Below are 144179 nucleotides of genomic sequence, written 5' to 3'. Positions count from 1 at the left end.
CATCAACTTCACACAATCTCAATACCTCAATAATACCTCTTCAATACGTCGATACATATAAACCTTATCGCCAATATCATTTCACTTCCATAACAACTCTTTCCTCTAGCCAGTCTCCTCGAACAAGTACAGATAAAATCCTAGTGCAAACTTCATCATGCCATACAATCCGAAGACACAATGTCCACACACAACCTCTGTGTAATCCATCTGGCCCAAATCTTCTACTCATTATGAATTATAAAATACATTTTGGTTACCTTGTCTATCATTAAATAAAAGAAATGCATACATGACCTCTAACAGCCTTTAGTTCGAATAACTCTCAGTAAGTAAGTACGAGTACGGAGTGTGAATGATCGTAATATTTCAGTGTGTACACCACTTCAAGAATCATGGCAAAACAGAAGCAAACATGTGGAGTATTTCTTGTGTAAAGGGTCACTTGCTATTTCAATTGCTCACGAAGAATGCAGTGTAATAACTGTCAATGGTCTAAACCTAGTGTTGGTATGTCATGTCGTAAGCTTCCTTCCTATTAGCATAAATTTGTACAGCTTCCATAAAGCCGCCAGCTCATGTGACGTCAATGAAGTTTCTTGTACCAATGTCGTTCGTAGAATTATAGCAGTTCATTTTCTTATCTTAAAATATAAGGCACTGAGCGTAAGCAAAACATGCAATAGAGAGTAAATATAGGAGTAGAGAACAGTATGTTAACAAGTGAATGTAGCACAATCCCTATAACGAGGCTCTGGCAAGCGAACAATCTATAATTAATACCATAGTGTGACCTAAACTCCATGTTCGTACACCGTATATCAGCATTTCTGGATACTAAAGAGTAGTTATGACAACAAAACAGAAATGTGTAAATATGTAATCCATACGCAAAGCAGCAAATATATATCTTACATAATAAACAGGTCATTAGCATCATATCAGCATAAGCAAATAAATGTTCATATGTAATCTTAATAAGTAAACATGAAGGCGCAAGCAGATAAATCACAAAGTATAACTTACATACATAACCATATCAGCACAACTAATCAGGTGACAATTATAATTTAAATAAATAAGCACAGCAGGCACATAATAAAAACAAAAAATGTGACGTCAGTGAAAAAGCAGAGCAGCCAAGCGATGCATAATATACATAAGTAATAACCCTGTTCATTAATCAATCATTGTCAAAATCAGTTAACACAAAGTATAAATCACGTAATCGCGAGCAGCAAATTACGTCTTAAGTACGTACCTAAGTGGAAATATGTTACCTGAAAAATAAAATCAATTAATAGTTACCTTTTTCGTTTATTACTTTCATCTTCGAAATTACATTCTTCCTTAAATTTTCTCGATAGCAAGTCCTCTTAACGTCGGACACACACAGAATTTACCTGAGGTTCTTAAATATTTTATACAACTGTATCCTGAAAAAAACTGAACGCTAATAACATAATTTATCAAGTCACTGAATTTAATCGGAGAAATTAGACTGTGAATTTGTTTACGGCTGTCAGTGCATTCGCACTGAGCGCTCGATCAGCTGTAGGTACGCGTGACGTAGGAAGTAATTGTTTGTGGTCAACGACTGCCTTGTGCGGCGCACAGACTTGACTGTTGCTTTGAGTATGTGCCGCCAGAACACGGCGCGGTATCCTTGTATTCTCTGCGTGTTTACGTATAACTGTTAGTTTCTCAAAAGTATGTCATTCCACAAAAATTTTAACGTTCGATATATGATGTATTCCCTTAGAGCGCCGAGATTTAAGAGTTTCTACTTCGACAGTGTTATCATGAATAATTTTGCGAACTCTATAGGGACCGTTATAAAGCAGAAAAAATTTGCGACACAAGCCTTTTCCTTTGTGAGACAAACGGTGAGACTTAATTAACACCTTTTGACCAACTGACAAGGTTTTTAAACGACCAGGACGTTTAGCTGATTTCTCTCTTTTAGCAGCCGCAGATGCAATATTTTGTAGAGCCAGGTTGAAAACTTCAGAATGCAGCAGTTTCCGTGTAGGCGGAAAAGGAACGATTGCAGAAATGCGATTTGTCGGTGTTTTATTTTTTAATATCAATATAGGCAGTAAAGAAGTTGAATCATTAGGGAGTTCATTCAGAATATTTTGAAAAATATGAAGATTCTGATCCCACGTTCTGTGATTCTGATGACAATAAAGTCGACACAATTTATTGATTTCCTTCATCCATCTCTCTGAAGCGTTAGATTGAGGGTGAAAAAGTGAAATGAAAATTGGTTTAATCTTACGACGCCGTAGAGTATGAAGCCAAATTTTAGAACGAAACTGTGATCCATTGTCTGATATAACCTTATCAACATGACCCACTTCTTTAAGAAAATGTTTGATGAAAGCATTAGATACTGAACGAGCTGTTGCTTTGCGTAAAGGTGTAAAACACACATATTTTGATGTCAATTCCACTGCTACCAAAATGTACGCAAAACCATTAGTAGAACGAACCACTGGACCGAACAAATCGACTGCAGCCATCTCCTTTAATTTCGCTGGAATGATAGGAAACAACGGTTCTCTGTGAGAAATAGTTGGCGGCTTAGCCTTTTGACATAATTTGCATTTGGCAAGAACAGATCGAATACGTTTTTCCATATTACTGAAGTAGCAATTTTCTCGTAATTTATGAAAGCATTTTCTGGGACCAAAGTGTGCATAACTGAAATGTGTATACCAAATCAATTTATTAACCCACTCATCAGGAATGCAAACTAACCAAACAGAGTTGTCGACCGATTTTCGTTTAAAAAGAATATCATTGCGAACTAAATAATACTGTCTAATCTCTACGCTTTCCTTTCTCCTCCACTTATCCTTAATGTTCTTCCAGATTGGATCCTTATTTTGCTCCTTAGCGATGTCCTGGAGCGAAGACGAAATAAAATTATCAAACGCAACACCTTGAATATACATCAAACAATAACTGTTTTCTTTGCAGCCCTCCTCAGCACTTTGTTTCAAACCCATAGGTGCACGTGATAAAGCATCAGCAATAATATTTGAAGAACCCTGTATGTAAACAATACTAAAATCAAATGCCTGTAGATAGAGCGCCCATCGTGACAATTTTCCATGTGTTAATTTTGTTGACGTGAGAAATTCCAGAGCTCGATGATCGGTGTAAACCTTAGTATGTCTGCCATACAAAAATGTGCGAAATTTTGTGAAAGCCCAAACAACAGCCAAGGCTTCAAGTTCCGTAATCGAATAATTCTTTTCTGATTTAGAGAGAACACTACTTCCAAATGCAATAGTTTTCTGTACTACAACGCCGTTTTCTTCTATCTCTTGAAATAAGTGTGCACCTAGGCCTTTGTATGATGAGTCCGTCGCCAAACAAAAATCTTTAGATAAATCCGGATGTGAAAGAAGTGGAGCAGCAACTAAAGCATCACGAAGTTGTTCAAATTCTGATTGAGCTTCCTCATCCCAACACCAATTAGAATTCTTTCCAGATAGTTCACATAAACGAGGTGTGGCCAAATTGTCCAATCTAACAAAGCGTCCAAGAAAATTACAGACACCAAGGAAACTACGAACATCACGTTTTGTAGTAGGAACAGCATAATTACGAATAGCGTCTAGTTTCTCTGGATCAGGAAGAATACCTTCTGTAGAAATAATATGACCAAGAAATTTCACCTGAGAACGACCAAATTCAGATTTTTCCATGTTCACTGTAATGCCAACTCTTGCAAAAATACGTAATAATGAATCCAAAATTTTGTTATGCTCACTCCAAGAACGTTTAGCAATAAGATTATCGTCGACATATGAAGTAATATTGTCACGAAGATAAACAAGTAAAATTTCGTTTAAACCACGAATGAATGCTGCTGAAGATACAGTAAGTCCAAACAGTGATTTCCGAAATCACTTTTGGGTAAAATAGTCATATCCGGTTATTCTTTACCGACTCTCTAGATAGATTGATAGTTGAAGAGTTGTTTTGATAGATACAAAGAATAGTAAAAGAGTAGGCAGCGGTGCAGAAAACTAAAAGGGAAATAGCACCACTACAGCTCGGGGCCCTGTGCACGCTACGGCACATATTCAATTAGTGTGGCGAATCCCCTGAGGACTTACATAGCCGCACATAAATTCCAGTTTCTGACTTAGTGGCCAATTTGGTGGAAGTGCGTACATAAATTGATCTGACCATGAACATGGATGTACGTCATTCTTAGAATTGCGAAAGATCTTAAATTTCCGAACAGTTAAAAAGTGTTTATAGTCAAAGAACTACCACGTCTGTCCCAGTCCGAATGTCGATTATTGTCAAGTTCGCGCGCCTGGCGCTCTCTTGTTGCATCTCGTAAATGAAATAAATTATTTTCTTCAAAACCCGCTGCTATTTGTGATTCTAAATTTCTACTGTCTTTTCCTACGATTTCGCTTTCAATTTGTTTGACTTGCTTTCGTAACGCCTCAAATTCCCTTTTAACGCGTTCATTAAATTTTCCCTGATTTTCTACATGTTTATTTATGTTCTGGTACTCTTCGGTTTCTGCAAATGGCAATGGAGTTGTATCATCTGAATCTCTGTCCCCATTTAAACTAAGATTTGTCAATTTATCTGAAATCTCAACTCTTTCCGATAAGTTACCTATTTGTTCTTTCTGTTTATTTACGTCTTCCGTAAGTGTCGCGACTCGGGTTTCAGTATTGTCACATTTAGTAGTTAACTGTTCACATTGTTGTGTTAGGTTATTTATTCTGCCATTTGGTACGGATTCCTCGATTCTTTCAAATATTTCTTCTATGTTGTGTGCAAGTTGTAAATTTAACTCTGAAAATTTTTGTACTATCACGCGATCTCTTTCTTCGTGTACTCTATCCTGTTCCTCGTGTCTGATTTCTATTGAAATTAATCTATTACTGTGAGCGTTCAAAATCGGTTGTACTTCTTCTCTAATTTCTTTCTTTAATTAATCTTTCATGTTTTTGAAACATGTCCCTATTCGTGAGTCTAACCGTGTTGCCAATGTTCCCATCTCTGTTTTTAACCGTGTTGCCAATGTTCCCATCTCTATTTTTAATTCAGATCTTAACTGTGTTTCCATTGTTCCCATACCAGTTTTAATTGTTCCTATTAGTGATCCCAAATTTAATATTGCACTCATTAACTGCTCCATATTAACTCGTTCGAAATTCTTTTCGCCCCTAACATTTCCCGTGTCCAAGGAATAGAAAAGCAACTGGAATCACTCAACAGAGGAAAGTCCACTGGACCTGACGGGATACCAATTCGATTCCACACAGAGTACGCGAAAGAACTTGCCCCCCTTCTAACTGCCGTGTACCGTAAGTCTCTAGAGGAACGGAAGGTTCCAAATGATTGGAAAAGAGCACAGGTAGTTCCAGTCTTCAAGAAGGGTCGTCGAGCAGATGCGCAAAACTATAGACCTATATCTCTGACGTCGATCTGTTGTAGAATTTTAGAACATGTTTTTTGCTCGAGTATCATGTCGTTTTTGGAAACCCAGAATCTACTATGTAGGAATCAACATGGATTCCGGAAACAGCGATCGTGTGAGTCCCAACTCGCTTTATTTGTTCATGAGACCCAGAAAATATTAGATACAGGCTCCCAGGTAGATGCTATTTTTCTTGACTTCCGGAAGGCGTTCGATACAGTTCCCCACTGTCGCCTGATAAACAAAGTAAGAGCCTACGGAATATCAGACCAGCTGTGTGGCTGGATTGAAGAGTTTTTAGCAAACAGAACACAGCATGTTGTTATCAATGGAGAGACGTCTACAGACGTTAAAGTAACCTCTGGCGTGCCACAGGGGAGTGTTATGGGACCATTGCTTTTCACAATATATATAAATGACCTAGTAGATAGTGTCGGAAGTACCATGCAGCTTTTCGCGGATGATGCTGTAGTATACAGAGAAGTTGCAGCATTAGAAAATTGTAGCGAAATGCAGGAAGATCTGCAGCGGATAGGCACTTGGTGCAGGGAGTGGCAACTGAACCTTAACATAGACAAATGTAATGTATTGCGAATACATAGAAAGAAGGATCCTTTATTGTATGATTATATGATAGCGGAACAAACACTGGTAGCACTTACTTCTGTAAAATACACTCCTGGAAATGGAAAAAAGAACACATTGACACCGGTGTGTCAGACCCACCATACTTGCTCCGGACACTGCGAGAGGGCTGTACAAGCAATGATCACACGCACGGCACAGCGGACACACCAGGACCCGCGGTGTTGGCCGTCGAATGGCGCTAGCTGCGCAGCATTTGTGCACCGCCGCCGTCAGTGCCAGCCAGTTTGCCGTGGCATACGGAGCACCACGCAGTCTTTAACACTGGTAGCATGCCGCGACAGCGTGGACGCGAACCGTATGTGCAGTTGACGGACTTTGAGCGAGGGCGTATAGTGGGCATGCGGGAGGCCGGGTGGACGTACCGCCGAATTGCTCAACACGTGGGGCGTGAGGTCTCCACAGTACATCGATGTTGTCACCAGTGGTCGGCGGAAGGTGCACGTGCCCGTCGACCTGGGACCGGACCGCAGCGACGCACGGATGCACGCCAAGACCGTAGGATCCTACGCAGTGCCGTAGGGGACCGCACCGCCACTTCCCAGCAAATTAGGGACACTGTTGTTCCTGGGGTATCGGCGAGGACCATTCGCAACCGTCTCCATGAAGCTGGGCTACGGTCCCGCACACCGTTAGGCCGTCTTCCGCTCACGCCCCAACATCGTGCAGCCCGCCTCCAGTGGTGTCGCGACAGGCGTGAATGGAGGGACGAATGGAGACGTGTCGTCTTCAGCGATGAGAGTCGCTTCTGCCTTGGTGCCAATGATGGTCGTATGCGTGTTTGGCGCCGTGCAGGTGAGCGCCACAATCAGGACTGCATACGACCGAGGCACACAGGGCCAACACCCGGCATCATGGTGTGGGGAGCGATCTCCTACACTGGCCGTACACCACTGGTGATCGTCGAGGGGACACTGAATAGTGCACGGTACATCCAAACCGTCATCGAACCCATCGTTCTACCATTCCTAGACCGGCAAGGGAACTTGCTGTTCCAACAGGACAATGCACGTCCGCATGTATCCCGTGCCACCCAACGTGCTCTAGAAGGTGTAAGTCAACTACCCTGGCCAGCAAGATCTCCGGATCTGTCCCCCATTGAGCATGTTTGGGACTGGATGAAGCGTCGTCTCACGCGGTCTGTACGTCCAGCACGAACGCTGGTCCTACTGAGGCGCCAGGTGGAAATGACATGGCAAGCCGTTCCACAGGACTACATCCAGCATCTCTACGATCGTCTCCATGGGAGAATAGCAGCCTGCATTGCTGCGAAAGGTGGATATACACTGTACTAGTGCCGACATTGTGCATGCTCTGTTGCCTGTGTCTATGTGCCTGTGGTTCTGTCAGTGTGATCATGTGATGTATCTGACCCCAAGAATGTGTCAATAAAGTTTCCCCTTCCTGGGACAATGAATTCACGGTGTTCTTATTTCAATTTCCAGGAGTGTATCTGGGAGTATGTGTGCGGAACGATTTGAAGTGGAATGATCATATAAAATTAATTGTTGGTAAGGCGGGTACCAGGTTGAGATTCATTGGTAGAGTCCTTAGAAAATGTAGTCCATCAACAAAGGAGGTGGCTTACAAAACACTCGTTCGACCTATATTTGAGTATTGCTCATCAGTGTGGGATCCGTACCAGATCGGGTTGACGGAGGAGATAGAGAAGATCCAAAGAAGAGCGGCGCGTTTCGTCACAGGGTTATTTGGTAACCGTGATAGCGTTACGGAGACGTTTAACAAACTCAAGTAGCAGACTCTGCAAGAGAGGCGCTCTGCATCGCGGTGTAGCTTGCTCGCCAGGTTTCGAGAGGGTGCGTTTCTGGATGAGTTATCGAATATATTGCTTTTCCCTACTTATACCTCCCGAGGAGATCACGAATGTAAAATTAGAGAGATTAGAGCGCGCACGGAGGCTTTCAGACAGTCGTTCTTCCCGCGAACCATACGCGACTGGAACAGGAAAGGGAGGTAATGACAGTGGCACGTAAAGTGCCCTCCGCCACACACCGTTGGGTGGCTTGCGGAGTATAAATGTAGATGTAAATGTAGATGTAGATGAACTAACTTCCTTCGGCACAGCCGTAAAGCTATCTGTATTCGATACTATTTCAGAATCTTCTATCGTTAATCTCGTATTCTGTGAATTTTTTGATTGTGAAAAATTTTGAACTGGTTCCGGACTATTTTCCCGGCTTATTAAATTGTTTTCTACTTCATTATACATCATACTGTTCTCCTGTGTTGGCGAGTTCGCCATGTTAACAATTCCGTCATTCTGACTATACATCATTTTTGCCTTTTTCATCGATCGCGTGATCATTTATAAAACATACAAAACTCGTCACTATACGAAAATTACACACAATATAACACTTTATCACCAACAATCCATTCACACGAAACGCTTCCCACAAACACGCCTAACGAACAATTAAAACCTTCATAATTGCACAAAATTGTCAACCTGTATACGACTCATCAAAATTTAAATTCAACAAAAATACCATCAGAAGAATGACAAGACAACTACAAATGTTCAATTACAAAATCTATACGTGCAATATAGACTACAATTACTAAACTACAAATCACTACAACAATTCTACTGTCTGCTATTTTTACTATCAAAAGAATTCCAAGGGATGATCCGAAGCAGTTGTCGCCACGTGCATGGGGGCTTAATTATAATACAAAAAAAATAATTTTAGTAGCTGTGTGTCCGGTTATGAAGTCTCGTAACCGGTTGGCCCTGAGTAGTGTTAGTACGCAATCTGACTGCTTAGAATAACAATAAAGAATGAAAGGAAATTTCCGTTAGCACAATTGATTAATTAAGTCCCCAGCAACTATAAAAGCTACGAAACAACAAAGCGCAAGTGTAACTGTTCTGTGTGTGGAAGTGTGATTCAACGTACTCGTATCTGGCACGGTTCTTCCTCAATAAGACAAGATATTTTAAACACCATTTTCAATGAAGTAATTAAAAAAAACAGGAATACCATAACTGCACATAGAAACCAGAATTACAGTCTAATACATGAACACAAGCCAGATACTTTGTTGACGGAACCTGTGACCAAGAGGTATTGTTATTTAGGAAATTGGAAATAAAAAAAATTTTGTTACCTTCATATATATTGACGAAAAATACACTGTGATCATTGCAACATCCACAATCGAACAGCATCTGATGCTCGCCCAACATAACAACTGCACACGACTTACCCTCAACTAGTACTGCTATCGACATCCTCTCAACAAGCACTGCCCACGGCAACTTCTGAACTACTACAGCCCCAGTGGAGGCGGCGCAATAATACTCTTTGGCGCAATCTCTGGCGCTGTGACTCAGTGTAGCCACCTTTCAACGCTCCACACCATTACAGAGCCTCCACTAACTTGAACAGTCCCCTGCTGACATGCAGGGTTCATGGATTCATGAAATTCTCTCCATACCCGTACACGTCTATCTGCTCAATACACTTTGAAACGAGACTCGTCCGACCAGGCAGCATGTTTCCAGTCATCAACAGTCCAATGTCGATGTTGACGGGCCCAGGTGAGGCGTAAACCTTTGTGTCGTGCAGTGCACAAGAGTGTGCCTTCGGCTCCAAATTAACAATGTTAAATGGTCTCTAGTTTTTGAAATTAATGAGATAGCGGAGATAAAATAAAGAGTATGAAAGGTTATCTACGACTTTTACAGAAACCACATTCCAGTTATAAGAGTTGAAGAGCATGAAAAGGCATCAGTAGTTGTGGTGGAAATGTGACATGGCTATAGCCTCTTCCCAATGTTATCCGATCTCGACAGTGAGCAAGCATTAAAGGAAAGTAAGAAAAAAACTGGAAAAGGAATTAAAGGTCAGGGAGAAGAAATAAAAATTTTGGGGTTTGCCTGTCACATTGTGCGAGTGTCGTTTAATAAGTAAGGCAACAATTTTTTTTCTCGGTAAAATTCGGTTGAAAAAATGCGGAATTTGTTGTGAGACATCGTGGAACATTCCCGCTTCGACCCCTGTAGTTTCATGAAGTTCCGACTGGTGGTGGCGCTATACGTAACCTTCAAACTGGAGTCTGTACGGAGGTGCGTTCCAAGCAGAGAGCTGTCATTGGGTTTCCTTTGGTGGAGAACCAGAGCATCGCAGATATCCAGAATGTCTGCAGAGACCTGGCAGTGAACAAAATCACGGTGAGTCGTTGGGCGAGGCGTCTGTCATCATCACAACAACATCATCGCGTCTGTCATCGCATCGCAACACAAACTTGTCCGGTCTTGGGCGGCCGCACATAGCTGACTCCTGCAATGTTCGAACGCCATCACAAGAATGAAAACGAACTTCTCCTTCTCCACGACAACGCAAGGCTGTTCACCTGAGAGTCACAAAGCTTCATGGGATTGTTCTTCTTCATCCACCTTACAGCCCGGGTATCGCACCTTCCGACTTCTGTTTGGCCCAATGAAGAATACACTCCGCAGGAAGCAGTACGTGGATGAAGGAGTGGTTATTGATGAAGCAAGACATTGGCTCCGACATTGACGAGTAGAGTGGTACCATGCGACCATACGAGCCCTCCCAGTAAGGTGGCGTAAGGCCGTCGCATTGAGCGGAGAATAATATTGAAAATAGGGCTTTGTAGCCAAAAGAGTGGGGGAATAATGTCGTTTATTGGAATCCTGAATAAAACCAACGCACTTTCAGAAAAAAAATGTGCTGCATTACTTGTACGTATTTTATGTTAACCGGAGACCCAGAAACGACGGAGAGGCTCCACCCCGCCACAGCCGCAGTGGTCCACAACCCCACGACGACTACCGCAGTCCACTTAGCCCCTCCTCCGCCCCACACCGAACCCAGGATTATTGTGCGGTTCGGCCCCCGGCGGACCCCCTAGGGAACGTCTCACTCCAGACGAGTGTAACCCCTATGTTTGCGTGGTAGAGTAGTGGTGGTGTACGCGTACGTGGAGAACTTGTTTGCGCAGCAATCGCCGACATGCTGTAACTGAGGCGGAATAAGGGGAACCAGCCCGCATTCGCCGAGGCAGATGGAAAACCGCCTAAAAACCATCCACAGACTGCCCGGTTCACCGGACCTCGACACAAATCCGCCGGGCGGATTCGTGCCGGGCACCAGGCGCTCCTTCCCTCCTGGGAAGTCGTGCGTTAGACCACACGGCCAACCGATTGGGCGCTGCATTACTTACTGAAACCCCTCGTAGGCCTAAACCTGTCAGAGATGGCAAAGGACTTGGAAGATCAGTTCAACAGAACGGATAATGTCTTGAAAAGAAACTATACACTGAACACCAATAAAAGTAACTCAAGGTTAATGCAATGCAGTCGAATTAAATAAGGCAGTCTTGAAGGAATTGGATTAAGATATGAGACACTAATAGTGTAGTGGGTGAGATTTGTTCTTCGGGCAAGAAAATAGAGAGAATATAAAATGCAGAATGCCAACACCAAGAAAAGAATTTCTGTAAGAGATAGACTTGTTCACATCGAATGTAAATTTAAATGTGATGAAGTTGTAAGTGGGCCTCTTCTGTGTTGGCAGCTCTGTGTAGCGCTTTGCATTGGATCTCTGACTATGCTTTCTTTGTAAGAGACTCTGTGGCTGGTTGGACTCGTTGTCGGAAGTTAATCGCTAGTAGTGTTGGGCAGTTGGAAGTTAGTCGCCAGCAGTGATGGAGGTACTGTTGGGCAGTTGGAGGTGAACAGCCAGCAGTGATAGATGATAAATGTGAGAAGTTAACATTGATGGAGGGTAGAGGTCTGAAGTGTTAGCGTAGGCTAACGATCTGGAAGTATCCGACTTTTGATGGAGGGTAGAGGTCTGAAGTGTTAGCGTAGGCTAACGATCTGGAAGTATCCGACTTGGAGATTGAAAATTATTCATGATTATATATCTTTGTACTGGATGTCAATGGCGATTTATATTCTAGTTTGAACTGTATGTCACATAATGAAGGTAAAAAATAGATTATTTGGTTTGCAACAAAATCTTTCCTTTGCTAACCACATGCCTATTACTAGTTAGTGGATTTAGTAGTTAGACTCTTTTATTTAGCTGGCAATATTGACGCTCGCTCCATTGCAGTAGTTCGCGTAATGAAGATTTTTGTGAGGTAACTGCTTTTTATTCAGGACCATTCTTTTGTATTAATTATTTGATGTTAGGTTGTAATTTTTTTTGAGCAGTCAGACTGCGTTGCGCTAGAATATTGTGAGTCAGTGTTGACGTGATAAGAAAAATTAAAAAGAAAGTAGGCTCAATATGTTCAGTTTTACTCAGCTGTTTCAGAATAAAATAACGTAGAAGTTTCATCTTCTCAGTCACTCAGCAATTTAAGTACAAATTCATGCATTTAAATAAAGAAGTTTCAAAGTCTTTCTAAAAGGTATTTGCCTAAGTTGCACCTTCTACATATGTGAAATATGGACGATGAACAGTTGAGACTGGAAGAGAACAGAAGATTTTGGAATGCACTGTTGCTGAAGAATGTTGAAGATTATATTGGTAGCTCGGGTAACTAATGACGAGGTATTGATTCCAAATGGGGAGAAAAGTAATTTATGCCACAACTTGACTAATAGAACGGTTTCGTTCGTAGGACACATCCTGAAGTAACAAAGAATCATCGGTTTGCTGGTAATAGAAGGAACAAGTGCGGGGGATAAAAACTGAAAAGACAGAGCAGGGCCTGCAGGTGGATGTAGGGTGCAACTGGCAATTTGTCAGCAGAAGCGCACAAAGCGACACAAAGGGGTGTGGACGCAGCAGCTGGTTCCATTTGGCTCACGAGCAGGTTCGAAAATGGAGCGGCACAAACCGGCACGTAGCATCATTTACTGTGATGTGGCATCATTTAAAAAAGATAAGGGAAAACCGTTGACAATGCCAGCGTTAAAAAGTGGGGAAACGAATGATTGAGATAAATTTTTCAGTGAACCGCTTGCAGGCAATGACAAGCAGTTCGAAATTTGTTACTGAATGTCATTCGAGGTTTTTCAAAGAGAGGTAAGCAATATCTCTGCAGTTTTTGGCAACTCTTGCTTTCTTAATGACTAACTGTTTTAAATAACCTAGCAAAGCAAACGGATGATAACGTCAGAAAAATCATGAAACAAACGTCGGCCGAAGAACACGAGACAGAAGTCGACAGGCAAAGTTTGCCAGCAAGTGGCCATGAACACCTTAACAATTGTTTATAAGAGAAAGTGTTGCACCATGAGACACCCGTCCTATATTTATCACATTTTATAGAGATACTAATTACGGAACGGATATTAAATGAATAGATATTCGTTCCATTAGAAACTAATATTGTTCATCGACACCAGTATGTAGTGTGGCCCCCACAGACACGAATGCACTCTTTTATTCGTTGTGACACGGAATCAAACTGTTTCATTCAGTTTCGTAAACAACGGTAAGGAGAGGTAGGCTACAGAGTGGAGAGGCAGCTGTCGTTGTAGGAAAGCTGGGCAGGAGCATATGTGATTAGCGAACAAGTTAAGCTCTCAGTGTCAACAAGAAAGAGACTCTCTGAACAAAAGCACGACCTATGGTGTTGAAGCTACGACTAGGCGGCGTCTGCGTAGCTTCACGTAGTGGCTCCGAGTGCAAGTGGGCGAGTAGCTACTGCCGTTCATTCTATATTGCCGAAGCAAAGGCTGGTCATAGTCCATATCCGCTGCAGGCGTAGCTCAGCAAGAGTGCACCATTGGGTCCGCCAGATCCCGCACAACCAATGTTGGTGTCAGATGGAAACTTACATTTCCATTGCCAACTGTGACACCCGTGGGGTGGTACTGATATGTGATACCTCACAACCGACCTCCCACTCTCTTCTTGCCACACTCGAAACACATGCTGCATGACGTCATGAAGACTGCTAACTGGAGGTTGGTATGACATTCTGTCTTCCCACCGCATCCCAGACATGGTGACAAATTAGATTTGGCAGTTCAGTCAAATATATGTGCCTTCCTCAAAGCGTTTGTGGTGTGAACTTGTAATGGTACTTGAATTACGTAACCATTATGGTACCTCACCTGAACATATCGATACCAGTAATACTCTACTGTGTTTCTGTTAACTACCTAACATATTTCTGAGACAACATTCAGATTTGATTTCATTTTTGATAAATCGATATGTTTATTGCAATGATATTATTCTTATGTGTATTATTTCTTTTGTCACTATGATATTTGACGTACTTGTAACTCTGATTTTTGGGCGTGTAAGCGATAGTTAGTTAGTTGTTAAGTTGTTAGAGAGTCGGACCTTGAGAAAGTCAAGTCTTGGACGTCATGTTGGAAAGACGCGTATTGTAGTCCGCTTATAAAATGTGAACTTTAACAGTGACTGTGAGGAAGATGTTTTCAAGTATGTTTTGTATTGTGAAGTGATGTTTTGTGTTTACGTGATATTGCAATAAAAGCAATTAAAAGGAAGTGTAACTTAAATTCGGAGTGCTGATTATTTTTTTACATCACCATTGTCCACCAAAAGTGTAATCTTCAAGGATGGTTTGTGAAGCGCATCTACAAAACTTTTGAATATAGCAGAATAAAACCTAGGTCTCTTTGCATCCGAGCTTGGAATCATAAGCACCTAGATTTTCAACGATTGAGCCATGATTTTACGACGAGACCAGTGTGGGAAACACAAAAAGATGAGAGCCTAGTTTTTTGATTATTACATCAAATTACTTTATTAATTGTGCTCTAATGACACCTGCCACATAATATGACTGTTGTTGCCCGAAAATGCAGTATTTAGCAGCGTGAGCAACACCACAATCGTTATTAAAATGCTGACCTTTGTTGTGGTAGGGTTGTTAGAAACTGCAGTCTGGGGTATTGCATTATCCTGCTGAAATTTGCCATGTACTACCCTGGTCATGAAGGTATGACAATAGGGTTTGGAATTCCTGCCACAGTATTGTGAGCACTCAGCCTTCCTTCAAAAATTACCAAAACAGTCCTGTTATTACATCCATTAGCTCCATAATCAATTATTTGAAGCATCTTGAGTAATAACCGCCTGGGTGCTCTTGTAAATAATTTATTTAATGAGAGAGTTCGAAACCTAGGACCCACATCATCAGGTTGAATTGCTAAATTAGTAAAAAGGTTTCCTACAATTGTGGGCCAGTTATAGTTTCAATCAATAGTGGTAAATAGAACAAATTATTTATGTGGTGAATCACAACATTAAAGTTGCAACATGGACGGGATTTAACATTCCTTGACTATGAATAAATGACGCAGTTAGCGGATCGCAAGTTCGCGGAAAATATGACTCTACAGTTCCTCAATCCTCCCAACGTAAAGCGATAAAAGACCAATAATGAACATCCAGCCAAAAGTTAAAAATACCTACCATGAACGAATCCAGAATGGGCGACAGTACGCCAAACATAACCGGTTAACCATTACACACATAGGGACACAATCCATCCAGAGTTCCTAAAAATTAATGAAAATGTGGGAAGTATCAACAAGAACCGACTTGTAATGAAAAATGTATAAAGACGATAACTGAGCAGAAATTTTGTGTGAAAATGACATATCATAAAAACAGCACACCGTAATGCATGGAGATGCAGACAGGAAAGTGCCCACCTATGGACTGAGCGACAAACATTGTAGATGGCAAAAATGGGGTCAACGTAGGCGCTGTGGGGCAATATGGCGTATAGAAATTCGTATGGCGTGGTCACATTCGTAGGCAAAAAAAGTTAGGTTCCTTTCTGTCTACGAATGTGCACGGCAGGCAAATTTCTGTAGGTCATACTGCCCCACCGCGCATGTGTAGACCCAATTTCCGCCACCTACACGGTTTATCGCTCAGTGCCTCTGCTGTATTTATGGCATGTCATTTTCACACAGATTTCTCCATCAGTTACCGTCTCTGTGGTGTCACCGCTAGACACCACACTTGCTAGGTGGTAGCTTAAATCGGCCGCGGTCCATTAGTACATGTTGGACCCGCGTGTCGCCACTGTGTGATCGTAGACCGAGCGCCACCACACGGCAGGTCTCGAGAGACGTACGAGAACTCGCCCCAGTTGTACGGCGACGTTGCTAGCGACTATACGGACGAAGCCATTTCTCTCATTTGCCGAGAGACAGAATAGCCTTCAGCTAAGTTAATGGCTACGACTTAGCAAGACGCCATTAGCCTTAAATAGCTTGTATATAAAGAGTCACTTGTATCGCCACAATCCCCAGATGTCTCATCAAGAACGATGTATACAAGGATGTATTAAAAGTTAAGTATATTCCAAAGATACGTATTTTCTTTATCACATTCATTAAGTCTCCTGTTTCAGACCTCACTCCATCCTTCGTGAGTTAGCGCGTGCATCTTGGCCGCCTCTTTCAATTAGTGTGCGTAGTGTTGGCAAGTCTGCCGACACTACAATTTTGGCGACGAGCGTAAAAACGGTCTTCGTTCTTCTTGCTTTGCTTACATTACTTGTGTCATGGCTTCGCCAGATGTACTGTCCGAATTTTATCGCATGCAGAATCAGCAGACGCAGGCGTTATTGGATGCCCTTGGACAGCTCGTCCAGGGTCAACGTGCGCTGCAAAACGATGCGAGCGCCGCCGCTTCATCGCTACCGCAGCCACAACACGCCGTTGCACCATCCTTCCATAATTTTGACTCAACGCAAGAAACGTGGCCAGAATGGTCACGCCAGTTTGGATTCCATCTAGCCGCCTACAGAATTCAAGGTAATGAGCGGCAGCCGTTTTTGCTTTCTTGTGTCGGTGTGTCCACCTACCGTGTGATAGTGAAATTGTTTCCCCGACGCGACATAGCAACTCTGTCTTACGACGAAATTTTGTCTGCTTTAGATGCCTATTTCAAGGAAACAGTTAATGTCGTTGCAAAAAGGTATACGTTCTTTCGTACCAAACGTACGGCTGGTCAGACTAATAGGGAGTGGGTTGCAACATTGCAAGGACTTACTAGGGATTGTGATTTTGCATGTGAATGTGGACTTCCGTATTCAGATACTATGGTGCGTGATGCAATAGCACAGTACGTTTCTGATGTTCGCATAAGGGAACAGATTTTGAAACTAGTTAATCCCTCCCTTCAACAAGTGATAGACATATTGGATAGGCAAGACACTCTTGACTTTGCTCAGGAATCATTTGAAACTTCGCCGGCAGTGTGTCACATTAACCGGCCCGCCGGGCGCGCAGCACGGGACGTTAAATGGCCCTCGCGCACGTCCGAGCAGCTGCAGCCTAGCTCGCAAACACGTGTGCCGCGTAAGCAGGCCAATGCCGTGCTAAAATCATGCCCGCGGTGTGCAACTGGACATTCGCGTGACAATTGCCCGTCACGCCAAGCTATTTGCTTTTACTGTCATAAGAAAGGACATGTTCAAAGTGTTTGCCAGAAAAAGCTAAGATCAGACAATCAAAACCATTCCAGGCCCTTTGCTTCGCGCCGGAATCGAACCAGGGACAATCAGGCTCGTGGACCTTCGCCCATGGACATTCATGTCGTTAATTCCACCCCGTCCAGTGCCACTTTATCTCACAGTGACTGTGTTCGTCCCGCACAAAGTGTGCGTCGACGTCGCCGGAACTCCCGTAAAGTCGCAAGTGCTACTGCACCTGTATCAGTTCAAATTGCACGTGAAAGTCGCTCTTGTCGTCAGCAGGACAATAAACTTTTTGTAGACTTAGACTTTGGAGGCAAAGTGATACCATTCCAGCTCGATACCGGAGCTGCAGTTTCATTGCTCAATCAAGACACGTACAAACAACTGGGCAAACCTCCGTTGCGTGCCGCAAATGTTCAGCTCAATAGTTATTTAGGACAGCAGATACCTGTGTTAGGACAGTGCAGCCTTCTTGCCACATACAAGGGATAAACAAAACTTGTGTCATTTTACGTTCTTCGTTCTTCTACTGCAGTGAACTTGTTTGGTTTGGTTTTATTTCAGTTGTTTAACATGTCTATAGTAAATCAGGTCCTATCAGTGAATCAGACTGTGCCTTCCGCCAGTGTTTCTAATCTTTGTGAAGAATTTGCAGACATTTTTGCACCGGGCCTTGGTTGCGCTAAGAACTATGAAGCACATTTGGAACTCAAAGTGGACGCGCAACCGAAATTTTTCAGAGTGCGCAATGTTCCACACGCATTGCGTGATGAGGTCCCAAGAACATTAAACGATTTAGAATCTCAGGGTGTAATTGAACGTGTGCAGGCTTCTCTCTGGGCCTCACCCTTAGTAATTTGGCCAAAACCTTCCGGAAAATTGAGACTTTGCGTGGACTTCAAGGCAACTGTGAATCCACAACTTGTGATTGCAACTTTTCCTTTGCCCCGCCCAGAAGATCTTTTTGATAAACTGTGCCCGGGTAAATACTTTTCGAAATTGGACCTAGCAGATGCGTACTTGCAACTCCCAGTGGACGAAGAATCCCAGCGCGTCTTGGTGGTTAACACGCATCTTGGATTGTACCGATTCAAAAGACTGCCATTCGGGTGTGCATCCGCCCCTGCATTGTTTCAGCAATATTTACAAACTGTTTGTGCGTCGGTCCCTACTGCTGCGAACTATCTGGACGATATTGTTATCTCCGGAAAGACAGAAGCCGAACATTTAGCCAACCTACGAACGTTATTTCAGGTCTTGCGACAAAATGGTCTTCGCTTGAGGAAGGACAAATGTGTGTTTTTTGCTCGTGACTTACCATATCTGGGCCATGTCATAAATGCACAAGGCATACATCCGAGTCCAGAGCACCTCCCTGCCATACAGGAGTTGCCTTCGTCACAGAACATGAAACAGCTCCAGAGTGTGTTGGGAAAAATTAACTACTATGCCAGGTTTGTGCCGCGCGCTTCTTCCATTTCAGCAACGCTTCATTGCTTACGCCGTAAAGGTGTTCCGTTCGTCTGGACGACGGAATGCGAACGCGCCTTTCGCCGGTTGAAATCGGCGTTGCTTTCAAATACTTGCCTTACGCCATTCGATCCCCGGAAACCCCTTTTGTTGATGGTAGATGCATCGGATTTCGGGATCGGTGCTGTGCTTGCGCACAAAGATGGATCGCATGATCGTCCTATTGCCTTTGCTTCAAAATTGCTCTCGTCTGCGCAACGCAATTATTCCCAGATAGAGAAAGAAGCTTTAGCTCTCGTGTTTGGTGTTACTAAGTTCCATGATTTCTTGTATGGTCGTCACTTTACCATCATCACAGACCACAAACCTTTGACATCGCTTTTTCATCCGAACAAGCCTGTACCTCCACGTACGGCGCAGAAATTCATTCGCTGGTCGATTTTCCTCTCGCAGTACCGCTACGATATCTTGTATCGGTCCACTGCTACGCACGGCAACGCTGATGCGTTGTCCCATTTGCCTGTTGCTGAGGATAAAGCATTCGATTCTTCCGAACTTGCTTGCATGTTCATTGATGCGGAAACCGATGACGTGGTCGACTCGTTTCCGATTGATTTTCGTCGTGTCGCTACGGCCACAGCTTCTGACCCTGTCCTTGCTACTGTTTTGCGTTTTGTTGCTACACAATGGCCCTTGTCAAAGTCACGGATCGAGGATCCGTTGGTTCGCCGATTTTTTGCTCACAAGGCGAGACTTTTTTTACGACGTGGTGTTTTGTTGTTGCGTTCGGATAATGATCAATCCAGAGTCGTGGTCCCACGTTCGTTACAGTCCTCTGTCTTACGGCTTCTTCACCAAGGACATTGGGGTATGGTGCGTACGAAACAACTTGCTCGTCAGCACTGTACTTGGTTCGGAATCGATGCTGCGATTACGACTATGTGCTCTTCTTGCGTGGCGTGTGCCGAACAATAATCCGCCCCGCCGCGGAAATTCTTTGCATGGCCGACAGCCACTTCCCCTTGGCAACACTTGCACATCGATTTTGCTGGTCCATTCTGGAATGCTCGATGGTTGGTTGTGGTGGATTCCTTCAGTAATTTTCCTTTTGTTGTCCGGATGTCTTCCACGACGTCATCTGCCACCATCCAAGCGTTGTCCGCTATTTTTTGCATTGAAGGTCTTCCCCAGACTATTGATTCCGACAATGGCCCACAATTCATGTCCGCAGAATTTCAGTCATTCTGCAAGGTCAATGGTATTCAACATCTGACATCCGCGCCGTTTTCTCCTCAGTCAAACGGTGCCGCTGAACGGTTGGTCCGGACTTTCAAGTCACAGATGTTGAAATTGAAAGAGTCGCATTCTAGGGAGGACGCATTGTTGCTCTTTTTGTCTTCGTATCGCTCTCAGCCCCGCGATGGTCGCTCGCCGGCTGAGTTGCACCATGGTCGTCCTCATCGAACCTTGATGTCTTTGCTGCATCCACCGCATCAGGTTCCAGTGCAGCGGCAGACTACTGCTTTTGCTCTTGGAGACGTTGTTTTCTTTCGCAACTATCGCGGTTCACGGCGTTGGCTCGAAGGGCGCATTCTTCGCTGCCTCGGCCGCGCGATGTATTTGGTTTTGGGGGCCTCTGGTGAGGTGCGTCGGCATTTCAATCAGCTGCGCCTCTGTCGTCGCCTGGGTTCTGCCGCTCCCCGTCTGCTTTCAGCGACGGTGCCGTCCGGTCAGCGCCCTGGGGACCCATCTACTGGCTCGCCTCATCCCCAGGTGTTACCGACGCTGCCTTCCATTTTGCCTCATGGCGACGTGCCGCCGCCGGCGCCTGTTCTCCTGCCGGCGCCGCCCGCAGTGGACGCGTCGCTGCAACCGCCTGGCGCCTCCCGGGGTCACGCACCGCCGATCGCTTCCCGTGACCAGATGTCCTCCGCCATGGAACTCTTGCCCACTCCGGACCAGATGGCGTCTTCGCCCGTCGGGTGCTCCGACCATATGGAGGTCGACCCTTCGGCCCCTCCTGTCTCATTACGGGCGCATACACCGCATGTTGACGTGCACCCTGGACTAGGTTTCCAGGCGTTTCCTAGCTCCCCTCGGACCGAATGGCCGGGTGCGGGTGGCACAGCCTCGCCTGTTGTTAGGCTCCCCACCTCATCGCATACGTCAACATGGGGTCCTCCCCACGGCGGGCGGAAGCCTTATCACACGTCCGTTCGCCGATTTGCGGGGGAGGAATGTGGTGTCACCGCTAGACACCACACTTGCTAGGTGGTAGCTTAAATCGGCCGCGGTCCATTAGTACATGTTGGACCCGCGTGTCGCCACTGTGTGATCGTAGACCGAGCGCCACCACACGGCAGGTCTCGAGAGACGTACGAGAACTCGCCCCAGTTGTACGGCTACGTTGCTAGCGACTATACGGACGAAGCCATTTCTCTCATTTGCCGATAGACAGAATAGCCTTCAGCTAAGTTAATGGCTACGACTTAGCAAGGCGCCATTAGCCTTAAATAGCTTGTATATAAAGAGTCACTTGTATCGCCACAATCTCCAGATGTCTCATCAAGAACGATGTATACAAGGATGTATTAAAAGTTAAGTATATTCCAAAGATACGTATTTCCTTTATCACATTCATTAAGTCTCCTGTTTCAGACCTCACTCCATCCTTCGTGAGTTAGCGCGTGCATCTTGGCCGCCTCTTTCAATTAGTGTGCGTAGTGTTGGCAAGTCTGCCGACACTACAGTCTCCATACGGTTTTTATTACTATTCATTAATTTATAGGTACTCTGGATGGATTGTGCCCCTATATCCAAAGGTTAAACAGTTTTGATTATGTGGAGGTGATACTTGATTTCATGGAGTTTGCAGATTACGCCGTCGTGTCATACTCGCTCGAAGGCCTTCTCTATATCTTAGAAGACCGCTCCTGTGCTGTGTCCTTCTACCTTGGCCTTACAGATTTGCTCAACGACTTGATTGGCCTGTTATGCCACGTCCAGAACGAAAGCCAAACTGTTTGGGGATGGTGCGAGGATTAAGCGTTCCAGGATTTTACTCAGGAAGCTTAGGAGGGATAGTGGTCAATAATTTTTTGGGAAGGGAGGATTTTTTCTCAGTTTTGGAATGGTGATGACTTTGGTTGTCTTCCAGGGTGTAAGTAATGTAAATTGAGACAGGAATTGTAGATGAAGTAAAGGATGGCTGAGGGTGGAAGGTTTTTGAGTCGAAGTGGCTTAACGCCATCGGAACCGAGTGAATTGGAGTTGCCGAACCCATTGATGGCTGAGCTGACCATTTTGGAAGAGAACTGGCGTTCGAGAAATTTGCTATTGCTTCGGCTTTGTCAGGGGTCGCATAGACTATGCCGTTTTCGCCATGAAGTGCTTGAATGGTTTTTGGTAGTTCTGGCCGCGATTTTACAATCCGCCAGAACTTTTGCGGATTGTGCTGCGTTTCGTGAAGCGTTTGCACCCAACACGCGCTTCTGTATTCAGTCAGGTGGTTCCTGACTTCTTGGGCAAGACTGTTGAGGATCGCCCTGTCTACTGGATCCCTGTAAGTCTGCCAGCGTGTCCTGAAATGTCGCTCGGATCTCAGTAGTTGCTGTATTTCGTCGGGAAGGTTGTCGTCTGTTGTGGTGCGTCGGCCTCGTCGTTGACCTCTTATAACATTCATTTAGTGCACTAGTGAAGTGCCGCACTTTTTCATCGTTTTGCCTTCTGTTGTTCATGCTTGGAAGATGGTCGATGTGGAGACCTACTAGGTGTGCATAACTCTCCCAGTCGGTCGAGAAGGTTGCGCTTTTCCCGATGTGGTTGGCACCAGCTATTTCCAGGCAGACTGTAATACGATTAGCCGAGTTCGTTTATTGTCCTTGGGTCATACGCCCACGGGAAGTTGTTTACTGGAAATATGTCTAGTATATCAGAGCGATAGTGTTGGGCCGGCCGCTGTGGCCGAGCGGTTCTAGACGCTTCCGTCCGGAACCGCGCTGCTGCTACGGTCGCCGGTTCGAGTCCTGCCTCGAGCATGAATGTGTGTGATGTCCTTGGGTTAGTTAGGTTTAAGTAGTTCTAAGTCTAGGGGACTGACGACCTCAGATGTTACGTCCCATAGTGCTTAGAGCCATTTCAACCATTTTTGGATAGTGTTGGTTGTGGTGGTAGTATGTTGGCTCTTCTGTTGCTAAGGTGGTGACATCGTTCCTTGCCTCTGTCAGGATATGCAAGATTCTGCCACTCGCGTTTCCCGTTCGACAACCCCATGCCATGTGTTTCGAGTTTAGGTCCCCTCCAATGATCACTCTCTGACCTAAACCTAATAGTGCTTCTACTGAGGAAATAGTCCCACAGGGAGGGTGATAGGCTGCCACTAGTATGACAGTCGTGCTGTTTACTTCTACTTCCATCTCAGTGGACTCGATTCTCCCTAGTGGGGGAATGTCTATGAGCTTATGTGGTAACCTATTTTTGACTAGCACTAGCGTCCCTCCTTCGGGACGGTTTATCCTATCGTTTCTATACATAATGTAGTTTCTAATTCTAAGGCTGTCGCAGGGCTTAAGGTGAGTCTCGCCAAGTAATTCGATGTCAACCTCATGGTCATCTAAGAAAGTTCAAGGGAGTATTTCTGGTGTTAGATGCCATCGGCATTCCAGTTTATTATGGTAAGGGAGTGCTTAAGATTCGGGTCCATTAAAGAATGACATCACCGGTGAGGCAATAATCAAGAATTTCGACAGGTTGTCTGGGGAAGTCAGTAGTTGCTCCACCGTAGTTTTCAGCGTGGTGATTATTATGCTGATGTTGCCTAGCAGACGGGCAATGTCGTAAAAGTGGTTGAGCGTGGCCGCTCCGTCTGGTTGCGTGATTATGCGTTCTGTCTGCTGGCTGCCGGCTGATCTGAGGTGGCGCAGTGGCGTCCTGCGTGGCGTTCGCGGTGCGGGAGGGAGGGGGGAGCAGTGGTGGGGATGGCAGCGGCGGGTTCGGCAGCAGACTGCCCTGCAGATGCAGCTTGTTGTGCTGATATCTGTTTCTCAGCTGCGTATAGTTACGCGCAACGCAGCCACAAAGCGCCGAGTAAACCGACTGCAACGAGAAATAAGGGTAGCAGTAGAAAAACACAAGAACCAAGTTTGGGCAGATAAGATCGCGCTGCTACAGATGCAAGACCAATCAGCCTGGAAGATGACGAAGTCTCTATTAAGGCCGGTATTACACTATCAAATTTCTTTGTCAAAGATTTGATCAAAGATGTGATCAAATATTCCGTCAAATATATTTGACAAAGATCTTTGACGTAGCGCTAGAAGGGGTTACACTGTCATCATATTTTTCGTCAAAGTTCAAGATGGCTGACAACAACTACTCGTTATTAACCGCAGCAGTTGCATGTACCACAATTGCACTGTGTGCACATACGGAAGAGAAGCGGGGGGAAAAAAGGAAACATACCTGGGTGAAGCCGTCGGTTTTACCACGACACGATAATAGCATTCAACAAAACTTGTTACGTGAGCTTATAGTGGAGGACGTCAAGTCGTACATCAATTACTTAAGAATGGATGAGCATACATTTCTGTATGTGCTCAGTGAAGTGTATCCTCATATCACAAAGCACAATATTCACTTAAGAACTGCTACATCTGCAGAAGACAGGCTCACTGTAACAATCCGATTCCTTGCTACAGGAGAGCGTAAGGTTAGGTTAGGTTAGGTCAGGTCAGGTCTCCAATCTTCTTAATCTTTTTTTGTATTCAGGGTGCCTCGCGTTATAAAGCACCTCATCAGCTTCATACATCTCTATTAATTTTGTAGTTGTTGGCATACACCAATTGTATTTACTGGCAATGTTTATAAAAACACTACAGGTGACATAACGCTGCAGCGATGCTAGCGCTCCATGTGGTAACATGTCACATTGCAGTGAACAGAAGACAAGCGACTTCTTTGATCAAATCTACAGTGAGGCCCTAGATTTGATCAAATATTGGACGACATTTGACAAAGTTCCCTATTACACCATCAAATATCTTTGGCAAAGTTTTTTGACAAAGATATTTGACAAAGAAATTTGACAGTGTAATACCAGCCTAAGGAAGGGACAGAAGTTACCCCTACTATACGTGGGCAACAATATTGTCTGCAAACCAGACACTAAAGGTAATGCCCTGGCAGATGCATTCGCAAAAAATTTCGCGCCGATGAACGACCCTTCCGACGCAGCCCACATTGGCCTAGTTAACGAGCGCCTTTCAAGATTCCTCGCCGGCCGAGCTGAAGACGACCACATCTAGCCGATTTCCACAGCAGAAGTAACAAAACTGCTCGAAGAACTAAATGGAAAAAAAGCAAGAGGGCCAGACCTCCTAACAAATGAGCTGCTGAAGCAACAACCACCCACCGCAGCAACACTAATAGCGGCGGCTTTCAATGGGATCTTGGCAACAGGCGACTTCCCCCTCACATGGAAACATGCTGAAGTCGTCGCCATACCGAAGGCAGGAAAGGACCCTCGATCGCCAGCAAGCTACAGACCAATCAGTCTCTTACCTGCTATATCGAATCTCTTTGAACGTCTGTACATAAAGAGACTTCAGCAGCACGTGGAAGCAGAACACCTGATACCAGACGTCCAGTTCGGCTTTCGCCGAGGCCACTCCACCACCCAGCAGCTATTACGCCTAGTTGAGGAAGCATTCGGCGCCATGGAAAGGAAGGAATTCTTCGGGGCTGTATTTCTGGATGTCTCACGCGCCTTTGATTGCGTGTGGCACGAGGTCCTACTGTATAAACTTCTAGATAGAGGGTCCCCGTGTCATATGCGACACTCCTGAAAAGCTACCTCGAAAACAGGACATTTCATGTCAGCGCTCAAGATGGTACATCGTCCACCAGACTCATGATACCGGGAGGACCTCAGGGCAGTGTATTGGGACCACTGTTATACACATTGTACACATCTGACCCGCCAGAACACACCTGTCTCTACATGCCGCTGACACGGCCATCTACTCCCGACGTATGAATGTTGCACACCTCCAGGCAGGACTGCAACAAGCGTGTAATACGCTGAGCGAATCGGCGACGAATTGGCCACGAAGACGCAGGCAATAGCTATTTGCAGAAGACCTTTTCCACCTAACATCCAGCCCATCGAGATAAGGGGCACTCCGGTCCCAAACAGCGAAATACCTGGGATTGACGCTCGACAAGCGTCTGACATGGCGTCCCCATACAGAGAACATCCGAGAGAAAGCCAGGAGAAGATTGGTAGTGCTTTACCCACTACTAAATCCATCATCGATACTACCATCAAGACTGGGGGTGATATTGTACCTTACATTGGTGCGGCCAATCCTAGACTATGCTGCTGTTGTGTGGCTCAATGCTGCTCCAACCCACATACAATGACTACAAAAGATTTCAAAACCGTGCTCTGAAAAGGGCACTCCCCCTGCCAGATCGGTTCCCAACGAACGAGCTTCACCAGCTCGCAGGGGTTCCCTACCTGAGGGACCGATTCAGAACCACTGCCGAAGCCTTCTACAAAAGAGCACAAAACTCAGAAAACAACCTTGTACGAGAACTTGGACACAGGGTCCACTACCAGGTCTCCACCAGATGGCCAGACGACCTACGAGAATAACAAGACCATACACCTCGTGTACATATATTTTAAAAATAAATAAATAAATAAAATATAAAATTTATGAATGTGTGTGAATGTGTTTACCATAAGATGTATAAATGTGTGCAATGTATATATCGTGTGAATGTGTGAGCGAATGGAAAAAAAAAATCCAGCCAGTGTCTTGAAATCATTTTAATGTAGGAAAAAAATAAGCCCACCAAAAAGCCAATGTTTTATTTCCAATATATGTTCTTATTGAAGGCGTAGCCACAAGGCTTGTACGAGGGCAGTTCAATAAGTAATGCAACACATTTTTTTTCTGAAACAGGGGTTGTTTTATTCAGCATTGAAATACACCAGGTTATTCCCCAATCTTTTAGCTACACAACACTATTTTTCAACGTAATCTCCATTCAATGCTACGGCCTTACGCCACCTTGAAATGAGGGCCTGTATGCCTGCACGGTACCATTCCACTGGTCGATGTCGGAGTCAATGTCGTACTGCATCAATAACTTCTTCATCGTCCGCGTAGTGCCTCCCACGGATTGCGTCCTTCATTGGGCCAAACATTTGGAAATCCGACGGTGCGAGATCGGGGCTGAAGGGTGCATGAGGAAGAACAGTCCACTGAAGTTTTGTGAGCTCCTCTCGGGTGCGAAAACTTGTGTGAGGTCTTGCGTTGTCATGAAGAAGGAGAAGTTCGTTCAGATTTTTGTGCCTACGAACACGCTGAAGTCGTTTCTTCAATTTCTGAAGAGTAGCACAATACACTTCAGAGTTGATCGTTTGACCATGGGGAAGGACATCGAACAGAATAACCCCTTCAGCGTCCCAGAAGACTGTAACCATGACTTTACCGGCTGAGGGTATGGCTTTAAACTTTTTCTTGGTAGGGGAGTGGGTGTGGCGCCACTCCATTGATTGCCGTTTTGTTTCAGGTTCGAAGTGATGAGCCCATGTTTCATCGCCTGTAACAATCTTTGACAAGAAATTGTCACCCTCAGCCACATGACGAGCAAGCAATTCCGCACAGATGATTCTCCTTTGCTCTTTATGGTGTTCGGTTAGGCAACGAGGGACCCAGCGGGAACAAACCTTTGAATATCCCAACTGGTGAACAATTGTGACAGCACTACCAACAGAGATGTCAAGTTGAGCACTGAGTTGTTTGATGGTGATCCGTCGATCATCTCGAACAAGTGTGTTCGCACGCTCCGCCATTGCAGGAGTCACAGCTGTGCACGGCCGGCCCGCACGCGGGAGATCAGACAGTCTTGCTTGACCTTGCGGCGATGATGACACACGCTTTGCCCAACGACTCACCGTGCTTTTGTCCACTGCCAGATCACCGTAGACATTCTGCAAGCGCCTATGAATATCTGAGATGCCCTGGTTTTCCGCCAAAAGAAACTCGATCACTGCCCGTTGTTTGCAACGCACATCCGTTACAGACGCCATTTTAACAGCTCCGTACAGCGCTGCCACCTGTCGGAAGTCAATGAAACTATACGAGACGAAGCGGGAATGTTTGAAAATATTCCACGAAAAATTTCCGGTTTTTTCAACCAAAATTGGCCGAGAAAAAAAAATGTGTTGCATTACTTATTGAAATGTCCTCGTACTTCTATCTTTCAGACTGGGCAAACCAACAACTCCTGCAGCGTGGATAGTTTTGCGCATTACTAGCAGGGGCTGGTTTGGGTGCAGCTTCCGCTTTCGATCTCTGTTTGGCTGCATGGACTTTGCCATTTCGATCAAGGATGGACATTGTAACTGGCTGTGTGCGTTCCTTTGCAGTTCACGCACGTAGGAGGGTTTGCTGTTGCTTTCAGGCAAAGGCTGTTGAGATGGTTGCCGCCGCGTTTTACACAGCGGGGGTCTGAGTGGCAGTTTCGTGAACTGTGGTTGAACCTTTGGCACCAGAAGCACTGGGTCGGGCCGTTTCTTTTTCTGTATGATTCCACGGTTACCTTATGGTACAGGAGGTGTGTGACTTTGTAGACATCTGCAAAATTGTCGTCCTTGACGATGTTTGCGATCAATACAGGTGTTCTAAATTTGTTCTCTGATTTGACTTTTTCCGCTGCCTCGGCTTCGTGCATCTTGACGACAACCTGGACGTTGAATCCCAATTCTTTTAGTTCTTGCTGGATGTCTGCCTCTTTGCCACGGAAGGAAGCTATTTGATCTCTACCTTGAGGATTTTGTTGGCCTCGAGACCATAGGTGTGATGTTGCATGCCTCTGTTTTCCATGCTTTTCACTACAAATCTAAAGTCCTCTGTGTTGTATAGCTGGTATTTCACTGTGTCACCTCTGTAAATGCACACTACTTTGCCCTTTAGGGACGGCTTGATGTCTTTAAGGAACTTTAGATATCCCTCAGTTTGGTAGCTTTTAATTGGGGGAATGCGCGTGATCTGCTTTTTGCTTTCTGCTGCCCCTTAAGGGCGTCTAGTGTGAGACCTGCGAATTTGTTGGATGTAGTCGCAGAATAATCCATGTTGATATCCTCCGTGTCGGAAAGAGGCAGGAGCAAGGCTGCTTTTTCTCCGGTATTGACCTGGCAGACGATTCCTGTGATCATTATGGTAGCCCAGAGGCTGCCACAGCTGGGTAGAGTGGGAAACTGCTGAGGAGCAGTTTGGTTAGACGTCAGGCGACAGGCAAGTCCGCCAGACACCACGTCGGCGACGTCATATGCACCTTGGTTAACACCGCAGCAGCAACACTGACATGTGTGAAGCGGCATTTATATGCTCCGTTACCTGCACTGCCGAACTAGGGACCGACCACAGACAAACATTACGTGTGTCTGTGGAACCGATGACATGGTGTATTATCTGTGGCACACGACACCACATAATTATTAGGGCTCGACGAGTTGCTTGCAAAATACAACCAGAAATTATTCAGCGAAGGACAATAAAGTTCGAGAAGTTATCTGTGAACATTTCTATGGACCGTGGGCTTTTCAAACAATGACAGCCTACATCTGTGAATCACAACAAGAATTAATCATAAATTAAACAAGTGAACAGTACAATTTATCCTGTATAAATGCTAGTTTCTATATATTCATCTGCTGTAACTACAGTTGCAAATGAAATAAAACAATTATGCCAATTGAAAGCTTTCATGATCTCGTGTTTGTACTGTGACAACTGTTGCAAGAAAAATAAATACTGGACAGCTGACCTGATCTTATTTGTCACTACTGAGAATTGCTACAACTGGAGTACACATTTCTGTTTGCCGTCCCTCTCTATTTGTGGACAACGGGTACCAAAAGTTACCTGATCAATCCGAAACTTCATTTGTTCAAAGTGCGAGATGGTACTTTCATACACATCCTCCAGCTCACTTCTGCATGTTTTGTCATTTGCTTTTGTTCAGCTCTTTGCTGAAATTCGTTCGGAGAGAACTGCACTACGTCGGTGTCGGTAAGAACTGACGTGTTTTGCGCAATACCGTCCTTAAGCGGCTATCATCCATCCAATATTTGTTGCGCAATACTGCGTACTGCGCAATAAAATCGACTGTCTGAGATCGTTATTGGCAGTTTGCACAGCACATGCCCCTTCAGTATACTGTATAATATATTGCAAAGTGTAACGTTGATATTGCGCAAGACACGGCAGTTCCTGACGACGCCGAGAGAAATTCAATTCGCTCCGAACGAAATTTCGCGAAGACGTGAAAAAAGTAAAGCCTAGTTTACACGACGACATTGGGTTGCGCCACTCGTTATGTGGAATGAGTTGCGCAATTGGTTTCATATTTGACTATAGACACGGCGAAACCAGTATACACTTCAGTTTCGTCGTTTTTTGGGTTCCTGAGTCGTGTCAGAAATGAAAGTTTTGGCAGCTGCACGTCACATGAGTTGTGCTGGAGATAAAGCTTGTTGCGTGGAATCGCTGCATAAGAAAAAAATAAGAAACGTGTATCGATTAGTGACTGGATGAAGAAAAGACATCAGCTTGGTTGCTCAGCATCCTTGCTGAAATAATTTATAATGGAAGACCTAAGAAGTTCTTTTAATTATAATGTCACCAGAACTGTTCACGTTTCTGCTAAATAGAGTTAATTATGCGATAAGGCATAAAGATACTGTAACGCATGAACCACTGCCGCCAGAACTGAAATTACATATCACATTGCGTGCATTACAATCGAGAACACTCAGCATGCTATAAGAAGCGGTTTTAGCTGCTGATGGCACTTTTTCAAAAATGGCTCTGAGCACTATGGGACTCAACTGCTGAGGTCATTAGTCCCCTAGAACTTAGAACTAGTTAAACCTAACTAACCTAAGGACATCACAAACATCCATGCCCGAGGCAGGATTCGAACCTGCGACCGTAGCGGCACTTTTTCATTTACATCAATAATTATTAACATTAACAGTAACAGTAACATTGACAGCAGTAACTATTCGAAGCAGGCCGCATTAGAAGAGAATGGTTTGCAAACTACTCTCTTGAAGATAGATCTGTTCAGTGGCAATATTTCAAAATTCAAATATACGTCAATGGGGAGCACTGTTGCGACGTTTTAAATAGATAAATATTGAATAAAGAATGCAGCTTCTTAATTTCTGTAGCCTTCCCTCCTGTCAACATTACCGCTTTTCAACAAGAACAAAAAAAAAAAGAGTCGACCATCTCGAACGAACGTCTTGTAGACGAGAGCATTTCCACAGCTAGAATTAAATTTGCTTGTATTTTTCTTAATTCAGTTGTATATGTGTTCCTACTTCAATAAATTTTGCCCTGCAGCTCAGATATTGTCAAAACCATCTGTGTTCTGATCACACATGAGGGTCTCAGGAGCAGCAATATGTTGCTTTTTTTTTTTTTTTTTTTTTTTTGTGTAAATCAGCATCACTGAAATCCCACAAACACCTATGCAAAGCATAGATATCCAAAAAGCGAACATTATTCTCCATTCCCCACTTCATATTTCAGTTTGTCTATACTCTGCGAACACACATAACCTCAAAACCCATGCAACTAGTGTCGCCAAAGTTAGAACACGCCGAAAGTGTTTAGTTATACCTATGAGTTGCACAGCCGCGCAGCGCGCATGCGCAGTGCTAGGTAGCGCAGTTGCCTGCAACCTAGTGTCGTCATATAAACTAGGCTTAAGTGACACAAGTTCGGGATGTGAGCTGGAAGCTGTATACACTGAGAGAAAAAAAAATCCCAACACCAAGAAGGTATTGTGCGAGTTAAATGTAAGATGTTAGGCGTGTTTCTGCATCTGAATGATGATGTCTATTCAGATTTCGCGTTAGTCGCATTAGAGTGGCGTTAGTAGCGCCACTATGAGGATCCAAATCACGTTTGACTTAAATGCATGCCTTAACGGTCGTGAGCGTTAGTTATCTTTGAGATTGGACGTGCTGAGGTAATGTTAGTCAAGAATGCCTCTCAGGCGACATAGATGCAATTATCAACAAGTCACTTAGTTTGAACGAGGTCGTTTAATGGGGTACGAGAAGCTGGATGTTCCTTCTGCGATACTGCAAAAAGATGTGGCAGGAACGTAGCCACTGTGTATGACTGTTGGCAGTGGTGCTCACGAGAATGTACGGTAGCAAGAAGAATGTGCTCAGGTGAGGGAATACCATGGTGGTCGGCATATGACTCTGGCTCTTCGACTGAGCAGCAGTTCGCACCTCAGTGACACAACGAACTATTACAAAGCAGTTACTTCGAGGACAGTTCCGAGCCAGATGCCCCGTAGCGTGCATTCCACTGACCCTAAACCACCGTCAATATATTGCGACTTCAGTGGTGCCAAGCTCATTGGAGGGCAGGGTGGAGGTCTGTTGTGTTTTTTGAAGAAAGCCGTTCCTGCCTCGGGGCCAGTGAGGGCCGTGTGTTGGTTAAGAGGAGGCCAGGTGAGCGACTGCAACCAACCCATCAGCAGCCTAGGCACATTGGACCTACACCTGGAGTCTGGGATGCGATTTTGTATCACGACAGGAGCACTCTGACTGCAAATCTGCGCGTCAGCCTGTTGATTCGAGCTGTTGTGCTGCCGTTCATGAACAGCATTTGAGGTGGAGTTTTCCAACAGGATAACGCTCGCCCACATGCCGCTGTTGTAACCCAACATGCTCTACATAGTGTAGACATGTTACCTTGGCCTGCTCGATCATCAGAATTGTCCCCAATCGAGCATATATGGAGCAACAGGCATGGAACTAGATCCAGCAAACTGACATCGTGCACCTGCACAATGTATGCACTTTTGCATGCTTGCAGTCAGCATTGTGGTTGTATCGCCGGTTATTAATGTACCATAATTTCACATTTTCAATGGCTTTTCTTGCGCTTACATTAACCAGTGATATCGCAACGTTACCTACACAACTGTTTTCTCGAAATTTCATTACTTTATATTAACTAATTATTGGTGTTTGTAATGTCCCCCTCCTTCAATCTTCCATCCATTGTCCACATTGAACAATGCCCAGTCCAAGTAATTAATAAGCAAAGCCTTCTATGAAGATTTGAGAGGAGCGAAGGTTACAATAAACTTTCAGGCTTACTTAGCTTGTCATGTTGAGATGGCTCCAGTTCTTCTTGTCTAGGGGTCTGATTGTTGAAGCTGAAAATCTCAGGTACTCACGGTTGGTTTGAACTAAATAAATTGGAAGATTGTTATTGTAGAATTTTTTTACGTAAATATATTTTCCACTGATTTTCTCACATTTTAGTATGTCATGCAGTATTTTGATTTCTCATTAACAAAGCCGAAATTACAGAGTTCGCACCTATTATACAAAAATACGCCAGATCACGTCAGAGGCAAGCTTACGACTCCCACACTCTGCGAAAATAACAATATTCAAAAGGGTTTACAATTTTTCTTAACAAATGAATTTCGTTACACTATTAATTTCGATTATTATTTCATAAATGAACCCAGAAATAAACTTAATAAACAGTACAGGATTGCGCAATTAATAATAGAAATTTTAGGTGTACAACTAAATCGTAATTTCAAATGTTTCTAAAAAATAATAATTTTAACTGTACATTCAGAACTTGTACTTATCGATTATAACATCGAAATTAAAATATTTGTTTATTTACTAAGATGGTATCTGTGACCAAGCAGCTCGTTACAATGAAATGAACACCCTTAGCTGCTTACAGGCGTTGACATACGTCAACGGGGACAGATGAAAATAAAATAAAGTAATTGCTTTTCAGGAATTTTAGCTTAAAATATAACATACTGTGTATAATATTATATAACAGTTTTCAGAAAAGCAACTGAGATTATATTGACTTGTCCAAAATTCGAAAAATAATACTGGTATTGACAACTACTGTCGAGGAAAAGTAATGATAGAGGAGGATGTCCCGTTACGTGTCGGAATTTTTTCAACCAGTGTATGAAAGCACCGTGTTATACAAATGAGGTTCCTGATTCATCAGTTAACTCTAGATGCCTCGCTATCCTCAGCAGCAGAAGAAACTGAAGTTCATGGCGTGAGGACGGCGAGCAGAAACGTGTATTCTACTTAGAGCAGGTCGCATAATTGAGAAATTACATCAGATCAGCTTTAGACTCAGCATACATATTCATTTTTCTTGCAATAGTTGTCACGGCACAAACACGAAATCATGTAAGCTTTCAATTGGCACAATTGTTTTATTTCATTTGCAAGTGTGATTACAGTAGTGAAATAATTAGAAATTAGCGTCTGTACATGATAAATTGTTCTGTTCACTTATTTAATTTTTAATTAGTTATTGCCGTGATTTACGAATTTATGCTGCCATGAAGGGGCCCATGTTGCATCAAATATTAACAGAAAACTACTGTGAGTTTCTTTACCCGTTCAGCAAATTTCTGCTTGTGTATCGCACGTCAAGCAACTTAATCGCAATGCACATCCACATTGCCGAGAGCCGACATGTTCACTAAGAACGCAAGAGCTCTTTACTGACGCGTTTCGGACATAAATATTGCGCAATAATATTGCGATTTTCATAGCCTCGCACATTCAAGCAATATACTGACGCATTCTTATTTTCTGGGATGTTCTGGGACTTCCTTATTCAGCGAATATTATAATTTAGGTCGAAAATTCTATGTCTGTAAAAATTGGAGCACTTTCTATTGAGGCAAACATTCAGCTCCACCTATACTTTAGCTTCTGTCGAATAAACATGCTTCTTGTGGTAAGTGTTGACGATTCCGCTCTCACAACTGCCACCTGATCGACATCCAATTAAACCACACTATGCAGTTCATAACTGGGACAATCCGACCAACGCCCATTTGATGGCTTCCTCTGTTGAGCAACAACCATCGACCCGTAATCATAGAAGCGAGGCCTTGCTTAGGGAATACCACAAGCTACAGGCGAACCTGGAGTTACCCATACAAGAAGACATACACTATATGATCAAAAGTACTCGGACACCAGGCTGAAAAGGACTTACAAGTTCGTGGCGCCCTCCATCGGTAATGCTGGAATTCAGTATGGTGTTGGCCCACCCTTAGCCTTGATGACAGCTTCCACTCTCGCAGGCATACGTTCAATCAGGTGCTGGAAGGTTTCTTGGGGAATTGCAGCCCATTCTTCACGGAGTGCTGCACTGAGGAGAGGTATCGATGTCGGTCGGTGCGGCCTGGCACGAAATTGGCGTTCCAAAACATTCCAAAGGTGTTCTATAGGATTCAAGTCAGGACTCTGTGCAGGCCAGACCATTACAGGGATGTTATTGTCGTGTAACCACTCCGCCACAGGCCGTACATTATGAACAGGTGATCGATCGTCTTGAAAGATGCAGTCGCCATCCCCGAATTGCTCTTCAACAGTGGGAAGCAAGAAGGTGCTTAAAACATCAATGTAGGCCTGTGCTCTGATAGTGCCACACAAAACAAAAAGGGGTGCAAGCACCCTCCATGAAAAAAACGACCACATCATAACACCACCGTCTCCGAATTTTACTGTTGGCACTTAACACGCTGGCAGATGACGTTCACTGGACATTCGCCATACCCACATCCTGCCATCGGATCGCCACATTGTGTACCGTGATTCGTCACTCCACACAACGTTTTTCCACTGGTCATTGGTCCAATGTTAACGCTCCGTACACCAAGTGAGGCGTCGTTTGGCATTTACCGGCGTGATGTGTGGCTTATGAGCAGCCGCTCGACCATGAAATCCAAGTTTTCTCACCTCCCGTCTGACTGTCGTAGTACTTACCGTGGATCCTGATGCAGTTTGGAATTCCTGTGTGATGGTCTGGACAGATGTCTGCCTATTACACATTACGACCCTCTTCAGCTGTCGGCGGCCACTGTCAGTCAAGAGACGATGTCGGCCCGTACGCTTTTGTGCTGTACATGTCTCTTCAGGTTTCCACTTCATTATCACATCAGAAATAGTGGATCTAGGAATGTTTAGGAGTGTGGAAATCTCGCATACAGTCGTATGACACAAGTGACACCCAATCTCCTGACGAAGTTCGAAGTCCAAGAGTTCCGCGGAGCGCCCCACTCTGCTCTCACGATTTCTAATGACTGCTGAAGTCGCTGATGTGAAGTACCTTGCAGTAGGTGGCAGCACAATGCACCTAATATGGAAAATTAGGTTTTTGGGGGTGTCCGGATACTTTTGATCACATAGTGTACGTAGCGGTCTACGACGAAATACAAACCCACCGTTATGGCAAACAGAACAGCTAGATGCCAGTAATATCGAGGCGAGAGACCTGTGGGATCAGAATTGTCACCCTGCTGAGAAGGAGCGTAAGTGGTTCCGAGAGCATAACTGTGTTACTGCTCGCACAGAACTCGAAGGGAAACTATGGGTCAAACCGAACAGAGCTCGCAATGGCCATGGTCGACGCGCAGACGCACTTTGCAAATCAAGCATATTAGTGATGTATGCCCCTTGCGCTCCAATCAGCGTAGTTGGAGCGACCTGATGAAAGCTGACAATACAGCTCTTATATGGATTAGGATCTTAGACATTGACATGTAGTTATTTTTATATGTGGTTCCGTCTTTCTGTATTCTTGTTATATTCATATAGTAATGTTAATCCCGTATTTCTACACTGCATGTGAGCCTTATGAATAAATATGGGGCGTAGTTCACACTGGACAAGAACAGAAAAGAAAATGTCAGCTGTCTCGTTGAAGTTAGCATCCCATTAATTCAGAAGTGACAACTGCTTTGGGAGTTGTCTTACTTCTCAATAATACAATGGGGAGAGACAGACGCTAGGAAAAACAGAGTCTCGACGCGCTCCCTCTAACGCTTAGTGTGCTCTCCAGATGTGGAGTGTTAATCAAACTTGCGGTCACAGGCTGTTCGGAATAAGTGTGTTTTGCAAACCTTAAATTTCTTTTAAAATATTGTCGGGTTTCCAGCCTCGTCAAGTGTTTTACTGTCCATGAGCTTTCGGCAGAGATCTCAGCCATTGTCAAGTGGTTAGAAAATGGTTTAAAAATCGGTATTACGCAGGTTGTTAACAGGGTCGGAACTGGAACTTTTTATTGGCTACTTAAAAGTCATCTTACGCTTCCAAAATATTAAAAATACTCCGAACCCCCCATGTCTAGTCCCCGCCCCGGTACAAACTATCATACGGGCGCCCTTGAACTACGATGCATCACAAAAATGCATTAAAATAACAGTGACCATTTTAGACTACCATGAGTATCGTTCATTATACAGACGACAAGAAAGTAGGTCCTATTCCTGTAGAGGGTAGTCACAATATCCCTTACATGGGAATCTTGCCAAGAAATTTTCACAAGGTCATTTACTGTACATGTTAATAGATGGCAAGCGGATATTGTGGATACTTATTTGTTGCCTAAGCTCCTGCCCTTAATTCTTCAAAATTGCGTAGGCCTTTCTTATGACATAAAACGTGAATATCTAAAAATGGTTGTAGTCTCTCGCTCCTCTCCGCCTGTCAACGAACAGAGATGTTGATATAGGGCAGTAATGATAACTATGAACACAGCCACGAATGAAGCTATGAAAATGGACTGTCGTGTCTCTTTGTCATGTGTGCTTTGGTCGATAACCTTCAAGTGCTGATGAATATTAGACGTAAATACTGCGTTGCTAGGTAACAGGACAGCAAAACAACGACCACTATGTACACGTGTGTGAATTCGTCGCGACACAGTCACAGTTAATTCATACGACAAGAAGACGATCAAAATTACAGTACCATGAGTTTTTATACGGTTTTCTGATCTCAGATACAGCTAGTCTAAGCTTTCTCCTTCCGACGGTAAAAAGCAATAACACCGTTACTTAGCAACTGTAAGCGTAAACAATGGCAATGACGCATCGCAACGTCAATGATACCACATTAGCAGCTGTTGAGAGCTACAAGTCGGAATACGACGTTTCTGTGACGAAAAGAAACTGTGTCGCTGATATGATGAAGCGACATCGGCTACCTCATACACTCAATCAAGCAGAATGTTTACGAGAGCGCAAGTCAAAGCTGGAGAGCATAGGTTGTCACCTGTTACTTGTCGAATCTTGCGTCTGCGCAGTCGTTCCGTAGGGCAAGTCGCGTCGCCGCCCCACATTCCAATTGACGGCGCGGAACAGAAAGTACGTTGACGCGAAAAGTGTGCGCATAAGCCCCTTCGCGACATGAGTGACGCGGAAATTCTGGCTCTGACGGCCAACCTAGGGGAGTCGCGTTACGGAAGCTTAAATCAGTTTAACGTTGAGCGACAGATCGGCAAAGGACAATTTAGCGTCGTTTATAGAGCACGTAGCAAAGTGGACGGATCAGTCGTTGCCTTGAAAAAAGTGCAAATCTTCGAGATGATGGACGCAAAGGCTCGCCTTGATTGTATGAAAGAAATCAAACTGTTGCAGGTAAAGGATTTATATATTTTAACGAAACATGAATGCAACTATTTGAAAACACTGATTCTGTCACGGGTAGCAGCAGCACCAGCAGCTTGACCCAACAACATCGTAGCAGTAACCCTAGCACGTATGGACGTATCAAACGATGAAAACTTACACATTCACTGTTTGATTAGTGAGAGTTTCATTCCCCACAGGTTTGTTGTAGCGTTTTGTAGTAAATTATTCACAGTAATAGTGCAATCAGTATGTTAGAAGAGTTATTTACCGCAGCTGTGAGATAGTTCTGGCAGTTACAGTTGGTGGGATTCGTATTGGCTAATTTTGTACAACAATAGCTTCCTCACCATTGACGGCAGCGACACGCCGATGTATCTTGTTGAACATATGGTGTTCAGAAAGATATCGGTGAAACATTATAAAAATCGACTTGTGCATGTTACGTAAATACGAATCGATGATAGTGGTAAATATTTTCATCGCATTTGCTATTTATTTATTTATCGGGTCGCATGATCCGGGAGAATGGTAGCGTCAGTTGAACACACGGAAGCCCTACGTTTGCATTATCAGCACACGTCTCGTAAGTTCTAAAATACCTCCTGGCGTGAAACAAGGGTTTCTTACTCTGGATTATTACTATCGGTTAGCTACTTTCATAGCTCATTCGTTTTACGAGCAGTTAATTTGCCCGAAACAAAAATTTCCGAAAACTTGAAAAGATAGTTCCACTTTCAGTCCGTGTTTTTAATGAGAGGCAAATAAACAAGAAACGTCACGTGCAGCAGCATCCAGAATAATGTAACCAATACTTCATTGAATTACCAGTATATTTTCGCCTCACACTCGTTGAACTTTGGTTGGGTCAATCGAAAGTTTTGGTTCCACCCCCTCACCCTAGATAGTGACATAAACTGTGTTGCGTTGTGAGACTTCATGTTTACTACACTGGCATTTATATATTTACGTGTTCCGTCATTCATTCGTAGACAAACTTACACAATTTCCATTGTATTTGTACATCCCAGTACAAAATTACACAAATTTATCACAATACAGTTAAAACTTAATTAAATCACTCTAAAACATGTAACATACCTTCTACTCTCCCCTTAATCTTACATAAAGTTTCTGGTTTCTTGGACTTGTGTTGGTGGGTGCCACACTGTAGTTGTAACAAAGTCGACACAACAAAAATAGCAGTGTACAGTTTTCCTTTCTACACAATGTTATAAAATCAAATGGGGATGTACATTTGAACTGCTGGGTGTGGGTCTGGAGTTTGGTCCTGGTGATGGAGGGGAGGTGCTAAATCGATGGTTCCTTCATGTCTCAGGAAGTGTCCTAGTGACTGACCCCTTCTTTTATTCAAGTTAAGCTACACATTTCTTTTCCTCCCAGTTCTGTTCAGCACTGCACTGGTTACGCTGCTCACCCATCTAGTTCTTAACTTCAATATGTTTATGGTATCCGTATTAGTAGAATAGCTTAAACAGCAGTATTCCGTTCATTTGATTGTAGTAATATTATTGTATCTTGATGCTGTCTGCTTAGGTATAGCTGGTGAATGCCATAGAACTGGTAATAAATTAGTAATAAGTAAAAAACTGGCAACCAATCTTCAGCATTTTCTGTACTATCACATTTCAGACGCTTCTATATTCTTGTCTGAACTGCTTGTTGTCCACAATTCTCTTCCCTATAAGGCTATAATGAACACAAATATCTTCAGAAAAGAGTTCATAACACTTAAATTTATATTTTATGTTAACAAATTTCTCTTCTTCAGAAATTCTTTCCTTCCTAGTCTGCATATTAGCCTATACCTTCTCTACTTCAACCACCACCAGTTATATTACTACAAAAATAGCAAAACTCATCTACTACTTTTACTGTCTCATTTCCTAATATGATTACCTAAGAATTACCTGATTTAATTCTCTACATCCCATCACCTTTGTTTCGCTTTTGTTGGTGTTAATCATATATCCTCCTTTCAACACATTGACCATTAGGCCTACATTCAGCTACTCTTCTAAGTGACTTGCAAATTACAATGTCGTGGGCAAACATCAAATTTTTATTCCTTCTCCCTGAACTTTACCCCTTTCTACTTATTTTTAGGCACCATGTCACGAATCGGGCGGCCACTCCCGCCGGAGGTTCGAGTCCTCCCTCGGGTTTGGGTGTGTGTGTGTTGTCTTTAGCGTAGGCCCTAAGTAGGTTTAAGTAGTGTGTAAGTCTAGGGACTGATGACCTCAGCAGTTTGGTCCCATAGGAATTCACACACATTTGAACATCTACTTTTTTCCATTTCCTGTACTGCCTGTTCAGCTTAAAAAACAAATAACATCAGGGATAGGTAGCAACCCTGTCTCACTCTCTTCTCAACTACTGCTTTCCTTTCATGCCCTTCAATTGTTATAACTGCCGTCTGGTTTCTGTACATGTTTATATAACCTTTCTCTCCCTGTATTGTATCCCTGCTGCCTTCGACGCTCAAAATGTTTATTCCAGTCAACATAGTCAAAACTTTTCTCTACATCTGTTGTTGTGGTCTTCAGTTCAGAGATTAGTTTGATGCAGATATCCATGCTACTCTATCCTTGCAAGCTTCTTCATCTCTGAGTAACTGCTGCAACCTACATTCTTCTGAATCTGCTTAGTGTACTCGTCTCTTGGTCTCCCTCTACAAGTTTCACCTTCCACACTTCCCTCCAGTACTAAATTGGTGATTCCTTGATGCCTCAGAACGTGTCCTACCAACTGATCCCTTAAAGTCAAGTTGTGCCACAAATTCCTCTTCCCCCCACTTCTATTCAGTACCTCATCATTAGTTAAGTGATCTACCCATCTAATCTTCAACATTCTTCCTTAGTACCACATATTGAAAGTGTCTATTCTTGTCTTGTCTAAACTGTTTATTGTCCATTTTTAACTTCCATACAGGGCTACACTCCATACAAATATTTTCAGGAAAGACTTCCTGGCACTTACATCTGTACTTGACTTTAACAAATTTCTCTTCTTCAGAAATGCTTTCTTTGCCATTGCCAGTCTACATTTTATATCCTCTCTACTTCGACCATCATCAGTTATTTTGCTCCCCAAATAGCAGAACTCATCCACTACGGTTCTTTAAGTGTCTCATTTCCTAATCTGATTCCCTCAGCATCACCTGGTTTAATTCGACTACATTCCATTAGCCTCGTTTTGCTTTTGTTTATGTTCATCTTATATCCTCCTTCCAAGACACTGTCCATTCCATTCAACAGCTCTTACAATGTCGTCGGCAAACCTCAAAGTTTTTATTTGTTCTCCATTGATTTTAATTCCTACTCCAAATTTTTCTTTTGTTTACTTTACTGCTTGCTCAGTATACAGATGGAATAACATTGGAGACAGACTACAACCCTGTCTCACTCCATTCTCAACTACTGCTTCCCTTTCGTGCCCCTCGACTCTTATAACTGCCATCTGGTTTCTGTACAAATTGTAAATAGCCTTTCATTCCCTATATTTGACCCCTGCCACCTTCAGAATTTGAAAGAGGGTATTCCAGTCAACACTGTCAAAAGCTTTCTGTAAGTCTACAAATGTTAGAAACATAGGTTTGCCTTTCCTTAATCTATCTTCTAAGGCAAGTCATAGGGTCAGTATTACCTCACGTGCTTCTGCATTTCTACGGAATCCAAATTGATCTTCCCCAAGGTCAGCTTCTACCAGTTTTTCAGTTCGTCTGTAAAGAATTTGTGTTAGTATTTTGCAGCTGTGATTTATTAAACTGATAGTTCGATAATTTTCCCACCTGTCAACACTTGCTTTCTTTGGGATTGGAATTATTATAATCTTCTTGAAATCTGAGGGTATTTCACCTGTCTCGTACATCTTGCTCACCAGATGGTAGAGTTTTGTCAGGGCTGGCTCTCCCAAGGCTATCAGTAGTTCCAATTGAATGTTGTCTACACCCGGGGCCTTGTTACGATTTAGGTGTTTCAGCGCTATGTCAAATTCTTCAAACAGTATCATATCTCCTATTTCATCTTTGTCTACATCCTCTTCCATTTCCATAATATTGCCCTCTAGTACACTGCCCTTGTATAGACCCTCTATACGCTCCTTCCACCTTTGTTTTCCCCTCTTTGCTTAGGATTGGTTTTCCATCTGAGCTCTTGATATTCGTGCAGGTGGTTCTCTTTCCTCTAAAGGTCTCTTTAATTTTCCTGTAGGCAGTATCTATCTTACCTCTAGTCATATATGCCTCTACATCCTTGCATTTGTCCTCTGGCCTCCCCTGCATCGCCATTTTGCGCTTCCTGTCAATCTGATTTTTGAGATGTTTGTATTCCTTTTCACCTACTTCATTTACTGCATTTTTATGTTTCCTCCATTCATCAGTTAAATTCAATATCTCTTCTGTTATCCAAGGATTTCTACTAGCCCTTGTCTTTTTACCTACTTGTTTCTCTGCTGCCTTCACTATTTCATCTCTCAAAGCTACTCATTCTCCTTCTATATTCCGTTTCCCTGTTCTTGTCAATTGTTCCCTAATGCTCCCTCTGAAACCCTCTAAAACCTCTGGTTCTTTCAGTTTACCTGGGTCCCATCTGCTTAAGTTCCCACCTTTTTGCAATTTCTTCAGTTTTAATCTACTGTTCATAATAAATAAATTGTGGCCTGAGTCCACATCTGCCCCTGGAAATGTCTTACAATTTAAAACCTGGTTCCTAAAACTCTGTGTTACCATTATATATTCTATGTGAAACCTTCCAGTGTCTCCAGGCCTCTTCCACATATACAACCTTCTTTCATGATTCGTAAACCAAGTGTTAGCTATGATTAGGTTATGCTCTGTGCAAAGTTCTAACAGGCAGCTTCCTCTTTCATTCCTTATCCCCAGTCCATATTCACCTACTACTATTCCTTCTCTTCCTTTTCCTGCTATCGAATTCCAGTCCCACATGACTATTAAATTTTCCTCTCCCTGAACTATGTGAATAATTTCTTTTATCACAACATAAATTTATTCAATCTCTTCATCATCTGCAGAGCTAGTTGGCATGTAAACTTGTACTACTGTGGTAGGCAAGGGCTTCATGTCTGTCTTGGCTACACTAATGCATTCACTGTGCTGTTCGTAGTAGCTTATCCACACTTTTTTTCAAATTCATTATTAAACCAACGGCTGCATTGCCCCTATTTGATTTTGTATTTATAACCCTGAATTTACCTGACCAGAAGTCTTATTCCTCCTGCCATCGAACTGCACTAACTTCAACTTTAACCTATCCATTTCCCTTTTTAAATTTTCTAACCTACCTGCCTGATTCAGAGATCTCACATTCCACGATCCGATCCATAGAATGCCTGTTTTGTTTCTCCTGATAACAACATCCTCCCGAGTAGTTCCCACCCAGAGATCCGAATGGGGAACTATTTTACTTCTGAAATACAACCCAAGAGGGCACCATCATTATTTAACCATACAGTAAAGCTGCATGCCGTTGGGAAAAATTAGGGCTATCCTGGCTGTCGGCCATTTGCAGTACCAGCACAGCAAGGCCATTTTGGTTACAAGGCCAGATCAATCATCCAGACTGTTGCCCCTGCAACTACTGAAAAGGCTGCTGCCCCTCTTCAGGAACCACATGTATGTTTGGCCTTTCAACAGAAACCCCACCATTGTGGTTGCACCTATGGTATGGCTATCTGTATCGCTGAGGCATGCAAGCCTCCCCAACAATGGCAAGGTCCATGGCTCACGGCTCTACATCTACAAATTATATAAATGTAGGTTTGCCTTTCCTCAGCGTTTCATAGCACCATTATTGCCTTGCATGTTCCTACATTTCTCCGCAACCCAAACTGATCTTCCCCACAGTTTGCTTCTACCAATTTATCCAGTCTTTTATTTTGAACTAGAATATTAGAGTGATAGTTCAGTATTAATCATACCTGTCAGTGCCTGCTTTCTTTGGGATTGCAATTATTATATTCTTCTTGAAGCCTGAAGGTGTTTCATCTATCTCACACACCGTGCACACCAGGTGGAATAGTTTTGTCATGACTGGCTGTCACAAGAATGACAGTAGTTCTGAAGGAATGTCATCTACTCTTGGGGGCTTGTTTCAGTTGGGTCTTTTAGTGCTTTGTCATATTCTTCTGACAGTATCATATTTCCCATCTCATCTTCATTTACTTCCTCTTCCCTTTCTGTAGTATTTCCTTGAAGGTCATGTCCCTTGTATAGCCCCTCTATATATGCCTTATATCTTTCATCTTTCCCTTCTTTGCTTAATACTGGTTTGCTGTCTGAGCTATTCATGCAACTACTTCTTTTTCTGCAAAGGCTTCTTTAAATCTCTTATAGGCAGTATTTATCTTTCCCCTGGTTCTATATGCCTCTGTAGACTTGCATTTGTCATGTAGGCATGCCTGCATAGCCATTTTGCACTTTGTGTCAATCTAATTTTATTAGATGTCCGTATTCCCTTTCACTTTCATCATTTTCTGCATTTTTATATTTTCTCCTTTCCTCAATTAGGCCCCAAATTCAATATCACCTGTGATTTTCAAGGATTTCTACTGGGCCTTCTTTTACCTATTTGATCATCTGCTCCTTCCCCATCTCCTCTCGCAAAGCTGCCCAGTTATCTGTTATTGTATTCCTTTCCCCTGTTTCAGTCCAACATTGGCTAGTGCTCACTTTGGTTCCTTGAACTTATCCAGGTTCCATCTCCTTAATTTCCCACCTTTTGCAATTTCTTCAGTTTTAGTTTTACAGTTTGCTACCAATAAATTACAGTCAGAGCCCACATTTGTCCCTGGAAATGTTAACAGTTTAAAATCTGATTCCCAAATCTCTGTCTTGCAATCATATATCCAATATGAAATCTTCTTGTCCCCATGTCTCTTCCCCATATACAGTCTTCTTTTGTGATTCTTACACCAAGTGTTGATGATTAAATTATGCTCTGCGAAAAATTCTACCAGGTGGTTTTCTCCTTCATTCTTTTTCCCTGAGTACATATTCTCCTACTATTTTTCCTTCTCTTCCTTTTCCTACTGTTGTATTACAGGACCCCATCACAACTAAACTTTCCTCACACTTAACTACCTGAATAATTTGTTTTATCTCATAATTCATTCTTTCAATCTCATAATCTGTGGAACTTGTTGGCTTATCAACTTGTACTGCTGTGGTAGGTGTTGCCTTTGAGCCAGTCGTGGCTACAATAAAATTTTCACTCTGCTGTTCATAGTAGCTAACCTGCATCCCCATTTTTCATTCATTATATTTAGACCTGCATTACCCCTGTTTGATTTGGTATTTATAACCCTGTACTCATCTAGCCAGAATTCCTGTCCATCCTGTTACTGAACAGCACTAGTTCCCACTGCATCTAACTTCAACCTATTCATTTCCCTTTTTAAATTTTCTAACCTACCTTCCTGATTAAGGGATCTAACATTCTATGCTCCAGCCTGTAGAAATAAAGTTTTTTTAATGATTATATTCCCCAGGGTAGTCCCCAACTGGATTTTACCTCTAGAATATTTTACCCAAGCAGATGCAATCATTACTTAACTGTACAGTAGAGCTGCACGGCCTAAAGAAAATGTGACAGCTGTAGTTTCCCCTTGCTTTCGGCCATTCACAGTACCAGCATAGCAAGACCGTATTAGCTGATGTTGCAAGGCCAGATCAGTCAATCATCCAGACTGTTGCCCCTGCAGCTATGGAAAAGGTTCCTGCCTCTCTTCAGGAACCACATATTTGTCTGGCATCTCCCACAGACATACATCAGTTGTGCTCGCACCTACAGTATAGCTATCTGTATTGTTGAGACATGCAAGCCACCTGACCTTGGCAAGGTCTGTGGTTCATTGGGGAAAGAATAATGATGAAATATATAAAATGTTTCACTGTATAATTTTAAATCTGTACTGTATCTCACTTACGCATAATTTTCAAGAAACTGCAATTAAGGTGATTACATCATTTGAAAAGCACTATGCCAACAACCTGGTAAGTACATACACCAAGCAGTTAATTGAAGAAAGGACTACAACACAATAAACTCTCTAACTTTTGATGTCATAATTTATAATGTATAAAATCAGAATATACAGTACTTATTAATAGTGGCATCACACTCACAGGTGCCATTACCATTTCTCTTGGCAATAAGATTGTGAACAAAGGTCTACAGAGTGTGGCTTTATGAACAGGTAGACAGAAGAACTATGTTAAAGGGTTATTCATCCATACATTTAGGAATGTCCATAATAATAATAATTATTATTATTCTTTACTTTCTCAGACGTTAAGTCTGGTTAAAAATAGAAAGTGACGCGGACCTTGATAAAGCGTCACTTCCTTTTAACTGTATGGTATGTGTTATATTGCATTTAGGAACTTTCGGGTAATTGAACATGTATCAATAATTACTGATTTCTGTAGTTGTAGATATAAGTTTGGATGTAGCTGTATTGCATTGATGTACTGGTGGATATTGTGTGGTATGACTCCTGTAGTTGATAATATATAATTGGTATGATGTCAACTTTATCCTGATGCCACATGTCTTTGACTTCCTCAGCCAGTTGGATGTATTTTTCAATTTTTTCTCCTGTTTTCTTTTGTATATTTGTTGTATTGGGTATGGATATTTTGATTAGTTGTGTTAATTTCTTCTTTTTATTGGTGAGTATGATGTCAGGTTTGTTATGTGGTGTTGTTTTATCTGTTATAATGGTTCTGTTCCATTATAATTTGAATTCATCATTATCCAGTACACTTTGTGGTGCATACTTGTATGTGGGAACGTGTTGTTTTATAAGTTTATGTTGTAAGGCAAGCTGTTGATGTATTATTTTTGCTACATTGTCATGTCTTCTGGGGTATTCTGTATTTGCTAGTATTGTACATCCGCTTGTGATGTGATCTACTGTTTCTATTTGTTGTTTGCAAAGTCTGCATTTATCTGTTGTGGTATTGGGATCTTTAATAATATGCTTGCTGTAATATCTGGTGTTTATTGTTTGATCCTGTATTGCAATCATGAATCCTTCCGTCTCACTGTATATATTGCCTTTTCTTAGCCATGTGTTGGATGCGTCTTGATCGATGTGTGGCTGTGTTAAATGATACGGGTGCTTGCCATGTAGTGTTTTCTTTTTCCAATTTATTTTCTTCGTGTCTGTTGATGTTATGTGATCTAGAGGGTTGTAGAAGTGGTTATGAAATTGCAATGGTGTAGCTGATGTATTTATATGAGTGATTGCTTTGTGTATTTTGCTAGTTTCTGCTCGTTCTAGAAAGAATTTTCTTAAATTGTCTACCTGTCCATAATGTAGGTTTTTTATGTCGATAAATCCCCTTCCTCCTTCCTTTCTGCTTAATGTGAATCTTTCTGTTGCTGAATGTATGTGATGTATTCTATATTTGTGGCATTGTGATCGTGTAAGTGTATTGAGCGCTTCTAGGTCTGTGTTACTCCATTTCACTACTCCAAATGAGTAGGTCAATATTGGTATAGCATAAGTATTTATAGCTTTTGTCTTGTTTCTTGCTGTCAATTTTGTTTTCAGTATTTTTGTTAGTCTTTGTCTATATTTTTCTTTTAGTTCTTCTTTAATATTTGTATTATCTATTCCTATTTTCTGTCTGTATCCTAGATATTTATAGGCATCTGTTTTTTCCATCGCTTCTATGCAGTCGCTGTGATTATCCAATATATAATCTTCTTGTTTAGTGTGTTTTCCCTTGACTATGCTATTTTTCTTACATTTGTCTGTTCCAAAAGCCATATTTATATCATTACTGAATACTTCTGTTATCTTTAGTAATTGATTGAGTTGTTGATTTGTTGCTGCCAGTAGTTTTAGATCAGCCATGTATAGCAAATGTGTGATTTTGTGTGGGTATGTTCCAGTAATATTGTATCCATAATTTGTATTATTTAGCATGTTGGATAGTGGGTTCAGAGCAAGGCAGAACCAGAAAGGACTTAATGAGTCTCCTTGGTGTATTCCACGCTTAATCTGTATTGGCCGTGATGTGATATTATTTGAATTTGTTTGGATATTAAGTGTGGTTTTCCAATTTTTCATTACTATGTTTAGGAACTGTATCAATTTAGGATCTACTTTGTATATTTCCAATATTTGTAGTAACCATGAGTGGGGTACACTATCAAAAGCTTTTTGGTAATCAATATATGCGTAGTGTAGCGACCTTTGTTTAGTTTTAGCTTGATATGTCACCTCGGCATCTATTATCAGTTGCTCTTTACATCCTTGTGCTCCTTTGCAACAGCCTTTTTGTTCTTCATTTATGATTTTGTTCGGTGTTGTATGTGTCATTAATTTCTGTGTAATGACTGAAGTTAATATTTTGTATATTGTTGGTAGGCATGTTATGGGGCGATATTTAGCTGGGTTTGGTGTGTCTGCTTGATCTTTAGGTTTCAGATAAGTTATTCCATGTGTAAGTGTATCAGGGAATGTGTATGGGTCTGCAATGTAACTGTTAAATAATTTATATCTAAAAACAAAGATGATGTGACTTACCGAACGAAAGCGCTGGCAGGTCGATAGACACACAAACAAACACAAACACACACACAAAATTCAAGCTTTCGCAACAAACTGTTGCCTCATCAGGAAAGAGGGAAGGTGAGGGAAAGACGAAAGGATGTGGTTTTTAAGGGAGAGGGTAAGGAGTCATTCCAATCCCGGGAGCGGAAAGACTTACCTTAGGGGGGAAAAAGGACGGGTATACAGTCGCGCACACACACACATATCCATCCACACATATACAGACACAAGCAGACATCTCACAAGCAGACATATTTGGTCTTCAAAAATTTCTTTTGGTTTGTGTTGAATGTTTGGTTTTGTTTCCTTCTATTTTCACTTTTTTTTGTATCTTCTAAGTCGTTTGGCCAATGCTTGTAATTTCTGCTTCTTTTCATCTAATTGCTCTATCGCTTCTTGTTGTGAGATTTTACCTAACCTTTTTCGTTTTTTTTTCTGACATTTCATTTCTTATAAATTGTGTTAGCTGTCTGATGTCTTTTCTCAGTTTTTCTATTCTGATCTGTAGCCTGTGTTGCCATGCTGGTTTTGTGGGTTTCTTCTGTGTGTTGGTTGGTTTTGATCTCTGCCTAGTGTGTATATTTAGTGTAGTGAGTGCTCTTATATAAACCAGTAGCTGTATCTCTTCCATAGTTGTGTTTTCATTTATTTTGTTGTGTATGATTGTGTTGATAGTTTTTATTGTTGTTTCGACTTGTGGGTTATTTGGCGGTCTATGCAAGAATGGTTTAATGTCTGTATTTGTGTCTTTGTATTCTATATATGTCAGCTGAAATTTTTCTTCTATATCTAACACGTGTGTCACTTCGTGTTCTATTTGTGCTTGTTCTGGTGGCTGTCTTAAGATTTCGTTTTCCTCTGATTGTTTAATTGATGCGTGTTGTTCTTTGTTTGTTTGCTCTGGGATGTTTGAGTCCATTACTGTATTTTCTTCTTCTTCTGATTGCACATTATTTTGTTCCAGTATTTGTTGTACTTGTTGTTTGATGTGTTCTAATTCTGACTGGGATATCCTGTTAATTTTTATTATTACACGGATCTGATCAGCTAGACGTTGTTCTGTTAAAAATTTTAATTCTGGGTATCTGATAATAAATGTTGTGTATACTTGTGATCTGTATCCAGTTGTGTTGGTTCCTAGGTTTGTTGCTTGGTAATAACAGAACATGAGGTGTCGATTAACTTCATCTGACCATCTCATCCTCTGTCTTTGTTTTCCTTCTAGGGTGGTTGCAGGAAGCATATCCTGCAAAACACCTCTATTTGGATTTAAATCATTTTCCAGTTGGCTAGCAGTGTCGTTACCATTGTGGGCGGGCATAGGGTTCAAGCGTCATCCCCGACCATGACGGCGCTTGTCCAAGGCTTCTTTAGTTCTGTCCTGAACCAACTAATCACACTAAAAGGGGGGTTAGCCCTATTAGTGGTTTGTTCTTTTCGTCGCCTTTTACGACTGGCAGAACATACCGGAGGCCTATTCTTTTCCCGGGCCTCCACGGGGTCTTTTCCCGGGCCTTATTATTATTATTATTATTATTTCAGTGAGGGTCTTTTCCTATATTGCTTTACTCAACTTCCTGTGGTGTGCATGTTCTGCCTGTGGACTCATGAACTTTGCTAGCAATAGATGCAGTCAGCCTGTGAATGGGCACCTTTCTCTGGCTGAAAACTTTTCTGCAGCCAGTCAGTCTGCAAGCCCATCCACATAAGTCTCTATCTGTAAATTATACAAGTAGGTTCCAACTATTAGAGTTAGTTAGTCCTTTGCAGACAGACTAGGTGGTCAGTGTGAGGGTGACACATTATAATATAAGTAATGATTTGTCAGCAAAGGTCATACTTGATTGGCTTTAGAGCTCTCTGACACAATTTAATGACATTATTCCTATGTTGTTGTTGTGGTCTTCAGTCCTGAGACTGGTTTGATGCAGCTCTCCATGCTACTCTATCCTGTGCAAGCTTCTTCATCTCCCAGTACCTACTGCAACCTACATCCCTCTGAATCTGCTTAGTGTAGTCATCTCTTGGTCTCCCCCTACGATTTTTACCCTCCACACTGCCCTCCAATACTAAATTGGTGATCCCTTGATGCCTCAGAACATGTCCTACCAACCGATCCCTTCTTCTGCTCAAGTTGTGCCACAAACTTCTCTTCTCCCCAATCCTATTCAATACCTCCTCATTAGTTATGTGATCTACCCATCTAATCTTCAGCATTCTTCTGTAGCACCACATTTCGAAAGCTTCTATTCTCTTCTTGTCCAAACTATTTACCGTCCATGTTTCACTTCCATACATGGCTACACTCCATACAAATACTTTCAGAAATGACTTCCTGACTCTTAAATCTATACTCGATGTTAACAAATTTCCTTGCCATTGCCAGTCTACATTTTATATCCTCTCTACTTCGACCATCATCAGTTATTTTGCTCCCCTAATAGCAAAACTCCTTTACTACTTTAAGTGTCTCATTTCCTAATCTAATACCCTCAACATCACCCGACTTAATTCGACTACATTCCATTGTTCTCGTTTTGCTTTTGTTGATGGTCATCTTATATCCTCCCTTCAAGACACCATCCATTCCGTTCAACTGCTCTTCCAAGTCCTTTGCTGTCTCTGACAGAATTACAATTCATCGGCGAACCTCAAAGTTTTTATTTCTTCTCCATGGATTTTAATACCTACTCTGAATTTTTCTTTTGTTTCGTTTACTGCTTGCTCAATATACAGATTGAATAACATCGGGGAGAGGCTACAACCCTGTCTTACTCCCTTCCCAAACTGATCTTCCCCGAGGTCAGCTTCTACTAGTTTTTCCATTCGTCTGTAAAGAATTCGTGTTAGTATTTTTGCAGCTGTGGCTTATTAAACTGATTGTTCAGTAATTTTCACATCTGTCAACACCTGCTTTCTTTGGGATTGGAATTATTAAATTCTTCTTGAAGTCTGAGGGTATTTCGCCTGTTTCATACATCTTGCTCACCAGATGGTAGAGTTTTGTCAGGACTGGCTCTCCCAAGGCCGTCAGTAGTTCCAATGGAATGTTGTCTACTCCGGGGGCCTTGTTTCGACTCAGGTCTTTCATCCTATAAAGAATGCAAAATAATTCACAAAGGTTTTAAAACTAATGTTCCAAACAGAAAAGTCCATGGTATGCTAAACTTCCAACTAATCTGGTATGACCTCCTCAATGGAATTGATAACATGCTTGTGCAGTAGTGCTTGACCCTGGGAAACCTAGTTAGAATCCTGGTGGTGGAAATAATTTTAATTGTCAGTATTTGGCCAGCAAGGGGGGAGAGGTGGTGGCATAAAGTTCCTGATCACTAGACTTTATGCCAATGTCCTGATTTAAATACCAAAGCTCTCCACAGTGTCTCATGAAATAAGAGAGTGTGACTGTTAATGGTGATCTGTCCATCAGATGGGGATGTTAAGCTTAACTGCCACCTTGGTGCTGTTTGCGAGCAGTAGGCAGTGGTCAGCACCAGGTTTCACCCTCTCCCTTCCGTCGTCACCATCATTATCATTATCAAACACAAACACTACATTACACTTAACACACACACACACACACACACACACACACACACACAGTATTGCAAATATTTGTAATGGAGCATGTTGTAAATAAATAAAAAAGAGGCAGTATTGAGAATTCACCAAATAAATGGAAAAGTGGAAAGCTGTATGGAAACTAATAAATAGTGGTGTTAAAGATACAAGAAATAACAAAATTAATCTCTCGCCCCAAGAATTCAGTGATTTTTTTTCATTAAATCAGCTGAAGTAGGAAGTGCTACTATCAAATCCGGTATCAGTTCATCAGAGTTAGATCATAAGGAAATACAAGCAAGTTTTATTTCTTTGAGGTCTCATGTGGTTTCGTACTAAGAATAGAAAAGCAGTTGAAATTGTCATACAGTTTAAATACATAGGATGCAACACACTGAAGAAAACAATAGATTGTATTCAAGACCTGTTCAAATATCATATAAACAACTGTATATTAGAGGGATATTTTCATATGTAGCTTAAATTCTCTAGGATAGTTCCAGTACATAAAAAGGGAGATAATCTGTAAATAATGCCATCATTCATTGGATCTAGTGTGATACTACCAACAAAAAACTGCACCTGCTGGAGTGGGTCTGACTAATTTTTTCTCCTATACTCTCGTGTATAAAATGTCTGCCCAAAATGAATTCTTCCCTATACCTCCATCTTAAAGTTGGTCTTCGCTCATGTGTGTTTCTCGTTTCTACTGCCTCTCCTCTGATTCGTTCACACTGCTTGTATCTCCATCCACCTCTCTTTTTCTTTTATTGCCACCGTCTCTCACTGACCATCAGTATCTCCTATCTCTTTGGCTTGTATTGTTATTATCTTCATCCATCCCTTGTTTTCTGTCACTGCGACTTCCTGTCTCCTACCATCATTGTCTCCTCTCTCTTCCACCATCACTGTCTCTTGGCTACTCTCTTTAAGCACAAAAAAGTGTGAATATGTTTGCGTGCCAAAATTTTTGGTGAGGAAGGCAGAATGAGAATTGAGACAGCTGGTTCCCCACTTCTCTGTCAGAGTCTTTTAAAGAGGATCATATTTACCTTTCTTGTGCTCTGTCAGGAGCACTGTTCCACTGGGGGCCACTTGTATAGAATGAATTCTATAGGTCAGTAAAGTTTTGACATTTCATTTACATACTTCAACATATTTATATATCTTGTCACACAAACACAACAAAAAATTTGTTTAATAGAAGATTAAGACAGTCATTTGCTTTATATTTATTCTGGATACTTTCCTCATCTGTCTCAGTTCACCGAAAATGCACAGCTTGCGATTCATATCTTGAAAGAGTAAAAATGAAATAAGAAATATTTTACTGAATTTTCACTGCTTTCAGTTTTATATAATTTTTGGCAGTCATTTTAAGTTCTTTTCCGGCATGTTAATACCATTTTTAGCCCATTTTCTGTTACTGTGGTACCACTTTGGGCATATTTGTGTAGGCATGAAGTGCCCATTAGACAGATATAGCACATCATAAAGTTTTTTTCATGAAAAAATGCTGCCTAAAGACATAGTTTGATGATCCCAGAATCCTTGCAAGGATGTAAGAAACCTCGCTATGTGTTCATATGTCAGTTAAAACTACATTTATAGTGGTGGCTCTGACTGGGTATTACATTCATATTTTTTATGCTTATGTGTGGTAACTTTGAACCTCTGGATCTTGATAACATACTCATATAATGATATCAAAAAGTTTCAAGATTCCACAAGAAAATGTTCTTAGGAACATTTGGTAAAAATTTTGACAATCTGCTATGAACAGAAGTTATAGAAGGGGCCATCCTTACAGTTGGTACTTTCAGTACCCAAAAACCATAGTTTATCAGGGTTTTCTCAGGAACCAACCATGAACAAGTGGTGCTTTTATAAGCTGCCTAAGGTCCACCCTAGACCACACCTAACGCAAAAGAGCCAACCAATTTACTCAATTTGCCTGGACTGGAGGAAGTGTGTATTGTTTAAATTTTGACACTATGCTGTAGGATAGCTAGACTCTGTCTGTTCTTCTGATAGGTATACAAATGGTCTCTAGGCTACCCAAAACATTTGACCTCTTATCTCTACGATGAATAGTGCCTGAGATATGAATCCCTCCTACATGCACCATCACCCCAGGGGGTCAACAACTCTTTTGTGGATACATGCGTGGCTAGCACGGGGCCCCGAGCTATTGCAGCCTTCTTTCTTTCCAGGGCTGCATTTCCTTCCCCTTCCTCACCTTTCCCCTCCTTGCTCCTTTCTCATCGCCCTCTCCTCTCCCTCTCTTGGTGTCCTTGCTTATGTTGGCCTCGCAATCCTCCTGGTTCTGTTGGTTTTACAATTTGGCTTTGTTGTGTAATCATCTCCTCCTTTTGGCACTCCCTGGTCCCCCTCTGGGGTTTGACCTCCATTACTAAATTTCTCTTCCATAGTGTGAGCCATTTGGGGAAGAGCACCTTACCTAGTGTCTCCGACGTGTGCCCTCCTAGTACATTCCACCTTTTCTTTCACGTCGTTGTCTGGTGCTAGGGTGCATAGCCAGCACGGTAGCCAGCCTGTGTGGTGGGGTCACTATGTACCCTTTTGGTTGAGCCCCCTGAACACACAGGGATCACACTTCTGATACCTGAGCTGTGACCTCCTCATGCAAGCCTTGGAGTGGTTGCTCGTCATCCTGGAGCATCGGAACTCCTGGCAATGGCCGCCGTGCCAGACGGCCCTTGCTGTGGCTGGGTGGCACCTGTGAGGAGAGCCCCTGATCAGAGTGGGTGGTATCAGGGTGGACGCTATGCAAATGAAACGCATACGGGTCCAGAACTCTGGCCGTTCTTCTGCGGCCGTCTCTCTGCATGGAACTGATTCTTCGGGTGCTGCTTCTCTTGCCCCTTCGGCCTTCCCTTCCATGGCTACTCCCTAGGAAGAGGGTCAGGCCTGTTGGCTAGGGGCGAAACGTTTCCCCCGTTATCTGGTTTGCACCATGACTGATGGGGATACTTTCACCAATACCAAACCTTTATTCTTTGTGGAACACATTGAAGACGAGTTTGGTGAAGTGGACTCCCTGAGCAAGTTGTGGTCGGGTTCGTTGCTGATAAAAACTGCTTCAGCTGCCCAGTCTGCGGCCCTTCATGCCTGTACCCATCTTGGCACAATTCCTGTGTCCATTACCCCCCACCAGTCTCTAAATATGGTTCAAGATGTGATATTTCACGGGGATCTCATCCTTCAAACTGATGAGGAACTTCGGGCCAATCTCGCACGGCGGGGTGTTCACTTTGTTCCGCGTGTTCAGAAGGGTCCTAAGGACAATCGCATTGATACTGGTGCCTTTATCCTGGCCTTTGAAGGGGATACCCTCCCTGAGAAGGTAAAGATTATGGTTTATTGATGTGATGTGAAGCCGTACATCCCACCTCCTATGAGGTGTTTTAAGCGCTTGCGTTTTGGACACGTGTCTTCCCACTGTTCACAGGCCCCTCTCTGTGGTGACTGTGGACGTCCACTCCATGAGGGGAGTCCCTGTGTTCCCCCTCCTGTGTGTGTTAAGTGTCAGGGCAATCATTCTCCACATTCACCAGATTGCCCAGTATATAAGAAGGAAAAGAAGATACAGGAGTATAAGTCACTCGATCGTTTAACATACACAGAGGCCCGTAAGAAGTATACATGTCTTCACCCTGTGTCCATGAAATCTAGTTACGCTTTGGTTACATCTTCACCCCTTCCTCCCCCTTCCTTACCCCAGTCCCGGACCCCTCACCTCCACCCCTCCCTGCGGCTCCCACACCTTCTCCTCTGGGCGCTGCTCCCACTCCCCAGCTGGAGAAGTGTCCCACATCTTCGGCGTCTGCTAGTCAAGGGCGCTCCTTCCGGGATACCCCTTCCTGGCACCTTCCAGGCCAAAGGTCTCCTGCCATGCGACGACCACGAGAACCATGGTCTATTGGCCCCCAGGTCGCCCGATCTCTTTCTGTTCCCGATCTTGCTGCAGCTGGCTCTTTTATGCTGCTTAGCCCTCCTCGATCTCAAACAGAAAAGAAGAAGAAACATAAGTCCCCAGACAAGGAGCCTCTGGTGTCACTAGAGGTCCCATCCCCAGCTTCACAACCATATTCTGACCTGTTGTTCATGGATGTCGCCCCCTCCTTGCCGGTGACGGGTGGTGACCCGACAGCATGACTGGCTTTAGCCTGTTCAACCCCCATTTGAATCATCGTTCTGTGGTTTTCCAATGGAATTGTAATGGATATTACCGTCACCTGCTGGAGTTGAAATCCCTTATTTCGTCTTACTCTACAGCTTGTGTGGTTCTACAGGAATCTCATTTTACTGATGATCACTCACCGACCCTCTGTGGGTTCCGTGTTTTCTGTCGAAATCGGGTCGGCCCCCTGCAGGCTTCTGGTGTCGTTTGTACGTTGGTCCGTACGGACGTTGCTAGCATGTGGATTCCTCTTCAAACTACATTGGAAGCGGTTGCTGTTAGAGTCCACCTGGACTCTGAGGTCATGGTTTGCAGTCTTTATCTCCCTCCCGACAGGAATCTTATACCTGCTGCCTTAACTGCCCTTCTCTAGCAACTTTCTCCTCCCTTCCTCCTCCTTGGGGATTTTAATGCTCATCATCCCTTGTGGGGCAGTGCCTTTCCATCTAGACAAGGTCTTCTCATAGACCAGTTTATTGCAGACCACGACTTGTGCCTTCTTAATGATGGCTCCCCTACTCATTTCAGTGCCGGTCATGGTACCTTTTCTGCCATTGATCTTTCTCTTTCTTCTCCCTCTCTCCTCCCTTCATTACACTGGTCGCCACACCTTTGTGATAGTGACCATTTCCCGTTGATTCTCTCTCTCCCTTCCCGCTCCCTGATGGACAGGTTACCTCGTTGGTCTTTCCAACGCGCCGATTGGCCTCTATACACTGCACTGGTCATGTTTTCTCCCTCTTTGTTGGGTTGTATTGACGATGTCCTACGTGACGTGTCTGACACGATTGTTCATGCTGCTAGCCTTGCTGTCCCATGCTCATCTGGACCATTTCGTCGCCGGCAAGTCCCGTGGTGGAGTATGGCCATTCCCATTGCCATCTGTGATCGCTGTCGAGCTTTGCAACACTTTAAGAGGCACCCTTCCGTAGCCAGCCTTACTAACTTTAAACGCCTTCGCGCTAAAGCCCGTTATTTAATCAAACAGAGCAAGTGGATATGTTGGGAACAATTTGTTTCTTCCTTCGGTTCTACTGTCCCTCTGTCACGGGTATGGGCTAACTTCGCTCTCTCCAAGGTTGCCATCGGCAGTCCACCCTCCCAGGCCTTCACGTCCCAGATGGCCTTTGTACGGACCCGTTTGCTCTTGCGGAACATCTTGCGACCCATTTTGCAGTGGCATCAGCATCAGCCTCCTATCCCGCTGCTTTCCTTCACCAGAAACAGCGGGCCGAAGCTTCCACCTTATGTTTTACCCCTTGTGAGTCAGAATCTTACAATGAACCTTTTACTGAATGGGAATTTCTTTCTGCTCTATCTTCTTATCATGATACGGCCCCTGGCCCAGACTCCATTCATAACCAACTGCTTCAACATCTCAATGCTCCACAACGGCAACATCATCTTCGGGTATTTAACCGTATCTGGCTCCAGGGTGACTTCCCTTCTCAGTGGAGGGATAGCATCGTGGTTCATGTCCTTAAGCCTGGTAAGAACCCCCTATCTGTTGACAGCTATCGGCCAATTAGTCTGACCAATGTTGTTTGTAAGTTACTTCAACAGATGGTAGCCCATCGGCTCAATTGGGTCCTCGAATCTCGGGATCTATTGTTCCCTTACCAGTGTGGCTTCCGAGAGGGATGGTCTCCAATCGATCATTTACTTCGCTTGGAATCTGCAGTTCGGCAGGCTTTTTCCTAGGGCCGCCATTTGGTTACAGTATTTTTTGACCTTCGCAAGGCCTATGACATGGCCTGGCGCCATCACATCTTACTTACCCTTCATCAGTGGGGTCTTCAGGGCCCACTCCCGATTTTTATCCACCAGTTCCTGTTCCATCGGTCATTCAGGGTTCGGGTTGGTATTGTTTTTAGTTCATCTGCTGCCACCTACATGTGGGGTGTTTACTGCGGAATTGATGGCCATTTCCCAGGCCCTTATCTTTATTAAACAGTCCCAACACAACCGCATTTTGTTATGTACGGACTCAATGAGTGGCCTTCTGGCTATAGACCGGTGTTTTTCGTGCCATACCTTGGTCTCTGCCATCCATGACCATCTCACTGATATTCACCGTGGTGCTTGTTCCATTGACATCCTTTGGGTCCCTGGCCATGTGGGTATCCCGGGTAATGAGCTCGCTGATCGTTTGGCTGGGGGAGCAGTCACTTACCCCCCGTTTTCTGTAACCCCTCCTGCAGCGGATTTACGGCTTCACATCAAATCCCACTTCGCACAGTCATGGGCCAATTCTTGGGAGGCTACTCCCCTGTCTAATAAACTTTGTGTGATTAAGGTGACACCAGGCCCGTGGCGTTCTTCCTTTCGCCTCTCCCGAAAGGACTCGATCACACTGTGTCGTCTCCACATTGGCCATACCAGGCTGACCCATGGTTTTCTTTTGCGTGATGAGCCACCCCCACTTTGTGGTTGTGGAGCCTTCCAGTCAGTAGCCCACATTTTGGTTGAATGCCCCCTTCTTTTGGCTCTGCGTGCTAAGTACAGGCTCTACCGCACTTTACCTTTGATGTTGGCTGACAATTCCTGGATGGTCTCTCTGGTTCTCGGTTTCCTCCGGGAAAGTGGTTTTTATTCTCAGTTTTAAGGTTTTTAATCTCTCTCTGGTGTTGGGGCAGGTCGCTGAGACCTCATTTTGTTTTTACCATTGACAACATGACTGCCCTTTTACATTTTTAGTCTTTTCCCTTTTATTGTTCTGACTTTCCTGAGATGTCACACTAGCGGAATGGGCCACATTTGAAACAAGGGACTGATGACCTTGCTGTTTGGTCCCTTAAACCCCAAACAACCAACCAACTACATGCATCATCTGATATATAGGTGATACAGTTTTTCTTTGCAGTAGTGATGACTTCAGTAGCCTCAAAACTTGTGTTGCTAAGACAGTTACTTAATATTGACATAAAGCAAACTGATTCTTGCTGAATGGAAACGAAAGTCAGCAGATCGTTTTTAGTCTAACTGACAAGCTTCTGTCAGATGATCCAAGTTATTTCAAGTTTTTGGAAATAAATCTAGATGATGAAATATCATATATTATGTTGGAGTCAGTATATGAAATATATTAGTGTTAAGTTGCTCAGAGTAATTTATTTGTCAAAGTGACTTACAGATTGTGTACCTGAAATATACATATATTAGAATATCCTGCGTTTAAAATTTTTCCAAAGCATAATATCGTAAAAAATAGTATTATTTTACAGTGTTAAGTCCAGCTGTAAGCATGACAACTTAATACTCAAGAAGAAAGCCATTAGCACAATTGCTGGTTTTTCATGTAGTCCACACAGTAAACCTCTGTTTGTAAATGAGGTACCAGAAGTAAAATGCTGAAATGTACATTGTTACACTGTAAGAAGCAATAGATGCGTTGTACTCCATACCACAGACTGTCTATGAACTCATGGAACACTATAATTTAGTAGTAAGCTTTAAAACATTGTAAATGATTATCAGAACAAGCATTCTAATAAACACTACACAACTAGGATTACATTGCTCTTTCTGCCCAACCCAGGATATATATTTGAAATTACTTAAAAATCTAAAGTGTTCACTGAAACATTAAACTTTATTTATTCAGTTGCACTTTTCACTAGATATAACCATAATTGCTTTGATTCTGGTTCTGGCTGGAAAATTTTCAGTCACATAACTTTTTAAGTAGTTTAGATAAGCAGTTTGATGTTTTGAAACTGGCTGTAAGTTCATGTCTAGTAGTTTGGTAGGAAAATGTAGCCTCTTTAGGAGCACACTTCAGATCACTGTTATTGCCATATTTGGCTTCTCTTGGTGAAGCACTAGCATTAATAGCACTCCTATGTTTAGCTGTTTTCACATGGTCTTTAATATCACCATTTCCTGTGTGTACAACAGAAAATTCTCCAGTATAGAGTGTGCAATAAACACATTAAATGTTACTTTCAACGCATAATAAATCTCAAAAATTTGTATTCATGTTGCAGGTTAACATTAAACACACACTTTCTTTTGCACATTGCCAAACAATAAGATAAAAAACAAATTGAAGTAAAATGATCAAAAGTGTGTAGATGAGTTTCTTTGCACATGAAAACAACATAAACACATTGCCCCTGTTGTGTTACCAAATGGCTAAGTGAAAAGTTGTGGTGGAATTGGTAGCCATGTCGCCCCGTTGACATCAGTGCTTGCTCAAAGGCCAACTGAGAGAGGTATATGGTTGTAAGAATATGTTTAAAAAGGCAAACTCGAACATAATATGTCTAAAAAAGATCTTTACCAGGCCATAAAATCTCAAATCGTAGACATTTTTGTAACCCTGCACACCACTAAAAAATCAGGAATCTCCAGGCTAATCCTGGATGTATGCTAAGCCTATAGATGACTGGTTAGTTGCTCATTCAGTCTATGATATAAAGGAATTTATCAATTGTAATGTAATTTTATAATGCTGAAAACTAGTGCACTGTTATTTTAAATTACCAGTTGCATTGTATTATGTGTGTCACATTGTGCATTACCATAATTACCTCAACATCATTATTATTTCTTCCTTTTCTCAGATGTTATGTCTAGTCAAAAATGGAAAGTGACGCGGACCTTGATCAAGCGTGACCTCCTTTTAACTGTACGGTATATGTTATATTGCATTTAGGAACTTTCGGGTGATTGAACATGTATCAATAATTACGGATTTCTGTAGTTGTATATATAAGTTTGGATGTAGCTGTATTGCATTGATGTACTGGTGGATATTGTATGACTCCTGTAGTTGATAGTATAATTGGTATAATGTCAACTTTATCCTGATGCCACATGTCCTTGACTTCCTCAGCCAGTTGGATGTATTTTTCAATTTTTTCTCCTGTTTTCTTTTGTATATTTGTTGTATTGGGTATGGATATTTCATTAGTTGTGTTAATTTCTTCTTTTTATTGGTGAGTATGATGTCAGGTTTGTTATGTGGTGTTGTTTTATCTGTTATAATGGTTCTGTTCCAGTATAATTTGTATTCATCATTCTCCAGTACATTTTGTGGTGCATACTTGTATGTGGGAACATGTTGTTTTATAAGTTTATGTTGTAAGGCAAGCTGTTGATGTGTTATTTTTGCTACATTGTCATGTCTTCTGGGGTATTCTGTATTTGCTAGTATTGTACATCCGCTTGTGATGTGATCTACTGTTTCTATTTGTTGTTTGCAAAGTCTGCATTTATCTGTTGTGGTATTGGGATCTTTAATAATATGCTTGCTGTAATATCTGGTGTTTATTGTTTGATCCTGTATTGCAATCATGAATCCTTCCGTCTCACTGTATATATTGCCTTTTCTTAGCCATGTGTTGGATGCGTCTTGATCGATGTGTGGCTGTGTTAAATGATACGGGTGCTTGCCATGTAGTGTTTTCTTTTTCCAATTTACTTTCTCCGTATCTGTTGATGTTATGTGATCTAGAGGGTTGTAGGAGTGGTTATGAAATTGCAGTGGTGTAGCCGATGTATTTATATGAGTGATTGCTTTGTGTATTTTGCTAGTTTCTGCTCGTTCTAGAAAGAATTTTCTTAAATTGTCTACCTGTCCATAATGTAGGTTTTTTATGTCGATAAATCCCCTTCCTCCTTCCTTTCTGCTTAATGTGAATCTTTCTGTTGCTGAATGTATGTGATGTATTCTATATTTGTGGCATTGTGATCGTGTAAGTGTATTGAGCGCTTCTAGGTCTGTGTTACTCCATTTCACTACTCCAAATGAGTAGGTCAATATTGGTATAGCATAAGTATTTATAGCTTTTGTCTTGTTTCTTGCTGTCAATTTTGTTTTCAGTATTTTTGTTAGTCTTTGTCTATATTTTTCTTTTAGTTCTTCTTTAATATTTGTATTATCTATTCCTATTTTCTGTCTGTATCCTAGATATTTATAGGCATCTGTTTTTTCCATCGCTTCTATGCAGTCGCTGTGATTATCCAATATATAATCTTCTTGTTTAGTGTGTTTTCCCTTGACTATGCTATTTTTCTTACATTTGTCTGTTCCAAAAGCCATATTTATATCATTACTGAATACTTCTGTTATCTTTAGTAATTGATTGAGTTGTTGATTTGTTGCTGCCAGTAGTTTTAGATCAGCCATGTATAGCAAATGTGTGATTTTGTGTGGGTATGTTCCAGTAATATTGTATCCATAATTTGTATTATTTAGCATGTTGGATAGTGGGTTCAGAGCAAGGCAGAACCAGAAAGGACTTAATGAGTCTCCTTGGTGTATTCCACACTTAATCTGTATTGGCCGTGATGTGATATTATTTGAATTTGTTTGGATATTAAGTGTGGTTTTCCAATTTTTCATTACTATGTTTAGGAACTGTATCAATTTAGGATCTACTTTGTATATTTCCAATATTTGTAGTAACCATGAGTGGGGTACACTATCAAAAGCTTTTTGGTAATCAATATATGCGTAGTGTAGCGACCTTTGTTTAGTTTTAGCTTGATATGTCACCTCGGCATCTATTATCAGTTGCTCTTTACATCCTTGTGCTCCTTTGCAACAGCCTTTTTGTTCTTCATTTATAATTTTGTTCGGTGTTGTATGTGTCATTAATTTCTGTGTAATGACTGAAGTTAATATTTTGTATATTGTTGGTAGGCATGTTATGGGGCGATATTTAGCTGGGTTTGGTGTGTCTGCTTGATCTTTAGGTTTCAGATAAGTTATTCCATGTGTAAGTGTATCAGGGAATGTGTATGGGTCTGCAATGGAGTGACTCCTTGCCCTCTCCCTTGGAACCCGAATCCTTTCGTCTTTCCCTCTCCTTCCCTCTTTCCTGGCGGGGCGGCCGTTGGTTGCAAGAGCTAGAATTTTGTGTGTATGTTTGTGTTTGTTTGTGTGTGTATCGACGTGCCAGCGCTTTCGTTTGGTAAGTCACATCATCTTTGTTTTTAGATATGTTAACTAATTTAGTTAGATGTGAATGTGTTGAGGTGAACTTCTTTAGCCAGAAATTTGCTGTTTTATCTTTTCCAGGGGCTTTCCAATTGTGAGTAGAATTAATTGCTTGGGTGACTTCATGTTGCAAAAGTATCACTTCAGGCATTTGTGGTATCATCTTGTATGTATCTGTTTCTGCTTGTATCCACCGTGCATGCCTGTTATGTTGTACCGCGTTTGACCATATGTTGCTCCAGAAGTGTTTCATGTCTGTTATGTTTCGTGGATTGTCTATTTTAATGTGTGTGTTATCTATTGTCTGGTAAAATTTCTTTTGGTTTGTGTTGAATGTTTGGTTTTGTTTCCTTCTATTTGCACTTTTTTTGTATCTTCTAAGTCGTTTGGCCAATGCTTGTAATTTCTGCTTCTTTTCATCTAATTGCTCTATCGCTTCTTGTTGTGAGATTTTACCTAACTTTTTTCGTTTTTTTTTTTCTGACATTTCATTTCTTATAAATTGTGTTAGCTGTCTGATGTCTTTTCTCAGTTTTTCTATTCTGATCTGTAGCCTGTGTTGCCATGCTGGTTTTGTGGGTTTCTTCTGTGTGTTGGTTGGTTTTGATCTCTGCCTAGTGTGTATATTTAGTGTAGTGAGTGCTCTTATATAAACCAGTAGTTGTAACTCTTCCATAGTTGTGTTTTCATTTATTTTGTTGTGTATGATTGTGTTGATAGTTTTTATTGTTGTTTCGACTTGTGGGTTATTTGGCGGTCTATGCAAGAATGGTTTAATGTCTGTATTTGTGTCTTTGTATTCTATATATGTCAGCTGAAATTTTTCTTCTATATCTAACATGTGTGTCACTTCGTGTTCTATTTGTGCTTGTTCTGGTGGCTGTCTTAAGATTTCGTTTTCCTCTGATTGTTTAATTGATGCGTGTTGTTCTTTATTTGTTTGCTCTGGGATGTTTGAGTCCATTACTGTATTTTCTTCTTCTTCTGATTGCACATTATTTTGTTCCAGTATTTGTTGTACTTGTTGTTTGATGTGTTCTAATTCTGACTGGGGTATCCTGTTAATTTTTATTATTACACGGATCTGATCAGCTAGACGTTGTTCTGTTAAAAATTTTAATTCTGGGTATCTGATAATAAATGTTGTGTATACTTGTGATCTGTATCCAGTTGTGTTGGTTCCTAGGTTTGTTGCTTGGTAATAACAGAACATGAGGTGTTGATTAACTTCATCTGACCATCTCATCCTCTGCCTTTGTTTTCCTTCTAGGGTGGTTGCAGGAAGCATATCCTGCAAATCACCTCTATTTGGATTTAAATCATTTTCCAGTTGGCTAGCAGTGTCGTTACCATTGTGGGCGGGCATAGGGTTCAAGCGTCATCCCCGACCATGACGGCGCTTGTCCAAGGCTTCTTTAGTTCTGTCCTGAACCAACTAATCACACTAAAAGGGGGGTTAGCCCTATTAGTGGTTTGTTCTTTTCGTCGCCTTTTACGACTGGCAGAACATACCGAAGGCCTATTCTTTTCCCGGGCCTCCACGGGAATCATTATTTAAACATAGCTTGTAGCTTTCTAAAATTCATTGCCTTTTTTTCTTCAAACCCTTCATGCTACGTTATTGACCAAAAGTTACCTGAAAACTTAAGAAATTAATATATGTAAAAATATAAACACGGTACAACCCTTGTTAACCAAACCAAAGGGGGAAGCTGTTTGAGATAACAGTTTTTTCTGGTTATTTCATGGACACCTAAATACATACTGTAGCGTTTTGTATTGTAATTACAGTATGTATTTTTGAAAGGATTTCTTTGTAGGCAACACTTACTTACTTACTTAGTTACTTTACTAAAGATGAAATTACATTTTTAGGATCATATTACATAGGTATACAATATACTGTACTTAGTAGTTTGTAGCATATAAATTACTCATTCAAAAAAACTCTGTAATTTCTGTCAAACAATGGGAAATCTATGATGGAATGTAACAATACCAGAGAAGGAAAGCCTCGCTCGCGGGGTGGAATCTGAGCTAACTGTTTGTAGTATCGTTCACAGAACCGATCGCGGTCCTCTGCTTTGGAGCCGAGTGGAAGGCTTAAACCAGAGATGATTCTGCGGAGATCTGGGGTGCAAATTTCTCGACCTCCGCTATCGGGTGGAGAATTAGGGTCCCCCTGAATAGGTCAGGCGTGCACTATACGCCGGAAGCGGCTACAAGGGTAGCGGAGTACGTGTGGAGGGAACATGTGGGTTTTTTAGGTTAGAGAATTCCCTCCCTGGGCCTGACAAGATGCCTCCTGAGACGCGGCAAGGTAGGAGCAGGCAAAAGGCAACAGGGAATAACTATATTAATGTGGTAATAGAAAACTGCAGGAGCGTCTACAGAAAGGTCCCAGAACTGCTCTCATTAATAAACGGTCACAATGCCCACATAGTCCTAGGGACAGAAAGTTGGCTGAAACCAGATGTAAACAGTAATGAAATTTTAAACTCAGGTTGGAATGTATACCGCAGAGACAGGCTGGACAGTGAAAGGGGAGGCGTGTTTATAGCGACAAGAAGTGTAATAGTATTGAAGGAAATTGATGGAGATTCGAAATGTGAAATAATTTGGGTGAAGGTCACGGTTAAAGCTGGCCAGACATGGTAATTGGATGTCTCTATAGGCCCCCTGGCTCAGCAGCTGTTGTGGCTGAGCACCTGAAGGATAATTTGGAAAATATTTCGAGTAGATTTCCCCACCATGTTATAGTTCTGGGTGGAGATTTTAATTTGCCGGATATAGACTGGGAGACTCAAACATTCATAACGGGTGGGTGCTTTATCTGAAAACTACCTTGAGCAGTTAAACAGAGAACCAACTCGTGGCGATAACATATTAGACCTTCTGGTGACAAACAGACCCAAACTATTTGAAACAGTTAATGCAGAACAGGGAATCAGCAATCATAAAGTGATTACTGCATCGATGATTTCAGCTGTAAATAGAAATATTAAAAGAGGTAGGAAGATTTTTCTGTTGAGCAAAAGTGACAAAAAGCAGATTTCAGAGTACCTGATGGCTCAACACAAAAGTTTTGTCTCAAGTTCAGATAGTGTTGAGGATCAGTGGACAAAGTTCAAAACCATCGTACAATATGCATTAGATGAGTATGTGCCAAGCAAGATTGTAAGAGATGGAAAAGAGCCACTGTGGTACAACAACCGAGTTAGAAAACTGCTGTGGAAGCAAAGGGAACTACACAGCAAACATAAATATAGCCAAAGCCTTGCAGACAAACAAAAATTACACGAAGCGAAATGTAGTGTGAGGAGGGCTATGCGAGAGGCATTCAATGAACTCGAAACTAAAGTTCTATGTACTGACTTGGCAGAAAATTCTAAGAAATTTTGGTCTTAATGTCAAAGCGGTAGGTGGATCAAAACAAAATGTCCAGACACTCTGTGACCAAAATGGTACTGAAACAGAGGATGACAGACTAAAGGCCAAATACTAAATGTCTTTTTCCAAAGCTGTTTCACAGAGGAAGACTGCACTGTAGTTCCTTCTCTAGATTGTTGCACAAATGACAAAATGGTAGATATCGAAATAGATGACAGAGGGATAGAGAAACAATTAAAATCGCTCAAAAGAGGAAAGGCTACTGGACCTGACGGGATTCCAGTTCAATTTTACACAGAGTATGTGAAGGAACTTGCCCCCTTCTTGCAGCAGTGTACCATAGGTCTCTAGAAGAGCGTAGCGTTCCAAAGGATTGGAAAAGGGCACAGGCATTAGGAGTGATTTAAAATGGAATGTTGATCGTCAGTAAAGTAGATGCCAGACTGAGATTCATTGGAAGAATCCTAAGGAAATGCAATCCGAAAACAAAGGAAGTAGGTTACAGTACGCTTGTTCGCCCACTGCTTGAATACTGCTCAGCAGTGTGGGATCTGTACCGGATAGGGTTGATAGAAGAGAGAGAGAAGATCCAACAGAGAGCAGCGCGCTTCGTTACAGGATCATTTAGTAATTGCGAAAGCATTACGGAGATAATAGATAAACTCCAGTGGAATACTCTGCAGGAGAGATGCTCAGTAGCTCAGTATGGGCTTTTGTTGAAGTTTCGAGAACATACCTTCACCAAGGAGTCAAGCTGTATATTGCTCCCTCCTATGTATATCTCGCGAAGAGACTATTAGGATAAAATCAGAGAGATTAGAGCCCACACAGAGGCATACCGACAATCCTTCTTTCCACGAACAATACGAGACTGGAACAGAAGGGAGAACCGATAGAAAGATACACACAAGTGTAGTTTCAGCTCTCTGAGACTGCAGAGGTGTGTGTGTGTGTGTGTGTGTGTGTGTGTGTGTGTGTGCCTACTGCTGACAAAAGGCCTGAATGGCCGAAAGCTATGATTGTATGTATTGTTTTATTGTGCATATCACGACTCAGCATCTCCGCTATATGGTGAGTAGCAACTTTCCTTGTCAGTAATTTGTGTTTGTTTCTTGCAATCCTCGAAACATTTCCAAGCAACCATGGCCTGCTGTCTTTTCAGTAGAAGGATGCCAGCTGGCGTTGACTCCCTCCATTGTTCAATAAATTTTAGGATACCCTAAAAGATAACACCATAGGTATAGCAAATCATCCACAACCCATTCATCCACCTCACACACAACCCCTCTTCGCATCCGGGAATCTTTTTACCATTGGTGCCCAGTTTTTAAAATTATCTAAGCAATCTCTTTCGAGCCCCCTCATACAGTTTCCTCCGGCACATTTAAAGAGTTTCTGCTTTCACATTAACCCAGGTTTGTGCACACCAATAAATATGTGCTTCATATTTACTACCTTCAGCGCTTTGTTCATGATTTTGTTTCATAAGATACTATTGTGCAGGTTGGGTCTCAAAAATAGCACACTGCATTTCAATTTAAATATAGATATTATGCCCCAATCCATTGGTTGAATTAGACTGATAACATCTTGGGGAAGGAAACATACAGCAGTAGTGCCACTTTTTAAATCACAGGGATGTGTTGGCACATTTTCAATTAATAAGATTGTTTTTTTTTTTTTTACAGACCTTTGTCAGTTAAAAACTTTCAGTACAAACTGATCACTAAACCATGTTGAGATCGTAAGACAAATCAAGAATTTTTTTGGGTCCTATGAAAAAAGGTTAGCACATTTCAGGCAACATCCTTCAAGGCTCATGATTTTTTGACATCCTCATACACATTGTGGGAGGTGGGGGTTTGCAATCTGTGTGTGTCAGTGGCATTTAATACCAAAAGAACAGTTATCAATACTTTTTTCATTTTGTGCCCTGGAGCAGATGTTTCTTTTGAGGAAATTAGGGATTTTGTAGGCAACCTCTTGAAATTAATACTCATTTCATCGGCGTTGTAAATTTGGTCCTTAATCTGGTCTTGAGTGTAATCTTAAAACTCAGTTTTGAAAACACAAACCACAGTTGGGTCTGCAGATAACTTTTCTCCTCATACATTCAGTTGCTGAATGCTATATCCATTTTTAAACCTGTCTAAACACAAATAGCATGGAAAAAATTCTTTTTCTTTCTCAGCTAACAACTCAGCTAACATCTTAGCTTTTTCTTGCACTATCAGCCCCATCAGAGGCATGCCTTTTCCTCATTTCTGGATGAACCAAAGATAAAGAGCTTCACACACTTTTTTCAAAGTCAGATGGTTTCAGTGTTTTTATTTGATAAGTTTTGCAGCTTGTTCTAGAAATGTAGATTAAGACTTCACCCATTCAGAACAAAGGAAACAGCAACTCTGTAACTAGCTACAGCAGTTTTCAATAAACTTCCTTCTTCAACTTCTTTGATAACAGCTAATTTATCAGTGAAAGTAATCACAACATCTTTCCCCTTAGTCACAATAGCACAAAAACATACAGTCACTGGAAATAAACAACTTAAATGCTATATTGTTGAAAATGAGCTGCATGTAGACTGTTGAGTTGGTGGCTGGGAAAGAAATCAAGGTCGGACATTCACCTCTCCCTGCTGGCCAGAGCCCCGCACAATCTTGGCTTTTGAATTATTTCTGTGCAGTACAGTTTTATTTGTGGTCTTGCAATTTTTAGAGGTGTTTTGTATAACTTGGGTTCCACTTCATAATGTACATGTATTACGTTCAGGTTTGTCTGTAGGTACTCAAGAGAGCCATTAAAGTGTTTAGCATCCAGACTTGTTTAATATCGTGTTCAAAATTGATTGTGGATACGTGTAGAATATGACGTAGAACACAACTGATGCTGGATTAATGTAACATATTATATTGCTTCTCTTTAAATTTAAATATAATATTTCTTTGGATAACTGTACATATTCATTTACTTGGTTGTACATAAAGTTAGGTTTGTCATAGATAAGAAAATTTCATCCTCCTCCATTTCAAATTATTTAAATCTTCAGACACTTCAAATATACTAACAGTGTTCTACCTGTCTAGTGTCCCTGGATTGTGATAAGCATGGACATAATGCAACAAAAAATAAGTGCTTTCGTATGTGATGGTTGGCTGTCGTTAATATTTTATAGGAACATTTCATCAGGAACCACCATTCCCACAGTCACAATACTCCTGTATTGATGTGGTTTTACTGCTACACAGTCCAGTTGGGCCACAGTGACTGCTGCAGTCCCCCAGACATCGTAAGCTTTTTCAACTTCATTGTATGACTCCTGCTTAAAATGAAGGATTCAAGTGAATTACTGTATGTTTCAGAATAGTGTCATTGATTTAAAACCATTATACATCAATTTCCAAAACATTCTTCACGCAGCCTCAGAATGTCATCATCAGTCAAACTGTCCCCATTTTACGACAAAACTTTTGTGACAACAAATGTGTGGGAACTGATTGTGCGTGTAATATGTTTTTTGAGTCACGTAGCACTTTGTGGAAGCAGGAATATCCATTTAGGGGCTCTCTAAAGTACTAAAAGAGTGAACAACTGACTTAACCCACCAATGGTCAGAAATAACACATCATGAGGTAATAATCGGGAAAGCCACACTCAGAGGTTCTTTGAGTGCAGACTGTTGGGGAGGTCACAACGTACCTATGGGTAGCGACTGGAATGTGTTAATTAACTAGGTTCCAGAATGAATTTTCACTCTGCAGTGGTGTGTGTGTGTGTGTGTGTGTGTGAGAGAGAGAGAGAGAGAGAGAGAGAGAGAGAGAGAGAGAGACAGTTTGAAACTTCCTAGTACATTAAGACTGCTCTACTAACTGAGCTATCCAAGCACAACTCATTTATTTATTTATTTATTTAGCCATCCGTGGACATTTTAAAATGTATGGATGTTGTCAGTTGCGTACGTTCATATATTTATACAGTTTGTTGGTACATGTAGTTAAACATTGTGACATATAAGTTATTTACAATCATTTTTGCTCCTTATCAAAATATTGTGAAACAAAAGCTATTTACAATCTTTTATACTAAGGAATTCACTTATAGTGTAAAAGCAGTGTTCCTGCAAAAACAATTTAAGATTCTTCCTAAAGCGGTACATGTTATGTGCTGCTTTTATTTTCTGCGGCAGTTTTTTATACAGTTTTACACCTTCATACAAGAAGCTATTTTGAGTCTTTTGTTTATTCTTCCTGTCTAGGTGAAGACAGTGACTTGTTCTTGTACTATAGTTATGAAAACTGCTATTTGTGCTATAATTTTCTATATTTTTCTTGCTGTACACTATGGTTTGGAATATAAATTCACAAGAAACAGTTAGAATTTCTAACATTTTGAAAAGTTCTCTGCAGTGGGCCCGCTTACTGCTTTTTTTTGTAATTCATATTGCTTTCTTTTGCATTTTAAATACTGTTTGTAAATTCTGAGCACTGTTTCCCCAGATCAGATATATGTTTCTCAATGTACTTTGATCCACTAGAGACATGTGTGATCTCTACTGACCGTACTCTGTTTCTCTGTTTTCTAGATATAAATGAAACCACTCCCCTTACTCCTAGTGCCTCTAATTTATGCGACAGCTTCTGGTGGTCAACTGTATCAAATACCTTAGACAGGTCTAGGAAAAGGCCAGTTACATAGCTGTTCTCATCTAGTGCTTCTAAAACTGTTTTTGTAAATTGTGCTATTGCAGATTCTGTACCTCTACCACGCCTGAAATTTTGCTGGTCATTGCAGAGGTGGTTGAATTTACTTAGATAGCTAAAAAACCTGTTTTTCATTATTGTTTCTATCACTTTGGAAAAGCATGACAATAGGGCTATTGGTCTGTAGTTCTCAACGTTTTCTACGTCATCTTTCTTGTGAACTGGTAAAATTTTGGTATGCTTCAGATAGTTAGGGAAGCAACCAATTTTGAAGGATTCATTTATGATTTCTGTTAGTGGAGCTTTGATACCATTTATACATTTTTTCAGCACACACATTAGGATTTCATCTAAACCTGCCGAGTTTTTGTTCTTTAATTGCCTTACAACATTGCATACTTCCTCCTCAGTAGTTGGAAGCAATGCCATTGAGTTTGCTATATGCTTCTGTATTGGTTGATTAGCACCTTTTGGAAAAATTTTCTGTAAGTTCATTGCAGTGCTGCTAAAGTAGGTATTCACATAATTTATTAATTCTTTCGGGCTACTTTCTAAGTTTTCCTTGTTCCTGATTTGTGTGTTTGTACCTCTCTGCTTCACAGTTCCTGTTTCTTGTTTCACTACAGCCCATGTAGCTTTACTTTTATTATTGGCTAAATTTATGAACCTGTCGTTGGCTGATTTTTTTATTTTTTTAAATTTTTTTTATTTTTTTTATTTTTTTTTATTTTTTTTATTTTTTTTTTTTTTTTTTTTGCTGTGTTGAGTACCTTCCTGTAGATTCTTTTGTAGCTTTTGTAGTAGTGCAAAAAAACTGGATCACTATTGTCCTTTTTAATGGAGTTTAGGTATTTACAAGTTTGAGCATTTTTTCTAATTCCTTTAGTAATCCATTTATTGTTGGTGGGTGTTCCAGTGGGAATTAATGCTTTGGGGAATGTTTCTTCAAATTTTAATTTAAACTCAGACATAAAATTGGAGAACTTGCTATTCACTTTAGTTTCTATGTATACTCCTTCCCAACTTTCATGTGCTAACTTTAAGGAATTCATCCTCACAGCTTCACTTGCCAGTTGTCGCAGGTTTGTGACCCAGTCTGGCGCACAGATTTAATCTGTTAGGAAGGTTCAGTTTACTCAGTTACTCTTCAAATAACTACTTAAAATAAACAGTATGCTAGAATATTCTGAATAACCTAAAATACTCTTTGAGGTATGATGGAGATGACGACGATGACAATGACGATGAGGAGGAGAAGGAAGAAAATATGATTATGTGGTAGATCTGTTGGCAACTTGCATGTTTTTGGAGATTTGGGGAGGGGGGGGGGGGGGGGAGAAGGGAGGAAGTATCTGGGGAAAGGTGATTACAACATAATGATGGCAAATGGAAAAATGACAAATGTGTGTGTGTTAGCAAAGAAATGAGATGACAACTAATGTACCTTAAAGCTACAGCAATTGTGAAAATGGAAGGTGTGCTGAAAAGGCAATTTTGCTTTGTGCAGTACAAGGAAGCTGGTGATGGGTGAATATCCAAATGGCTCAGTTGAGGTTATTGGCTATGGTGTACAGTATGTTCGGCAAGCAGCTGGTAATCTGCAGTTAACCAGTTTAACAATAGACCTACATGTGAGAGGATAGTTGCCCAGAGTGTGTGTGTGTGTGTATGTGTGTATGTGTGTGTGTGTGTGTGTGTGTGTGTGTGTGTGTAAGTGGGGGGGGGGGGGGGGGGAGACGTGCCTATTAAATAGTGTTCTCTTCAGGAAAATGATTACTTTCAAGAAATTTAATGTTGCTGTGGAACCAAGCATAGAGTTTATCTTAAACATTGTATGAACTCATAATATTTAATTCTGTTTTCAGCAATTGGACCATCCAAATATCATCAAATATCTGGGATCTTTTATTGAAGACAATGAGCTCAACATTGTTCTAGAGCTTGCAGATGCTGGGGATCTTTCACGCATGATAAAACATTTCCGTAAACACAGACGCCTCATACCTGAAAGGACTATATGGAAATATTTTGTTCAGTTGTGTAGTGCTGTTGAGCATATGCACTCAAAACGCATAATGCACAGGGGTTAGTATAACTATTTAATAATTTAATTTGCAGAAAAGTCGAGTGCAGGCATTTATGGCAACAACCATATAAAATAATAATGATAAAAAATGCAAGGTGTTTAAATGGTAGAACAAAAGTCAAAGATCTATTGCTTAAATAAAATTGTTGCATTACTTGTTTCTAGAGTATGACATGTAAGACAAAGGAAAGAAAGATTGGAGCTGTAATTAAAAACAAATGTGAGATTAAATATTATCAGCATCTTTGACTCACAAGAGTAGGTCAGAAGCTGTGGATAATAGACAGAGATTCAAGTCTGCATTCCAATTTTAACATTTGTTATTAATTAAATTTACCCTGTTTGTCAAAATAAGCATTTTAATATTATAAACTGTCTCACTTATTTGAAGAATTTGTGAATATTAAAAAATGCTTATTTATTTCATCTGTTGTAGTATATTAGGATAAGTCTAAGCTGCATTATTCTCTAACAGTAACTTAAGATTATACTAATCTGCACTTGAAATTTTTTCCCAGGTGCAAGATGTAAGTAAATTGAAACATTCATTGCCTGATATAAAGGGTGAGTCAGGAGGAAAGGTGCAAGCTTTGAGGGATGATATTAGGGGTGATTCTGAACAAAAAACTCCTAATAAACATATGCCCTTTTTTTTTAACCATTTCCGGGTAAACCAATGAAAACAACTAGGAATGGGAAACATATAGTGTCGTCCTTACTAACCGTGTCAGTACGCAGTTCACTTGCGCACGGTACAGTTATTTACATCAAGTATCAGTCTGACAGTGCTTGTTGTAGTGCATGGTGCTACAGTGTTGTTACGTGAACAACAAATACAGTTTTGTGTAGTGAAAATGCCATGGATCTTCACACATACAGAGTATGCTGACATGGTGTTTGTCTATGGTTTGTCCAATGGGAGTTCCAGAGCTGCTGTGCGAGAATACCAACAACGATTTCCGAATTGCAGAGTTCCAGATAACAAGGTGTTTAGCAGGGTGTTTCACGGATTGCTTGAGTATGGTATGCTTCCCAGCATAAATGTTGTCTCTGAACATCTTGTACAACAAACTCTTAATGAAGTCTAGAACATTCTTCAAGTAGTGGAACACAACCATACCACTAGCTCTAGAAGAATTGCTGCCCAACTGGTATTCCACAAACACGAGTGATATGCACGGTACACGAGTACGGTCTGTATCCCTTTCATCGGCAGATTGTACAACATCTGCATCAAAGAGATGCTGCCGCCTGGCAAGAATTCTGTCAATAGATCATTGCCAATGAGCAATTAATTCCACGTATTCCATTCACTGATAACTCAACATTTGCCCACAGCAGAATCAACAACGCACACATAACTCTCATGTATGGGCAAATGAAAATGTGCGCACTACTGTGGAAATTAATTTTCAGTGATGTTTCTCGGTCAATGTGTAGTGCAGTATTATTGGTGACTAACTCATCAGTCCAGTTGTTTTAGATAACCATCTTACTGGGACACACTATCTTGAGTTTCCTCAAAATTTGTTACCAGAATATGTTCGGATATCCCTTTGGCAACACGAGCTCATATGTACTTTCACCGTGACGGAGCTCCTACACATTCTGCATGGTCAGTGACACAGTATCACAACACAACATATCCTGGTCATTGGATCGGTTGCCATGGAGTCATTATTTGGCCACCAAGGTCACCCCATTGGATTACTGTTTGCGGGGGCGGCTGAAGAGCGACGTCTACAAGCGCAGAGTGGACATGAGAGGACCTTCTCAGTTGTATTTCACATGCTTGTGCCCAGGTATAGGAATGCAAAACTGAGCTCCAATCGGTGACAAAACACTTGTCTACCGTTGGTTTACTCAGAGATGGTTAAGAAAAAGGCATATGTTTATTAGAAGTTTTTTTGTTCAGAATCACCAGTAGTACCACCCGTCAAAGCATGTACCTTTCCTCCTGACGCACGCTGTATATTGCATGTTCACTGCCTTTACCCATAGCTGAAGGATTTCATTCTTACTTCTTTTGCACAATCTCTAACTTTAATGAAGTTGCCATATATCTTTTTATCAGTACCAGCCAAGTTATGTATCCTGGTGCCTCCTGTTTGGTAATGCCTGCAGACTCCAGATGTAATGTAATTTTGCCTATACCATCACATTTACTTTCACATTCAGTGGTACTGCAAACCATGGCTTCTGCTTTTTTCTCTTTGATACATCGTAACTTCACCCTGTTGTCCAGATTTCACCAGTGACAATGAAACTGGGAGATAACTTGCTGACTCATCCTCAGTTTCAGAAACTTCACCGAGAATTTTAAACAGCTGTAAGTGCTGACACTTCCTTTGCAGATATTAAACCAGCAAATGTTTTCATGACATCACAAGGTGTTGTAAAACTTGGTGACTTGGGCCTCAGTAGATTTTTCAGTTCCAAAACAACAGCAGCTCATTCACTTGTTGGTACTCCTTATTATATGAGTCCAGAAAGAATGTATGAACAAGGATACAACTTTAAAAGTGATATTTGGTCCATGGGATGCCTCCTTTATGAGGTAAGTTGCTGCAGAAGTTTATAACCACATGATACATTAGACTGTAGTCGAATTGCTTTCCAGTAACAGTATCTGAAAACATGTTTCAGCTGGCAGCCCTACAGTCACCATTCTATGGTGAAAAAATGAATCTCTATACCTTGTGCAAAAAAATTGAGAAATGCTGTGTCCCACCTATACCATCTGACATTTACTCGTTACAGGTAAGTGTGTGTGTGTGTGTGTGTGTGTGTGTGTGTGTGTGTGTGTGTGTGTGTGCGCACGCGCGCGCATGTTCTAATGTCTAATAGAGATGAGTGGCTAGCACAGTAAAACTGAAACAAAAATTAAGGAAATAAATATGTAGAGACTAATAAAAACTTGTATTAAACAGAGTCAAATCTGATTTTACTGCTTCTTGTGATTTTGAATTTATTCATTCATTCACAAATCGTGTTCTTTAAATCCTTTCATGAAGGAGAACCTTAACGAATGTGGAACGAGTCGAGTTGTATATTAACAGGCATAAGCCACCACGGCTGGCTACTTCTGTGAAGTACCCTAGCAACTGATTGACTAGTGCTAATGTACTCAAACTGATAATTATGTTAATTATTTTGAGATTATATTATAGATATATGTTATGAGATTTGAAGAAGACCACTTCTTATGCTAGCAGACAAAGTAATAAAGAACAGTGAAAGATACATAGATTCCTCGTTTGCTGACATGATTAACATGTCATTTAGCACAGGAATCTTCCCAGAAAAACTAAAGAAATCGATTGTCAAACCTATTTACAAGAAGGGTGACCAGTCTTATGTTATCAGTTACCAGCCTATATCATTGTTATCTGGATTTTCAAAAGTAATTGAAAGAGTAATGCATGAAAGACTGTCTCATTTTCTTAATAAAAATCAAATTCTAGTTAAAGGGCAAAACGGTTTTTGGAAAAATTGGTCAACTGACACAGCAATTTATAACTTTTTAAAACTGTTCATAAATTCTGTAGACAAAAATGAACTAAACTGTGGACTGTTTTTGGACCTATCTAAGGCTTTCGATTTCATTGACCATAATTTACTGCTCAGGAAACTATATTGCTACAGGGTTCGTGGAGTAGCACATGATTGGTTCAGATCATATCTTTCTAATAGGTATCAGAAGCTAGAGATACAGCATGCGGGTAAAGTCTACTTATCGACATACCAAATAGTCAGGTATGGCGTGCCGCAGAGGTCTGTATTGGGGCCATTGCTGTTCTTAACATTTATAGTGATTTGCCAAGCCATTTATCAACAGCAGATGCAGTATTGTTTGCTGACGACACCAGTCTATTTGTCAAAGCTAAAAATGAAACTGACTTACTGGAGAGAGTCAAAGTAGCCACAGAAGAAGCAAACATGTGGTTTACAAACAACAAATTAATTGTTAATGACAAAAAAACAGTTTGGATGAACATCAGACATATAACAAACAAAGTAAAAACTCACCTAACTGTAAAACTTGAGCAGTGTAAGACAAAGCAAGCCCCCCCCCCCACACACACACACTAAATTTTTAGGATTATGGTTAGATGGATATTTAATGTGGGAGAAACACACAGAAATGTTAAACAAAAAATTAAGTCAGTATTGTTATGTTCTTAGAACACTAAAAAATTCCTGTAGTGTTGATGCAGTGTTGTGTTCATACTTTGCACTCGTACATAGCACACTAAGATATGGTATCATATTTTGGGGGAATACCAGTTTGGCCAAACACTCAATTTGTACTTCAAAAGAAGGCAATAAGGATAATCAGAGGTATGACACACAGAAAATCATCTAAAAAAAGTTTTCAAGGAACTACAAATGATGACTCTACCATGTATCTATATTTATGAAAGTATATGTTTTATCAAGGCACACCAGGAACTTTCTTTGTTAAACAGTCAAGTTCATAACTACAAAACGAGAAATAGAGACGACTTTCATAGATAAAGTCACACAAAAGCTATGTATCAAAAAAGTGTTGTTTATCTGCCAAAAATCTTATTTAGTGCACTACCAAAGGAAATTAAAAGTATACCAAAATTCCACATATTCAAAAACAAACTTTAAAAAAATGTTAATTAGCAAGAATTTTTATAGTGTCAAGGAATACTTAGTCACCAGCATTCAATATACAGTAGCTTATTTCCTTCATCGTAATGACCCAAAATGCTCATTAAAAACTAAATTTTATTCATCTATTATTCTAATTTAGCATATTATGAATGTTGTTACGCATATGGCTTTATGTTATATGTAATAACATTTTATTTATGGGCATATAATGTATGAGAAATCCTATATCATTTTTATAATGATGAGATACAAGGATGCTAAATAAAGTATTTATATTTAAGTATTTAAATTAAAAGGTGGTGCTACCAAGTCTGCAAAAAATTTTAGTACTATAGCCGAGATATCATTGTAGACAGAAGAGTTACTCTCTTTTAATGACCCAATGATTTGTAATCTCTCTAGCAGATGAGTACCAAACCTGCTTTTTGGTTGTGGAATAGGTATTGCCTTTGTAAGCAAGTTTATTGGATCTGCTTTTGTGGACCATTTGTATACCCTTGTTTTCATCTACAGTTAGAAACACTTCATTGAATTTAGTAGTTAATGTCATGAATTCCATATCACTTGCATGACTACTGCAGTTATATGAGAGTTCAGTATCATTTTCCTTTCTGAGTTTGTGACTACATATCAATAATGCTCCAAATTATCCTTAGCTGGTTTGTAATTTTGAATTTCTTGTCTGATGTATGTAGGACACACAACACACCCTGAGGAATTTTGCAATACTGCTTATAACGCATTTTAAGTCTTGATTAGAACTATTTCTTTGTGTTAAATAAAGATCTCTCTTCCTAGAAAAATATGTTTTGATGTCCTATGGCCTTCATTTGTTGCTGGGAATTTTGCTACAGGCATCAAACCAAAGACGGCCCTCTAGTTGGCCCTCTATCAGAACTACACAAAATTAAATTAATATTGAAATTTTCACATACAGTTATATTATTTCTACTCAGTATTACAAGTACAAAATCTAACTTCCAATGAAGTTTTAAAAAATTGCTGTTGGGGTCCTGTATCTGCACCCTGCGGAACTGTTATCGGTATGTTTCAAAATTTGTTATTGAAATACAGCACTGTAAGAGCTGCTCAATGGAGTATTCATTCACGTCTATGGCCTGGTACTTTATTCACATTTTGTGCATACAGCCACTTCCTTTTCCTTGTATTAGGCTTAGAGTAATACAATACTGACATGTTTCCATTTTGGATCGTCTGTTCATTTTCTGTTATTTCCAAATGACATTCTGTTATGTATAGCACATCTGTAGAAATACCTTTAGGGTTTTAAGTTTCCTGTAGTATGGGGTTTCTTCTGTAACAAGATTCTTATGGAAAAGCACAAATGCATGATTATCCTCTGTGCTGTCTAAGTTAACATTTGTTGTTTCTCCAGTAATTGCTGCAGCTGTGTCTATTGCTATTAGGCATCTTCTACAATTTATTAGAACATTTCAGCTCAGGGATGTTAACTCTAATGTTTATGCTAAACAGTTATTGATCCTGTGAGTATATAGACAGATGATAGTGGAATGTACAATGTTACATATATTCTTTGTTTGAAGCATTATATAAAACAAGCAGCTGAGCAGAAGAAGATGAGGTGATGTGGCTTTTTCAGTGTAAATTTTTTTTTTCCTACTGTGCATAACATGTGTAAAGTGGAGTTTCAGTTGTTTGATTTCATATATAAAGTGGTTTAGATATAATTATCTGTGTGAGTAAATTAGAGCAAGTCATTATTTGTTATTAATGCACTATACAGTAGCAGCTTGCAGTGGCTGCTTCTGTCTATTGATGTGTAACTTGACTTGGTCCATGTACCCAAAGTCTGTCCTTGTTTATGAGATTTACAGAACATGTGAATGAATGAATGTATAAATGCAGAGGCTGGAAGTAATGAGAGGAAATACTGGCAAGTTGAAGCTTTGAGTCAGACCACGCAAGCAGTTTACGAAAATGAGTCCACATAACATATGATTTTCCAACTCAGTAGGTTAGGGAAAAATACCACAATAACAAATATTTTAGTAGTAGTAAATAAGATGTCAAGCGTGCTTTGTCATGCTACAGAGGTCATACCTCTGTTGGCCAAGAAGTACATGTTGTTTAGAGAATCAGCATGAAATCTGCTGTCAGTGAAGCTGCGCCATTCCAAGCCAAGCTGGAGATTTCATAGAACAAGGAAGTGTCCCAAATGTAACTAGAATCCAGAGAGAAAATTCAGATAATGTACTTGGTACGATATATGATGGGCTACACAGTATGGGAGATTCCCAGATTTTGGAAACGTCTCAAAGAAAGTGCCCTAGGACAAGAAGAGCAACTGTTTTGAGTGGTGAATCTTTTTGGCATCATCCAACAAAGAGGAAAGCACAGATTGTGGGCAGTATTTAAATGGTGCAATCCCGAGATTAAATAGTTCCTACATCAGTATACTTACTAGTACTGTACTCAATTGAAGTGTACTGGGAGGTGTTACGTTAACAAAGTATAGCAACAAGATGAAAAATGGCATAAGAAAAAACTGTATGTGTTCCACCAAAGTATCAGTGGTCTCATAAACCAATTGGAGTTTCTAAATTTGAGACAAAAGCTACAGTATCTATAAGCTGTGCCCAAATAATATGTCTCACAAAGTGTCTTGTAAGGGGTGGAACTGAAATGCCTCGAATTTAAGGCAACACATTAGCAGTGAGCTATTGTAGCACTATTAAGGAGAAAGATGGAGCTGCAATTTATGTCAAAACTAATTTAATATTTAAATCTGTTGACTCAAGTACTTACTGTGTAGATTTCCAACGTGAAGCCTGTGGAACTGAAATTACCACACATCATATGTCAGTGGTAGTGTACAGGGTTCCTCAAGGAAAAATGGGCATTTTTTAAACAAACTGGAACAGTGTTTGAGCTAAACACATTCCAAAATTAAGGATTTAATTATAAAGTGTGATTTCAGTATGAATTTCTTAGATAAAAATAACATTAGGGAAGAATTAAAGCACCTGATGGAGTAGCTCAACCTAGGTGCAGTAGGTAACTTCCCTACTAGCATAACTGTAACACCCTAATTGACACTATATTCACTGAAAGAGGCTAGAGCAGCTGTGTCATTGTAAGTTAAATTGTCAAGAGACTGTCAAATCATGGTGGACAACTACTTACAATGAATGACATCAGCCGGTGTAATAAAACCAAACATTCCTTTAAATCTCGCAGGCTAGCCACTGATGACACCCTAGAAAATCTCAGCCTGTATTTGCAAGATATTGACTGGAGCTCTATGTATGTGTTCATATGGAAAGGAAGGTTAATGACAAATGTAACATTCTCATGAGTTTGTGTCATTGCTTCAAACTGTATTTAAAAAAAAGAAAGAAAAGTTCTAAAAACTATTCTCAAGCGACTGAAGGAAACTATGGATTACCGGAGGGGTCAAAATTTTGTATAGAACAAAATAGGTTTTATGAATAATGTAGGTATCTGATGACCCATAAAAAAGAGAATTATAAGTGTATTAATAGTACTGTAATATTAGAAAAAGTGTCAATAAAAATACAAAATTTTGTAGATCACATCTGAAATCCAACAACAAAGCAAAAAGCATCTGGCAAGTTATAAAAAGGAAGAATGGGGGAAAAAGTAGAGTACATATCATACACAGAAATAAGCCATGCTGGAAATACAGTAAAATCGTTGAGGAAATTGCTAAAAATCTTCAATATGCATTTTTTCAACAGCTGTAGAGAAGTGGCTTAGTGAATGCTGTGACCGCTTGTCTGCATAAAGCTAGCAGCAGCAGCAGCAGCAGCAGCAGCAGAGTCAATCAGATGCACATAACTCCCATCACATTGAAATAAAGAAGACAATCAAACAAACGAAAATAAAAAGTTAGTTGGTAGTGTTTCCACAAGGATAATCAGGCATTGTCATGAATATATAACTACAGTTTTGTGTCAGTTAATGAATCCTTACATTAAGGTACTGTCCCACTGCAATTCAAATATGCATGTGTGAAAGCATTTTTCAAGAAGGGTTAAGGAAACTTGATGTCACAAACTTCCGCCTAATCTTCGTGCTAAAAAATTTTTCCAAGGTCCTAGAGAAGCTGGTGTTCAGGATAATTGTTTGTTTATTCATTCCATGTTCCATGGACTCTTTACAGTGATGAGTTTATGGGAGTCACCAGAACATCATCCGTGAATGCACAGTGAAGCACAGCATTATTCTGTGGTGATGAGCACATGGAAAATCTTCTTTTACTCTTTGATTTTTAGTACTGTTTTCTGTGTTGACTTAGATTTCTCAGTTCTTTGTGTTTGAGCTTAAAAATAAGAAGTTATTGCCTTACTACTTCATTGAATCTCTTCAGTGAACAGAGATAAGCTGTAGTTGGCCATGTAGTTCACCATGGATGCGAGTCATTCCAAGATAAAGATTACAATACATTAAATTACATTTTACTGCTTAACAGATGTTACAGCATTAAGAAAAACAGTGCTTGAATGAAAATAACAAGATTTATATAAAAAAGTTATATTAACATTTGAACAGTTTGTTATATTCACTTTTCAGTACTGACATGTTCTGAACAGTAATGCAGGCATACTGTCATACTGTTGAGCAGTCAATTCAACAACCCATGTACTATAAAAATACTCAGTCACATTACACAGTGACTGAATGAAATAAGCTAATCTACATGAACTACATGTATTAACATTTGATAGACGTGAAACAGTTAAGTTATATTTTATTTTAGGTTAGCTCTCTTTCACAAATTCCTCTACGGAGTAGAATGAGCAATTCAGAGAAGTTGCCATAGATTTGTTTTGAACAGGGATGCACTATTTCTTATGTTTCTGAGTTCAGTGGGAAGAAGGTTGAAAATTTTTGCACCAGTGTACTTAGGGTCTCTCTGTACCTACAAAAGATTTTTAATTGGCAGTGAATGTGATTCTAATGCCTAGTGTTGACTGCTAAGTTGAACACAAAGAGAAGGAAAAAATGAATTCAGAAGCCATTATACGTATTCCTAGCTGGATAAATAATTTACTTCAGGATGGTCTTTGGATTATGCTTTTGGGCAATGAAGATTTTTTGAGCAAGAGGAGAATATCTCCAGAAGATAATTCCATAATACATGATAGATTGCAAATAAGCAAAATTAGCTACCTTCATGACAGTTTGGTCTCCAATACAAGAGAGCATTCTTAATGCAAAAGTTGCTGACTTCACTCCCTTCACAGGTTGGTGAGTGTGATATTCCCAGTTTAGTTTGAAGGCTAAGTGAATGCCCACGATCTTGGTGCTATCAGCCCTCTGTAACTGCTTGTTACTGAGTGCCATTGCATACTCCTCTACATTTTTGTCACTTGATCTAAACTGCAAAAATTTGCTTGCATAAATTGGCAGAAAGAGACTGAAGAATAAACCAGTTAAAATTTTTTGATAAAAGGTTTTTGGTGCTTGACAGATTTTCAACTATAATGTTGGTGTCGTCTGCAAACATGGTAAATCTGCACTCAACACTGTTCACAGCTGCAGGTAGATCATTGGCATAAATCAAAAACAATAAAGGATCCAGGACAGAAACCTGCAAGACTCTGCGATGAATAATGTCCCAGTCTGACAGAACATGTAATACCGATTTGCAATCAACAGCTTGCAAAATTATGTCCTTCTTCCTGCTAATAAGATAGGATTTCAGTAGGTTATGTAATGGGCCCCTGATCCCATACTGCTGGGCTTTCTCTAATACACTATGTGATCAAAAGTATCCGGACACCTGGCTGAAAATGACTTAAAAGTTCGTGGCACCCTCCATTGGTAATGCTGGAATGCTATATGGTGTTGGCCAACCCTTAGCCTTGATGACAGCTTCCACTCTCACAAGCATATCTTCATTCAGGCGTTGGATGGTTTCTTGGTGAATGACAGCTCATTCTTCACAGAGTGCTGCACTGAGGAGAGGTATCGATGTCAGCCAGTGAGGCCTGGCATGAAGTCAGCATTCCAAAACATCCCAAAGGTGTTCTATAGGACTCAGGTCAGGACTCTGTGCAGGTCAGACCATTACAGGCCGTGCATTATGAACAGGTGTTTGATCATGTTGAAAGATGCAATTGCCATGCCATTATTGCTCTTCAACAATAGGGAGCAAGAAGGTGCTTAAAACATTAATGTAGGCCTGTGCTGTGATAATGCCATACAAAACAACAAGGGGTGCAAGCCCCCTCCATGAAAAACATGACCACACCATAACACCACTGCCTCCGAATTTTACTGTTTGCTCTACACATGCAGGCAGATGATGTTCACCAGGCATTCGCCATACCCACACCCTGCCATCAAATCGCCACATTGTGTACCATGATTTATCACCCCACACAATGTTTTTCCACTGTTCAGTCATCCAATGCTTATGCTCCTTACACCAAGCGAGGCGACATTCGGCATTTACAGGCATGATGTGTGGCTTGTAAGCAGCCGCTCAAGCATGAAATCTAAGTTTTCTCACCTCCTGCCTTGCTGTCATAGTACATGCAGTTTGGAATTCCTGTGTGATGGTCTGGATATAGATGTCTGCGTATTACATGTCACAACCCTCTTCAACTGTCGGTGGTCTCTGTCAGTCAACAGATGAGGTCGGCCTGTACGGTTTTGTGCTGTACATGTCCCTTCACATTTCTACTTCTCTATCACATTGTAAACAGTGTACCTAGGGATGTTTAGGAGTGTGGTAATCTCACTTACAGACATATGACCCAAGTGACACCCAACCACCTGACCAGGTTTGAAGTCCGTGAGTTCCGCAGAGTGCCCCATTCTGCTCTCTCACAATGTCTAATGACTACTGAGGTCACTGATATGGAGTACCTGGCAGTAGGTGGCAGCACAAGGCACCTAATATGAAAAACGTATGTTTTTGGGGGTGTCCGGATACTTTTGATCACATAGTGTAGTAATTGGTAATCCTCACAATGATTAGATTGTATTAGATTAGATGTGTTTTTGTTCCAATTGATCCATAATGATGAGATTGTCTGGGATGTAGAAAATGTCAGAAGAACAGAAGAACAAAACACACAATAAATATTTACAATATAAAACAAATATGCTAATGTACCATTACACACACACACACACACACACACACACACACACACACAGCAGTTGGTTTTACTAAGAAATTCATCACTGGGCTAATAGGTGTTGGCCATCAATAAATCCTTTAGGCTCCTCTTAAATTGAACTTTAATTGGTAGTTGAACTTTTTATGGCTGCCGGCAAATTATTGAAAATGTGTGTTCCTGGTTAATGGAAACCTTTTGGACCAAAGTAAGTTACTTTACATCTTTTGAAGATTACTCTTATTTATAGTATTGATTTCACAAACTGGTTTGAATAAGGGATACATTTTAATAACAAATTTCATTAAGAAATAAATGTATGGTGAAATGGTAGTTATTGTCCCTAGTTCCCTAAACAGGCCTCTGCAGGATGGTATTGTGTTCACACCACAAATAATTCTAATTAGACATTTTTGTACCTGAAAAACTTTCACTTGGCTTGATGAATTATCCCTATAAAATAATCCCATATGACATTATGGAATGAAAGTAAGCACAGTATGTCAGTTTTTTCATTTTTATATCCCCTATGTCTGACAACATTCCCATTGCTAACAGAGATTTGCTTAGGTGCTGCAGCAGCCCTGTGGTGTACCGAAATTGAATTTATTGTCAATGTGTAAGCACAAGAATTTAATACTGTCCACTTCTTCTATCTGTTTTAGGCATCTTCTTGTGCGAAATCTTTTAAAAGTTCTGAATTGCGTGTAGTGCGTTTTGTCAAGATTTAGTGACAAAGAATTGGCAAGGAACCAATTGTTAAGGTCCAGGAAAATTTCATTAACTGATATTTCTAAGACTACACTTCATTTGCTATTTATTGCAATGTTTGTATCAGCTGCAACAAAACAAATTTGGTGTCTTTACTCATATCACAGAAGATACCCTCTGGTAGTTTGTTGTTGTTTAGGGACCCTAAGATGTCCTCCACAAATGTGAAGATTGACTTATCAGTCAATATTTTCTTTTCAAATCCAAATTGTCATTTATTTGAAATATTGAAGTGTTAAAATTGTTTAACAATCTTAGCATACCACAACTTATCAAATACTTTTGAAAACACAAGAAGAAGTCAAACTGTTCTATAGTTATTCATATTTGAGGGATGACCTTTTTTGGAAGAGTTTTACTGTGACACCTTTCATCCTCTCTGCAAACTTACCTAGGTGCATTGATGAGTTAAGGCTGTGGGTCAGTATTCCAGATAATTCTTGCTTAAGATATTGTCAAAGCCAAATTAAGGTTTATTTTTTAATGAGTCAGTGGCATTATTAATTTCTGTAATGATTATAACAGATAACATTATTTCACCAAAAATGTTTGCAACTTGTTGTTTGAAAATATCCATTACCTGAAAGCCACAACATTTTGAATGTCAGTTTGGTTTATAGCAAGACCTATCAATAGATAATGTTATTTTCTCCTTCACAGATCCAATTCTGCAATCTGTTGACAAAAAACTGGCACCATTCAGAATCCTATATGACATATCCAAGGCTTTTGAATGTACCAACCATGAAATTCTCCCAAATAAAATGGGATTCTATGGGTCAAGCAAAGTAATGGTTTATGTGGTTTAAGTTTTATCGAAGAATAGGAAGCAGGTGGTAATCATTACTGTCAGTAATAGAATTACAGCTTCATCTAAGTGGCACACAGTTAAGAGTTAAGTACCACACGGATTGATACAGAGGCTCTTATTGTTTCTTATATTTATGGTGACATCCCACTCTGTTCTACTACAGTGAGCAACTTAAGCCTCTTTGCAGATGATACGTCCCTCTCAGTGGATAAAACAGCAGGCAAAAACTTGTGCTGTGTATCCTCCACTGGTTTAGCTGCAGTGGACTCTCTCTGACTGTCAAAAAACTAATTGTTCGGATGTTGATTCACAATAGACACAACACATAATTACCAAACAATTTTACTCATATTCAGTGCGTGGAGAACAACATAGAACTACTACCCGTTAAACTCTATAAACACCAAAGATATTACATGACAGCAGAATTTGAATCTCAACATGCCCCTTCAATTTTTGCAGACAGTTATAAATTAAGACTTGAGTCTTAAGTTTGTGGTTCTAGGATTGAAGTCAAATTTGTACAACACATTTCTTGTGCTTTGGTGCAGGAAAGAGCTTTCATCAGTGCATTTGCTGTCATACCTTCTGTTGGCTGATATTCCAGTTTCAGCAGATACTCTTGTAGAGTGTGATGTGTGGAATGTTATTTTATATGAATATGCTTAAACTTTGAATGAAGAACTGTGCTACATGCTAACTTTCCAGCTGGCCGATCGTCATTGAACAGGGTGTTGTGTAACAATTTTTCTAAATCTAGGTCTTTCATGAATGTTGATGATTGAGTCACTTCCTTTGCTGCATTGTTGAGGCTCATGTATTCAGCTTTTGTTGATGAAAGATCAACTGCTCTCTCTCCTTGCTTGAACACCATGAGATTACTGACCTGAATAAGTTGAAGCTATAGCCAGTATACGAGTTTGTATCAACATCGGAACTTCCCCAACCAGGATCTAGAAAACCAACAGTTCCTTCCTTATCCTTGATGTAGGTCAGTTTCTTGTATTTGGTTCCTTTGAGGTATCTAAGGATTTGGTTAGTTGCTTGCCAGTGAATGAAGTCATGGCTGTCATTGTACTGGCATTGACTGCATAGCATATGTCAGGTCAAGTACCAGTAGTGATGTACATCAATGCTCCAACTAATTCTCTGAATTGATAGTGAGTGCCATCTCCTGTATTCATAGCTGTCACATCCTACATCTTCCCTATTGCCAGTGGATACTTACTGGCTTGCAGTCACTCATATTGAATTGGTGTAAAACTTGCCTGATACAGCCACTTTGACATAACGTAATTTTGTCAACAGATTGATTTACTTAGACATCCAGATAGTACCTTAATGGCACCAAGGTCCCTGACATTAAATCTGGTTTATAACTGATTCTTGATTTATTCTATCATTTCTGGTTCCATTAAAGCAATTATAATGTTATCTACATAAAAAAGTAGGTAGACTGGACATTTTCCTACAGTGTCTACAAAGATGCATGGCTCTGAATGTGTAGGTTGCAGTCCAATTGATGTTAGGGTTGCATTCAACTTGGCATACCACTATCAACCAGTTTGGTGCTGTCCGTAAATGGCTTTACACACTTTATCACTAGATTTAAATGTTTGGGGCATCTCACTTGCCTTCTTGACTGTATGATTGTCACTCTCCACATCTTTGATCTTTCATAAGAATTCAACAAGTGAGTACTGCTGTTCTGTGAATATGTGTGTGTCAGTTTCATCATTGAGAAATGAAATGGTGATATCCAGCTGTGAAACACAAAGGTCAGATTTGACTAACAAAGCCATGAGTAGTCTAAACGATCGAAGTCTTGCAACTGTAGAGAATGTTTCCATAAAGTTAACTTCAGACTGCTGGTTGAATCGTCATTCTTTTTTCCTTGGCAAAGGTCCATCACTTGTGTATTTATTTCTCAAAACAGACCTACAGTCTGTTACCCTTTTATTTGTTGGCCTGTCTGCTATGCCCCAGTTTTTTTTACCAGTGACCTGATTTCATCACATATAGTCTCAAACCACTCTTGATGATCTGAACCACACAATTGAGATTGATCTCTGTTGAATGTGAAATTAAATTAGCATCATTAATTGAAACATCTGATGAATCTATACCTGGCACAAACTTTTGGGGAGGTATGGCACTTGAAAAATTGTCTTGCCACATGGTAAGTCACTGTCCGTATTGAATTCTTGGTCTGTAGTGATTGGAAGTCCCTCATCTTCAAAGCCATAAAACAGATCATTGTCAGACAATGGCTCTGATTCAGTGTTTGCATCACCATTGAAATATCCTCGAGTGGAATTCATGATGATACCCCCTCTTTGCTGATGATGATCTAGTCCATCTTCGCGGAAGTTCATACAAGTTCTATTGGGCTCAAAATTGCCATAATCCTGACATGTGAATCCTGTGATCTCATGCTACTCATAATCTCATGATACTCATAATCTTGACAGGTGAATACTGTGATTTCATGATACACACACACAATAGGCTTCCAGACAGTCAGAATAGCCTTCAAAAATCCCTTCTTTCCCCTTACGATCAAACTTTCGTTTGTTTGATGATGTATGCAGGATGACAACCTTTTGACCAAATGTACAAGGTGAAATAGGACAAGTTTTCTCTTCAACCACTTCTCATATGGAGTTCCATCAGACAGTTCTTTAGTTAAGCAACAGTTTCAAATGTAATTAGATGTCATGATGGTTTCGGCTGAAAATGATGGTGGTAGTCCCAACTCGAGCTGCACACAATGAGCCATTTTGACCAGTGAACAGTTATATTGTTCGGTAACACCAGTCTGCTGTGGTGTGTATGGAACTGTTAGAAGTTGCTGTATTCTTGTCATTCTGAAGATGGAGTCCATTCTTCTGTTGCAGTATGCCTTACCTTGCCTGACTGAAAGGATTTAATTTATGACCAGTCTGATTGTTAGCCAGGTTTTTGAATTCAACAAATGTTGAAGAAAATAGCCTTAATGCCATTTGATGTGGTCATCCATAGAGATCACAAAAAATATTGCGCCACCTTGAGATGTCTCTTTCATTGTTCCACAGACATCAGAGTTGCCTTCTCACTTAGTGAAGAGAGTGGATGTCTCTCTTTCTTTAAGACACATAGTTCATGCGGAGATATCAACATCACTGAATTGCAGATGTGTCACATTTTCATTTTTGACCACTTTGGTGATATTTCACGAGTTCCAGAGGCCTAATTGAGTGTGCTTGATTTACATACCACTTTTTGTACACTATGTGATCACCTGGCTGAAAATGACTTACAAGTTCGGTAATGCTGGAATTCAGTATGGCGTTGGCCCACCCTTGGCCTTGATGACAGCTTCCACTCTCTCAAACATAGATTCAATCAGGTGCTGGAAGGTTTCTTGGGGAATGGCAGCCCGTTCTTCGTGGAGTGCTGCACTGAGGAGAGCTATCGATGTCAGTCAGTGAGGCCTGGCGTGAAGTTGGCATTCCAAAACATCCCAAAGATGTTCTGTAGGATTCAGGTATGGACTCTGTACAGGCCAGTCCATTATAGGGATGTTATTGTCATGTAACCACTCTGCCAGAGGCCGTGCTTTATGAACAAATGTTTGATCGTGTTGAAAGATGCAATCGCCATCTGCGAATTGCTCTTCAACAGTGGGAAGCAAAATGATGCTTAATACATCAATGTAGGCCTGTGCTGTGATAGTGCCATCCAAAACAACAAGGGGTGCAAGCTCCTCCCTGAAGAACATGACCACACCATAACACCACCGTCTCCGAATTTTACTGTTGACACTAGACACACTGACAGATGACGTTCACCGGGCGTTCATCATACCCACACCCTGCTGTCACATCGACACATTGTGTGCCGTGATTCATCACTCCACACAATGTTTTTTCCACTGTTAAATTGTCCAATATTTGCTCTCCTTACACCAAGCAAGGAATTGATTGGCAATTACAGGTGTGATGTGTGGCTTATGAGCAGCCGCTCGACCATAAAATCCAAGTTTTCTCACTTCCCACTTAACTATCATAGTACTGGTAGTGGAACCTGATGCAGATTGGAATTCCTGTAAGATGTTCTGGATAGATGTTTGCCTATTACACACTGCAACCCTCTTCAACCGTCAGTGGTCTCCGTCAGGCAACAGATGAGTTTGGCCTGTACAGTTTTCACGCAATCACCTGACCAGGTTTGAAGTCTGTGACTTCCGTGGAGCACCCCATTCTGCTCTCTCACGATGTCTAATGACTACTGAGGCCAGTATATGGGGTACCTGGCAGGAGGTGACAGCACAATGCACCTAATATGAAAAATGTGTGTTTTTGGGGGTGTCCGGATACTTTTGATCATATAGTGTAACTTCTGACTTGACAACGATTAATGCTTCTGGACCATTTACTTGTAAATAAGAGAGGTTACCAAAACTGTTTGCAATCATGTTGATTTTACCATTATTATCTTGTATAACTGCATGAGCTTCCTAAAATGTCACTGTATGCTTTTTGTCCAAAACCTTTACCACTGAAATGAGATTGGTTAAGGCTGTCGTTGCCATCACCTATACTGTTACTTGCGTAGCACTGTTGTCCGCAATCATTAAATTCTCTCGTGTTTCTGTCATTTGTGAATGCTTTTGGATCATTGCACATATGTGATATGCGACCACTGCCTATGCACCAAAGAATAGTCGCAAAACTTCAGAGGAGGCTCATTCATAGAGAAACAGCAAGGAGATTGGTCAACATTGCTTGCACAATTAGCTTCTTCTTGAAAACATACTCATCTTCTTTGTGTTGCTTCTTACAAAAACTGCATTTTTATGCTTATTTTTCTGTTTTTTGGTTTTGTTCTGATTTTCATTCCACTTTGTCTCTGCCACTTGCAGTATGTTTTGGCTTGTTCATGAAATGCTTACATGGTTTAACAAACTTTGTGGCACTTGCAATTTCACTGTCTTTCTGAATCCTTGCTTTTTTTCCCAAGATTTTACCGTTACTCCCTCTACAGCTGGTAGATTGTCACAGGAATCGATAGCACACCTAAAACTGTCATAGCTAACTGGAAGACTGTAGAGCAGTATTATTGACATCATATCACCATTTATGTCAATATCTATTGCTTGTAACTTATCCACAGCATCGAAGAATTCATTGTCACATTATCAGTAGGTGTTTTAGCAGTACTGCTCTGCGAGCAGGTCCTTTGGATGCGTGGATTGACTAGAGTTTAAGCCATACCTGACACGATGTAGTGCAGTTCTGTACCTGCTTCAGCTTGATGGGATTGATGATGGATAAAATAAAGCCTGCTTTTGCTTTTCAACGTGCCACTATCTGTGCTTTGTATGCAGCTTCTGCAGCAGCAAGCACTTCACATTCACCAGACACCGTGAGTTATGATATGTCTCCAGATACATATCCCCAAATGTCGTTTTTGAGGAGTAGTGATTTGACTTGTACTGTCCATGTGTCATAATTATTGCACAACAGCATTTCTAGTTGAACGCAATTTTGCAGCAATCATTTGTGCCGTATTCCTTGTATTAACAAACTTGTTAGTTACCACACTTTTAACTTACAAATTTCAGTTTTCTCTCATGAAAAACTTTATTTTTGCTGCTTGCGTAACCTGAGCCCATGACCTATTGGGACACGGTTTGGCAGTACAGGTATGACACATAATTATCAAACAACTTTAGTCATGACTCATTGTATGGAGAATAACACAGAGCTACTAACAGTTAACTTAAAGAACATGTGCTTGGTGACATCTACAGATACCAAAGAAGTTAAATGATGGTAAAAATCTGGATCTCAGCACTAATTATGTGCAGATTCAAGTGACATAGACAGAACAAGAGGATATAAATATAAAATGTAATGGATAATAAATACAGGAAGTCAGGACCTAAATTCTTGGACGGGTACATTGCTAACAAATTAAATATATCTTCTACCTTCTGTGTTTCATTAATAAAAATCACCTTTTTTTTTTTTTTTTTTTTTTTTTTTTCAAAACCAGTAGTGGATATCAGGGCCACAATGTGAGGTCAAAACAGCACTTACATAGTAACCAGAAAAACTTCACCCTTTAGCAGAACGGACTGCATTACTCAGGTGTGAAAGTATCCAAAGCTCTATCTAAAGAAATATAAGACATGCTCTTGAAATGCCAAAGCATAAATACAAATTGAAAGAATGCCCGTTGAAAAATTTATTTTACCCAATAAATGAATTTTTTAGCATAAATGAGTGTGCATGTTTGTAGCTTTATTGTGTAATTTTGTGTATTATGATGCACCATTAGTTGATACAAGTATTGCCATTAGTCTGCCATATCCTATGAATCATACCATATCCTAGCAATTCTTTTGCTATTAGGATCAACAGAACTCGTAATAAATAAATAACAAGGTGTTCTGGTGTGCTTCATTTGGTAAAGCAGTGCTTTTGAAAGGAGAGTAGTTCCTTGCTAGACAGTCAAGAACAGTTGTAACTTCTCATGTACAGTCAACACAGTGTGTGTTCTTAAAAGAAGAAAAAAAATTTTATCTGTCATTATGTTTTTAATTTCAGTTGTGAATAACATATTTGAATTAATTTTATAGTTTAATATGAGTGAGGAGAGAGATTTAAGTGAAGTAATATTGATTAATCACCCTTTGGTCACTATAATCCAAACTTGTCAGTTTTCCCTTTTTTCATTAATTTGTTGTTCTTTTTCTTAATTTTAACCATCCACACTTTTTTTATCATGTGATCATAGATGACCCAATCTTTCTTTTGAAAAAGTACCACATTTGTTTTTTTTTACATTCTTTGTAGTTTCTGAATCATGATATTGTCAGTATCTGCACATTTTCCATGGCCTAACATTGCTCTTTGGAATTTATTAAATATGGAACCTTAGCATTTACAAAAAATGTTGAAATGCTTTTCAAAATAAATAGAAAATACTGATAAAGAATGTGGTGTGAATATTTGTGTAATTACAGACTATATCATAGTAAGATGTGCATTTTTTTAATATGAATTGCCCATACACAGTGTGAGTTTTGGTGTTTCATTATCAGCTGCGTGAACTTGTGGCTGTTTGTATCAGACCTGATCCTGATGAACGGCCAGATATACAACATGTTAAAAATATAGCTGAACAAATGCATTCTCAGCTGCAGGCAGCTGCAAGTGGATATTCATCAGACCAACAGAATTTAGCTTCCTGGCAATGTTCAAGACCTTCATCTTCTGACCAGTGACTGGTAAGGTACAAGCTGTGATTCATATTAATGTTGTTGTTGTTGTTGTTGTTGTTGTTGTTGTTAGCATTTCAGTATAGTGTACATCTTATGAACTACTTTAGACTTAAAGGGCAGGTTTTCATACTGCAAATAAACAAAAATTTACACTCACTGTGGGACTGTAAGGACTGGCCCTCTTCAGTTTCCTTCCTATTTACGGGATTTAGAGGTTGGCATCCGAACATCAATTTTCTAAAAGAGTATGATATAGCTCTCAGAAAATGGAAAAAGATACTTTTGAAGAATAGAATATTTTTGAGCACTGTTTAAGTACAATACATTACCAGCTCATTATAGTAACTGATTATCAAATTGAATATTAAATCATAATTCTAAATAAAGTAATTTTTAATTAATGGTTCCATGAAAGTAAATTAAAATTTGATTCAGATAAGTGAAACGCCTTACTGTCAAGCAAAAAAGATTCTGTATATTAATAATACTGTTAAATATATACAAGGAAAAAAGGCCTTTATTTTCTGTTTCATGTTTCTCATTTTTGTACCAAAATTTAATTAATTCTGGAGCACTCAAATTTCTGCATTGATCAGTAATTAAAATCAAAAGATCATATTTTATTTAAAAACATGATTCAGTAATAGTCAATTAATTAACATTATGGCAAAAGAATCATACACAAGAACAGAATCACCTTCATGTTATTGTCAGAATCAGTTGAAGACACAGACATCTTACGCACCTTTACATGTCCGATCATGTCGCTGTCACTGGAGTCACCCTAAGAACATAAAAACATCCAGTTGCATATTCATCTGGATCTTCATTTTCATGAGAAACATCTGAATAATAAGGACAAAACCCTCCCAACATATTTCAGATTTGTTCATTTCCTTCTGTTTTCTAAATAGGGCCATCTCTAAAAGTAGGAGAAACTTCAATACAAAAATAGTAACTGCTTGAAAGCAAAGGCAATCAAATTTGATACATTCACTACTGGTGTAAAACCTAAAAATATGAAGTAGTTAAAATCTACCACAGAAGATGGCATCTACAAACAGAATGAGTTATCTTGAGATTCACCCACAATGGATGGCACATGAAACATGAGTAAACCCGAGATCCATTCACAGTATGTTAACATTTCCATTTCTCAATAAATATAGAATTTAAATGAAATAAAGAGATGCTGCTAATAGCAAAGATTCAAACATTTAATTTTACAGTTACAAGACTTGAGCACTATGCATTCAGTTATATCAATAACTTGAAATAGTGTTTGCTTAGCAGCACTCATTTTCAAAGGTGATTATTTTATTTTTTAATATATTGAGAATTTCAGCAGTAAGGATGTAACTAACACACAAATATTTATGAGTGATGTCTTGTGGCCAAACCTTTCATAGAATATGTTCAGAAAGGAGAAATTTCAGTCTCTGCTGCATTCGGTCATTGAAAGAATTCATTGGCAACAAATGAAAATTTGTAATAAAGTTGGGATTTGAACATGTGCCTTCTGCTCACTAGGCAGATGAATCAACTATCTACGCCACCTTTGCAACAGTGGTTACACACAACTGCATGGGCTACCCAAGCACGCCTCACCCTCAGTCCATATTGCTATTTGCTGAACACTACTACAGTAGTTCCACACAAGATCAGGTGAAGAGTATTATTCACTGGATGATCATGTTTGCCTTCACCGCACAAATGACATACTCGAGATATAACTGTGACATTTTTTGTTCCTTGTTTCGCATTCTCATCACAAGTGCTTCTCCTTTCATGTTACCAGAAGGTGGAATATAGCTTGCACTGCAATTATTCATCTCTCTGATTTTCTTTGTAGCTTTTGAGTCCTATTTTTCGGTCAGTGTGAAAGATTTACTTTCACAGTTTACTTTTCTGATTTGAAACCTAAGTTATTCGCAGCTCACGAAATTTCTTAGTGGATGTTCGTGATTTGTTAGAATGTCTCTTTATTTATGTTTTTGTGTGTTAGAGGTGATGCCAGCAAAAGCAGTTACAACGAAACATGTTTACAGGTATGTAATATTAAAGTGAATGTTATTTACCCATAATGTTAATAGTATCTGGTGGTGATAAATAAGTGAGTCACCTCTGGTGAATGAGTTTTTTAATTTGCAGTTCACTCAAGGCAGAAAAATGAAAATAGCTATGACAGCTACTGAAGAGAACAGCAGCTCAAATAATTTATCCTGTTCGTTGTTTATGATGTTAGTCACAGTTGGTGCATCTGGATATTATTTGTAACCGTGCTTTAGACCCAAAATGTAGTTACATAAATGCAAACACAACACATTGGCCTTCACTAGGTATTTCTGTTCCCAATCAATGTAGTGGCAGCTGGTGCTACTGTGTCTTTGAAGCATGAGCCTCCCAAGTGCTAGCTAGCTCCAGAAACACATTGGCTAAGCAAACGTATTCTGCCTGTCGCTAGTATAATAGAGAATTGGCAACATTGTAGAATGCTTTTGGCAACTATGTGACCATCAGTTTACTTCCTGGAGTGGATCAGAATTATCATAGTAAATTAAGTCAATATTTCTTGTCATTTAGATGAAATATTCTGAATGATACTCATTTAAGGGCTGACACACAGGTAGCAAATTTGTATTTTTGAGTCCAGAATGCCTGTTCCAACAGGAACTGCAGCTTACTTCACCATGTTGTTGTTGTGGTCTTCAGTCCAGAGACTGGTTTGATGCAGCTCTCCATGCTACTCTATTCTGTGCAAGCTTCTTCATCTCCCAGTACCTACTGCAACCTACATCCTTCTGAATCTGTTTAGTGTATTCATCTCTTGGTCTCCATCTACATCACCATATACATTGTGAATTCTATATCTTAGCCATCACTGTGACAACAAGGGAGTGATATGTGCTACATTTATATGCTAGCTTCGTGGTAAAGAGTTCGTCCTTCCAGGCGAAGACTGCATAAGTTTTTGGTTCTAATCTTGCTGGAGAGAAGAGGCAGATCAACAATTAGTAAAGAAGTCTTAAGACAACTTATCCCTCATAAGTTTTGTCCCTACCTTAATTTCCGTACCCTGTAGATCTAAAAGTGAAAAACCTGCAGAATTGCAAACTTGCTAATGCCTACTTTTTCTGCACTGTCAAATGTATTGACTTAATGATGATTTGTTAACTGGATTTTGTTATCTGTCTACACCTATTGTTACATTTTCATACTTTCATTGTAGTCCCTCTTGTAACACTATTTCAATGCAACTGTGGACTGAATGTAGACACCGACCATTTTGAAGGCGTAAATGCGTATTTTCCTGCTAATTCAGGACAATTTGGGATACTTTATTTCATGAAAAAGACTTTTTTTTGTAATGTTATTTTGATAAGATATAACTGATTTGTATTAGTACAATTCATGATAAATATCACGTTATCATTTGTTTATGAACACAATAACTTACAATATACAACCTACACAGCTCTGCTGCGGATGTTTTAGGCACTGGTCCCACATCTGTTGGAGCAAACATGTCTTATAGGAATGTTTTTACTTATTTTGTGCTTTTATGATGGCATCTGTGTAAAAAGTACGTTTATTTATTTATTTTATTTATTTATTTTGGTCCAACATCACCTGATTACAAATTTATTAATTTATTTATTTTTGTTCCAGTCTTCTTGATAAGTCAGAGCCTTACTTGCAAGAGTTACATATTATTGCCTGGTATTATTATCTACACAATTTTTTCCAAATTTACTCAAGACAACAATATTACATATATGGACTACACATAAAAACAATTTGCTATTGCAATACGCTACATGCAGTACATACATATGTACTGAATCTAGAAACTCACCTATTGAATACACAGGACTGTTTAGGAACCATAATTTTAATTTCTTTTTTAGTTCTGTGATGGACAATTTGGAGATATTCAGGTGGAAACTGTTTGGTAGTTTTTAGTCTGCATAGTGAGGGCTTCTCTTATAAAGTACACTCCTGGAAACTGAAATAAGAACACCGTGAATTCATTGTCCCAGGAAGGGGAAACTTTATTGCCACATTCCTGGGGTCAGATACATCACATGATCACACTGACAGAACCACAGGCACATAGACACAGGCAACAGAGCATGCACAATGTCGGCACTAGTACAGTGTATATCCACCTTTTGCAGCAATGCAGTCTGCTATTCTCCCATGGAGACGATCATTGAGATGCTGGATGTAGTCCTATGGATCGGCTTGCCATGCCGTTTCCACCTGGCGCCTCAGTTGGACCAGCGTTCAGGCTGGACGTGCAGACCGCATGAGACGACGCTTCATCCAGTCCCAAACATGCTCAATGGGGGACAGATCCGGAGATCTTGCTGGCCAGGGTAGTTGACTTACACCTTCTAGAGCACGTTGGGTGGCACGGGATACATGCGGATGTGCATTGTCCTGTTGGAACAGCAAGTTCCCTTGCCGGTCTAGGAATGGTAGAACGATGGGTTCGATGACGGTTTGGATGTACTGTGCACTATTCAGTGTCCCCTCGACGATCACCAGTGGTGTACGGCCAGTATAGGAGATCGCTCCCCACACCATGATGCCGGGTGTTGGCCCTGTGTGCCTCGGTCGTATGCAGTCCTGATTGTGGCGCTCACCTGCACGGCGCCAAACACGCATACGACCATCATTGGCACCAAGGCAGAAGCGACTCTCATCGCTGAAGACGACACATCTCCATTCGTCCCTCCATTCACGCCTGTCGCGACACCACTGGAGGCGGGCTGCACGATGTTGGGGCGTGAGCGGAAGACGGCCTAACGGTGTGCGGGACCGTAGCCCAGCTTCATGGAGACGGTTGCGAATGGTCCTCGCCGATACCCCAGGAGCAACAGTGTCCCTAATTTGCTGGGAAGTAGCAGTGTGGTCCCCTACGGCACTGCGTAGGATCCTACGGTCTTGGCGTGCATCCGTGCGTCGCTGCGGTCCGGTCCCAGGTCGATGGGCACGTGCACCTTCCGCCGACCACTGGCGACAACATCGATGTACTGTGGAGACCTCACACCCCACGTGTTGAGCAATTCGGCGGTACGTCCACCCGGCCTCCCGCATGCCCACTATACGCCCTCGCTCAAAGTCCGTCAACTGCACACATGGTTCACGTCCACGCTGTCGCGGCATGCTACCAGTGTTAAAGACTATGATGGAGCTCCGTATGCCACGGCAAACTGGCTGACACTGACAGCGGCGGTGCACAAATGCTGCGCAGCTAGCGCCATTCGACGGCCAACATCGCGGTTCCTGGTGTGTCCGCTGTGCCGTGTGTGTGATCATTGCTTGTACAGCCCTCTCGCAGTGTCCGGAGCAAGTATGGTGGGTCTGACACACCGGTGTCAATGTGTTCTTTTTTCCATTTCCAGGAGTGTATGATTCTATGAGAGATATTGTGGAGTCTCTGTCTAGTGTTGTGGTCATGTATTTCTTTATTGAGTGTTTTGTTGCTGTTAACTGGCATAATGATTGTCTTAAGTACACACAGGTTATGGACAGTTAGTATTTTAAATTCTTGACACACATTTCTTTCCCACAATTCTAAGTGCCTTCTTCTACGGATAAATACTTTTTTCACATTACCCTTACTGCTGGATCCCCATACCTCTATCCCATAGTGCAAAATAATTTGCCTCAGAGTGGTAATGTTACAAAAAGGTATCAGTTTTCTTGGGGCATAGATGGTAGTAGATAGCTTTTTGCAAATACCATTTACATGATCAGACCAATTTAAGTCTGCATCAAGTGCCACGCCAAGAAACTTGGTCGAGTATTCTTTTTTAATGTATTTGTCACCCATTAAAAATTGTTTTTTAAGAGTTTTATTGCCTCCCAGGATCAACTTCAATATAGAACGATGTATTTGTATTTAATTTTTGTTTTCATTAAAATACTGCGGAATTATGCCTGCTGCAATTTTGTATTGCTCTTCAAGTTGTGAATAGCTAGGACTATGGCATTTAATGTGGTATCATCTGCATAGAAGATAGCTTGAGCAGGGTTTGTTATAGACTGAATATCATTAACATAAATAATAAAAAGAAGTGGTCCTAATATTGACCCCTGTGGAGCACCAAAATTAATGTAAGTGGTGTTTGATTTGTATGCTCCCTCTCTAGTGCTAATAGACACAAACAGCTTCCTATTTATCAAATAGAACCTAATCAGATTATGGGCTGTGCCTCTAGTGCCATATTTCCACAGTTTGTTCAGCAGTATGGTCATATCAACAAAGTCAAGTGCTTTTTGTAAGTCTAGATAGATGCCACATATATGTTCTTTATTGTCTATTGCTTGTTTGATGTCTTTGATTAAGTTGGATGCTGCTGTAATGGTGGATGACTCCTTAACAAACCCATACTGCCCCTTAGAAATCACTTTTGTGGTTACCAGGAAGTTCCAGCTTCTTATGTACAGGGTTATTACAAATGATTGAAGCGATTTCAAAGCTCTACAATAACTTTATTATTTGAGATACTTTCACAATGCTTTGCACACACATACAAAAACTCAAAAAGTTTTTTAGGCATTCACAAATGTTCGATATGTGCCCCTTTAGTGATTCGGCAGACATCAAGCCGATAATCAAGTTCCTCCCACACTCGGTGCAGAATGTCCCCATCAATGAGTTCGAAAGCATCGTTGATGCGAGCTCGCAGTTCTGGCACGTTTCTTGGTAGAGGAGGTTTAAACACTGAATCTTTCACATAACCCCACAGAAAGAAATCGCATGGGGTTAAGTCGGGAGAGCGTGGAGGCCATGACATGAATTGCTCATCATGATCTCCACCACGACCGATCCATCGGTTTTCCAATCTCCTGTTTAAGAAATGCCGAACATCATGATGGAAGTGCGGGGGGGCACCATCCTGTTGAAAGATGAAGTCGACGCTGTCGGTCTCCAGTTGTGGCATGAGCCAATTTTCCAGCATGTACAGATACGCGTGTCCTGTAACGTTTTTTTCGCAGAAGAAAAAGTGGCCGTAAACTTTAAACCGTGAGATTGCACAAAACACGTTAACTTTTGGTGAATTGCGAATTTGCTGTGCGAATGCGTGAGGATTCTCTACCACCCAGATTCGCACATTGTGTCTGTTCACTTCACCATTAAGAAAAAATGTTGCTTCATCACTGAAAACAAGTTTCGCACTGAACGCATCCTCTTCCATGAGCTGTTGCAACCGCGCCAAAAATTCAAAGCGTTTGACTTTGTCATCGGGTGTCAGGGCTTGTAGCAATTGTAAACGGTAAGGCTTCTGCTTTAGCCTTTTCCGTAAGATTTTCCAAACCATCGGCTGTGGTACGTTTAGCTCCCTGCTTGCTTTACTCGTCGACTTCCGCGGGCTACGCGTGAAACTTGCCCGCACGCATTCAACCGTTTCTTTGCTCACTGCAGGCCGACCTGTTGATTTCCCCTTACAGAGGCATCCAGAAGCTTTAAACTGCGCATACCATTGCCGAATGGAGTTAGCAGTTGGTGGATCTTTGTTGAACTTCGTCCTGAAGTGTCGTTGCACTGTTACGACTGACTGATGTGAGTGCATTTCAAGCACAACATACGCTTTCTCGGCTCCTGTCGCCATTTTGTCTCACTGCGCTCTCGAGCGCTCTGACGGCAGAAACCTGAAGTGCGGCTTCAGCTGAACAAAACTTTATGAGTTTTTCTACGTATCTGTAGTGTGTCGTGACCATATGTCAATGAATGGAGCTACAGTGAATTTATGAAATCGCTTCAATCATTTGTAATAGCCCTGTATATTGCTTTCTCAAAGATTTGGGATGTTGCTAGAAGAACAGATATGAGTTGAAAGTTTTCTTGTTTCCTTTTTTAAAAATAGGCAGAACTTGAGCAATTTTCAACTCACCTGGAAACAGACCATCTTCTATACCAAAAATGATAATTGCTAATAAAGTGGTGCAGTTTTATGAATACATTTCTTGAGTGTCCAGACTAAGACCATTGTATACTGCTGCATGAGAATTCATCAAGCTACTCACTATTTTAATTATTTCTTCTTCACTTGTTGATGTCAAAACTATACTTTATGACACTGGTGTTCCTCTGACTTTGCATTTGTTATTTTTTAAGCTGATTGTTTATGCTGGAGCCAACACAGGCAAAACAATTGTTAAATAGATCTGCTACCTTATTGTGATCAGTTTCTATTTTACCATTCATCAGCAAGTGATTTTCAGTTGTATGTTTCCCAGATTTACCTATTTCTCAATTTACTAGTGACCATGATGTTTTGGAAATATTGTTTGAGTTTTGAATGCCACTTTCAAAATGTTTGTTTTACAGGATTTAGAGGTCTATGTAGTATTTCTAATACTTTTTGAGTTTTTCTGTAGCCCCAGTGACTGAAGTTGATATCCAGTTTCGGGTTACAGCATGTGACTGAGTTCTCTTTCTTTTTAATGGGCATGCTTGATTGAGAATGTGATATCAATTTTGCATGATTTATGTTATGAAACTCGCATTGAATGTTTGTCAATGTGAAATTATAGTACAGCACCACCAATGACCAGTTATTAGCATTGGCATAGTAAACATTTGCTGTTTTAACATTTGCTTAGTAGTATTATCACCCCCTGTGTCCAATTAGACATTCATCTACTGGTGCTTAATGCCAATTTCACTATTAACAACAGTCTATAATAGGTTAACATTTTTTATGTTCAGCAGAAATATGAGACATCATAACTTCCTGATTGTTTAAGAGTTAATCATTGCACCAAATGAGGATACACCTATAATGGTGTAAACCAGTATTGTTTCCAATAAAGGACTAAAAAACAGCGGAAGGGGCTTGAAGAGTCATCATTTACTGTGAATTCCATCAATTTGTAAGACATTTCTTAATAAAAAATAGTTTGCAGTTCTTAAATGTTAACAGCAAGTAAACATATGCAAGAAATTAATCAGCAGCAGTATAGCCCCCACATTATCAGAACAGTCTGACAAAGCTCAGATAGCTTTTCACACCTGTAGACAATGTGTTACTTGTGCTTTGTGCTGCTGTATCAGGGTCAGCAAAGCTGTGCAGTTTGGCGTAATGATAAGACAAAGAATCTCATGAATTCTGTCACTGACTGTACCTGCAAGTCATTTTACTTAGATAACTGTGAAAGACACACTTAGCACATAAATGTAAACATCAAACATAATCTCTGGTAAAAATTTAGAAACTATTACTACTTAATTTGTAATGCCGTGTGTTTACATTTTGTGATTATTTCTTCATTTTAAGAATTTCACTTGCTTTCAGGTACTGAGAAACAAGAGATGTACTTGGTTTTCCAGTATTCTTCCCGTACCAAAGAATAGAGGAACATTTAATTATGGAGCTGTTTTAATTATTATTGTTTTACAAATTTAAAAACTGTCACAATGTATTCTTTTAAGATAACTAGATTCTCATTTATTATTGACTGAAGTTAGAACATATCTGTACTGCAGTGAAGAGTCAAATTTTAAAAAACTGGATTAGTATTCTCATCAGAATACCATATGAAAGATAGTGGACTGTGTATGCAATTTTAACCCGATCTCCCTACTTTGTAGAAAATTTAAAGAGTAATATTCTGTGTTTTGTACTTTTTTGCATACCATTAATTCTTTCTGTTAAATATGTCATACAAGATGTGACACAGTTCTGTGATTTTTTAATTCAGTTTTATACAAGACATTTAGTGTCAGCAAAACTATATTGAAGCATGCAGTTTTAATTATTATGGGAATAATGTGCGATAAAATATCATGAAAATTTTGTGATGCAGTATCTTGATGGAATTTGCATGTTATAGCATGAGTTATAGAATTGTAATATTCTTTTAAAAGTGTTTTAACATTAAATGAAAACTTGTTCACAAACCTCCCCTTTTGTATGTCACGAAACTGGAAAAATAAATATCACAATCAGTTCTTAGACAATTAAATTTGACTGCTGTTCATGTTTCCTTAAGTGAATTGGCATTTCTGCTCATTAATTTGCATAATACTCTTAATGTTTGTGTCAGTGAGATTGCACATAGCATGTTACTAATGAAAAAGCTGACTAAGCAAAATGTCCTCTGAAAGAATGATTTTTGTTAACTGTGAAAATTCTTAACCATGAACAATAATAACAGAAAAAGAGCTTATAGCGTTAATGTTATTAACTATTATTTTTAAATTTATCTTTCTGATAAATGGAACTCAAGAAGTATAATATTCTGGTGTGTTCACAGTTCTCCATACTCCATTCTTATACCATTGATCTGAAAGTTGATTGTAGAATAAGGCATCTAAACTTTTCTCATGACAACACTACGTTATTACATGTATTTATTGATAATGTACATTGACAAATACATTGTGTGACAAGATAAAACAATGTAAATTTATTGAACATTGCAGTTATTGTATTGCAAATTTACTGAATGCTTTTCACAGAATAACAACTATTGTTCATTCAAAAAACATATCTTCTCAATTTAAACTTAGCTCTATCAAAAAATCTATTGATCTCATCAGATCACAGGAATTAAATTATTTCTAATCAGCTGTAATGTAGAGTGGTAATACGAAATGGATATGCCATGAATGTGATAAGTGAGTTGCGGTGGCAATCATTAAAACAAAGGCATTTTTCATTGCGACAAGAGCTTTTCACAAAATTTCAGTCACCAACTTTCCCCTTTGAATGCTTAAATATTTTATTGCAACCATTGTACATACGGAAAAATGATCATGATAATTATATAAGAGAAGTCAAACCTCACAGGGAGATATTTAATTGTTCGTTATTTTTCCCATCTGCTGTAGGAGGGTGGAACAATAAAGAAATAGGCTGAAAGCAGTTTGAAGAACCCTCTGTCAGGCATTTAAGTTTGAACTACAGAGTAGTCATTTACATGTAGATGCACTACATCATTAAAAAATTACTCTGTACTGACAAGTGCAGAATAAATATTAGCAGACTGGATGGTTACTCAGTTGTAATTATGAACATACCTACACAAAAATCATCTGTTTGAGCTCTCGTGTCTTCAAGTTGAAGCAGTATGTTGTCCATGCCTGTGACAGAAAGTGGTAGACTTAAAATGGGCTATGTGTATGGATGGAACAGTCAAGGTGTTGGAGATGTTTCAATGAAACATGTTGATTATAGAATATGGCATGTAAACTTTCTTCATGTCAACACTAAATTATTACATGTATTTATTGATGATGCCATTGAAAAATAAATCATGTGACAAGATAAAACAATGTAAATTTATATAACTAATAGTATCGAGATATTGACTTAGATAAGCATAATCATCATATTATAATCACATTAATGTCCTAAAATTGGATAGGTTTCCTCCTCCTGTATACACATAATTTCAAAGGCAACAGATAAGTCTAGTATGAAAGGAACAGGTAGATCAGCATCAGCCTCACAATGGTCCAAACAGGTAATTCCTGTTAGACAAAATGCTTGCTCAGCCTGAAACCTGCCTAACCTCTCAAGTGTGACAGTAAGCCAACAATATATGGAAATGTAAGATCAAAAATCATATGTAATGACTGAGTATGAATTGTTTAGATCATAATTATCATCTTTGTGTTATATGAGTACAATGTCAGTGTATGTATAATCATCTTGAATCTGCATCACAGCATCATCTTGAAGTTTCTTGGAAAATATATATATTTTTAGAAGAAAAGCTGTATGTCATAGCAGTAAACTTAACGTTAAATTCCGAACTTTCATGTATTACTTAGAATCCAGTAAGTTCATATATATTATGGTGTAAAAAGTGTGTGTTACTTGACCTAAACTTGGCCAAGTATGTCATTCAATTAGCACATAATTAAACAGTTTCTTAGTTAAACAAAAAAAGTCATCACAGAGGGCATTCACAGAATAAATGAACTTTAGGTACTAGCACTTAGTCTAAATTGGTCATGAAAAATAAGATAAATATATCCAATCCAAAGGTAATCAAGTTGCAGATTATCTTGCCAGACCATTCCTGAAATCTCAGGTTGAAGTCAACTTATGGCACAGATAACAAGAAGGGTTTGAGTGATAGAAACATATGTATATGGAAAAGAGGTAAACCAGTTGGGTGATCATCACATCGAGGACATAGTATAAGAGATAGAAGAAAACTTATGACATGTCATGAAAGCAGAAAAACGGAAGATAGATTCCCTGTATATTTTCCTAAGTACCACCCCCCACATTAATGAAGGTGATACCCAGATGTAGGTGTTGCCACACAGCAACAAACAATGGCTTAAAACCAAACTAGCATAATAGGCTGTATAACATAAGATAGATAAGGTGATACAACTTGAAGATTAAACAAACTAACCCTAACATGATACTGAAAATTGAAAAGAAACGTAAATAGTCTACATTTATACAAGAAGAAAACAAAAATTCTAGACATAAAAAAATGGTAAGGTGCAACATCCAGTTCCAGACCACTATCACAATCATAATACATAGCATAAGAAACAAACATAAAAGATTATAAAACAAGATACCAGGAATCAAGAAGGACAAAAGCATATACATAAGTATACGGAACAATCAGTTCCAGATATCATCATCAGTTCATTTGAAGAATGTCACATCAGACATCAACTCAAAGTCCAGTCTACCCAAATACAGAACAGGATTGGTGAACAAACCTCAAGGTTCATCAATCGCACACAATGTGTTTGAAATTTCAAGAGCTTCCCGCACCAAAGCCAGAAACAAAGAGAAATTCAAGCAAGACAAAAATACCACCAAATAAAAGAAAACAAGAAAGAGCCAAGTATATATAAGTGTTCAGTTCAATAGTGTTAAACATCATATATAATTGAGCAAGTTCACAGAGTCATGGGTGATTACTAATAAAGAATGTCAGTAAAGAATGAAACGTAATACAATTAGGTAAATTATCAAATTATCTGTTGTCACACAAGGACAAAACAGAAGGCAATTTAGGTAAATTATCTGTTGTCACACTAGGTCAAAACAGAAAGCTGAAAAGCATAAAGGTCAAGTTAGAGAATATTTAGGTAAATTTCTGTTGCCACACCAGGAGCCTACAGAAAGCAGTTAAGTAAATTTTTCTGTTGTCGCCCTAGGACAATACAGAAGGCTGAAAAGCATAAAGGCCAAATGAAAGAACACACTACCAAACACTCATCAAAGTGATGGAGTCGATCATAGAAACAAAACCGTTAACTTCATATCCTCATCATAAGACTTCAATAGAATTACAGAATCCCATTAATTACTTCATAGAGTCAGACCACAATTGCGTCAGAACCTACAGAATAATACACACATCAAAAAAAGTTTTGTATCACCTTGGTTCTGAGAGTTCCAGAACCTGTGCAGACAATTGTAAGAGAGATCAACATACAGCGAGACCTTCAGAGTTGGTGGTTCAGACTGCTGTTCACACCGGTACTTCTAATACCCAGTAGCACATCCTCTTGCATTGATGCATGCCTGGATTCATCATAGCATACTATCCACAAGTTCATCAAGGCATTGTTCTGGAAACCAGGATGATGCAAAACTTTTTTTGATGTGTGCATTACCTCCTTCTCAAAGCATCATTCAATAAGTGTAAGGTGTAAGACATTCTGTATGAAAGTGTAGAAGTGTGTAATGACTGTCAACATAAGCATCATAATAGTCATTCAAAACATCATATTTGTGTGTGTGTAAAGCATAAATCCATATTAGCAAAAAAACATAATAAGCATGTGTCAATCATAAGCACTATCAAAGCATAAGTCTCATATGTAGTTATAGTTTATTTTTTGTGCATTGATCATTTTTACAACACTGGGGACCATGTGTTTGCTGCACGAATGATGTACAAAGAGTGTGCATCCCCCTGAGGGTGCAAGTTAATGATTATTGAAATGCCACCATTAAATGTGAGAGAGGAAAGAAACATTTTAATTAACACTGACGCTGAGTGAGAAAAAATATACAGTTCCTCCAGTTCTGTCTGTAGTGCATTCTCAACCATAGCAACAGAGCAACTTAATAGTTTGGGCCTCCACCATTCACAAGTATGAAAATGGTGAAAACTAGAAAATTTCAGTCGCAGTTAATGAAAGTTCACATAATAACTTAGCTACTCCATATGATGAGATACTCAACTTTGTTATCCTCGGGTGTTGTTGCTTCAGAAAGTCCCAGAATTTGGCATTGCTGATGTACAAATTTTTAAATAAAACACAGAGTATATCAGTTTTCTTGTCTTATATTGTGACTGATTAACATGTACATTGGTGAAATAACATTGGGTGTCTGATAGCCTCTGAAAGATTCTCACACAAACAGCTTTTGAAAGACAATAATGCAGACTGCCATCGTGCCACATGCGCCACTTCCTTTTATATAAAACTAAACAGTCGAATACATTTTTAAATGTAAGATTTACAAAACAACAATTAAAAGTCACGAGATGATTTTAGCTACTTACGCCGCCACCGGCAGTGGCGGCAGCGTGGATGGGGGTTGCTAAGGTGTGCGACGTGCGCCTGAACCCATTCAACCAGAGCAGAAAGATCCACAGTATTGGCCGATGGTGAACCCTCCACAAATTCTGCAGAAGGAGGAGGGCTTCGCCGTATAGAATCTTGGCGAGTGATGCGCTCAAGTCGTCTTTATGGGCCGAGCGAATGCCCAACAGGACCCATGGGAGGTCCCCAGACCATAAGCCACCGTGGCACATACGGGAAGCCTTGAGAGTGCAGTGCCACAGTTTGACCAGGCTGTTTGTCTGCGGGTGGTAAGCTGTGGTACTGGATTTTGGCAACACCGCAGAGTTTACACAGTCATGCAAAGAGGATGGATTTGAACTGTCATCCCTGATCAGTCATGAGAGACTGGGGACAGCCGAAATGAGCAATCCACACTGAGACAAAAGAACGAGCAATGGTCTCGGCCACGATTTCAATAAGAAGGACAGCCTCGACCCAGCGGATCATGCGATCGATGATTGATATGATGCATCTGTAACCCTTGGAAGGGGGAGAGAGCCAATGACGTCAATGTGGACATGCTGAAGGCATTCCTTTGGAATGTCAGACTTGCCCAATGGAGGTTGAGTGTGCCTGCCAACCTTGCTGCACTGGCGCGGGACGCACATGCGGGTCCAAGTGCAGCAGTCATGCTTCACACTGTTCCAGACCAAGCACTTCAGCAACTATCCACATTGTTGTTCACATTCTAGGATGGACCAAGCCATGCAAAGCAGTAAAGACCCCATAGCAAAGGGCAGTAGGAACCAGGGGTGGGGAATGCCCATAGAGGTGTTGCAAAGGGCAGGGATTGTCAACCTGTGTAGGATACGGTGTCGGACAGAGAGATGACTCGTTGTCCAATATTCTTTGCTGTATATCATCTTCTTTGGCCTGAAGTCATGTGAGTTCTTCCAGATTCAGCAATGCGGTTACTATGCAGATGCGGAAAAGATAGTCTGCCACAACATTCTTTACGCTGCAGATATAGCACGCATCAGAAGAGTGCTGACAGATGAAGTCCATAAGGCGGAAACGTCTCAGCAGAAGGTCCTTAGCGAGGGCCAAACGGACTGCATTGAGGTGAACTTGATGCTCCTCAGCGGAGGAGGAAAAGATCAGTATATCATCCAAGTAAGCATAAGCAAATGGCACAGGGAGTAAAATGGAAACAATGAACCGCTGCAATGTCTGCGCTGAATTTTTCAATCCATAAGGCATGTAACAGTATTCAAATAGGCCAAAAGGTGTGATGATGGCCATCTTCAGAATATCCGGTGGATGCATAGGGATTTGATGGTACACCTTGGAAAAATCTAAAACAGAGAAAAACTTAGAACCATATAATAATTGCGTGAAATCCTGGATATGAGGAATGGGGTAGTTATCGATAATGGTGCGAGTATTAAGGGACCTGCAGTCCCTGTACATGCGTAAGGTGCCATCCTTTTTAGGAACAGGGTGAATAGGTTAAGACCAGTTGCTATTGGAAGGGAGATGACACCTGAACCCAACAGATCCTGAACGAACTCCTTCGCGCACAGAAGTTTGGAAGCGTTAAAGTGCCTGGCCTTATAATGAACAGGTGGGCCAGCAGTGGTGTGAATCCTATGACAAGTGCCATTAGTGATGGCTGATACTCGCATAGCAGGGTCAGCAATAGGGGTCATAAGCTATCTGCAGGCAATGTTGGTTCATTGACCTTGGTGTACCAGGACGGCATAGGCGGGGCGTCGGCTGAAGTCAGCGACGGGAGATACGGTGCAGGAGGGGAGCATGCAGATGCATCTTGCAGATTTGTTCACAGCAGTGAGAAAACAACAGCAGATGGTGGAATGCTTGACACAGGAACAGATTGGTGAGACGCTGTAGAGGTGTGTGATGGACTGCCTTGTTGCGGGTCTGCAGATAAGTGCTGTATGGTACACTGTGCATGTGACAATTCAGCAGAGGCAGAGGTGATGCGGGTGCATAAGGCATTGTTCTGGGTGTGGGATTCATCAATTTGTGAGTGCATGTCTCACAGCTCAGAGAGTCGTGTAGTAATCTGCTTGACCAGGGACACACATGTGGAAAGTGCAGCCAAGGAGGCAGAAAGTAGAGTCGTGTTGAACTTTTGTGAGGTCAGGACACTAGAACCAGATGTGTGGCAGAGTGTGGCGGCCTGCAGGTCTGGTGAAGGTTCATAATTGTGTAGAAAATCCAACCCGATCACAGGTTCATACATTTTGGCAATGTGGAAGATCCAAGGGTAGGTGTGAACCGGTGATAGGTGGAGCGACATCTCGATGGAGCCATGGACTGCAATAAGAGAAAGATTGGTGGCAGTCAAGGTGAGGGTAGAAGGTGATAGTGCATCAGCAGCGTGCGTGGCCAGGATTACACTAATGTCGGCGCCGGTGTTGACAAGAAAGCGGGTACCCATTGATATGCCTGTGGCATAGAGGTATCATGGTGCTGAAGCGAGTGCTGTAGCGTCAGATGATAGGCCTGTGAAGGAACGTGATGGGAAGTGGTGCCTAAACGTGGCTCGCTGGTCTCGTTTGGGTAGGCGGAAAAAGCACGGCAGTTTTGGGCAGCATCCTCGTAGGTATCATGGAACCAGCACAGTGGGTAGGCCGGTTGGTGGGTCAATGTGGTGTGGAAGGGGGCGCAGCTGACTGCGTTGGGGCCGGTAGCTGATCGGGTTGCCACTCGGGCTAAGTTAGCGGCTATAGGGAACCTGATGACAGTACCTCCTGCAGGACGGTAGGTGGCAGCTCCTGACTAGTAGCTGAGGCACTGAAGCAAGCATGCTGGCCTCTGCCAGTGGGGCATGGAACCGAAGGCACAGGTGTGCCAGCTGAGGGTGATATAGATTTTGCTCATGATAGGTGGTGTCGGTGATGAATGATAGCGTAAGACTGATCCGCCATGCGTAAAAGAACCTCTAGTGGGTCAGCAACATGAGACAGTACATAAAGTTGTAGATCTGAAGGCATTTTGACCATCCAAAACGTCCAAAGTGCAGTGCAGGTAATGCTTGATGATTGATTAATGCACACAGGTGCTGCCAAAGTTGCTAAGGGGTGCGGTCATCAAGATGCTCCTCATGAATAATTTGATGGATAGCCTCTGCCAGAGAGCAGGAAAGGTGCTTGGTAAGCAGTGATTTGGCCGTCGAATATTTGTGCAAGGCAAGCAGTGAGAGGAACAAGTCACTGATGAGGTCTGTATATGTGTGGAGATGACTCATCAGACAGACAAAACAAACACCATCATCAGAAATGCCGTGGATATCCAGGAGATGATCCGCTAAGGCAAATCAAGTCTTTGAGTTATGTTTTTGCAAAGCAGGTAGCTTAGGAAACCTGCTGGGTAACATATAATGAGGCAGCACCATCAGATGGAGATCAGTGTGAGCAGAGCAGGACACCTCCAACACCGGAAGTGCGGTAGCGGTGGACGGTGCGTCACCCAAGGTCCCGTGGGGGGATGGCCGCATGCAGCACATGGTGTGGAGTGTGCAGGTGCAAAAGTTGGCACGGTGTGCAAAAGAAATGGTTATCCATGATCTAGAGGGATAATTCATTTCTGGTAAGTATTCTGTGGTCATTAGTTTATATTTTAAGCCTTATGTACTGACCAAAGTACACGGCAGTTTAAGACTGAGTATCAGTACAAGTTTCAGCAACATGCATACAGTATATTATTTTCCACTTCATAGGTCTGTCACTTGCATTTCTGCGAAGACAGCACATTATGAGAAACACAATCAGTAGACTGGAAAACTGGAGCTACATTAATTGTACTGCTAAGCAAGCCACAACTCAGGGACAATGCAACTTTGAGCCAATTTTCTAACTGCCCTTTGTATATTTCTAAAGTGATGCCAAAGATCAGAGAATCTTCTCCTGAAAAACAGGAGACGAGGGAAGCTGCTGCACTGAAAGCACCATTAGGGGCAACATTAAATCACTAGAAGAATATAATAAGAAGCTTCCCTTCAGTTCATTTCGTGACTAAGACAAAAGCTTGACTGTATTACTTGTAGTAAAAAGTGGTCTACAGTGGTGAAATATTCATATATATACTCTTTTTTTTTATTTATATATCTAAAAACAAAGATGATGTGACTTACCAAACGAAAGTGCTGGCAGGTTGATAGACACACAAACAAACACAAACATACACACAAAATTCAAGCTTTCGCAACCAATGGTTGCTTCATCAGGAAAGAGGGAAGGAGAGGGAAAGACAAATGGATGTGGGTTTTAAGGGAGAGGGTAAGGAGTCATTCCAATCACGGGAGCAGAAAGACTTACCTTAGGGGGAAAAAAGGACAGGTATACACTCGCACACACACACATATCCATCCGCACATACACAGACACAAGCAATGTCTGCAGTGATGCAGAATAATATTTACAGTACTACATATGACTCTGTAAGCATGGATTAAAATAAATACTAAAAGACTGGGAGAAATATAAATGACCTGGGTGACAATCTGAGCAGTTCTCTTAGGTTGTTCGCAGATGATGCTGTAATTTACCATCTAGTAAGGTCATCCGAAGACCAGTATCAGTTGCAAAGCGATTTAGAAAAGATTGCTGTATGGTGTGGCAGGTGGCAGTTGACGCTAAATAACGAAAAGTGTGAGGTGATCCACATGAGTTCCAAAAGAAATCTGTTGGAATTCGATTACTCGATAAATAGTACAATTCTCAAGGCTGTCAATTCAACTAAGTACCTAGGTGTAAAAATTATGAACAACTTCAATTGGAAAGACCACATAGATAATATTGTGGGGAAGGCAAGCCAAAGGTTGCGTTTCATTGGCAGAACACTTAGAAGATGCAACAAGTCCACTAAAGAGACAGCTTACACTACACTCGTTCGTCCTCTGTTACAATATTGCTGTGCGGTGTGGGATCCTCACCAGGTGGGATTGACGGAGGACATCGAAAGGGTGCAAAAAAGGGCAGCTCGTTTTGTATTATCACGTAATAGGGGAGAGAGTGTGGCAGATATGATACGCGAATTGGGATGGAAGTCATTAAAGCAAAGACGTTTCTCGTCGCGGCGAGATCTACACTCCTGGAAATGGAAAAAAGAACACATTGACACCGGTGTGTCAGACCCACCATACTTGCTCCGGACACTGCGAGAGGGCTGTACAAGCAATGATCACACGCACGGCACAGCGGACACACCAGGAACCACGGTGTTGGCCGTCGAATGGCGCTAGCTGCGCAGCATTTGTGCACCGCCGCTGTCAGTGTCAGCCAGTTTGCCGTGGCATACGGAGCTCCATCGCAGTCTTTAACACTGGTAGCATGCCGCGACAGCGTGGACGTGAACCGTATGTGCAGTTGACGGACTTTGAGCGAGGGCGTATAGTGGGCATGCGGGAGGCCGGGTGGACGTACCGCCCAATTGCTCAACACGTGGGGCGTGAGGTCTCCACAGTACATCGATGTTGTCGCCAGTGGTCGGCGGAAGGTGCACGTGCCCGTCGACCTGGGACCGGACCGCAGCGACGCACGGATGCACGCCAAGACCGTAGGATCCTACGCAGTGCCGTAGGGGACCGCACCGCCACTTCCCAGCAAATTAGGGACACTGTTGCTCCTGGGGTATCGGCGAGGACCATTCGCAACCGTCTCCATGAAGCTGGGCTACGGTCCCGCACACCGTTAGGCCATCTTTCGCTCACGCCCCAACATCGTGCAGCCCGCCTCCAGTGGTGTCGCGACAGGCGTGAATGGAGGGACGAATGGAGACGTGTCGTCTTCAGCGATGAGAGTCACTTCTGCCTTGGTGCCAATGATGGTCGTATGCGTGTTTGGCGCAGTGCAGGTGACCGCCACAATCAGGACTGCATACAACCGAGGCACACAGGGCCAACACCCGGCATCATGGTGTGGGGAGCGATGTCCTACACTGGCCGTACACCACTGGTTATCGTCGAGGGGACACTGAATAGTGCACGGTACATCCAAACCGTCATCGAACCCATCGTTCTACCATTCCTAGACCGGCAAGGGAACTTGCTGTTCCAACAGGACAATGCACGTCCGCATGTATCCCGTGCCACCCAATGTGCTCTAGAAGGTGTAAGTCAACTACCCTGGCCAGCAAGATCTCCGGATCTGTCCCCCATTGAGCATGTTTGGGACTGGATGAAGCGACGTCTCACGCGGTCTGCACGTCCAGCACGAACGCTGGTCCAACTGAGGCGCCAGGTGGAAATGGCATGGCAAGCCATTCCACAGGACTACATCCAGCATCTCTACGATCGTCTCCATGGGAGAATAGCAGCCTGCATTGCTGCGAAAGGTGGATATACACTGTACTAGTGCCGACATTGTGCATGCTCTGTTGCCTGTGTCTATGTGCCTGTGGTTCTGTCAGTGTGATCATGTGATGTATCTGACCCCAGGAATGTGTCAATAAAGTTTCCCCTTCCTGGGACAATGAATTCACGGTGTTCTTATTTCAATTTCCAGGAGTGTATTTACGAAATTTCAGTCACCAACTTTCTCTTCCGAATGCGAAAATATTTTGTTGAGCCCAACCTACATAGGTAGGAATGATCACCAAAATAAAATAAGAGAAATCAGAGCTCGAACAGAAAGGTTTAGGTGTTCGTTTTTCCCGCGCGCTGTTCGGGAGTGGAACGGTAGAGAGATAGTATGATTGTGGTTCGATGAACCCTCTGCCAAGCACTTAAATGTGAATTGCAGAGTAGTCATGTAGATGTAGATGTAGATCCTAATACTTTTAGAAGCGTCTGTGCAAATGTTGATGTTAATCCTGACAGTCCAAACTTTCTGGCTTATGTTAGGGGGAAAGTATAAAATCTGAATCATCATGATTGCTTTTTACACTCATGTTAGATGATATACACATTAAACCAGTCATAGACAACTAAGGAGGAAACTTAGTTCATGTGGCACATGACACCACTACTCTTGGAACACCACTACACGTATTTATGGTGCAAGGTGCAACGTCATCATTTAAAGATGTTTATTTATTTATTTTTTTCTATTTATATCATCTTTGAGCATTTTTCATGCTGTGATTCTTCAGTTTCTCCCGGCGTATTTGTTGCTCGAACAGCGCCCGTTGAACACTATGAACCGGCAGTATACCCGTGGACTATTCGAGCATTTTTCATGCTATTGATGTAAATAGTTTGTGCAAATTGAATAATACATATAATAATAAAGAAAATAGTTAAGCCATGTAGATTTCCATAGACATATGATGAGTATAAATTAAAATTTTAAATCATTCCTTCCACAACAAAAAAATTCCTCTGTGCCACAGAAATCCTTCTTTTTAAGCCAATTTTGTAAAAATTTCTTAAGGTTTTTAACGAGGTAGTGTGTGGTTTTGGCAGCAGTGCACTGAACAGTTTTACTCCAAGGTATCTATAGCTATTAGGCAACGGCCTTGCCTCAGTGGATACACCAGTTTCCGTGAGATCATCGAAGTTAAGCGCTGTCGGGTGTGATCGGCACTTGGATGGGTGACCATCCAGGCCGCCTTGCACTGTTGCCATTTTTCGGGGTGCACTCAGCCTCGTGATGCCAATTGAGGAGCTGCTCGACTGAATAGTAGCGGCTTCGGTCAAGGATACCATCATAACGGCTGGGAGAGCGGTTTGCTGACCCCACACCCCTCCTATCCGCATCCTCCACTGAGGATGACACGGTGGCCCGATGGTCCCGGTAGACCACTCGTGGCCTAAAGACGGAGTGCTTTTTTATGTATAGCTATTGTAAGTTTTGTAAAGAACTGGTAAATCTTTTCTTTGTGACATGTATTATGACAATAAAATGATTGCCTTACCTGTAGCTCTCTAGATTTTCGTTTGTGTAGACTATGCAACTAAGAATAAATAATGATGGGACTGTCATGAGACACAGTTTCTTGAAAAGTGGCCTACAAGATACATTGTCTTTGAAAATACCTGCGACGTTTATGATAGCATTTTTCTGCCACATAAACTCTCTTTTTGCTCCAGTGGAGCTGCACCAAAGCAGTATGTTATGTGGCTAGGAAAACACAGAAAGTAGGAACTGACCATCATGTTTTCACTCACACATGTTCTAACTTCTTTATGTGATAGTTAAATGACTCTTGATAAGCTAGTGCATATTGGATCTGTGTGGAGGTTCCTGGTTAAATTGGAATTCAAATCTACACTAAGAAGTTTAACTGACATACAATCATTGTTGGTACAGCATACATTAAAAATTACATTTTCAGTTTTATTTCAATTTACAGTTAATTCATTGTCTTTAGATAAGTTACTGCAAATTCTGAGGTTGGCTTTGCTTTGTTCCTTTGGATCCTCTATGTCATTTCGAGTTGCGATGAAAGTGGTATCATCAGCAAATAGAACAGATTTACATCGCATAATACTAGGTAGATCATTAATATAGGTTATAAACAATAAGGATCCCAGTACAGAACCTTGAGTCATTCCTCTTGAAACATCTAGGAATCCAGAGCTCATACCATTAAAGCGTACCTCCTGCTTCCTATTGTCAAGATATGATTCTGTAAGGCCAAGTTCTGCACCTCAAATGCCATAGCATTTCAGTTTATCTATTAGACTCTGATGACTTGCAGAGTCAAATGCCTTGCTTGGGTCAACCACTAGAGCATCAATGGATGATTTTACCTCAAAGATACTGAATTGTCAAAGCAGCATTTTTAACAGCTTTCAGTGTAGATGAATTTTTGCTGAAGACATACTGAGTGTTTGTCAGTGTTCCTTTTCAGGTGAGATGTTTGTAAATTTGTTGGTACATGCAATGTTCTACTATTTTCAAAAGTATTGGTACAAGGGAAATAGGATGGTAGCCATCAACACATGACTTGCCTGCTTTTATATGTAGAGTGATAACTACTGTAATTTTTGAGCAGGCTGGAAAAGAACAACTCATAAAAATCCAGTTCATTAGTACACAGTGGTTGTACTATCATGTCTGCTATCTTTTTAATAACAGAATTTGACATATCATACAATTCTTCTGATTCTGAACTGCTGAATTTTGCTATAGATACTGCAAAATTAGTCACAGTAATTTGTGTCCACTTGAATGAGAATGTTGCAGGTTTGATGTGTGTTTTGAAGAACTTTGTTTTTTCTGAATTTTTATTAATTCCTGATTTACAGTTGTCATTTTGTTGAGCTGGATGTCCTTTGTTACCAGAATTAGTGAAGAAGTTGTTCATTTCATTGGGTGTGATATTGGCAGTATCACAAGTGGCTTTACTAGGATTACCCAGTTCTGCTTTGATGATTTTCCAAGCAGCCTTGCATTTGTTTTGCGATTACTGGATACAGTTATCATTTGCCATTCATTTCTGTTTTATAATTTCTGATCTATACCTTTTCTTTAGTTGGAGGTACTGAAGTTTATCTTCTTCACTGTTCTTTGGTATGTCATAGAGACTGATGATCTATGTTCTTAATTTTTTGAGGTCAGATGTGAATCATCGATGTAAACTTCTGATTACTTTTACTTGGTTTCCCCTTGCATCTTTTTAATACCTTAGTGCAGTGCTTACTAAATAAATTGGAAACAACATTGACAACATTGTCATAATCTTCATCAACATTTGTAAACTGAGACAGGAAGTTGGAATGTTCTATCATACACACCCCTGTGATCTAAAAACATTCATAAGAGCCTCAATAACAATTCTAACATACTTGGATTGTTAACATTGCTCTGTGGGATTTTTTCTCAGGGATTTTAACCATATCCCTTAATGACCTAATAGATACATGGTATTAAAAAGTGCTGTTTCATACATATTTCTTTCTACGTTTGTTATAACATTGTCCAGACATGACAGCTGTCTTGTTGGCTTGTTACTTAAGCAAAACATTTTGTATGATCTGAGGACATTAAGTAAGTGCCTGTCAATACAATAACAGCTGACCAGCTGTTCAGTGTAATAAAAAGTATGGATTGGACTGAAGACTTAGGTTTAAAAGTTATTTGTATTTCTTCTGACAATAACTCAATCAATAGGAAAGCTGTAATTTTGCAGTTCCATCACAACTTAATATTGTTTACTCACATCCTTCAGATCATTCCAGACCCTTGTTTTATGTTACAAACACTATGCATATTTTAAGTACATCAGAAATAACTGTCTGAATTTGAAAGATGGATCTCTGATATTTTACTTTGCCAGCTTTGACAAGACATCTGTAAGGAACCAAGCTTCATTTTATGCAGTCAGATCCATATTTGATGTTGAAGGCAACAAATTATTAAATTTCGTATGGTTTAAGTATGAAATCTGTTGTGGCGTAACAAGCTCGCTACGCCATGCTGAGAAGGAAGCCGAAAGGCACGCGCTAAGCTACAGCAGGATGGCTTGAAGTCTGGAACAGGATACGTATTGAATACTATAAAGAAAATACGTAGCTTTGGAATATACTTAACTTTTAATCAATCCGTGTGATACATCTCTCTTGACTATACAAATGAGACTCGTAAGATACATGCACTGTGACAATTGGCGCCTTGCTAAGTCGTAGCCATTAACTTAGCTGAAGGCTATTCTAACTGTCTCTCGGCAAATGAGAGCAAAAGGCTTCGTCAGTATAGTCACTAGTAACGTCGTCGTACAACTGGGGCGAGTTCTCGTACATCTCTCGAGACCTGCCGTGTGGTGGCGCTCGGTCTGCGATCACACAGTGGCGACACGCGGGTCCGACATGTACTAATGGACCGCGGCCGATTTAAGCTACCACCTAGCAAGTGTGGTGTCTGGCAGTGACACCACATTCCTCCCCCGCAAATCGGCGAACGGTCGTGTTATAAGGCTTCCGCCCGCCGTGGGGAGGACCCCATGTTGACGTATGCGATGAGGTGGGGAGCCTAACAACAGGCGAGGCTGTGCCACCCGCACCCGGCCATTCGGTCCGAGGGGAGCTAGGAAACGCCTGAAAACCTAATCCAGGGTGCACGTCAACATGCGGTGTATGCGCCCGTAGAGAGACAGGAGGGGCCGAAGGGTCGACCTCCATGTGGTCGGGGCATCCGACGGGCGAAGACGACATCTGGTCCGGAGCGGGCAAGAGTTCCATGGTGGAGGACAGCCGGTCACGGGAAACGAGCAGCGGCGCGTGACCCAGGGAGGCGCCAGGCGGTTGCAGCGACGCGTCCACTGCGGGCGGCGCCGGCGGGAGAACACCTGGGGATGAGGCGAGCCAGTAGATGGGTCCCCAGGGCGCTGACCGGACGGCACCGTCGCTGAAAGCAGATGGGGAACGGCAGAACCCAGGCAACGACAGAGGCGCAGCTGATTGAGATGCCGACGCACCTCACCAGAGGCCCCCAAAACCAAATACATCGTGCGGCCGAGGCAGCGAAGAATGCGCCCTGCGAGCCAACGCCGTGAACCGCGATAGTTGCGATAGAAAACAACGTCGCCAGGAGCAAAAGCAGTAGTCTGCCGCTGCACTGGAACCTGATGCGGCGGATGCAGCAAAGACATCAAGGTTCGATGAGGACGACCATGGAGCAACTCAGCCGGCGAGCGACCATCGCGGGGCTGAGAGCGATACGAGGACAAAAAGAGCAATAACGCGTCCTCCCGAGAATGCGACTCTTTCAACTTCAACATCTGTGACTTGAAAGTCCGGACCAACCGTTCAGCGGCACCGTTTGACTGAGGCGAAAACGGCGCAGATGTCAGATGTTGAATACCATTGGCCTTGCAGAATGACTGAAATTCTGCGGACATGAATTGTGGGCCATTGTCGGAAACAATAGTCTGGGGAAGACCTTCAATGCAAAAAATAGCGGACAATGCTTGGATGGTGGCAGATGACGTCGTGGAAGACATCCGGACAACAAAAGGAAAATTACTGAAGGAATCCACCACAACCAACCATCGAGCATTCCAGAATGGACCAGCAAAATCGATGTGCAAGCGTTGCCAAGGGGAAGTGGCTGTCGGCCATGCAAAGAATTTCCGCGGCGGGGCGGATTGTTGTTCGGAACACGCCACGCAAGAAGAGCACATATTCGTAATCGCAGCATCGATTCCGAACCAAGTACAGTGCTGACGAGCAAGTTGTTTCGTACGCACTATACCCCAATGTCCCTGGTGAAGAAGCCGTAAGACAGAGGACTGTAATGAACGTGGGACCACGACTCTGGATTGATCATTATCCGAACGCAACACCAAAACACCACGTCGTACAAAAAGTCTCTCCTTGTGAGCAAAAAATCGGCGAACCAGCGGATCCTCGATCCGTGACTTTGACACGGGCCATTGCGTAGCAACAAAATGCAAAACAGTAGCAAGGACAGGGTCAGCAGCTGTGGCTGTAGCGACACGACGAAAATCAATCGGAAACGATTCGATCACGTCATCGGTGTCCGAATCAATGAACATGCAAGCAAGTTCGGAAGAATCGAATGCTTTATCCTCAGCAACACGCAAACAGGACAACGCATCAGCGTTTCCGTGCTTAGCAGTGGACCGATACAAGATATCGTAGCAGTACTGCGAGAGGAAAAGAGACCAGCGAATGAAATTCTGCGCTGTACGTGGAGGTACAGGCTTGTTCGGATGAAAAAGCGATGTCAAAGGTTTGTGGTCTGTGATGATGGTAAAGTGACGACCATACAAGAAATCATGGAACTTAGTAACACCAAACACGAGAGCTAAAGCTTCTTTCTCTATCTGGGAATAATTGCGTTGCGCAGACGAGAGCAATTTTGAAGCAAAGGCAATAGGACGATCATGCGATCCATCTTTGTGCGCAAGCACAGCACCGATCCCGAATTCCGATGCATCGACCATCAACAAAAGGGGTTTCTGGGGATCGAAGGGCGTAAGGCAAGTATTGGAAAGCAACGCCGATTTCAACCGGCGAAAAGCGCGTTCGCATTCTGTCGTCCAGACGAACGGAACACCTTTACGGCGTAAGCGATGAAGCGGAGCTGAAATGGAAGAAGCGCACGGCACAAACCTGGCATAGTAGTTAATTTTTCCCAGCACACTCTGTAGCTGCTTCACATTCTGTGGCGAAGGCAACTCCTGTATGGCACGGAGGTGCTCTGGACTCGGATGTATGCCTTGTACATTTATGACATGGCCCAGATATGGTAAGTCACGAGCAAGAAACACACATTTGTCCTTCCTCAAGCGAAGACCATTTTGTCGCAAGACCTGAAATAACGTTCGTAGGTTGGCTAAATGTTCGTCTTCTGTCTTTCCGGAGATCACAATATCGTCCAGATAGTTCGCAGCAGTAGGGACCGACGCACAGTTTGTAAATATTGCTGAAACAATGCAGGGGCGGAGGCACACCCGAATGACAGTCTTTTGAATCGGTACAAACCAAGATGCGTGTTAACCACCAAGACGCGCTGGGATTCTTCGTCCACAGGTATTTGCAAGTACGCATCTGCTAGGTCCAATTTCGAAAAGTATTTACCCGGGCACAGTTTATCAAAAAGATCTTCCGGGCGGGGCAAAGGAAAAGTTGCAGTCACAAGTTGTGGATTCACAGTTGCCTTGAAGTCCACGCAAAGTCTCAATTTTCCGGAAGGTTTTGGCAAAATTACTAAGGGTGAGGCCCAGAGACAAGCCTGCACACGTTCAATTACACCTTGAGATTCTAAATCGTTTAATGTTCTTGCGACCTCAACACGCAATGCGTGGGGAACATTGCGCGCTCTGAAAAATTTCGGTTGCGCGTCCACTTTGAGTTCCAAATGTGCTTCATAGTTCTTAGCGCAACCAAGGCCCGGTGCAAAAATGTCTGCAAATTCCTCACATAGACGAGAAACACTGGCTGAAGGCACAGTCTGGTTCACGGATAGGACCTGATTTACGATTGACAAGTGAAACAACTGAAATAAATCTAAACCAAACAAGTTCACTGCCGTAGAAGAACGAAGAACGTAAAAAGACACAAGTTTTGTTTGTCCCTTGTATGTTGCAAGAAGGCTGCACTGTCCTAACACAGGTATCTGCTGTCCTGAGTAACTATTGAGCTGAACATTTGCGGCACGCAACGGAGGTTTGCCCAGTTGTTTGTACGTGTCTTGATTGAGCAATGAAACTGCAGCTCCGGTATCGAGCTGGAATGGTATCACTTTGCCTCCAAAGTCTAAGTCTACAAAAAGTTTATTGTCCTGCTGACGACAAGAGCGACTGTCACGTGCAATTTGAACTGATACAGGTACAGAAGCACTTGCGACTTTACGGGAGTTCCAGCGACGTCGACACACACTTTTTGTGGGACGAACACAGTCACTGTTAGAGAAAGTGGCACTGGACGGGGTGGAATTAACTACATGAATGTCCATGGGCGAAGGTCCACGAGCCTGATTGTCCCTGGTTCGATTCCGGCGCGAAGCAAAGGGCCTGGAATGGTTTTGATTGTCTGATATTAGCTTTTTCTGGCAAACACTTTGAACATGTCCTTTCTTATGACAGTAAAAGCAAATAGCTTGGCGTGACGGGCAATTGTCACGCGAATGTCTAGCTGCACACCGCGGGCATAATTTTAGAACTGCATTGGCATGCTTACGCGGCACACGTGTTTGCGAGCTAGGCTGCAGTGGCGCGGACGTGCGCGAGGGCCGTTTAGCGTCCCGAGCTGCGCGCCCGGCGGGCCGGTCAATGCGACACACTGCTGGCGAAGTTTCAAATGATTCCTGAGCAAAGTCAAGTGTGTCTTGCCTATCCAATATGTCTATCACTTGTTGAAGGGAGGGATTAACTAGTTTCAAAATCTGTTCCCGTATACGAACATCTGAGACGTTCTGTGCAATTGCATCACGTACCATTGTATCTGAATAAGGGAGTCCACATTCACACTCAAAAGCACAATCCCTAGTAAGTCCTTGCAATGTTGCAACCCACTCCCGATTAGTCTGACCGGCCGTACGTTTTGTACGAAAGAACGTATACCTTTTTGCAACCACATTAACTGTTTCTTTGAAATAGGCATCTAAAGCAGACAAAATTTCTTCGTAGGACAGAGTTGCTACATCGCGTCAGGGAAACAATTTCACTATCACACGGTAGGTGGACACACCAACACAAGAAAGCAAAAACGGCTGCCGCTCATTACCTTGAATTCTGTAGGCGGCTAGATGGAATCCAAAGTGTCGGGACCATTCAGTCCACGACTCTTGGGTTGAATCAAAACTACGGAAGGACAGTGCAACTGCTTGGTGTGGCTGCGGTAGCGATGAAGCAGCGGCGGCCGCATCGGGGTGCAGCGCACGTTGACCCTGGATGAGCTGTCCAAGGGCATCCAATAACGCCTGCGTCTGCTGATTCTGCAAGCGATAAAATTCGGACAGTACATCTGGAGATTGTGGCGAAGCCATGACACGAATAATTCAGAGCAAAGCAAGTAGAAAGAACACGATCCTTTAATCCTCGTCGTCAATCTGTTGTGGCGTAACAAGCTCGCTACGCCACGCTGAGAACGAAGCCGAAAGGCACGTGCTAAGCTACAGCAGGATGGCTTGAAGTCTGGAACAGGATATGTATTGAATACTATAAAGAAAATACGTAGCTTTGGAATATACTTAACTTTTAATCAATCCGTGTGATACATCTCTCTTGACTATACAAATGAGACTCGTAAGATACATGCACTGTGACAATTGGCGCCTTGCTAAGTCGTAGCCATTAACTTAGCTGAAGGCTATTCTAACTGTCTCTCGGCAAATGAGAGCAAAAGGCTTCGTCGGTATAGTCGCTAGTAACGTCGTCATACAACTGGGGCGAGTTCTCGTACGTCTCTCGAGACCTGCCGTGTGGTGGCGCTCGGTCTGCGATCACACAGTGGCGACACGCGGGTCTGACATGTACTAATGGACCGCGGCCGATTTAAGCTACCACCTAGCAAGTGTGGTGTCTGGCAGTGACACCACAAAATCCCTATGGCCCTCATCTGAAGGAAAACAAAATGTAAAGTTTATTTATCAAATTCTGAATGACAACATCAGGTGTATTTTACTGGAATCAGGACCTATAAGTAAATTGAAAATTATGAAGCAACCATTGATTTTATTAAAATAATAAGCACATGGTGGAACACTTTGAATGTGAATTCCCCTTTGGAAGGCCTTGGACTTAGGATGGAAATGCAAAGGCCTCTAACAAGCACAAGGTTGATTAAAAGTGTAAATTTCTAGAAAAGTTTCTATTGGCTTGACAATTGGAGCTCCAGGATTTTTTTAAACTGGTAAGCTCAGTAAAGAACCAAAACCATGCACTTGAGAATATAACAAACACATTAATAGAACTGAGAACTTATTGTCTGTCAAAAATTAAAGTGTCATACATGCGACATGGAAATTTTCAGACTGATGCCTTGGAAGCCAGATTTGGACTGGATCAATGGCTGTCTGGATCCTAGTACCATGTGTCAATAAGGCAAAGAAAGAGCTGTGATTATCAGCTTTGTTAGAGCTCTCATTACACTGTGATTCAGTTAAAAAATTAGATCTCTACAAAGTTGCAATCTGTATCTAGATGTAGTCTTGGACACCTCAGCATCAAATATTTTTAAGTGTCAGTGAATGTGATTTGGAACTTATCAATCCAGAGTTACCAGTGCTTGCTTTCATTGCTGGATAGTTCTTTATAGTAGAATGAAGAAGTTAAAGTGTGGCAACTGCACTCAATTTCTAACAGTAGATAAGCAGTTGGTGTGTGATGCTGAGCATAAGCTCATTAAGACCTTGACAGAAGTGGCCTATGATATCGACAGAAAATGCTATTGCTGATCATAATGGATTCTTTCTGTTGGGTGCAACAACTATTACCTGATGAGCACTGTGAGTCCTTCACTAGGCTTTAAAACCAGCAGTAACCAGCAGGTAAATTCATTCTTGACTGCATCATGGCCAATGATGATTTTGCAGTAGATATCTGTGACAGAAATTCAGCACTGGGACTGTGGAAATCCGTTGTACAGACAAATGTTAATATTTTGCTTAATAGTTATTGTACGAGGGCAGTTCAATAAGTAATGCAACACATTTTTTTCTCGGCCAATTTTGGTTGAAAAAACCTGAAATTTCTTGTGGAATATTTTCAAACATTCCCGCTTCGTCTCGTATAGTTTCATTGACTTCCGACAGGTGGCGGCGCTGTACGGAGCTGTTAAAATGGCGTCTGTAACGGATGTGCGTTGCAAACAACGGGCAGTGATCGAGTTTCTTTTGGCGGAAAACCAGGGCATCTCAGATATTCATAGGCGCTTGCAGAATGTCTACGGTGATCTGGCAGTGGACAAAAGCACGGTGAGTCATTGGGCAAAGCGTGTGTCATCATTGCCGCAAGGTCAAGCAAGACTGTCTGATCTCCCGCATGCGGGCCGGCCGTGCACAGCTGTGACTCCTGCAATGGCAGAGCGTGCGAACACACTCGTTCGAGATGATCAACGGATCACCATCAAACAACTCAGTGCTCAACTTGACATCTCTGTTGGTAGTGCTGTCACAATTGTTCACCAGTTGGGATATTCAAAGGTTTGTTCCCGCTGGGTCCCTCCTTGTCTAACCGAACACCATAAAGAGCAAAGGAGAACCATCTGTGTGGAATTGCTTGCTCGTCATGGGGCTGAGGGTGACAATTTCTTGTCAAAGATTGTTACAGGCGATGAAACATGGGTTCATCACTTCGAACCTGAAACAAAACGGCAATCAATGGAGTGGCGCCACACCCATTCCCCTACCAAGAAAAAGTTTAAAGCCATACCCTCAGCCGGTAAAGTCATGGTTACAGTCTTCTGGGACGCTGAAGGGGTTATTCTGTTCGATGTCCTTCCCCATGGTCAAACGATCAACTCTGAAGTGTATTGTGCTACTCTTCAGAAATTGAAGAAACGACTTCAGCGTGTTCGTAGGCACAAAAATCAGAACGAACTTCTCCTTCTTCATGACAACGCAAGACCTCACACAAGTCTTCGCACCCGAGAGGAGCTCACAAAACTTCAGAGGACTGTTCTTCCTCATGCACCCTACAGCCCCGATCTCGCACCGTCGGATTTCCATATGTTTGGCCCAATGAAGGACGCAATCCGTGGGACGCACTACGCGGATGATGAAGTTATTGATGCAGTACGACGTTGGCTCCGACATCGACCAGTGGAATGGTACCGTGCAGGCATACAGGCCCTCATTTCAAGGTGGCGTAAGGCCGTAGCATTGAATGGAGATTACGTTGAAAAATAGTGTTGTGTAGCTAAAAGATTGGGGAATAACCTGGTGTATTTCAATGCTGAATAAAACAACCCCTGTTTCAGAAAAAAAATGTGTTGCATTACTTATTGAACTGCCCTCGCAGAATGGAAAATGGCAAGATGCATAGGTTATTAAACAAAAGAAAACTGGAAACTCTTGCAGAAGGACATATTTAAAACAAAGAAACTAAAAAGAAGTCTACCCAATTTTCATAACAATTTATCTGTTTTTACTAACTGTATTAAGCAAGCTTTTGCTGCCAACTACAGAAGGTGTAAGCCTTTGCTGATAACTACAAGAGGTTTAAACATTTATTTCCTCAGAGCTGATGCCACAAAGATTTTAGTATTTCCAGTGCAGATAACATACATATACTTCTTGTCTGCTCTATTACTATCACACATCTGACTTAATATGGATGTGGGAGGGTGTGAGTGACCTGTTAGGTGGTAAGACGAAGGGCAAGTAAGTCTGTTTAGTCGTAACTGTTTGCCTTGTTCCTCCTATTATTCTCACAGTGTTTCAAATATATTTGGTTTCTAATATACACAGGTCATTGAAGAGACATATATTTTGTATTATCACTCTTTGGATGTTGCTTTCCAGAAGGATGAAGTGTATACTACTGCTGACACCTGTTATTCCCATACCTGTGACTATTTTCCCTGATGTGAGATATTATGGTTGTAGATACTATGCAAATGTCAAATGAGTTGTTTCACACTTCTGTGTCCTGACATGTTACTTAGATTTTTGTTAAATATTCTTCTGGTCATATGCACCACTTTTGGCACTGATATCTAAACTAGTAACATCTTGGATTCCTAAAGTTTAATAGGCACTTTTTCTTAGTTGTGGTGCTTATCTGCTATATAAAATCATTCATTAAATTCAAAATTACTGAAATGTGGTAAATTTATATTGACAGCATAGACTGTGTCAACAGGGATCTCAACAATGAGTATTATATTTTTACTGAACAACAGTTAGTTAATTCCATGCAATGAATGGGTTCACTTTGTAAAAATAGGTGTATTTATATGTACCTTTTCCTAAATAAATATTCTTAATGTGGTAGCAGTCTGCAGTTGTAAACTAAAAAAGAAAAGTGTTATTTGGAGAAGTACTGATCAGTTATGAAATAAAAAGAAGGTTGTTATTCAAGAAGTGTACTTTGTGAAATTGGAAACAGCTAAAATTAAGACACCAGTTTTTGATGGAGAAGACCATTGTAACTGGAAATGGAGAATGGAACTGTATCTGAAAATGAAGGAGTGCTATACAGAGGCTTCAAGAGTAAAAACAAGCATGGACATGGTGGATACTTGGGATGAAGAAAATCTGACTTCAATGAACTACAATGAATCTCAAACAAGCACTTAGAATATATGAGTGATAAGGAAACTGCATTTGAGATAGTGAAAAATTTCGAAAATTTATTCCTATGAACCAAAGTTTAATAAATTGTGTGCAGAAACAAGTGACATTGAAATACTATAGTTATATGGCATTGTTCTTCAGTATTTTTGGGAAAAAAACAGTGAATGAATTAAAATTAGCAGGTGTGAAAGTGATGGAAAAGGAGAAACTAAACTATATGTTGAGAATCTTGCTAGAATCCTTGAGCTATATCAAGGACTTGATATAAAATGACTGGCAAAATTTACAAGAAAGAGATTGTTGTAAATAGTGTCAGTCAGTGTCAATAAAGGAGAAATGGCACTGTACATCTGGACATGTAAATTTAAACAATTTGAATACATTGTGCAAACTTAAGTTAGCAGATGGAATGCCAGCAAATTTAGAATCAGAATTTATAAAGTGTAAAGCTTGTACTAAAAACAAAATGCACAGTTTACCTTTTGAAAACAATAGAAGCAAAGGGAAAGAAACATGAGTGATTATTGATATTGATATGAATGGGCTCACTCAATTTATGGTTGCCATGGAGAAAGATATTTTGTCACTTTTTTTTTGATGATTATAGTAAAGCAGCTAGAGTCTACAATTAAAATATAAAAATCCAGTTTATGATTGTTTAGTGAAACATGTTAATGAAATTTAAAGTATCCAGTAAAACTGTTAAGAAATTGAGATGTGATACTGGGAAATAATATTTAAAATCAGATGTATATCAATTTATAATACAGGCAGGAATCATTTAAAATGCATGTCCTCCCCATGTATGTGAATTAAGTCGTACAGCTGAAAGATACAACAGGTCAGTTACAGATATGTCAACTCCTATTTGCTGAAGAAAGAATAGATAGGAGATTTTGACCTGAAGCAGTTTGTGCAGTTGCATACCTTAAAAACAGAACTTTAGCTAATACTATTGAAAGGAAAACTCCTTGTGAGATATTGTTTGGGAATAAATCTAATGTTAAATATTTAAGGTTGTATGGAAGTAGGGTTTCTGTGTGTGTGCCATAACAACTGAGAAAGTCTGAGTGGGACTGTAAAGAAGACTTGTGTCCAATTTTAATAGGATACAGTGAAGTTGGATAAAGACTATTGATTAACAACAAAGTTATCATTGACAGACAGGTTGATATTGTGGAAGATGACATCAGATGTAATGATATTAAGGATGCTGATTCAGGGAGTGAATGTTTTAGTGATTTTGAGAGCAAAGCATAGATAATGAATTGGTAAATGAGCAAATGGAAGAAAGGGGTATTGAAGGGTGGCCAAGCAATCATACACAAAAATGAGAACAAGAGCTGAGAAAGGCCAACTAGAGAATGTAGAATGCCTGATAGATTTAATGATCATGTCATGAGTAACTTCATTTATGTAAACTTCTGTGGTGTTGATACTCTAGAAAATTTTGAGGAGGAAATGAATAGTAATGAGTCAGAAATTTGGAATGAGCTGTGGATAAGGAGGTCTAGAGTTTAAATAAAAAGAAAACATGGAAACTAGTAACTATACCAGTGAACATAAATGTTCTTGGTGTAAAGTGGGTTTTTACAAGAAAATTAGATATTACTTGTAAAGCAAGATTTGTTGTAAGGAGCTTTCAACAAAAAGAAATTGTAGATGATTTCTATTTGCCATTTGCTGTGATGCAAACATTAAAAATTTTGTTGTCATTCTGTTGTCAAAAGGTTTTAATTGTAGAACAAATGGATCTACAGACTGAATTTCTTAATGATAAATGTTTCTCAGAAATTCATGTGATGCAACCTCCTACATACAAGGATGGAACATACAGAGTTCGTAAGTTAGTTAAGACATTATATGGCTTGAGGGACAGCCCTAAAGCGTGGTATGGTTGTTTGGATAAGTTTTTAAAAGGCCAAGATTTTAAAAGAAGTAAATATGATTACTGCCTATATGTACTGACGACTAGAAATTAAGTGAACTATATAACTGCTTTTTGATGATTTGTTAATTTGTTGTAAAAGTAGAGGGGAAATACAAGAAAATCTGTTATCCAAGGCCATTTCAGATGAATGACTTAGGCGAAGTAAAGAATTATCTTGGGATAAGTGTCAATTATAATTATGCAAAGACTGTAATGACTCTGAGTCAGGAAAGTTATTTTGAACATCCAGCTAAGAAATATTAGATTGCAAATTCAAAGTTGTACAGTATTCCAATGGAAGTAAATTTGAAGTTAGAAGTGGCACAAGGTGATGATGTTTGGTTTGTGGGGCACTCAACTGCGCAGTCATCAGTGCCCGATGACACAAGATGAAAGTCCTGATGTTAAGTACAGGAACTTGATAGGTGTTCTCCTGTACATTAGCTCAGGAACACAGCCAGATGTAAGTTACAGTGTAAACTATTTGAGTAGATTTCAAAATTGCTACAATGATACTCACTTTAAGTGTGCTTTGCAAGTACTGAAATATTTGCATCAAACAAAAGATTCAAAGTTAACATATGAAAGGGGTGAATATATTGATTTCTTAGATTGTTTTATAGATGCAGATTTGGCAGGTGATTCTGTAGATCAAAAGTTCACATCAGGCTATGTAATTAGATTATTTGGAAATGTAATTCTTTGGAAATCTAAGACACAAGGAATCTTCTACTTTTGCTGAGTATGTAGCATTGTCAGAAGCTGATGTCACTGACATTAAGTTAATTCTAGATATTTGGAATATTTTTGGTGCAAAATCAGACAAGCTTGTTAAAGTATATGAAGACAGCTCAGGGCAGTCAATATTGCTAGATACTGCAACTCGATTAAAAGTGCTAGGCATATTGAAGTACAATACCATTTTGCGAATGAATGCTTTATGAAGGGAATTATAGACATCTGTATAGCAGATTCAGAAAGCAATATAGCAGACAATTTAACGGATCTTTGAGTAAGGATAAATTTGTAAAATTTTGAGAAATGCCAAATGTAATTTGATTGCAATATAAATGTAAGAAAGTGTGTTGGAATGTGGTACATTTATATCAATAGTACCGACTGCATCAACAGGGATCTCAACAATGACTACTATATTTTTACTGCACGATAGTTAGCCATTTACTTCTATGCCATGAATGTATTCCTGTGTAAAGACAGATGTATTCGTATTTACTTTTTTCTAAATAAGTATACTGAACAAAAATAAATGTGTTTTGTCCTTCCAATAATATGCTGGTAGTTTGTCCATATGAGCTGGCTAAAGTTTTGTTTCCAAGAAGATAAGTGTACACATTCAACATGAAATGATACCAATTTTATTGTGTCTAAGATGATTCTCATTCATGTGGCTTATTATCTGTGTGGCATTCTTTCCCACATTGTCATCTTGTAGTGTTGGGTGAGATGTATTTGCATGTCTTCGGCCAGGTACCATGAAGATGCTTCTTTGAAAGTAACTTGTGGTCTGACAAAGATGTCATGTTTATGGTTTTGTTGTCATGTCATGCATTTGTCTGAAAAAGTTATTTTTATGTATTTCATTGAGTATTTGAAATCTGGTAGTTGGATGTGATTTCACCTTTGACAAATGAAATCTATCATTTTCTCTACATATTGTGGTTTGTCCATTAGCACAATTTAGTACCATACTGTTAATGTTTAAGACAATTTGTAGAAGAAACTTTGCTACCTTTCCCACATGTGTGATACAGTCTCAGTAATTACTATTTTCTATTCATACAGTAACTATTAAGATGCTTTGGGATCGGTCATTATGTCTGTGAAATAAACATAGAAAACAAAAATGAGATTTCTTCATTTTAGATATATACATTTTTTGTGAGTATTGCTACTGTGTGACTCTGTGCAATGTTTCCACAAGCATAATACAGAATGAATGCTTTCATTGTCAGAGTAATGCTGGGCTGTTTCATGCACTCACCCTTGTCTATATTTTGATTGTGCTCATAGGTTTAGTAAGAGAGTTATTGGTAATCTTTTCTCACTTTTATTGTTTATAATTTGCTTCACATCACATGTTTGAAATATGTAATGGTTGTCTATTATTATGCCACAGGTTTTCAGTTTGGACATACATGTATGCAGCTTTTATAATTGTGTAATTATGAAGCCTCATACTGCCACAATGTGATACTTTTTCTAAGTTTTTAGTTGAATTTTCGCCATTATTTAGAAGTACAAACAGTATGTTCTACCATTTTATTTGTGGCAGTGTTATGACAATACAGCTGTATCAACATAAACAAAAACTTTGATATAATTGACAGAGTTGGCAGAAGAAAATGCTAGCCCTCAATTTAGTAAGGATTAGACTGAAAACATTATCTGTTGTTTATGGATAGACCATGTACTGGGAGCCTGCTATACAAATTCTTCTATCTTTCTCAATCTATGTTCTTGTCTTTAAATTTAAGGAAAAATATAGCAAACAATAACTCAAAATATGCTCTTGTTAGTTAGCACTTGCTTCCGACATCTCCTTCAGTATCATATCTGTTATTCTCCACTGGATATAACAACGCATTCCATCTGAACAGGCCTTGGAAGGCCCAATGGGACCGACCAGCCACCATGTCATCCTCAGCCCACAGGCAGTCACTGGATGTGGAGATGGAGGGGCATATGGTCAAAACACCATTCTCCCGGCTGTATGTCAGTTTACGAGGCTGGAGCCACTGCTTCTCAATCAAGGAGCTACTCAGTTTGCCTCATAAGGGTACCTTGCCTGGAATGCATGATGTCACAGTTGAGCTGTGAGATGTCGCTGTTTAGGTGACACTGTACGTATTCTGTATAGGGCTGCTTAATTTAAAAAAATCAAACCTTAAGACATTTTCACTAATATGTAGTCACCTTATAAAGATTGCCTGAGTTTGCAACTGGATTGTGCGTACCTAATTTAAATGAAACTTGCACTAGTACAAACCAAAACCCTCCAAAAGTAGTTGCAGAAAAATGTGTAAAACAAGATAGTAAGTGCTTGGGCACAGAAGAAGGAACATCTGTCTCAACATGTTGCATTGTTTATGCTAGTGGCAACACTATTCCACCTGTGGTGATTTTCCCTAGGGTTTACTTCAAACCCCACATAACTGATCGTGCTCCTTCCTGAACTCTAGGGCCAGCTAACAGTTCTGGCTGGATGACAGCCGAACTTTTCATACAGATGATGAAGCACTTTATTAAACATTCTAGATGTCTGAAACAGAAACCAACTTCAATTCTCCGTGATAACAACAAAAGTGTTTTATCACATGAAGTGTTAGAAATAGCGAAGAACATGTCTTCACAGAAGTAGACTTTGTAGGTCGTTACATCACTGACCACCATTTTGAAGCTTCAATGGAAAAGGAGTCATTGTTGATGGAAAATGATCTCCAACAAGAGGCTTCATGCACAAATGAATTCCACTCATCAAAGGAAAATTCACAAGTCTTCAAATATGCTCTTGGAAACATCTGTGGTTACCCCAAAGCCAGTAACAGGAAAAATGAAAGACATGGTCACAGGAAGGGCAAAACGGTCATTGCTTCCAGCACACCAGAAATGAAAGCATGGTAAGAAAATTTAATGCACAAAAAGGAAATATCGTAAATGAAGACGTCACTTTTTGCAAAGAGAAAATGGGATGACTCAGAATCTAACAATGACAACACTGATGATATTATCTTAGATGATTCTGACAAAAATAAAGAAATGCTTGAAGAACTAATGTCATCATTAAAGCCAGATGAGTTTGAGGATCTGGGGAAGGATGCATAAGCAAATGATTGTTTATGGTGCAATTTGAAACTTCCAGCAGGAAGAAATTTTGCATTGGTGTTGCAAGCAAAGAAAAAAAATCTATGAAGTAAGCTTTTTTAGGTCCTGCACAAAAAGGAAAATTCATTTCTAAAACCAAAGTTGCACCATAGCCAAATAAAAATGATTTTCTTGAAACCTATTCAGTATAGGCAAACAAAAAGACTCAAGTGTATCTTGTCAATTGGAGCTGACTTTTCTTCTATAAATATGGGATAAATCTCACTGAGTAGTTCCTCAAAGTTATTAAAATTTTGTGTTTATTTGGTAGGTGCAGACATTTTTATTCCATTATTATGAATCATTCAAGTTCTTATATTTAAGCCTAAGTAGCCTGTATCATTTCAGGGTTAAGAGTACAGTTTTTTGAGTGATAATGTCCAATAATTTTCATACTAATGTGTTTTTGGGTAAAACCAGATAAATGATACACGTTGAAATATTAAAAATGTTTTATCACTGTGCCCCATCAACCATTTGAGTGTTCCCTATACATGGGGCACAGTGAAACAAATATAAGGTTGATTTAAAATTATAATTACAGATAGCAGAAAGATTTCTTGACTCTGACAGTTGTGTTCTACAATATGCCAACAAGTATCTATTTCTCCTGTGTCTTACAATGTTATTGTCATAAATAAAAGTGGATTTATAACCAATTTATATTATTTGTTTCACTCTGCCCCATGTTCCCCTACTTATTTTCTTCAATCAGAAGGTTACAAGACTGAACAGAAAAAGCTTTGCTCATGTGTGGGCATACCTCTTTGGAGTAAGGTTATTAAACACTTTTGAGTCACCAGTAGAAAAACTCCTGGTCAGTTGAAACTGGTTGCAACCATCCACTGAAAGCCGCTCGAATAGCTTTTGCCCAGTCAAAAATCACGAGAACTGGGAAAAGCTCGCATCAAAACATTCACATGTTCCCTATAATTTGATCAGTACATGAAAATCTGTAGTGTTCTCTCGGGAATTAACAAGTGAATAGAAGGCAGCATACACACAATGGCAAAACAATTATGTGAAAGTAGTAAGTTCAATAGAAAGTGTACTAAGCAAATCAGTTGCTGAACTTGTGATGATGTGCAGTGCTAAAGAAATACGGCAAAAACTCTGTGTGCAATTTGAATGTTGAAGCATGTGATGTTTAAATATGTTAACTGGAACCTTTTTTTGGGTCAAATGTGATAAAACAAAAGATATTAGCTAATATGTAACTAAGTTGCAAAAGTTATTTATAGATCTAAATGAGGAATTAATGAGACATGAAGAGAATGCATTGTATGAGATAACATTAAATGGTCAAATTTTATCTATTCTGGGAAAGAAATATAATTTTAAAAATCTCTGGGACACAATACCAGTCAAGAAGCACAGTTTGAACTTATTTATTGAAAAATTTTGTGCCACTGAATTGCATGGACAAAATACAACAGACGTAAGTGTTTTGTCATTTCTACCACATGGAAAAAGAAGATGCTGAAAGAGTGGGAAAAACAAAAATTTGCGTGTGGTAAATGTAAACAACTAGGTCACTGGCATAGCCTACATTACTCAAGCTGGAGTCATGAAAAGTGGCAATGCTGTGAAGACCGCCTATTGAACTTATGCAGTTCTCTGTTATGAGATGTACAGACTGTGAATGTTCGTCTTTGTTTGCTCTGAGGTCTGCTACTTTTGTTAAACTTTTTGCCATGACGTCTAAAGGTCACTGGTCTGTCTACAAGAGTGAGTTTTCTGACTGATATGTTTCTTTTTTTTTTTTTTTCTTTTCTTTTTTTTTTTATATATAGAAGCAAAACGTAAATATAATGTAGAGTGTGAAGCCACATGGTGAGCATCTTACTGATGCGTAGTTTGTTATCTACAGTAAGTGTGTATTACCATTAATTTAATGATATTCCTTCAGATGACAGACAAGTGTTGTATCCCAGGATGCTCAAGCAATTACCGTTGCAGTGGCGATAAAAACTATATGACAGTATTCCGGTTCCAAACAGACAAGGATGCGCACCATGAATGATTAAAAGCCATCCCAAGAAAAGACTGGTTACCCCCAAGAGATATGCGGTCTGCACTAAGCATTTCAAAGAAGAGGACATAATAAACTTTGATATGTTTAACGATATGCTAGGAAATGAGCATAAGTACTCAGGAGCTTGACTAAAATTAACAGATGGCTCAAATACCAAGAATTTTCACCAGTCTACCGAATTATTTAAGCAAACCATCAAAGTCTGATTCTAGAAAAGATTCAAATGAAAGACGATGAAAGTGAGAGAGAGATCTACATAACAGTGGCGAAAAGCTATCAAAAGTTTTACAGACCCGTGTGAAAACTAAGTAAGTAGGTGTTGGGAATAATATTGTAAGAAGTGCCCATAATCTGCAATGGATAGTGCCTCTAAACTTGAAAATAACTCGGTGGTCATGCCTAGACAACAATCTGCAGAAGTATGTAACTACTGAAACATCCAGAGAAAGTTGTGAGCATGATTGTGTCACAAAACTAAAAAACTGGGTTGCATATTTAGAGCAAAATTTGACTGAAGACAAAGGAAGCAGCCTTTGTGTCAATTTCTTGTGTGAACAAATTATGTTACGTGGCAAGAAAAAGAAAAGATAACTACTCTGTAAATACATTGCTTTACTATTTCTTAACATTTGAACAGCAAATGGAGAAACTTACTGCTTAAACATTTCGGCAGAAAATAAGTCAAGTGATTGTCATTTTCTTAAGATTGTAGCAGTCATATTGCCTGAAGAGGAAAGAATACATTTTTTACAGTTGGATGAATTTATATTAATCTGAAGTTCAGTTCAAGGGAGGTGTTATAACTGGTGCTCCTGAGAATTTGTAAGAACTGAAGCTACAACACTTCTAGCTTTTCTAGTGTCATCTGCATTTGGCAGTATGAGGGAGATTGTTTCATTGCATCCAATGGAAAACATGTCTGGGCATGAATTATATGAAAAACACTAGCAATTTTACAATCTGTAATGTCTTGTGGACTTAAAGTCATAACAATGTAATAACAATACTTTAAATAAAAACTTGTTCATGGAATAACAGAAAACTATGAAAGCAATTATTACTTCCATTTTTCTTTTGACAGTAAAGATAATATGCTGGTATAAGTCATGCATGACACTGTGCATCTATTTAAGAACACAAGAAAAAATTGGATAAACTTAGCAGGTGCAGACAAGATATTTATCTTCCCCTTATTTGAACAGAAATGTGATCAAGTTTTGGAAACTAAGCTATAAAAGCGGCTCCAAAGCTCAATTACAAAAATTTATGTCCCAATGACATTAAACATCAAAATGTGAGCTTGTCAAATAATGTTTTTCATGACACAACTGTTACTGCTTTGAGTGTTTTGAAGTGCAGAGTGAATGTACAACACAATTTGTATGAATAATTATGGATTGGTGGAAGACAGTGAATGTGAGAAACTCAGTACAGTTGCTTGCAATGACTCTATGCCACAGTTTTCAGAAAGCTTCAAATTTTGATTAAGCAGGTGGCAGTCATTAAATGTAAAGTGCTCATTTTCAAGAGGATCACACAAAGCTTTGTGCCACACTAATGAAGTTCTTTGCTTTATTCAGTTATGTTCCAATAATTTCAAAATGCAGAATTTTCTGATTGGAAACTTTCAGACTGATAGTTTAGGAGCAAGATTTGGATTGTACAGACAACTATCTGGAGCAAATTATCACATGTCATACACCAAGAATTGAGAATCTGAAAAAAAAGAAATTGTGTCAAGAGTTTAGTTCGTTTATGGTCTGAATAATGATTTTGGAATGTTCCAGTCTGACTGTGCTGATATGGATCACTGCATTTTTCTAGAAAGCACAGTATTTGAAGGTTCATGTGTATATATAGCCAGAAATTATATTGCCAATAATAATCCTGCTTTTGTTTATGTTTGTGGGTATGTAGCACAGAAGGCTTTATAAAAAGAATGATCATTTGAAGCTTGTGTTACAGTTCTAAAATCAAGTAATTGCAGTAGCCTCTATTCTGACATTCCTAAACACGGTGACTTAACTTTGCCATCCTCAATAGTTATAAAATTATGCCACCTGGCTATGAGTATTGTGTGTACTGATATCAGATTCCTATGAATCAAACCTTTTAAAAACATGTAAGCAAAAACAGGTTCTAAATTTGATTTTGAAAATAATAGTGTTGTCAAGCACCAGTTTCTTCATGATACATGTGTGTGTGGTGATGAGTAGTATGTGACATTTGTAGTGATGTGGCATGTATGAAGATATAGCAAATATAGATCTGTTTCCAATATTCTGCTTAATAATAATGCAAAACGAAAAAATGATACCATAGTTGCAAACAAAAGTAACAGGAAGCTTCATGTATTTCAAGGAAAATAAAAATTTAGTTACATAGTGATGTTTTATTTGTGCTGGAAACCTATATCAAAGTAATTTCACGCTTTGAACTATTGTTATCTGATTCTGGATTTTGCCTGTTGATTCTCCTGATTTAGAATGTGTGGTATATGAAATCTTTTCTGCCACAAAGCTTTGAAAACGGTTACTTAAAAGCAACATTTTCCCTCGAATTATCTAATTTGTGAGCCTTCGGAGTAATTACAAATGGATTTAAGGACACAAGGAACTCTGTGAAAATAGATAAAACGTTTGCTGCTTTTTTTTTCTCCATCAAATTAGAAATGTTAGTGCTTCCTCCAGTAAATAGACCCCAATGAAATTCTAATGAATAAAACGATTGCATAATGACGTTACAAACCAACTGATACACTTCTCATTACGTAATACCAATGTAATATCATATTTTACGTTTGTCGGCTTGGAAAAAGTTTTGTTTTTAATGTGCAGTTGATCGTGCTGTTCTATGCAGCTGCACAATATCTTTGTTTTCGTGAAGAATATGTTTTCTGTGTAAAAACTTCACTCTTGGAAATAAAAATTGCCAGCGTAACAGTGATTTGTTCGTGCACACTTTTATCAACCGTAGAATTGCGCTAATTAATGTGCCCACCACACGTCTTACTGCATAATTGACTTCTGCACTATGTTCTGGTTTCGTGTATTACAGTTTATGGCTCTTGATAAAATTGCATTAGTGGCTATTTAAATCGTAAGAATATATGTGTTTCATTCTTGTGTGCATGCTACAATTATACTATTGCACATATTACAAAGTAAAACTGTTTTGGTTTTAAAGTACAACACGTCCATTCTGTCTAACCGGACGTCTATTTGATACGTCCGCGACGTTGCCATGATGAAGATTCCGGCTTGTGTCAAGTTGGCATCCTCACGGGGCACCGGTCTGTCGATTGAAGGCTCTTCACTGCGACAGCGCGTGGCAAAACCAGAAGGTGAGTGGAAAGGCAGTATCTGCTTCAAGCGCCATGGATACATGTAACAGAAACTATATTGACGTAAATAAATAATATTGTGATAGCCGTGCCACGAGGCATAACATTCCGAATAAATGGTACTCCGTTTTGTAGAGTGAATTTGATGTTCCTGACGTTGTTTCATTAGGAAGACGAGGTACTAATATGCGAAGGAGAGGAGATTAGTGTTTAACGTCCCGCCGACAATGTGGTCTTTAGAGACAGAGTTCAAGCTCGGATTAGAGAAGGATATCGGCAGTGCCCTTTCAAAGGAACCATTCCGCCATTTGCCTGAAGCAGTTTAGGGAACTCAACGGAAAACCTAAATCAGGATGGCCGGACGCGGGTCTGAACCGTCGTCCTCCCGAATGCGCTACCTCGCTCTGTGAACAGCCGCGTGTAATGGCTACAATATAACGTTCTACTGCAAATGTGTTTAGGAATGAGGATGTCTCCTGCCCCCGCGTATCAGCCCATTGATTTGAAAGCTGGAGCTCTGCAACACCTTTCTGTTGACCTACATTTTCGTCCATACTCTGGAAACCACTGCGAAGTACATGGGGTCGGTTCTTTCCACTATACCAGTTATGAAGGCTGCTTCCCGTTCCATTCACGAATGGAGTACGGGTAGAATAAGTTCGTAAAGAGTTTCTGAGCGTGCTGTAAGTAGCCCAATCTTATTTTTGTGATCCATATGGTTGTAGTATATTCCTGGAATTCTCACTTACAGTTGGTTCTAGAAGATTACTGACAAGGGAACCTCCCCATCGCACCCCCCTCAGATTTAGTTTTAAGTTGGCACAGTGGACAGGCCTTGAAAAACTGAACACAGATCAATCGAGAAAACAGGAAGAAGTTGTGTGGAACTACAGAAAAAATAAGTAAAATATACAAACTGAGTAGTCCATGTGCAAGATAAGCAACATCGAGCATAGTGTCACCTGAGGAGCGCCGTGGTCCCGTGGTTAGCGTGAACAATTGCGAAACAAGAGGTCCTTGGTTCTAGTCTTCCCTCGGGTAAAAATTTTACTTTATTTATTTTCGCAAAGTTATGACCTGTCAGTTCGTTCATTGACGTCTCTGTTCACAGTAATAAGTTTAGTGTCTGTGTTTTGCGACCGCACCGCAAAACCGTGCGATTAGTAGACGAAAGTACGTTCCTCTCCAATGGGAACCGAAAACATTTGATCGCAAGGTCATAGGTCAACCGATTCCTCCACAGGAAAACACGTCTGATATATTCTATACGACACTGGTGACGGCATGTGCGTCACATGACAGGAATATGTTGTCGACCCACCTAACTTGTACACTTGGCGAATGGGTAAAAAGATTCTTCTACCTTGCCCGATTTAGGTTTTCTTGTGGATGTGATAATAACTCCCAAAAAAGTGATGAAAACATAAGAGTTTGTCACATAAACTGCAACAAATGAATCCAACAGTTTCAGTCACACAGTTTTCCCTGTGCTCTGTCAAAACATATGTTTTTAACGTTTTCCAATTTTTTCCGTGTGTAGACCGTCAAATCCTGCATATGTCCAAGAAAATCTGAACTGGAATTTTCGAGAGCGAAGTTGATTGTGTGAGTGCCTGAACTTTGATAATTGACACACGTCAATTGCTAGAAAATAAAAAAGTTAAAATTTTTACTCAAGGGAAGACTTGAACCGAGGTCTAGTACGCCAGTTGCTTACGCTAACCACGAGACAACGGCGCTCCTCAGATCACATTGTCCTTGATGTGGCTTATGTTACACATCGACTACTCAATTTGTATATTTTGCTTATTTTTTTTCATAGTTCGACAAAACTTCTTCCTGTTTTCTCGATTGATCTGTGTTCAGTTTTTCAAGGCCAATCCACTGTGCCAACTTATAACTAAATCTGAGGGGGGTGCGATGGGGAGGTTCCCTTGTGAGCCAAATTTCGGAAGGAACCTGGAAAGAATACCTGCTGTCTCGACCTTAGCGCGTACTCCTACAGCTGCCGCCCTTGGATTTATTATTCTCGACCATTTGTGCACTCCTATTACCACAGTCTAACATAGACTGTGCTACTACTACTTTAGCATTATTTCCAAAATTCAACATTATAAACAACGACTTGAAAGGATATGTGCAGGTCAATAAGCTCTACGTACAATGCGGTAAGCCAATAGCGAATGAATGGGTTGGTCACTCCCGAGCGAATGCTACTATTTTTCCGTTTGCTGAGCACAGTCGAAGATATTTGTCGGTTTCGGGCATCAAGTCTGTCAAAAATCTTCTTTATGGATGTAAATCATCTTGGATTTTGTTCCTTTTCCCTGGCTTCAGAACCGAATTTTATTATTGCGGTTTATAGTTAGCAATATTATCAGTATCATGAAAGAAGATAAGCTCAGATACAATTTATCGAATCACACGAAGAGTTTACATATTCACATATCCTCTTATCTTTCACACTGCAATATGATTTCGCAACAAATCTCACTCAAGTGGCCCCTAGTCGGTCAATATCACTGTACAATAATGTTGTGCAATAACGGTATTATTTAAGTTCTCTCTAGACTGCTCGAAAATAATGTGCAGTACAAAGTCTGGTTCGAAATTTTGGACGCTCAAGACATTGTTGCTATAGTAATTGCTCTACCTTCTTTCAACCTGAAGGAAGAAGGTGGACGAGAAACTGATATAATGGGAGTATGATATTCACTTAAGATATATTATTAAGAAAATTGTGGTTCTACAAGATAAATGATTAGCGTATTTTATTTTGTGTTTATGGGCCAACATTTCATAAGTTACTGGAAATGGCTACCCTTACGTTTATTCTTAAAGATTTTTTTCCAGAAAGCTTCTCTCGTAATTGTAGGATACAGTACTTCCCTGCGTATTTAGTGAGCACCAGCTTTTCAGAATTATTCTTAATTTTCCGGGTTTTTTAATTCATCTTCCATCCCATAACATCGACAATAATTTGTACATTTAGATGCACTCTAATACGAGTGACTGTAGTATATTCGTACAGTAATCATTTAAAGCCAGTCCTTGAAACTTTGTTAACAAAAGTTGTCGGGATAGTTTACTTCCGCCTTCAACAGTCTTCCAGTTCAGTTCCTTTAGTATCCCTGTGACACTAGCCACGGATTAAACAAACCTGTGATCATTCGTGCTGTTCTTCTCTGTATACGTTCAATATCCCTCGTTAGTCCCACATACTTGAACAACATTCTAGGACGGGTCACAGGAGTAATTTGTAAGCAGGCTCCTTTGTAGATATATTGCACTTCCCCAGTATTCTACCAACAAACCAAAGTCTACCACTTGCTTTACCCGCGACTATGCCTATGTGATAATTCCATTTCATGTACCTTCAATGTGTTACACCCAGTATTTGTATGAGTTGGCCGAATCCAACAGTGACTCACTGATATTATAGTCATAGGATACTACGTTTTTTCAGGTTTTGAAGTGCACAATCTTAAATTTCTCGACATTTAAAGTAAGTTGCCAATCTTTGCACCACATTGAAATCTTATCAAGAGCTGACTGAATATTTATGAAGCTTCTTTCAGATAATACTTCATTATAGATAACTGCATCATCTGCAAAGAGCCTGACATTACTATTAATATTGTCTGCAAGATCATGAATATACATCGTGAACAGAAATTGTCCCAACACACTTCCCTGGGGCACATCCGAAGTTACTTCTACATTTGATGATAGCTCTCCATCCAAGATAACATGCTGTGTCCTCGTTACCAAAAAATTCTCAATCCAGTCACAAATTTCACTTGATACTCCATATGATCGTACTTTTGACAATAAACGTGGTGTGGTACTGAGTCAAATCAAAAAATACTGCATCTACGTGATTGCCTTGATCCAAAACTTTAAGTATGTCATGTAGAAAAGTACAAGTAGGGTTTCACATGATCGATGTTTTCGGAATCCGTGCTGGGTGGCATTGAGGAGGTCATTCTCTCCAAGGTACCCCATGATGTTTGAGCTCAGAGTATGTTGTAAGATTCTACAACAAGTCGATGGCAAGGATACTGGAGGGCAGTTTTGTGGATCGCTTCTACTGCCCTTCTTTTTTCCAAGAATTGGACATGGTTTTTAGTTCGACGGATCT

At 40.6% G+C, this 144179-nt stretch overlaps 1 protein-coding gene across 2 annotated transcripts; it reads left to right on the top strand.

The window, feature by feature from the left end:
* Positions 1 to 38078: 38078 nt before the first annotated feature.
* Positions 38079 to 105081, top strand: LOC126262596 (serine/threonine-protein kinase Nek7-like). 2 transcript variants are annotated; one of them, XM_049959337.1, is made up of 6 exons: positions 38079 to 38545; positions 73808 to 74027; positions 76383 to 76585; positions 76675 to 76788; positions 94478 to 94663; positions 103969 to 105081. In XM_049959337.1, the coding sequence occupies exons 1-5, from the start codon at positions 38315 to 38317 to the stop codon at positions 94658 to 94660; spliced, it is 951 nt and encodes a 316-aa protein (XP_049815294.1). In that variant the 5' UTR covers positions 38079 to 38314; the 3' UTR covers positions 94661 to 94663; positions 103969 to 105081. The 2 variants fall into 2 exon arrangements, with proteins under 2 accessions (XP_049815294.1, XP_049815295.1); XM_049959338.1 differs by having other exon boundaries at positions 94478 to 94668.
* Positions 105082 to 144179: the final 39098 nt, after the last annotated feature.

This window comes from Schistocerca nitens, chromosome 6 (assembly GCF_023898315.1).
Source record: "Schistocerca nitens isolate TAMUIC-IGC-003100 chromosome 6, iqSchNite1.1, whole genome shotgun sequence".
NCBI lineage: Eukaryota > Metazoa > Arthropoda > Insecta > Orthoptera > Acrididae > Schistocerca > Schistocerca nitens.
Note: the sequence above shows the minus strand (reverse complement) of the source record. Positions and strands in the feature narration are given on the sequence as shown.

Bases quoted from the DNA above. Each gene is read 5' to 3' on its own strand.
- LOC126262596 (XM_049959337.1), top strand. From the start codon at position 38,315: ATGAGTGACGCGGAAATTCTGGCTCTGACGGCCAACCTAGGGGAGTCG. The intron at 74,028-76,382 runs GTTAGTATAACT...CTTCCTTTGCAG, and splicing joins AAAACGCATAATGCACAGGG to ATATTAAACCAGCAAATGTT. The intron at 76,789-94,477 runs GTAAGTGTGTGT...TTTCATTATCAG, and splicing joins CTGACATTTACTCGTTACAG to CTGCGTGAACTTGTGGCTGT.